Genomic DNA, 121,896 nt, shown 5'->3' on the forward strand with positions numbered 1-121,896 from the left:
CGTTTGTGGTTAAGTTTACAGTCCATTTGGGTTTTATGTGACTTGATCCTCTACCAAGACATTTATGAGGACTTTTTTAGCACATTTTTATGGTTTACTTAAAAATTACCTGAAAATTGTCTTCGTGAATATCTCAGAATTTCCAAAAAATCCAGATATTCCTTCATGTAACATCCACCCATACTTATAGGCACATTTAAAAACAGTTGTGGAGTAATCTATTATGATGCAAAATGTATGTGTAAAGATAATAATGTTAATCACGCTGACTGTTTGTGTGCTTAAATGCAGGGCTGCAAGATTAATCCAAATCAAATCAGAATCAATTTGAATGGTCTATATTCGTAAAGGCTGCAATTATTCAGGTAATAATGTCCGCTGTGAACTAAATGAGGCTCCGTGGAGTTGTAAAGAAAACTGCTAACCCGCTAGTGTGGACCTCTGTATACATGTTCGGAGAATTCTAGTATCTGTTTAGCAGTTCATAGTCAAGAAAATCCTAAATTGTTCAGCTCTTTAATGGTGCTTTGTATATTTTTCGATCAAGGGTCCACTACCTGCTTGTTTAGTAATTTTTCAAGGTATTATTGAGCATGAAAAACACCTGTAATTGAGATAGACAAATAAAATTTCCAGCCAAAGCAATAACATCTCCCCCCACCACAGCACCACTAGGAAAGTTGCACAGTGATTCTTTAAATGTTTGAGTTTTGTCCCCCAGGTTTAAAGGTGCGTTGTCTAAATTTTCTGGTGGAGGATCAGTCAAGTGTTTTTCTCCCTGGAGATATTATTGCTTTGTCTGGAATGTTTCTCAGTATGGTATTAAACCTTTCTATCTTCATGGAGACCAAACCAGGCCAAGTTGCAGGTCAGATTTGTGGAGAGCAGCCCTGCTCAGAGTCAGAATGCTTGTTTTTATAGGTATTTTTGAGCTGTAAAATGTAATAAATTTAAAGTAGAGCTGTTTAAAGGGACAGTCCGGAATTTTGGCCACATTTTTTTAGCCTGATTCATCAGCCTGACATCGCAGCATTAGGATTCGTTTGGTCGATGGTAGGCGGGTACTTTTTTTATTTAACCAGTCACTGCTATTTGGTTGTGATGTATGTGATGCGCCGCTAACGGGGGTATCTTGTTATATTCAGCTTTTCCAAAATCTTGTAGGAAGAAGGACAATAACGTCTTTCCCCTTGATAAAATTCACCAAACATTCTCTTTGTTCCGATTTTAAATCCTCGATCTCGGGAATCGTTGCCAACACAGAATGTATTCCTTCGTCTGCATCCAACTCGACTCTTTGTTTACTGTTGTGCTGAACCACAAAAGGGACACAGACAGGCGCTTGAGTTTGACGTCATGGCTGCACAGTTCTTCACTGATTAGCCGGTGTGCGGTTTACAACTTCCGGGGTTCTTGCAAACCGTCTAGTGTATTCCGATTCCTGACCTAGTCGCTGGAGAGAAATGAAACTGAGCGGAGGCACTAGGTGGCACCAGACTGGCTAATATTTCTTAGCGAGCCAGAGTGTTGGAGACCTGTGGAGACACTTTTTTAAATAGTCCATCCAATACATGTATTTGCAGAGGTCACTGGCGCTAGGCTAGCGCATGTCAACGTCATAGTTATCCTGCCACTAAAAACAGTCTTACCCACTCCACAAAACACTTGAAGTAAATTTATTATTACGCCAGACTGTCGATGTAAATGTCTGTGTTGATAGAATAAATTTTGAAGTAAAACCAACCTTGCATTTGAAGGATTTATGTCTGAGCAGCAGCAGCAGCAGCGAGTTGTACTTCCTGATAGAAAGCTTGGCAGCGGTGGACTGATATCACTGATATTTTACCGACAAAGTAAAATTCCGCTGCTGCTGAGAAAATAGTCCCTCAACATGCGACAGTTCACGCGATGCAAGGTTAGTTTTACTTCAAACATTATTCTATCAACACAGACATTTACATCATCAGTCTGGCATAATAATAGATTTGTTTTGTTTGTTTTGTGGAGTGGGTAAGACTGTTTTTAGTGGCAGGATAACTATGGCCATTGACATGCACTAGCATGTCAATGGCCAGTGACCTCTGCAAATACAAGGACTGGATGGAATATTTTAAAAAAGTGTCTGCACACATCTCCAACACTCTGTGTCTACTATGTCCAAAATTCGGACTGTCCCTTTAATGTCATTCTCTAGTGACGGACCGCCAAACAAAAAGTTACATAGTGCACCTTTAATGCAGCACTTGCGTTGTGCAAAAAAAAAAAAAAAAATCTTACACAACCAAGGCAACAGTGAAATACTAGTAGCATATTTTCCCCTTCAATCTTACATTATGACGAGTTACTCATACGAGCCACACCAACTCGCCACATACGCGCAGTTACGCATTCGCATGTTGGCTCCGGTAACACACATGACAGTGGGATAGATTTGACTGCAGCCGAGCCCAGAGCGGGGTGACACTCACATGTGGAGCCGGCGCCTTCGTTTTGCTTGGGGAAGCAGAAAGAGGCTGAGCGCGGAGATGGATGGACGGATGGCGGGAGGAGGAAGAGGAGGAGAGAGGAGGGAGGGCAATGCGCAGGGATGAGGGAAGGAGATGGGGGGGCAATAAGGGGGCTGAGTGGTTCTAGTAAATATTTATATTGCATTATGATACGCGCGGGAGTGAAAGACCGAGCCGGGAAAAGGCACAGAAAGGGACAGATAGAGTGCGTCCGTCCTCTTATTAATTTTATTCCGGACCGCTAAGTTTAGCATTCAACACGTGTCGCCTGTGATGGAGGGAGGAGGGAGGAGAGAGAGGGAAGAGAGAGAGGTTGACGGTTGCTAGGTGACGGGGCGCATACTGAATTTTAACAAAAGAAGAGGGAAAGAGGGAGGGACGAAGTGTGGAGAGGAGAGGAGAGAGGGAGGAATCGGATACATGTAGAACATATATTTGAAGATTTATTTACGCAGCGCGCGCGTGTGTGTGTTTGTGTGAGTGCGCGCGCGGCGGTGCGGTGGGGTGGCGGTGGTCGTGTTGTGCGTGAGGAGTGCGTGGTGAGGAGGAGGGGGACACCCGCAAAACAAGACGGATACCTCAAAAAAGGAAGGATGTGAAAAAGGATGGAGGGACGAAGGAAACGAGGGGGGAAAGGCTGGTGAAACACAGTAAGTACATTTGTTTTGGCCGCTGTGTGTTCGTGGTGCGGAGGCATGTTTCAGACAGACGCGTCATTGACGTGGAGAGACAGGGGAGGACAGGAGAGGACAGGGGAGACAGGGGCTACATGTCCGCGGTGATGGACAGACGGATGGTCGGGGATAGAGAGCGGAAAACAACCGGCGCGCCTGGGCTTTGACCCTTCTGTCATTGCGCGCCGTAACGCATAGCTTCCCGGCACTTCCATTCCTCTCACAGACTCTGAGCTTAGCGCTAGGATGTTGCCTTATGTTGCATTATTAACAAACACAGAGTTTGGGGTCCGTTTACGTGCTTAAACGCCGGTGTTGGCCGCAGTTTTGCTCTGCCTCAGCGCTGCGGATGTATTAATTGAGGTGATCATATCTGTTGATGTTCATTTTCTCTGGCTGCTTGGTCAACGTTAGCGCACCGCTGCTTCTCTGGTTCTACACCGCTAAGACAGCAACACTACACATGATTTCTCCTCTTTCCACTCTATATTTGGTGTTGATGCTCAAAATATTTGGTAGTTGGGCAGCGCACAGTTTTCCCTCATGTTGCCAGCGAGGAATGCTCCCCCGGCGGGCTGACTTGCCTGACACTCGGCGCATTTGGCTCCCGCAGCGCAAGCTTTTTCAAAGAGCATAACTTTTGTTTGTGGCTCGGGAGCACGTCCAGAACATTTTTTTCCTCAACAGGCGCGCACGAGCGTAGGCCCCTGAGCTCAGACCGCGTTCAGACGGCCTGACCTGTGCGTGGAGCAGAGCACGGTGTTGCTTCTCCTCGGCTCCACTGCAGTGACTTGAGGAGGGATTTCTGTGGATGGAAATGAGAATGAATGTGTGTTTGTTTTGTCATATCTTGGGTTTGGTGGCTGCCTCTGCTCTGTGCCCTCTTGGCTGGGCTCTTCAGCTCATCTCCATTTCAATCAACCACAGGTGACGGCCTAGCTCCACTTTCTCATTTCATAGAGCCAGACTTATAGGTCCAGTGGTGCAGTGTAGCCTTTTATCCTCTGCCTTATACTCTCCACATGGGCTGGCTTCAAGGTCCAGTGGCAGAGTCGCCCATGAGCTACTGTACCCCAGCTGTGTGTGTGTGTGTGTGTGTGTGTGTGTGTGTGTGTGAGAGAGAGAGAGGGGGGGAGGAGGGGTAAAGGGGGCAGAGGGAGAGATGAGGTGAGGATCCTGATGGCTGGAGGCACAGGAGGAGATGAGAAAGAGGATAGAGTCAACATTTGTGTGCTTGTTTTCTCCCACCTCCCGCTCTTCATCAATTTCACCTCATTGATTCATCGACTCCCGCGCAGAAAAGCTCCAAGCCCAAGAGCTCAATCTAACCCAACAGTCCCTCATCTCCCTCCTTCATCTCCCCCCTTCGTCTTTCCTCTCATCCCCTCTTTTCTGACAATCCTCTTGCCTCTTCTTTAGCCTGGATCCTTTCCGCAACCCGAGCAACCTGTGACTTCCTCTGCTCGTTCTCCTCCTCCTCCTCCTCCTCCTCCACCCCATCACGCCTTTCCTTTCATCAGCTGTTTGATGCAACATTAGTGGAGAGTTTCCTCAAATCCTGATGCCCTCCCAAGCCCCCCCAGCACCCAGTATCCTCCTTTTTCCGCGCGATGCACCCACTGTTCTTTTTAATACCACTAATTAAGGTAAAGCTCGTTAACATAGCCTATCAATTAGTATTTAACGAGATCAGAGGCTGGTGTTTTGGAGCGATTATTCTCTCCTCCACTCTTCACTGCTTTTTCCTTGATTCTGGGGGATTCTACATGTTTTGCACTCTAGCCAATCTGAGTCCCCAAAGGTTGTGTGGAACGCATTTGAAGAATCTGATGTATTCATTTTACATGGAAGGCTTTTGGCATGTATCTCAACTCGCAATTTATGATTTATGAAAGAAAGAACTAATTGAGAAATACACATATAATTAACCTTATAATTTTCTGGGATTCGAGCCACACAATTTACATTTAAGTCTTGTGATGTGTAACTTTTCTGGAGAGAATCTGCAACCTGTTTGTCTCCATGGAGATGTTAAGGGTACTGTACATTGTGTAACTTTTCTGGTGGAGGATCCGTCAAATGCTTTTCACTCAAATGCTCTATCTCCATGGAGACCAGACAGAGTTGCAGGTCAGATCTGTGAAGAAGCAACTACACTCACTGTCAGAATACCTGATTTTCTAAGTATTTTGGAGCTTTACAACCACCTGTAATTGAATACGCATAAGACAGAGCTGTTTAAAGTCACACTGTGGAACATTTCAGGTAGAGCTATGACATGTCCACAGTATGGGCTTGTATTTCTTCAGCTGCAGTGTTATTTGTAGCTCTAAAATATCTTAAAAAACTTAAATTCTTACTATGAATGGGGTCGCCTCTTCACAAATCTAACTTCTAATTTGGCTCACAAGTCTCCATGGAGATTCTTAAGTTTATGGTTGTACTGTGGAACATTATGGGCACATCTCCATAGAGACAAGCGGGTGACAGACCCTCCATTGGACTGTGTGAAGTTACACAGTTCACCTTTAAGTCCTTTTCAACTATCACGCTTATGTGTATAAATGTGTGTAATAATGCTACTCTTTTTTAATGCATGTAAGTAGTAGTGTGTAGCTTTTCATACAAAAACAGACTAAATTAATCATGCTTTTTCATTCATGTTTTTATTGCAATGAAAACATTTGTCTCCTCAGTGTGAGCTTAGGCTTGAATCTCCACAAACCTGGTTCATATTTGGCCTCTTGCTTCCATGGAAATTCTGTTCGCTCAGTGGAGAATGCATGTCCTTGTCTTTCTGTTTCAGTCGAGTCATGCACGTGAAAGTTACGTATTGTCCCATTCTTTGTGTACTGGTTCCAGATAGTTAGTGTCCCAGATTCCAGACAGTTAATATAAGTTTCCAGATTCCAAAGTTCAAGATTCAAGGTTCTTTATTTGTCATTCAAGCATGCGAGAGAAACACATGACAGAACGAAATGTGCTCCCTGAAGCCCATGTGATCCAGAGAGAGATGAAAAACAATTATAAATAAGCAATATAAAAAAAAAGTAAGTACATCAAAACAACATTTAGTAGTTCCAAAATAGACAAGTACAAGTAAAACGTGTGGCAAGACAGAGAGGCAGCCCAAGCAGGGAATCAGTGTGCACTGTTCAAAAGTCTGACAACCTCAGGAAAAAAGCTGGACTTCAGTCGAAATGTTCTTTCTTTAATTCCAGATAGTTAGTTGTAAAAATAGATAGCTATGTCAGATTCCAGATAGTTACTAGTAGTAAAAAAAAAAAAAGGAGAGTTATGTCACAGATAGTAATCTCAAGACCAAACTGTTCAGCTTAGCTTTGTGTGTGGGGGAGAGGAAGGAAATGTGGGATTGTTTTTAATCACTGTAAAGCTCTTTGTGTTGCATTTTTTGTATGAATATGAAAAGCGTTCTATAAATAAAGTTTGATTGATTGATTAAGAAAAGCATCATTAAATCTTACAGAGAAGACAATGAACTTTGTGACAGTTTTCGTCATTACAGAGACATTAAGCATAAACCAGGTCAAAACGTCTACATTTTTACAGTGAAAAAGCAAATTCTACCTTCCCCAGCTCAAACTATTGACATTTTAAAATAATGTGATCCCAACCAATGATTTACAGTGGAAAAATACTACCAAAAACTACCCGAAGAGTTACTAGCAATCAGTATATGTGGTGAAAGCATGTTTTGCATTGATTTGAAGAAGAAAGTTTCTCACTGAGATCAGCAGGGGACACTATTTATAAGATTGACTCTTTTAAAGTGAAAATTACACATTGCAGCCTCATAGTTATTTAACGCACAAGGCGGCGTTTAGGGCCAGAATGACAGTGATGCTAATGGGCAAGTAGAAAACGCAAGCTGCCACTCTAAAGTCCACTGTTTTGTGCTCAAGTCTCTGACAAGTTTTCCAGACAGGGTATCAGCAAAGCACAGTATTATTTAGTACAAAAAGTTCAGCATTTGAAAAGAAAGTTTGAAGTTGCCTCATGAATCTATTAAAACAACAATTAAAGTGCTAATAGGTTGTAATAGACTGAAGATACACATTTTATTGAGATCAAGACCTGTAGGGATGCACTGACACAACAAGAGCTTTGAGTGCCTTGAAAGTGGAAAAACGCAGTATAAAAATGTGACCGTTTACCATTTACTGGCATCAGATATTGGAGGAGATAGTACTGAACTTTTGGTAACACTTTATTTTAGGATGCACTTATTAACGTCTAACCATCCACTAATTTGTATAGTTGTAAATGGTTAATTTGTCATTCATTAGTATTTATTCAGCTCTTATTAATGTCTAATTCTCAGTAATCTTATTCTGCTATTAGTTAGTTAAGTTAATATGTTTAATGCCCTACTGTGGAACATTCCAGACAAAGCAAAAACATCTTCATGAACCTAAGCAGGCCCTCTTACATATCTGTAAAAATTCAGCTTTTTTGCTCCGATACACGTGTGTTTTGTAACTGTAATTTGTCATTTAAAGTAACTACAGAAGAGCTTTGAAAAAATACTAAAAGTTGGTAACAATTTGTTTTAGTGTGCACTTAATAACATGTAACTATCCACTAATTAATATAGTTGTAAATAGTTTATTTGTCATTATTTAGTGTTTATTCAGCCCTTATTTATGTCTAATTCTGCTTATTTTGCCATTGGTTAGACATTTATAAACCCATTGATACATTCCTTATTATTGCTTATTAATATGATACTAGGCCATTTTTGTCCATGAATTATAATTCTGATAAGCTTTTGGCGCAGTTAAATAAAACTAAATTTCTTGTGCTACTAGTCCTTAACAACACCCTTATTACCAACAGCTTATTAAAATCATAATTTAATCATCATTCATACAAAAATGGCCTAGTATCATATTAATAAGCAGTAATAAGGAGTGTAATCATTGGAAAGTGTTTTTAAAAACCTAACTAATAGCAGAATAATCAAAATTAGATATTAATAAGGGCTTAATAAATACTAAATAATGACAAATTAACCATTTACAACTATACAAATTAGCAGGTAGTTAGATGTTAATAAGTGCACCCTAAAATAAAGTGTTACCGAACTTTTAGTATTTTTTCAAAGCTGTTCTGTAGTTACGTTAAATGACAAATTACAGTTACAAAACACACGTGTATCGGAGCAAAAAAGCTGGATCTTTAAATATATGCAAGAGGGCCTGCTTGTGTTTTTGCTTTGTCTGGAATGTTCCACAGTAGGGCATTAAACGTATTAATAAAATAATAAAATAACATTTCCACAGAGACAACCAGGGGTGAGCCTCCTCTGGTAAAGTTACATTGTGCACCTTTAAAATAACTTGATTATGACCAAAATAGAAGCTGTGCAAAGAATCAAAGAACTAGTAAGTCAAACGGATGATAGATGGACAAACAGAGACACGGTGTAAGGCTGATTGGGGGCATCTTTTTTCAGAAGTAAATTCCTGGATGGTTGCACACTTAATCACGACCAGTAGGAGGAGTATAGGTGGATATTATGATTGCGTTGCGTGTTATTGTGGGAGCTGGCTGAGAGTAAACTTGTTCATAATAACACTGGGGAGGGTAAAACAAATGTGCTTTGATGTGGCCTGTCACAGCTGCCAAGCCGTCAGCAGGCCCAGTGCACCTCGCACTAATTAGATGTAAAAGTGACAATAAAAAGCATTGATTATGTTTATGACATGCACAGGCAAAGAAAAGATACAGACAGGACAGGAGCACCAGCGCCTCCAAACCTCTCAGATCTCACTGGAAGACTATTTGAATGTTAGTCAAGTTCTTACCATTAATGCTTTTTTTTTTTTTTTTTTTTTTGATGTTTTTTTTTTTCTTGTTGTTTTTTTGTTTTTTAATTGGGGTTGTAGAATTAACAGCAATCAAATTAAAATCAGAATTTCAATGGGCTAAATTTTTCCTCTGTAAACAACAAAGCATATCTTCTTCATGCTTCAGGACAAATTTAAGGGTGTGCTCACACATCATAAGTGGGACCCTTACCTCGACTTTAAAGGTGCACTGCTCAACTTTTCTGGCAGAGAGTACGTCACCTGCTTGTCTCCATGGAGATGTTATTGCTTTGACTTGAACGTTCCATGGCATGACATTAAACACATCTATCCAGCATTTATCCGTTACAGCCGTTTCTGTTGCGTAATACAATCATTTTCCATGTGAACTGGGGTGACTCTCCATAGATCTGACCTATAACGTAGACTATAGTTGTCTTGTTTCATTCTAGACAAAGCACTATCATCTCCACGAAGACAAGTGATAGACCTTCCACCAGAAAATATGCGTAGTGCACCTTTAACTGGACTAAACAAGGATTGGAATTGGACTAAACCTGGACTAAAACAGAGCCAAACATCAGGACTAAACTGGGTCAAGGGACAAGTGCGACTGCAGGCTAAAATGTGCACTTTGAAACCCTGATTTTAAAATAGGATTTGGATATCTACATGCACTATTGCAATACATTTTGACCTTAAATTGATTGGTAATTGTGTGCATGTAACTATTTTCCACTGCAGTCTACTAGTTTGTGTGTGTACGAGAGAGCCATTCATCTCATTCCTGTCTGATCAAACACATTTTTGTGCTTGGGAATGTCTGGTTTGTGACCTTTCTTGGCTCTTCTATGGCTTTTTAATGATCTTGTTGAATAACCACATTATTATCATTAACTTCATAATCAAGCTATCAGCAATCTTTCATTTAGGCTGTCGCTGTAGGCTCAGTCTCTCCCAACTTTGAGCCAAGAACACTGGGGCGGAACACTTCTCCAAAAGTGAGTGACAGGGAGCGCTGGGAGTGGGAATGTCACACAGGAAGAGACGGGCTCAGGCACATTCAGGTGCAAGGGCGTTCAGTAAAAATACGGCATCGCAAGAAAGCAATGAGATAACACAAGGACATAAGTGCTGTCTGTGGGTAGAGCGGTGGTCGGAAGACTGGCTGCACACAATTACACAATACCTGCGAAATACATGAAAAAAATCAGGAAGTAAACAGAGGGATCGATCATTGTGTATCTGGCAACAAGCATCCTGAAGTAATAGAGCGAAGGAGTCATTAGCTGTAGTACTAATACGTTTTAGACCATGGTTAAATGCATTTCAGATATTTTAAGTACTGCTAACTACTGCTACTGGTACTATTACTACTACTACTAATACAACTACTGCTACTGCTACCACTACTACTGCTACTACTATGTCTACTACTACTACTACAATAAGAACACTTTTGGAAATATGACATCAACAATTATGCTGTTCTGTATCAAAGAAAACAACACATTTCCAGTTGAAATAATTAAACTAATTATTTTATCATCAGTAATCTGTTCGAGATCAAGTGCCAGTCCTTTTTTTTTTTTGTCTCTTTCAACGATCTCCTCTAGAAATATATGGAATACCAAACTAAGTGTGGGACTTTGAGATGCCAGGCCAACACTAGCATTGTTCCACTGCATTAAATATTGAAGTAGAGTCTCAATACTCGTCTGCAGTAAACAAAAGACTTTCACTTCTACACTCTTCAGTTCTCAGAGCAGTGTTTTATTCACAAATTCCGAATGTTTTTTGAAAAGTATTTAGCATATTTGTGTTTACTTTTTTTGGAGCATAGACTAAAGTGAAATTATGGTAACATTTTATAGTCACTACTAGGCATGTAACAATAACAGAAATATTGTGATGTCGTATCGGCAAAAGTCTCACAATAATACATGGGCTGTCACAGTATATATCGTATTACATCTTCCTTTGCTTAAATGTATGGTTTTATAGTAGCAATACCCAATAAACATAAGGAACTACATATCCCATGATTCATTTCAGTGCAGAAAACATGAAGAAATGTGTTTTTTAGTTGAATTCTTAGGATTATGACAGTAATAATTCACACCAGAATCTTGTAAAGTAAAAGTATCCTATCTACAATAATATTTGGTGCTCCAAAATATCACAATAAATATCGTGCCGTGAGATGCCTATTGTGAAAGTATTGTATCGAGAGATTTGAATATCGTTACGTCCCTTGTAAGTATACCTAATCAACCCTAATATAGCATAAAGAAAAACTGAACAAATAGTTGATGATTCAGATTCACTAAGTACTTAATACCCTTTGCCTAACGCCGACTCCTAACTTCTTTTTTGGTACTTACTAAGCCTGAATAATTCTCAATACATTTTCTTCGTAACTCAAGTCTTTATTCATGCTTTATAAAGGCTGATTAAAGTGTATTTATTTGAGTAACCAAAATGATTTTAATTAAAAAGGTCCTAATTATTTATTATTTTTAGGTCTTGCTTGATTACATTTGGCTTGAACAATGCCAATTATCAATCTCCCAAATTGTCTCAACATCCTTCTCCAAACCCAAAGCATTTGTAATTCCTCTAGTTTAACTTCAAATAAACTTCAAGTCTTTATTGGCACCAAATCCGACTATATAAAATACTGGATGTGTTAATTGGCATATAGAAAAGTGATTGGACGCTAAACACGATGGTTGCCTGGAGAAGATTTGGCTTGGTCCTGGTTTAATCCTGGTTTAGTCCTGATTTGGTCCTTGTTTGGTTCTGAATTAGTCCCGGTTTAATCCTAGTTTAATCCTGGTTTAATCCTGGTTTAGTCCTTGTTTGGTTCTGATTTAGTCCTGGTTTAGTCCTGGTTTAATCCTGGTTTAGTCCTTGTTTGGTTCTGATTTAGTCCTGGTTTAGTCCTTGTTTGGTTCTGATTTAGTCCTGGTTTAATCCTGGTTTAGTCCTGGTTTGGTCCTTGTTTGGTTCTGTTTTAGTCCTGGTTTAGTCCTGGTTTAATCCTGGTTTAGTCCTTGTTTGGTTCTGGTTTAGTCCTGGTTTAGTCCTTGTTTGGTTCTGATTTAGTCCTGGTTTAATCCTGGTTTAGTCCTGTTTGGTCCTTGTTTGGTCCTTGTTTGGTTCTGATTGGGTTCTGGTTTAGTCCTGGTTTAATCCTTGTTTGGTTCTGAGTTAGTCCTGGTTTAATCCTGGTTTAGTCCTGGTTTGGTTCTGATTTAGTCCTGGTTTAGACTTGTTTAATCCTGGTTTAGTCCTTGTTTGGTTCTGATTTGGTCCTGGTTTAGTCCTGGTTTAATCCTGGTTTAGTCCTGGTTTAGTTCTTGTTTGGTTCTTATTTAGTCCTGGTTTAGTCCTGGTTTAGTCCTTGTTTGGTTCTGATTTAGTCCTGGTTTAGTCCTGGTTTAATCCTGGTTTAGTCCTTGTTTGGTTCTGATTTAGTCCTGGTTTAGTCCTGGTTTAATCCTGGTTTAGTCCTTGTTTGGTTCTGATTTAGTCCTGGTTTAGTCCTGGTTTAATCCTGGTTTGGTCCTTGTTTCAGTCTGGTTTGGTCGAGTAACCAAAATGATTTTAATTAAAAGGCTCCTAATTATTTATTTTTTTTAGGTCTTCCTTGATTACATTTGGCTTGAACAATCTCAATTATCAATCTCCCAAATCATCTCCACATCCTTCTCCAAACCCGCCCCGTGTCTGTAGCGTTAGTCCGTGTATTCGTCAGTCCCGTATCACCGTGGAGAGGGAGATAAGCTCGGAGACAGCATGCGGAGATTGACCCAACTGTTCTGCGGCGTTCAGCGTTTTGCCGAAGTGTGGTGCTCTTCTTCATGGTGATGGATGGGGCAGGAAATGACAGCGTAAGTGGTTATTAAAAAGAGGAAATGGAGGCATTTGTAAAAAAGTATGTCTCGATGTGTGTGCAGTGTACATCTGGTGTCACTATGGACCACGTGAAGAAGAAATCTGTCCTTAGTGTTGAGGATTTACTCTTGTTTTAATTGTCCTACATTTAACCCATTTTAGACCTGATTTGGACTTGGTTTAGTCTGGGTTTAGTCCTGGTTTAGTCTTAATTTTGATGTTTGTGAAGTGTGAATGCGAAGAGACTTGGTGCAGAAGTGTGACTAGAGCAGATTTTGAGAGATTGTGAACTGCTTCTGTTGAACGGCTGTTGTCAAAGTAGTTTTTTTTTTTTTATGAGTCTGAGTATTTGCTCAACTTTGTGGTTGTTCCAAATTCAAATCCAAGTGTTTGCACCTGAATGGAGTTTGCACAGTGTGTTGTCTACAGCCCGTCGAGAAGACAAGAGGCTGGTTATGGAGATGTGCTGATGCTCTGTTCTTGTGGTTTACATGTCCCATATTGTGCTTTATTTGGATTTTAAACACCCCTGTGAGAACAAATGAATTAAAATCACAAACACGATTAGCATTTCGCAAAGGTTACAGTTGGTTCAGACTTGCTCACAGTTAAAATGGGAACTTCTCTGGAGTTAAACCTGGTCTAGACCCAGACTAAACCCAAACCAAACTAGTCTAGACTAGGACTACACTCTGCTCACACCAGGACAAAAGCAAAAGTACCCTGAGTACATCCTTAGCGAACAACGTCAGACCGTGTGAGTCTCTTTTGAACAGTTACTTAATGTGAATGTTCGGATCTAATATTTTAAAAGAACCAGATATTTTTCTTTCTATTTTTACACTGATTTACTCTGAACCAACACAAAGATCAATACAGAAACAGAGTATGCAACAAAAGTGAGAGCTTTGTGCACAAAAAAACAAAAACAAAAAACAAAACACATTTGGCATTATAATAAGTTTAAATTATTATTACTTTGTGCAACTTTTTTTTTTTTTAGATTATGCATAATTTGGGTGATCAATAGGTGATCACTAGGGGTGTGCATTGCCATGACTCTGACGATACAATACATATCATGATATGCATGTCACGATTCAATATATCACGATATATCCCGATACTAAAACACAGGACAAATATATATTGAGATTTATCAATAATTACTTCTATTAATACAGTCAACTGCACCTTAACTGAAGTATTATTATATATCACTGAATTTATTTATTTTTTACACCCCAGTGAACACTCTGCCACTCTTAGTTTGAACCATTTAAAACAGATTTTAGCAATTTTCTTCATTTCTCTCTGTGATTTGGTTGTTGTTAAAACGAGTTCTCACATTGGCTTCTGTCATATAAATAACTGGTAAAAGAGCCAGTCTTTTGAACGGCTCTTTGAAGTGAACTGATCCAAAAGATTCAGATACCATAAAAGAGCCAAAAACCCCATTAGTAGACTGTATCTTATTATTAGTTTCGACCATTACTTTTAAAATGCATGGGGTAAAGCTCATATTTGTCTTCTACCAAATCCTTACACCGTGGGACAATTTTTTAACGACGTCTAAAATCAATAGCTTTGCCAATGTCATCCATTCTTATTTGGACAGCTGAGCATTTGTAATTCCTCTAGTTTAACTTCAAATAAACTTCAAGTCTTTATTGGCAACAAATCCGACTGTATAAAATGCTGGATGTGTTAATTGGCATATAGAAAAGTGATTGGACGCTAAACACGATGATTGCCTGGTGAAGATTTGGCTTGGTCCTGGTTTAATCCTTGTTTGGTTCTGGTTTAGTTCTGGTTTGGTCCTGGTTTGGTCCTCGTTTCAGTCTGGTTTGGTCTTGGTTTAGTCCTGTTATGGTCCTGGTTTAGTCCTGATCTTGTTTAGGGCTGCTCGATTATGGAAAAAAATCATTATCTCGATTATTCAAACGGTTATTTTTTAGTGACACGATGCGTTTATCCAGTTATTGATAATTTACGCAAAACTTTCAAATTGAAAATAGATGCGATGCGATGTATAAAACAGAAAATGAATAAAATACACTTGGGATAAGGGATAGAAAAACATAAATGTATCCAAAATAAACTATATATCCAGCTGTTCTACAATCTCTATATTAAAAAAAATAAAATAAACATACTTATTTATATAAAAAATATCAAAAAATAAACTTTGTTAAGCTTTAAATCGTTTCAACCCAACACAAACAACTTCAAAACAAATCAAAATCTCGATCAAAATTCAATTAATTGCACAGCCTTAGTTCAGTTTAGGTTAGTTTAGTTTAGTTTCTAGTCATTGTTTAGTGTGAGTTTAGTGTGGAAATGTGAGTGCATTTGTAGTGAAGAATATTTATTTATTTTATTTAGTAAAATGGTCAAAACAAGCCTAGAGAGGATTTTAAAAACACATGGGAGCTTTATGATGACATTATACACTAGGCTAACGTGTTCCAGTGGAGCTCTGAAGAAGGAGTCAGACTAAATACTGTACACTAGAAAATCTGTGAATAAAACAAAACACAACTCCAGATGTTAATGATGAGGATGCCTAATATTCTTGGAGCCTATTGTTTAAAAGTGAGCTGGAGTCTGAATGCAGAATGTTGACCTGGTTTATGGTTAATATCTTTGTAATTACTGAGCCTTTCCACGTGAAACAATCAATGTCTTCTCTGTCAGTATAAATACAAAATGTAAATTATTATTTTTCACATTATCTTCAGAATGAGGTGTCATTATATAGCCCCAAAGACATGATTAAAGTGCCTATGACAAGTTAGGTCAGTTATATTTAAGATATTTAATGCAAAAACTTTCACACTTGTTTTCCCAATTTGGCCATTTTTTAAGTCTAAAATTGTACTCTCTGGTTGGAAATCGTGAAATCATACGCTAATCTACACAGAAATCATTGTCTCACAAATACAAATAAGAAAACACCTTTATTTTGTTGAAATTGTGTTTAAAGTGTCAGAATTTCTTGTATAAATTGTGCTGAACGTTTGGACAGAATTCTCTCTAGTGTCATCAGTATGTTTTTGAACTCTCTACTTCCTGTAATTTTCAACATATTTTTTGACTTTTCTTCACAAATTTCTTCTTGATTGAGTTCTCACCAAATTAAATCAAAATTAATCATACAAGCAATCGTACAAATCTGTCATACGAACTTTAAATGTGCACTGTGTGAACTACATAGACCATGATCCTTTGCTCCATTACAGTTCAGACTACATGAAAAGAAATACAGAAGAATCAGAATTTTTAAGGATGTTTAATTCTTAATTTAGAAGTCATGTTAAGGCATTTTAAAAGGAAAAAGTTGCATTTCTAGAATTTTGTTATCGTGTATGAAAATATCGCAATAAATATCGTACCGTGGGATGTATATCGTGAAAAAAATCGTGTAGAGAGATTTGAATATCGTTACATCCCTCCTCTCCACAAATCAGACCTTAACTTGGTAAGATAAGAAGGTTTAAGATCACACTGTGAAACATTCCAGGACCATCCACCAGAAAAGTTACACAATGCACCTTTAATTTCATTTAAACTATAAGATTAATATGACAAGTTTGTGGAGCCAATCCTCAACAAATAATAAGGTTGAACGTTTGTGGATCATGTACTTTCTTTCAAATAGTAGCGATGTAATGAATCAAATCTGTCGATACATTTTTTTCACGATTATACTACATCCCATGGTATAATATTTATTGCGATATTTTGTTGACACTAACAAAATTGTGACTTTTTCCTTTTAAAATGCCTTGACAAGACTTTCGTTCTGTCATAAACCAAAGAATTAAGATTAAAATGTGCTTAAAAATTATGATTCTTATTATTATTTGTATTACTTTTCATGTATTCTGCACTGTAATGGAGCAAAGGATCATGGTATATGTAGTTCACTCAGTTTTTTTTTTGCTATTGCTGCACCAAAACAATGAATTTAAGCAAAGAGACTTGTAATTCGATATGCTGTATTAGTGTGAGACTTTTTACGATACGATATCATGATATTTCATTCATATTTATTGTTGTATTCTTATCAGATAGTAAAACTCCCACATAGTTACATACTTTAGGTCTCTGCAATGCACATCTGAAATTATGACAATCAAATTCTCCAACGTGAACGCAACAAAATGTGCCAAAATGTCAGTTTAGCGCAGACCATTGTGCGCGTCTCTATACAAATACCTCTTTGTCTCGCGAGTTTCAAAACCGTCTCCTCAATGAAACAGACAGAACGGCGGTACAGCTGCTCTGACTCTGGGACGTGCTTAATTTGTTCTCCATTCAGGTTGTAAGCTTCTATTATTCCAAGTGGACATTTTTTGAATCTCAGCTTTCTTTAATCCCTCGGCAGGTTATTAGGAAGTGGATGCTCGCTTTTCAATTATTTAACACAAGTTTCAATCAAACCCAGTAAGTGACGGCTCCTTTCCCGTCTCTTCGTAGCCGGGCCCTGTGAAGTAAAATGCCATTTAGTTAACGATGTGGCGGATTCTCTATTAAAAACACACATGCGGAGACGGCCGTTTGCGTATTTTGCACTTAGCGTTGATAGGAAATAGCGGGGAAATCGATGCCTGGCAGAAGCGTTTGTGTGTCTCAGAGAAGAGAGAAGATGGGGCTGGACGACGAGGAGGCGAGTGAGCGAGCGTGCGGAAAACCGGTGACCTTGTGGTTTGAGGTCTCCGCGCAGATGTCAGTTTACGGGAGCTCGTATGTGACAATCCAGCGACACAATGATACTGCTGTACTCATACCACGCTGACAAAGGAAACGCAGCCAGTGTGACTTGGGGGCATTCAGGCATGAGACAGTTAGACAGTGCAAATTAACGCCAAGGAACAAGCTTTATTATGTTATTATCTAATTGCATTGTGTTACCAAGTCAAATGAGCCCCATTCATACTTATTATAATGAGACGAATTGATGAGATACTTTCATTTGTTACGCCAAAAACATGGATTTTTGGATTATTGCTGTTGGGAGCCGTGTGCAGACGTGACAATGGGGGTCCTGACATCCTCTCATTACCCAGCAGCACCTCTCTAATCTACTCTTTGGGCTTCGATTCCTCCTCCTCTCCCTCTTCTCCTGTCCTCCTCCTCTCCTCCGTCTCTCCTCGTCCTGTCCTCGATCTTCTCTACGCCTCCCCTCTTCTTCTTCTTCGTGCTTTTTCTCTACTTACTCTCTGTTTTGTCTCCTCTTCCTTTCTTTTTCCTTTTGTCTTTCTTCCCATGTTCCTCTCTTCTGCGTCTTCTCCTCTCTTCTTCCTGTCCTCCTCCTCTTGCCTTTGTTCTCCTCTACTCCTCCCCTCTTCGTTCCCATGCTATCCTCTCTTCTTCCTCTTCCCTTTCTCTCTTCTTTGTCTTCTGTTCCCCTCCTGCCTTCTCTTCTTCCTCTCTTCTTCCTCTTCTTGTCTTCATTCCTCTTCCCTTTCTCCAACTCTCTTCTTCTTCTCTTTCTCTCTTCTTTGTCTCCTCTTCGTCTTCTCATCCTCCTCTCTTCCTCTCTTTCTCATCTCCTCTTCCCCTCCTGTCCCTCTTCTCTTCCTGTCCTCCTCTCATCGTTTTCTCTTCTTTCTCCTTCACCATTCTTCCCATGTTCCTCTCTTCTTTGTCTCTTCCTCTTCTTCCTCTTCCACTACTCCTCTTGTCTTCATTCTCCTCTACTCCTCCCTTCTTCATCATGCTGTCTCTCTACTTCCTCTCCGCTTTGTCTCCTCTTCCTCTTTTTCCTCTCCATTTCCTTCCCCCTTTCTTTCCGTGTTCTTCTCTTCTGCATCTTATCCCCTTTTCCTCTCTTCTTCCTCTCCTCCTCCTCTTGTCTTTGTTCTCCTCAACTCCTCCCCTCTTTTTCTTCTTCATGCTTTCTCTCCAGTTTCTCTCCTCTTCCTTTCCTTTTCCTCTCTTTCCTTCTCCCTTCCTTCTCATGTTCCTCTCCTCTGCATCTCTTCTTCCTCTCTTCTGCGTCTTCTCCTCATCCCCCTTTCCTCTCTTCTTCCTCTCTTCTGCGTCTCTTCCTCCCCTCTTCCACTCCTCCTCTTCTTGTCTTCGTTCTCCTCTACTCCTCCCCCTTCTTCCTCATGTTCTCCTCTTCCTTTTCTGCTCCTCTCTTCTTCCTCTCCTCTTTCTGTCCACTTCCTCTCTTCATCGTTTTCTTTTCCTCTTTTGTTCTTCTCTTTTTCCTCCTCTCTTTCTTCCCATGTTCCTCTCTTCTGCCTCTCCGCTCTGTCTCCACTTCTTCTCTTCTTCCTCTACTCCTTCGCTCTTCTTCCTTATGCTTTCCTCTTCCCTTTCTCTCTTCTTTCTCTCTTCTTCTTCTCTTTTTTGTCTCTTCTTCCCCTCCTGTCTCTCTCCTCTTCCTCTCTTTTATCTCTTCCTGTCCTGCTCTCACTGTCCTCTCTTCTTTTTCCTCCTCTTCCTCCCCTCTGCTCTCATCCCTCTTCACCGTCTCCTCTTCCTCTCCTTTTCCTCTTCTGTTCCTCTCTTTTTCATTACCACTTTCTTCCCATGTTCCTCTCTTAAGCGTTTCCTCTTCGTCCCCTCTTCCTCTCTTCTTCTTCCTAATGATCTCTTCCCTTTCTCTCTGCTGTGTCTCCTTTTTCTCCCCTCTTCCTCTTTTTTCCTCTCATCTTCCTCTCTGCTTCCTCTTCCTTCTCTTCTCTTTCTGCCCTGCTCTAATCATCCTCTCTTCTTTCTCCTCCTCTTCCTCCGCTCTGCTCTCATCTTCTTCCGTCGTCCTCTCCTCCTCATATCCTCTTCCCGTTTGCTTCCTCCCCTCTGCCTATCCTCTTCATCTCTTCTTCCTCTTCTTCTCTTCTCTTCTCTTCTCTTCCTGCCCTTCTTTCACCATCCTCTCTTCTTTCTCCTCCTCTTCCTCTCCTCTGCCTCTTCCTGCTCTCTTTCTCATCTTCATATCCTCTTCCCCTCTGCTTCCTCCCTTTTCCTTATCCTCTTTACCTCTTCTTCCTCTCTTCTTCGTCTCCTCACTTCTTTTTCCTCCTCTTCCTCGTGTGGCTCAAGCTGCACAGACCCGGAGTGCAGTGCCCTGGTGGTGGGGCAGGTGGACGACTTTGGGGCAGTGTGGACCTTGGGCAGGACTGAGGGAGGGGCAGTTAGTCCAGCTCCAGTGTGAGGGGCAGTTAGTCCAGCTCCAGTGTGAGGGGCAGTTAGTCCAGCTCCAGTGTGAGGGGCAGTTAGTCCAGCTCCAGTGTGAGGGGCAGTTAGTCCAGCTCCAGTGTGAGGGGCAGTTAGTCCAGCTCCAGTGTGAGGGGCAGTTAGTCCAGCTCCAGTGTGAGGGCAGTTAGTCCAGCTCCAGTGTGAGGGGCAGTTAATCCAGCTCCAGTGTGAGGGGCAGTTAGTCCAGCTCCAGTGTGAGGGGCAGTTAGTCCAGCTCCAGTGTGAGGGCAGTTAGTCCAGCTCCAGTGTGAGGGGAGTAGTCCAGCTCCAGTGTGAGGGGCAGTTAGTCCAGCTCCAGTGTGAGGGGCAGTTAGTCCAGCTCCAGTGTGAGGGGCAGTTAGTCCAGCCCAGTGTGAGGGGCCCAGTTAGTCCAGCTCCAGTGTGAGGGGCAGTTAGTCCAGCTCCAGTGTGAGGGCAAATAGTCCAGCTCCAGTCCAGTGTGAGGGCAGTAAGTCCAGCTCCAGTGTGAGGGACAAATAGTCCAGCTCCAGTGTGAGGGGCAGTTAGTCCAGCCCAGTGTGAGGGGCAGTTAGTCCAGCTCCAGTGTGAGGGGCAGTTAGTCCAGACCCAGTGTGAGGGGCAGTTAGTCCAGCTCCAGTGTGAGGGGCAGTTAGTCCAGACCCAGTGTGAGGGGCAAATAGTCCAGCTCCAGTGTGAGGGGCAGTTAATCCAGCTCCAGTGTGAGGGGCAGTTAGTCCAGCTCCAGTGTGAGGGGCAGTTAGTCGTTCATCTGTAGGGCCGTGAGGGGCAGGATCATATGACTTTGTGGGGTGTGTGATTGCACAGTTTCGCATATTTTTAAGTGACAAAACTGTATTGTTAAAAGTCAAAGTCTCCTAATCCTCTCCCTTTCCTCTCCTCTTTCTCTCTTCTTTCTCTCCTCTTCCTCTTCCTCTCCTGTCCCTCTCTTCCTCCTCCTCTCGTCCCCTCCTCTCCTCCTGCCTCTTTTGCACCTCACTATCCCCTCTTCTGCTCCTTCTAATCTTTCTCTGCTTTCCTTCTCCTCCTCTCCTCCTTCCTTGGCTCTCCTCCTCCTCCTCCTCTCCTCCCCTGTCCCTCTTCCTCCCCTCTCCCTCTCCCTCTTCCTCTTCCTCTTCCTCTCAGTCACGCGGTGCATTATTTCCTGTGCTGGCCTGATCCTGCAGTGTTTTTAGCACAGGGTGACACCAGTGTTCCTCGCACCTCTGCACGAGCGAGAGGGGCCAGATGTGCTGTGAAGCCGCACATTCACACACTGCAAAAAATAAATATGGAGTGGCTTCAAATTACACCAGTTCAGTGTTAATTAAAGTGCACTACGTAACTTTTCATGCTTGTCTCCATGGAGATGTTATTGCTATTGTACAGTATTAACAATTGTATATATGTTTCATTGGTCAAAAATATAATGAAAAAGATGGATTCTTACTAGGATTTTGTCATCTCTCCACTGAAATGACCTGAAACTTGTCGCCATGGAGACAGACAAGTTTAATGCCAGCTCTGGAACATTTCAGGCAACACAGTAACTTAATCTACCTGAAAAGAAACTGCTTGCAGATCTTTGCCAGGAAATAGTGAGTTAGGGCTGCAATTTCTTTTCTTCTATTGACTGTGGATTCAGTAAATGTTCTTAACAAATAAAAATGGTGTTCGATCTTAATTTCATGAACATACTTTTAATCAGTGCCAAGAAGGAGTACAAATTATCCTTCCAGAGTCTGAAGCTCTTACTTTTACAGACAGAGGACTGGCTGGAGACCTCTCTTTGAAAAATGACCACAGCTTCTCATTGACAACTTGAATCATTTGGCTTTCAATTCTATTAAGATTTGATAAATTGCACAGTGCATCTTCAAATTTTAAAATAAGTTTGTGAATTAGATAAGTAAGGCTTGAAATAAGATGCAGTATTGACTTGGTTGCATTCACTCTTGTCCTTGTTTGGTCCTGGCTTTGTCCTGATTTAGTCCTGATGTAGACTTGGTTTGGTCCTGTTCTAGTCCAGGTTGAGTCTCAGTTTTTTGGAGTGTGCAAGTGTGACAGAAACATCTTGAAACAAATCAAATAGTCTAGGTTCAGCAGGTCAGTACATCTAAACAACTCAAACCTAAATCCTAAAATGAAGGATCTGAAATCAACTACAGTGGTCCCTCGTTTATCACAGGGGGTTACGTTCTAAAAATAACCCTCAATAGGCGAAATCCGCAAAGTAGTCAGCTTTATTATTATATCAGTTTTAAGACTGTAAAACCCCTCACCACACACTTATACACTTTTCTCAGCCAGGACAGTTAACCCTTTTTGCATTCTTCTTAAAACTTATTTCAGCTATTAGGGCTGGGTATCATTAAGAAGTTGTCGATACGATACATATCTCGATACAGTGCACTTTCAGTTCAGTACGATATATTTCAAATCGATTCAATATGGTTTAATAAAAAATAAAGGCTAAATCATGGCTGTGATACTAAAAGTCTTTGTTAAACCACTTCTTGTGCAAAGTTCAAATGAAACACAAACATTTTAATCATCAAAACAGTGAAAATGTCAAATGTGTTGCATAAACAAGTTTCCTTCCTCTGAACAAGCAACAAAACTGTAGCGCTGTAATAAAATAATGTAGTAAAATATAAATTATACCAAAAAATACTCTTGGTGATATATCGATACAGCAGTCCTGGATATTGAAACTGTATCGTCATATTAAACGATACAATACATCGATTTTTTGATATTTTTGCTCGCCTCTAGCTGCTATCATCCTTATGTTATTTTCCTCCTTCTTTATGTAATAAACCGAAGATTAATTTATCCTGTAATGGCTTCCTACAGCCGCAGCATGTCCAGAAGTCCAACTTTTTGTGCAATGGTTTGCATCTTCCTCTGCCTTTTACGTGCGACCGCAGGAGCCTTTGTCGGTGCAGAGCATTTTGTCGACATTGTGGGTTTTGTAGAGAAGAAAACTTGCAAAGATGCAGCACTTCAGAATCACATGGCACGGCGGAGATTGATTGACAATGATCTACAGTCCCTTAACCAATCAGGACACAATTGCACAAAAAATAAATAAAAAATCCGCGAAACATTGAGTCCATGAAAGTTGAACCGCATTATAGTGAGGGACGTAATTTCAACTTAGACTGCGCTTGTGTTCTAAAATATGTTGATGCCATATTTTCAGATGGAGAAGAGGGGCCTATATAACTATTATAACTATAATTCTCTGTTTTTGAAAGAAATATAAAAAATTATGATCCACAAATATTGAACCTTATCTGTATTTATTTGAGATTGGCTCCATAAAAGTGTCACATTAATAACCTTATGTCTTAAAGTCATTTCAACTCACAACGTTTTTGGAGTTTTTGGAACACTGACACCAGTTTTTGAAGATATTGTGAATAAATAATCTGACTTTTGTTTATTTATGCTCACAGGGAAGAGGTTCAATAAAAAAAAAAAAATCTTCTGTTTCCTGTGAATAGGCCCAGTAATTACAAAGATATCAACTCTAAACCAGGTCAAAACATCTGCAATCTGACACTTATACAGCAAATTCCACCAGTAAAATCATCCCTGTCCTCCAGCTTCAGCTCAGCCTATTTCCGTGGTCCTTTTTTGCAGTGCACATTGTTATGCAGTGTTACTTCTTAAGGAGACAGGATCGGGTTTGACTTCTGTTTAAGCGACACGTGGTATTTGCAACTGAGAGACTGGCTTCACTGCTGCTAAAAATATTTTCAGCATATTTTTGTGGGCACATTTATACAAAGTGTCTGTGTGACCTTGTGAATAGCGTTGGGTATTTATGCAGTGCACTTGGATGTAATGTGTTCTCCGTATGGGTGAAGTTTATACTGTATTTTAATGTAGGGCACGGCAGAGGTGGCTGGTGTTCAAATGGCTGTTCCAAATATTAACAAGGTACTTCACTTTACAGTCGCTTATTGTTGTAATGAATCAAAATTGTGGTCAAGGTTTAGTTCAGATTTGTTCTTGTTAATTTCCTCCTTTAACATAACCAGAGGCACTTAACATTCACTTCTTACATTTCTGATGGCTTAAAAAGTATTGGTTATTTACAATTTAAAAAAAAAAAAAAAAAAGATCCACTTCTATTCTTGTCAGACAGAATTTTGTTTACCTGCTCTGCATGTTTTGACTCCTTCCTGTAGCCTTCCTCTGTATCGTCACGTGATGGTGTAGTGAAGGTGTAAGTGAAGGTGTAGTGATGGTGTAGTGAAGGTGTAAGTGAAGGTGTAGTGATGGTGTAGTGAAGGTGTAGTGATGGTGTAGTGAAGGTGTAAGTGAAGGTGTAGTGATGGTGTAGTGAAGTGTAAGTGATTGTGTAAGTGATGGTGTAAGTGATGGTGTAAGTGAAGGTGTAGTGATGGTGTAAGTGAAGGTGTAGTGAAGGTGTAGTGATGGTGTAAGTGAAGGTGTAGTGAAGGTGTAAGTGAAGGTGTAGTGATGGTGTAAGTGAAGGTGTAGTGAAGGTGTAGTGTGTGAAGTGTGTAAGTGAAGTGTGTAAGTGTAAGTGTGTAAGTGATGGTGTAAGTGAAGGTGTAGTGAAGGTGTAATGGTGTAAGTGAAGGTGTAAGTGATGTGTAAGTGAAGTGGTGTAAGTGATGGTGTAAGTGATGGTGTAGTGAATGGTGTGTGGTGAAGTGAAGTGGTGTAAGTGATGGTGTAAGTGGGTGTAGTGATGGTGTAAGTGATGGTGTAAGTGATGGTGTAGTGAATGTGTGTAGTGATGGTGTAGTGAATGTGTAGTGATGGTGTAAGTGAATGTGTAAGTGTGTGGTGTAGTGAATGTGTAGTGATGGTGTAGTGATGTGTAGTGATGGTGTAGTGAATGTGTAAGTGATGTGTAGTGAGTGTAGTGATGGTGTAGTGAATGTGTAGTGATGTGTAGTGAAGTGTAAGTGATGGTGTAAGTGAAGGTGTAAGTGATGGTGTAAGTGATGGTGTAGTGAAGGTGTAAGTGATGGTGTAAGTGATGGTGTAAGTGATGGTGTAGTGAAGGTGTAAGTGAAGGTGTAAGTGATGGTGTAAGTGATGGTGTAGTGATGGTGTAAGTGATGGTGTAAGTGAATGTGTAGTGATGGTGTAAGTGAAGGTGTAGTGATGGTGTAAGTGAAGGTGTAAGTGAAGTGTAAGTGAAGGTGTAAGTGAAGGTGTAGTGATGGTGTAAGTGATGGTGTAAGTGATGGTGTAGTGAATGGTGTAAGTGATGGTGGTGTAGTGAATGTGTAGTGAAGTGTGTAAGTGATGTGTAAGTGATGGTGTAAGTGATGGTGTAAGTGATGGTGTAAGTGATGGTGTAAGTGATGGTGTAGTGATGGTGTAAGTGATGGTGTAAGTGAAGGTGTAGTGATGGTGTAAGTGAAGGTGTAGTGATGGTGTAAGTGAAGGTGTAAGTGAAGTGAAGTGAAGTGTAAGTGATGGTGTAAGTGATGGTGTAAGTGATGGTGTAAGTGATGGTGTAAGTGAAGTGTAAGTGATGGTGTAGTGATGGTGTAGTGATGGTGTAAGTGATGGTGTAAGTGAAGGTGAAGTGATGGTGTAAGTGATGGTGTAAGTGATGGTGTAAGTGAAGGTGTAAGTGATGGTGTAGTGAATGTGTAGTGATGGTGTAGTGAATGTGTAGTGATGGTGTAGTGAATGTGTAGTGATGGTGTAGTGAATGTGTAGTGATGGTGTAGTGAATGTGTAGTGATGGTGTAAGTGATGGTGTAAGTGATGGTGTAGTGATGGTGTAAGTGATGTGTAAGTGATGGTGTAAGTGATGGTGTAGTGATGGTGTAAGTGATGGTGTAAGTGATGGTGTAAGTGAAGTGTAGTGTAAGTGATGGTGTAAGTGATGGTGTAGTGATGGTGTAAGTGATGTGTAAGTGAAGGTGTAGTGATGGTGTAAGTGATGGTGTAAGTGATGGTGTAAGTGATGGTGTAAGTGATGGTGTAAGTGATGTGTAGTGATGGTGTAAGTGATGGTGTAAGTGATGGTGTAAGTGAAGGTGTAAGTGATGGTGTAAGTGATGGTGTAAGTGAAGGTGTAAGTGAAGGTGTAAGTGATGGTGTAAGTGTGTAAGTGGGTGTAAGTGATGGTGTAAGTGATGGTGTAAGTGAAGGTGTAAGTGAAGTGTGTGATGTAAGTGATGGTGTAAGTGATGGTGTAAGTGATGGTGTAAGTGATGGTGTAAGTGATGGTGTAAGTGATGGTGTAGTGATGGTGTAAGTGATGGTGTAAGTGATGGTGTAAGTGAATGTGTAGTGATGGTGTAGTGAAATGTGTAGTGAATGTGGTGTAAGTGAAGTGGTGTAAGTGATGGTGTAGTGATGGTGTAAGTGAAGGTGTAAGTGAAGGTGTAAGTGATGGTGTAAGTGATGGTGTAAGTGATGGTGTAAGTGATGGTGTAAGTGATGGTGTAGTGATGTGTATGTGTGGTGTAAGTGAAGTGTGTAAGTGATGGTGTAGTGAATGGTGTAGTGATGGTGTAAGTGAATGTGTAGTGATGGTGTAGTGAATGTGTAGTGATGGTGTAGTGAATGTGTAGTGATGTGTAGTGAATGTGTAGTGATGGTGTAATGAATGTGTAGTGATGGTGTAAGTGATGGTGTAAGTGATGGTGTAAGTGATGGTGTAAGTGATGGTGTAAGTGATGGTGTAGTGAATGTGTAGTGATGGTGTAGTGAATGTGTAGTGATGGTGTAAGTGAAGGTGTAAGTGATGGTGTAAGTGATGGTGTAGTGATGGTGTAAGTGAAGTGTGTAGTGATGGTGTAGTGAAGTGTGTAAGTGTGGTGTAAGTGAAGGTGTAGTGATGGTGTAAGTGATGGTGTAAGTGATGGTGTAAGTGATGGTGTAAGTGAAGTGATGTGTAAGTGTGTAGTGATGGTGTAAGTGATGTGTAAGTGATGATGTGTAAGTGAATGTGTAGTGATGGTGTAGTGATGTGTAGTGATGGTGTAGTGAATGTGTAAGTGATGGTGTAAGTGAAGGTGTAGTGATGGTGTAAGTGATGGTGTAAGTGATGGTGTAGTGAAGGTGTAGTGATGGTGTAAGTGATGGTGTAAGTGATGGTGTAAGTGAAGGTGTAGTGATGGTGTAGTGAAGGTGTAGTGATGGTGCAGTATAGCAACAAATGTTGACAATTAACTTTATATATTTTTCTAATTAATTATCCAGGTGTTTTAATTCACAAGAGATTGGTGTGTAGCTTTATTGGGGTCTAATTGTAAATGTATTATTTTTCCCTGCTGTGACTGGATCATTACTCTTGAGAGGTCAGTCCCTTTACTTGTATAAGGAAAGCGGAAGGAGCTGTCCTCATACCTGAGGAAGGTCTGAGTGACCGAAACGTCGTACCAATAAAAGAAAAATCAAGAGTGAGACAGTGTGCAGGAGTTTTCTTTAAAAACAGTGATGTATAAAACATAAAATTAATAAAATATGCTTTGAACATGAAATAAGACATAGAAAAACATAAATGTGTCCAAAATAAACTATATGTCCAGCTGTTCTACAAACTCTATATTGAAAAAAATTATAATAAATTAATAAAATAAAAAATATCCCAAAATAAACTTTGCTAAGCTTTATCGTTTCAACTTTATTATATGAGTTTGGAGATCGTTTGACACACAAAAAATTACCTTATGGTTTAGTGATGTTCCTGCCAGAGAGTAGAGGCATCTCAACATAAACTTTGTTAAGCTTTAAATCGTTTCAACTCGATTATATGAGTTTGGAGAGTCCAGAATCACGATCAAAATTTGATTAATTGCCTTATGGTGTAGTGATGTGCATGTCAGAGAGTAGAGGAAGCTTACGCCTCCTACTGTCTGGCAAAGCCTACACCTTGTCCAGGACTACATCCCGTGTGCATGATAAGGTGTATGCTCCTTCGTCACGGTTTATGCTCATCATTATCTGTTTGTGGATCTCGATGGCCTCTCTGATCCAGCGCTGGTGTCTGTTGTGTTCAGCGTGGACGACCCTGGCACCGTCCCAGTCCATGATGAGGTTTTGTCTCTTGCAGTGGTCGGCTTTGGCTGGTTTCAGATTTTCCTGATGCTTTTTCTTTTATTGCTCTTGTTAATGTATTAGCCAGTAGAGGACGTGTTTGTCTCCATAGAGATGTCCTTGCTTTGCTTAGAAAGTTCCTCAGTATAGCATTAAACGTATTAATTTACATGGAGAAAAGAGACATCACCAGGCCAAGTTATATGTTAAATCTGTGGAGAAGCACGTTTTCAAGGTATTGTCTTGTGTTTTCTCTGTAATTGAATAAATACAAGATATGTTTAAAGCCATATACATTGTGGAACATTTCAGGCAAAAAGCTATAATATCTCCATGGAGACAAGCTAGAGTTATAGGTCTTCAGTCATTAGGCAGTGGAAGTGTCTTAATTAACCAGCATTTTATCTTTATTTGATTGATTTTAAAGGAATCATTTGGAGAACAGCAGAAAGAAAAGAGCGTGGAGTGAGTTAAGCTGGACATCTGGGAATTAATTATGAATTTATGCAGCATTTTTACATGCAAATGTGCAAATGTAGTACTTTTTCTTATCAGTGCACTATATATTTTTGTATCATAGGGTTAGCTTTGAGATTTTTGGTAATGCCACAACACGTTTTAGTCGACTAAACCAGTGTTTCCCAAACTTTATTTTTAAATACAAGGTTTGTGTATTGTAAAAGTGACAAAACTTTGTGACCCAAATCAATAAACATTATTCATAAATCACAAAATAAAGGTGGATTTGACCATTATTGAACATTAATGAGGATATTTTATTGTTGACTGAGTGATCGTGTTTCTCTGAAGAATTAGTAAAAACACTAATTGAACAGTAATAAAAGGATGCATAAGTCGCCAATTTGGACATTAAACATAGCCCATTTCTTTTTCTTTTCAACATTTAATTGAAACAGCAATATTGGAACAAAATAGTCAATAAAATAATTACAAAAAGATTAGAAATTATTCAAAATTCTTTAATGTCTTATAATTTCAACATGGGGAAATGTGTCAGAACCGTTTGTTAGTCGACTACAGCTCTAGGACGAACACTCCCAGCAGAAAAGTTACACAGTGCAGCTTTAAATACACTGTTCCTCACACCAGTTGAATCCATCGTGCCGTTTAGAGTCAAATGCATGTGTGTACGTTTACGGAGCTTCTTCTTCTCCCTTTTCGCTGGTGTGAGGATGTAGCAGGGAGTCCCACCTTCCTCTCCTGCAGGCCTGTCGTGTCTGCTCCTTTTCATCTTGCTCTTTTAATTAGTGACTGATTTAGATCTTGCTAGGTGATCCGAGTGTCTAGCCAATCAATGAGGAAATTAATGGAAGCGCTGGTGCAGGCAGGGCATGGCATAATTGTGAGCTGCAGTTACATCTCGGGATGCTAACGGGTCACGATCAATATATATTTATTGTTTAAATATTTGGGTTTTTGCGTAATTCTATTTAAATGTACAGTTTCTCAGAGTTATCCGCTCGGTCTAATCACATCTACAGAAATATCTCTTCCAATTTGTTCCAGGTTTCAAGCTCAAAGTATTTTTTTTCTTTAGTTCATTATGTAAATTGGCCTGTGCAACCGCGTGTTTATTCTTAGATGATTGCGTTGCATTGATGGCTCCAGCTCCTTCCCCCCCCAAAGCCTTGTGAATTTCTGGATGAGCAGTGAGATATATTCAGATTAAAACAAACATAATAAGTTAATTGCTTCAGGTTATGCGCAGTAAGGATGCCCTGTCAGATCCGAGCGAGGAGAGCAACGAGCAAACAATTTATATGTACATTAAAGATCGTAAAAGAGGGGATTATGGTTCACCTGGGAGCTGCGAGTATCCACCCCCCTTCCCCGCTCTCTACGTGTCAGGAGTCAAGGTGGATAAATGAAATATACCCTCCTTGGCTAGTCCTTAACTCAGCACTTCTATTATAGGCGTTTGACAGTGTCCATAGCGACGCTGTGTATACATGGGATTTCTCGTCACGCTGCTGTAGTGAATTCAGAGCAGCTCGGCTTATTGAAATAATATCTGACTCCTGGTTATGCAAATCTCCCCCAATGCTAGATCCCCAGACGCGGGCCTTTCCACATGAAAGCCTATGACCTTACATGTATTTATATGGGAGCGCTCATGAGGCTGGAGCCCACTGGTTGTAGTGTTTTGTGAATATGTATGGAGGCGTGTGGACGTGAGTGTGAGAGGGTCAGAGCGTGTCAAGTGTTGTTCTTATACAACATGTTACATTACCTGTGTTCTGAGCAGTGACATGGTTATTAAATTAAACTGGAGCTCAGTGATAAAGCAAAAACTGAAACCAGAACACTTTGTTATTGATAATTTAGGCAAAACTTTCAAATTGAAAATAAATACAGGCTACAAATATGCACCTTAGAGCAGTTTTGCAATGTATAAAACATAAAATGAATAAAAAAATATACTTTGAACATGAAATAAGGCATAGAAAAACATAAATGTATCTGAAACAAACTATATACCGTATTTTCCGGACTCTTGAGCACACCTGAATATACGCCGCATCAACTAAATTCTAACAAAATTTTAAAATTGTACATATATAGGCCACACCTGAATATAAGTGGCAGGTGTCCAAGTTTTCAAGAATGTTTTCAAGTTCTGGCCGTCTGCTTTTATCGCCTGTGAAAGCCTTTGTTGACATTTTGCATTGAGTCAGTTCGTCACGCTAAAATTGCCAAAATCTCACCATCGACTCACTGATGCCGAGCTCACATGCAGCAGCTCGATTTCCTTCTTCCACAGCCGCATCAATTGCTGTTAACTTAAAAGCTGCATCATCTGCATTTCTTCGTGTGTGTTCCATGAGGACTGTGTGTGTATGAAACGCAAAATAACTGTTGAAAACACCATGAAACGAGCATCTTCTTCATCTCTCCCTGCACTCTACTGCACATGTCTCCTGCAGAAAGAGCCACTGTCCCATCTGGATCATGTCAGTGTCTTGGGGAATTTCAGCAGATTTCAGACTCTCTCGGGGGCGGGGTTAGTTCTATCAATCAGGTATGAGTGGATGTCCGGCTACTGAAGTTTGAGACGTTTCTTCTCGTCATTTACATATATGAGTAAGATGTATCCCGCTCACTAATGTTCATTTAGCATCATTACTTATTTTATCACACAGTGATAAACTGTTTGAGTGTGCGGACAATATTGCGAGCTAGTGTATCAACTTCATGTGAACCCTAGATCCATGTCTGCACAGACAGCTGTGTTTTCTGCACTGAGGCTGCGTGTATGTGCTGTGTTGCCAAACCATAGACCGTATATACAATATGACTGGGCAATGTGCCAAACAAAGAGTCCGACCATATATCAGCTGCATCGTTTTATTAGCTGCAGGGTTCAAAATGTCAGAAAAAAGTAACAGATTATAGTCCAGAATTTATGGTATACAGCTGTTCTACAATCTCTATATTTAAAAACTAAAATAAATATACCTATTTATATAAAAAATATCTCAACATAAACTTTGCTAAGCTTTAAATCATTTCAACTCGATTATATGAGTTTGAAGAGTTCGAAATCGCATACAAAATTTGATTAATTGCCTTATGGTGTAGTGATGTGCATGTCAGAGAGTCGGGAAAGCTTACGCCCCCTACTGTCTGGCAAAAACATGTAAGCAGCCTACACTTTCTCCAGGACTACATCCCGTGTGCGTGATAAGGTGTGTGCTCCTTGGTCACGGTTTATGCTCATCATCATCTGTTTGTGGTGATGAGGCAAAAACTGAAGCTGAAAACGTTTCCAAACCAAACGCTGACAGAGGACTGGCTGTGGACCAAACTGATCGTTGACAAATTACAAATGTTAGCATCCTGATTTCAACATAAACTTTAAAGGGCATTTTTCATTTCCGTTTGACACCATAGTCTTTGTGTTTAGTCATTCATATGTAAAGAGAATTCCTGCAGGGCTTTATGTTTATTTATGTAGATTCAATGGTCAAACACTGTCCCTGTAGCAAAAGATAAAATCAGTTCTAGGTATTAAAGAACAGATCCTGCTTGAGCCTGCTATACAGTTATAATCTACAACACCCGTGAATGCTCATGTTGGAATTTGCACATTTTAAAATGCAGTATTCTTCTAAAATGACTTAAGAAAAGAAGTCTCAATGGGAGCAGACGTTACAGTAAACATCATCGCAGCATATAGAGTCGGTTACTGCGATGGATAGCTGCACATCACACTAGCAAGTAGCAGTTTCTATTTTCATTCACACCAAAATGACTACACGACGCTGAACCAAATAAAACAAATTAAGCAAAGAGCAATGGCCGTCTGCCAGTGGCGCTTGATCGTCAAAATGGTGTCTTGAAAATAAGGAAACAGCTATGGCCTGGTTAAAAACTCTGAATACACTCTGATAATACGCCTGCTTGAATATATCTTAACTACCTCTTAGTTCTAAAAAAAAACCTTTGGCACATCGCTACGCAAGTGTTCACATTGTCTGACCTCTGGCACAGCTTTAGCTGAGAGTTTTCAGACAGAAAGTGAGTCAGGGTGGACCAAACAGCAATCAGCTCTCATCTATATACTCATATTGTGGCTCAGATGGCTCTTTCTAAGTTTGCTTTCTATAAAATGTTTATAATTAGACGAGGACAGTGTGGAGTTTTCTGCTTTTACAATATAATTTATAGAGAAAAACTAATAATCTGTAAGAGTATGTCACTAATGCAGATTACTATGCCCCAACAAATGCTCTCTTTATTCCATTAAATACATAAAAATGACATGATCTCATTGATCTCATGACAATACTGCAGTTGTCATGTTTAAGGCACATAATAATATGCTCCCTCAGTGTATGTGTGAAATGTCTAAACCCAGAGAGAGTGAGGACAATCTGAGAGGATCGAGCCTCTTTCAGAAAGCTCACGTGAGGACCAGCCCGAAAAGTCGATGAGGTGTTAATCTGTGGAACAGTTTGGAAACATTAAAAGGCTCTGAAACAATTTACACATAAAAAAAAAAAAAAAAAAAAAAAAAAGTATAAGACCAGAATTATAGAGAAATACAGAGAAATAGAATAAATCATATTTTATATTTTACCTCATGTAATTTACAGATTAACTGTATCCCTCAATTATATGAATTGTATTTATAAACCAATAGGTATAAATATTAACCTGTACATCAGGGGTGTTAAACTCAAATTCACAGAGAGCCAAAATTAAAATAAATTTGTTTGCCAAACTAAATATTTACTGAAAAATATTAACAACATCTGCTTGTTTTCTTTCCTTTTCGAGATATGTAATGTTAAACCTTTTCTTATTAAAATATTGTTTTAATTATAGTTTTGCTTAAACATTGAATCCATAACAAGAATAATATAATATAATAACAACATTTTAATTAAATAATGTCTCTATAGTCTATCTGTAGCCGGTGGGCAGCTCTAATACATATTTGATATGATCTCGTCAGCCAGATATAATTATATTATGGGCCAAATTTGGCCCCCAGGCCTGAGTTTGACATGTGTTATGTACATGGTTGGTGTGTGTTTGTGTGTGTATGAACATCGATGTGTATTGAATTGTGTGTCTGTATTGTGTGTGAGTGTATAACAAAAGTAAGTAAGTCTTTAGTTATATAGTACTTCTGACAGACGTATGTCACAAAGACAATTTACAGAGCATTTAGATTTGAGTACATATTCTTTCCTGCACTCATGAGATGAATTTTGTGTTGTTTTCTGTAAATAGTTCTGCCGTCTTGTTTCCTGTTCTATATATTAACAGGGTCAGTCAAAATAAGTGTTAAAACTTCAGCCTAAACCCCTTTGGTCTGTAGAATAACTTTAGTTTTTTGTGTTAAATCGTTGTAATATGATGTATGATTATGTTCACTGACCGAAGAAAATAAACAAACAAACACGTATTTTTATTTATTTATAAACGTACAGATATTACTCTATTTTCTGGTGTTTGCTGTAATGTTCTTTCTTCATCTATGGAGTTGTGTTTTGTTTCATTAATTTGTTTCATGTAGCTCAGAGTGTGTGTTAAATCAATGTCATTTATTGGGATACGTGTGGCTAAAAATACACGTTCCTTCAATACACAGACCATTATTTTTAACACTTTAATGTGACATATTTTTCATGTGTTTTTATTTTTTATAGTGTCAGCTTATTCGCTAGGAAAATCAAAAGCTGTTGTTGTAGCAGTCACTTCAAAGCACTAATTAATTTATACTCTCGGTCGGATTAATTATCTTAAGTGCCTATATTATTTGTTAGATAAGATGTAAAGATGTCCTCCTGTCTCTTTAGCACAATCACATGTACAGACAGTGATTCCCGGCGCATTGGGCTCGTTTAGGGCCGTGTGCAAAGACAGCAGCTTGGACCCAAACACTGCGTTAAGAATGAGGTCAGAGGAAGTGTAACAGTGTGTCAGCTCGTGGGGTCAAATGCATCTCATCCCTCTGCTTCCATAAGCGCCACACACAAGCAGGGCCCTCCACTTTAACTAATGAAATGTATTCCTCAATATGCCCCAGTCAGGTCCAATTAATGAAAGCAATCTCTGGACTATAGCGTTTTATCCCACACTACGGAAATGTGGGATTTAAAGGCACAGGCTCTTCTAAACTCTTGGTGCATGTTAAAGGCGCTGTAGCTGATTTTTACTGACTTAAAAATCTGAAAAACAGAACTAGTTCATTCTTAAACAGTTTGCAGAGGTTCAGTTATACATGCATCTTGAATTCTGGACTTGCGGTCATCGCGCAATGCATACTGGGAAGGATCCTCCGAAAAAGTGAGCATCAAACTGCCATGTTTGATCTCCCAGTGGGATGCATCTATTGTCAAAGCTGATCTTTTCAAGTCTTTTGAAGCAGATCGCTCTTGTTTCTGGTTCTGATATTATTTTAGTTTTGGAATTCGGACATCGTAATTGTGTGGTTGTTGGATATCCTAACAGAACCGGAAAATGGCTTGAGAAATGGGCTTCGGAAGATTGCAAACTCCATAAATGCAAAAGGGAATCAGATCTGTGTGACTGCAAACTTCCGTTCAAACTGTTTCCCTTCCCAACAGAATTGAAAAACAGTGAAAGGCGAAGGTGATAGGCAGTACTGATACACAGGAAGGACCAAAAAGGAAACCTTTTACTGCCTAAATCATCTGAAGTTTGTAGTGAACATTTTGTATGTGGAGCGACATCAAAGCAAATTCCTGTTTGTTAAGCGAGAGGCGCAGAAGACAAGCAGGCTGAGCTCGCACTTTCTTGTTCTTGTGGTTTTACAGCAACATCATGTCTTGGTCGTTTTGCAGTGGAAGGTGTTTCTTGGAGAACAGCTGGTGCCTTTCACTTTGGTGTTGACTTTTTAAATTCATAACCAAGGTTGAGCGAGGGATCGGGATTTTGCTTTTGATGACTGGAAGTCCAAAATTCAGGATGCATATATTCCTCACTTACCTTATGCATTCTCAGCCTCCTAATTATTGACCACGATGAGTTTTATAAGTGAGACCAGAATGAAGTTTTGCCTAATGTGCACTTCCTGATTAGTGAATTTATTTGACCTCGAGAGCTGCTTACACAATATATCTGTACTGAGGCAAGACAAATTTTGCTTAAATACATGGAAGAAAGTAAATATCTGCCGATTCCTGATATTAACCGAAATTAATCAGTACTAGTGTAGGGACAGAAAATGGTAAACATTTAGGCTGCATTTATATGATGACAGTCTGAACAGAAGATGCAAAAGTGGCGTCGCGTCTTCACTTTTTTCCCCGCGTGTAGACAAGCATTTTCGGGAGGAAATCTGCATGCATATGGTGACGCCAAAGTGTGTGGAATTTGACCGGGTATGCATGCCAGGCAGCTAGGTGCTGACGTTAGGTCAGGTTTGGGCAAACTACGGCCCAGAGGCCATATGCGGCCCTTAAATCTTTTTAATTGGGCCAGCCGAACTTGAATAATAATCATAATAACTTTCAGTGTTTTAAGATATATAGTTGTAATGCTTTGTAATGATTTTCAATTATGGAATGTTTCAATAACATAAAAGTAAAAAAAATGCATAGCACACTCAGATGGCCGATGTCCAAAAGCTTTTTTATTTTTAAATAACGTTTTGGCAAAATAAGCTGTGGTCCAAAGCAAGAATAATATCTGACGCTTTTTTTGCCCAAACGTTATTTACAAATAAAAAAAGCTTTTGGACATCGGCCATCAGCTCCATCCATCTCCTCCTGGTTTGGCTGTTCCATCAAATTTTTGAATCTTTGTGGCCCACGAGTCAAAAAGTTTGTCCACCCCTGCTCTAGGTGGTGATGTGTGTGACGTGAGCAGATCTGACCAGAGTTTTGCGTCTTGGACAGTGTAGATGGAAACGCTACGGCGGAGCGTATTCAACTTGGGTTGGTTGGGGTGGTTTCAAATTTTTGTGTTTTTTAAGCTCCAAAAACACTGTCACCGTCCAAACAAAAGGCACTTCCGATAAAATATTTTGTCGTTTTGACCCGCAAGTGTTCTCCTGTAAACAGGCCCTATGAGATGTTCTAAGTCAAAATCATCCAATTAATGGCCCAATCAGGGTTCCGACTGAACCAATTTTTGAAAGCCAATCCCCGATACAGCTACATTTTCAGTATCTGTTCAATTCCAGTATCGGTATGAGTCATATACAGACCCTTTAAATAGAATTCATTTGCAAACCAGATATCTCTGTTTTGAAAATTTGTCTTTAACCATTTTTTTCTTCGACATATAATAAGGACAAAATAGACAGTATAGACGATTTTTATTGCACTAAACTCAGTTTCGCTTTTGAAAACGGGACAAAGTAAACTGCAAGCATCAGATTTATTTATTTATTTTTTCAAATGGTACTTATCTGTTTTTAATGCACTCTTCAAATGCACCAGTATGACGAAGCCTCCTACATTTTTTTTGGGTAAATGAATCAAACACAGGCCAGAGCCATTAGCTGACAGAGCGTGTGTGAGGGGATAAACAGGTGGAAAAAGGATACTGTGAACATAACACGCCTTGGATGACATAAGACTTGATGTGTCTCATGTTTATTTGTGGTTAGTGCATGAAGGGCACTTTATTCTCCATAATCTATGAGCTTAGCCGTACATTTAACTGTCGCACATAAATTCTGTCGGCTTTATGAAACTGTGGCCTCTAATCTGGTTTAGATCTCCTCAAGTCATCTCCAAACCGACGCAACGCATGTGATGGTGATGAGTGGACACAGGCACTGGGGGCAGATGGATGGCTTCATTATGGACACTTGAAAGTCTGATGAGGACCGGAGAGGAGGAGGAGGAGGAGGAGGAAGAGAGGGGAGGGAGGAGGGAGGAGCAAAAGAGGACAGAGGTACAGAGGAAGAGGGGTTGCAGAGGAGAGGGTGGGGTATGCAGAAGAGGAGAAGGTGAAAGAAAAGGAGGGAAAACTGAAGAGGAGAAGGGAGGTGTAGAGGAGGAGGAGGTAGGGGCAGAAGAGGACAGAGGAACAGAGGATGAGGGGTTGCAGATGGGGGGGGGTTATGCAGAAGAGGAGAAGATGAAAGAGGAGGAGGAGGGAGGAGCAGAAGAGGACAGAAGTACAGATGAAGTGATAGGAGCAGAGGAGGAGGGGGAATACGCAGAAGAGGAGAAGGTGAGAGAGGAGGAGGGAACAGAAGAGGAGAAGGTGAGAGAGAAGGAGGGAAAACAGAAGAGCAGAAGGGAGGTATAGAGGAAAAGGAGGGAGAAGCAGAAGAGGACAGAGGCACAGAGGAAGGAAGGAGAAGCAAAGGAGGAGGAGGGTGCAGAGAAGGGGTGAGAGGTGCAGGGAAGTAGATGTCCAGAGAAAGAGGGGTGAGCAGAGGGAGAGAGAAGAGCAGATTAGGTTGAGAGTGCAGAGGAGGAGGAAGGAGAAGAGGAAAAGAGAGGAGTAGAGGAAGAGACCACAGAGGAGGAGGGTCAAGGAGCATGTATGAGAAGGTGAGAGAGGAGGAGGGAACACTTAAGAGGGAGGTGTAGAGGAGGAGGAGAAGGGAGGAACAGAAGAGGACAGAGGCACAGAGAAAGAGGAGGGACCAGAGGGGGAGGAGGGAGAAGCAAAGGAGGAGGAAGGTGCAGAGAAGGGGTGAGAGGTGCAAAGAAGTAGGTGTCCAGAGAAAGAGGAGAGAGGAGGGAGGGACTGAGGAGGCGGGATGAGCACAGGGAGAGAGAAGATCAGATTAGGTTGAGAGCGCAGAGGAGGAGGAAGGAGAAGGAGGTGCAGAAGAGGAGGAGAGAGGAGTAGAGGGCACAGAGGAGTAGAGGAAGAGACCATAGAGGAGGAGGGTGAAGAAGCAAGTATGAACATAGGAGCAGAAGTGGAGTAAGAAGCAGAAGAGAAGGAAGGAGCAGATGAGGATGAAGGGGCAAAAGTGCAGAGAAAGAGGAAGAGGGAGGAGCAGAAAATGAGACAGGAACAAAGCAAAGGAGGAGGGAGGAACAGAGGGAAGTGCACAGAGGAGGAGGAGAGAGTTGCAGAAGAGGTGGGAGCTGCAGAGGGAGCGGAAGAGAGAGGTGTAGGGAACATAAAAGTGTAGAGGAGGTGGAGAGGAGGAGGAGGAAGTGTAAGAAAGCACAGGCCACAGGGGAGGGAGGTGTAGCAGAGGAGAGGAGGAGGAGGCACAGGTCATAGAGGAGTTCGAGTCAGGAGGAAGAGGAGGAGGAGCATGTGCAGTCCGTTGCAGCAGTAGTAGCAGCTTGCCTCTTGCCTCTTGCTGGTGTTTACAGCGCTGCAGTAAAACACACAGAGGCTCTGCTGCACACTGCACTGCTCCAGACTGAGAACACTGCACACACCTCTGCTCCTCAGGCACCGCGATCACACACAGGGACAAAGATGGAGGGAAAGAGAGGGGGCAAACAGAGGAGGAGCAGGCGGGTGTAAGGGAAGAAAACAGCTGAAGGTTGTGTGTCTGCGAGAGAAATAAGGAGCTGTAGTTTAGAGTCAGAGAAGGTCACGCTGCAGTTTACAGGAGCAACACCACAGAGCGCGATTAATGAATGAAGAGGACGACATGAATGAGAGAGTAAATAAAGAAGTGAGAGCAGAGTGAACGGACACGTGTGACCGGATAAAGTGTCAGCAGAGAGAGAGAAAGAGAGAGAGTGAGGACAAGTGGCAGATGCACAGTGGACAGTGGTGAGGAGGGGTGAAGGGCGAGAGAGTGTTTAGAGGGAGAAAGAGCGGGGCAAAAGGGAGGGAGGATGGAGAGATGGCAGCAGAGAGGGAGAGAGGAGGGATAAAAGTGGAAAGTGGGGGGCAAAGGAGTTTTATCAGTTAGTGAAGGGGCATAGAAGGAGGATAGAGGATACAGAGGAGGAGAGAGGATGGATAGAAGGATGCAGAGGGTTAGAAAGTATCGAGGATAAGAGAGGAGGGATAGAAAGGTGCAGAGGGTTAGAACTTGTAAAGGAAAAGAGAGGATGGATAGAGGGAGAAAGAGGGGCAAAACAGGAGAGATGGTGGCAGATGGGGAGAGAGGAGGGATAAAAGAGGTGAATCGGGAGCGGAGGAGGTTTATTTGGGAGTGAAGGGGCCGAGGCTGAGAGAAGAGGGATAGAGGGATGTAAAGGAGTGGTAGAAGGTGCACAGGAGGAGAGAGGAAGGATAGAAGATGCAGGCAAGGGGTAGAAGATGCAGAAGATGAGAGAGGAAGGAGAGAAGAGGGATAGAGGATCCAGAGGAGGACTAAAGGGATACAGAGGAGGAGAGAGGAGAGACAGAGGATGCAGATGAGGAATAGAGGGATGCAAAGGACTGGTAGAAGGTGCAGAGAAGATACAGACAAGTGGTAGAAGGTGCAGAAGAGGAGAGAGGAGTTATAGAGGATGCAGAGGAGGGATAGAGGGAAGCAGAGGAAGAGAGAAGAGGGATAGAGGATGCAGAGGAGAAGAGAGGAGGGATAGAGGATGCAGAGGAGGAGAGAGGATTCAGAAGAGGAAAAGAGAGATGCAGAGGAGGTGAGAGGAGGGATAGAGTATGCAGAGGAGGACTAGAGGAATGCAGAGGAGGTGAGAGGAGGGATAGAGGAGCAGAGGAGGATAGAGGATGCAGAGGAGAAGAGAGGAGGGATAGAGGATGCAGAGGAGGAGAGAGGATGCAGAAGAGGAATAGAGAGATGCAGAGGAGGTGAGAGGAGGGATAGAGTATGCAGAGGAGGACTAGAGGGATGCAGAGGAGGTGAGAGGAGGGATAGACGGATGTAGACATGGGATAGAAGGTTCAGAAGAGGAGAGAGAAGGGATAGAGGATGTAGGGGATGACTAGAGAGATGCAGAGGAGGAGAGAGGAGGGATAGAGGGATGCAGAGAAGTAAAATTCGGGGCGACATGACTGAGGGGTGAGAGCAGGAGAGGATCTGTTCCGTCAGAGAGGACACACTCCACTGGTGTGATTGAAGTATGGGCCAATTAACAGGAGGAGCACTGAGCTGCAGCTGCACTCTCCTCTGCTCTGCTCACACACACATGCACACACATGCACACACACACACACACGCACACATGCACTCACACACACACACGCTCACACATCACATACATGTGCACTCCAGGCACCACACTGCTCCGCCACTTTATCTCATCTTCACCATAGTACTGCTATGGACCCAGGAAAATTACAGAGAGAACATGGCAAAGCTCTGAGAGATGGACCAAAAAAAGACATAATTGAGTCTTCATCTTCAGTCTTCATTCAGACTCACAGCAGCGCTCGGCCGTACAGTACCACTGAAGAAATGTACTTTTTTACTCTTTTAGTCTTTTGTCTGAACTGTTTTTTTTACTAAATTTAGTCAAATCGTTCAGTTCGTTTTTGTGATGCTTGATAACCTGTGCCGATATTTTTGGGCCAATTTATAGAGACGATTTGGATCATTTTAGCCAAATTCTGTAATTTAAATGTACTGCAAACTCACTCACAGTTCTTTTTTTAACCACAAACTGATAAGAGAGCTGTGTAGTCATGTTTTGTGCAGTTATCTTTTCACATTGAGCATTAATCATATTCTTTAGGCATCAGGTCAGCCAAAATATAATATCAGCTATGTCAGAAAGTGCAGTTATCAACCTGATATCAGTTGTCTATCACTGTTCACAATAGGGGTTTGCAAAAATATCAAAATATCGATATATCGTATTATTTAATGTGATGATACAGTATCAATATCAGGGACTGCTGTATTGATATATCGGCAAGAGTATTTTTTGGTAGATTTTACTGCATTATTTTGTTACAGTGCTACAGTTTTGTTGCTTGTTCAGAGGAAGGAAACTTGTTCATGCAACACATTTGACATTTTCACTGTTTTGATGATTAAAATGTTTGTGTTTCATATTCACTTTGCACAAGAAGTGGTTTAACAAAGACTTACTATCACAGCCTGATTTTGCCTTTATTTTTTATTGAACTGTATCAAATCGATTTGAAATATATCGTATCAAACCGAAACTGTATCAAGATATGTATCGTATCATGGCCTGTGTATCGAGGTACGTATCGTATCGACAACTTCTTAATGATACCCAGCCCTAATTCACAACATTCATAATAGTACTTTGCTATGATAAATTGTGTTGCATTGTCTGTTAAAACATGTAAAGATGTATTTCTTGACAAGTGAGTTTATTTGTGGTCTAGTTTGAGGCTCTGTGACTGAAAAGAGAAACTCGGATCTATTGTTCCTTTTATTAATTTATTTATATTTCAAAAATAACTGTACTTTTAGACAACGAAAATATTGACTTTATTTATAGTTTTAAACAATGAAAATATAGTTTGAATCGTCAAAAATCTGACACTGACTTAAACGTAGAGGCTTAAATGATCCCAGTACAGTAGAGTTGGAGACAGAGGACTTGCTCGAGCCCTGTGGGTGGGCTGCAGCTTCATTACCCTGCATGACAGAGGAGAGAGGTGCTCCAGACACTTCCCTGTTCACACTCCGGCTTCACATTCACAGACAGTTCCAGCTCCAGCTCCAGCTCCAGCTCTGGCACTCGGCTGCACTCACAGACCCAGCGCACGTCTCCTCTGCCTCAGCCAAACATGACCGCGGGCCCTGGCTCCAGCAGCAGCTAGAGTTAAGCACCGATAACTGATCAAATGTGGCCAGTTTTCAACCATCTGATTTGCTCACTGTGCGCTGGGGGGCTGTGGCAGTAATGATGTACTTCACAGTGGTTGTCATGACGGAGCAGAGGTACTGTAGCTTTACTGTAATTGAGCTTCCACCTCTTTCCAAAATACGATTGGTGTTTTTTCTGTGGCACTTTCCATTTCTGTTTTTCAGCTTATAGACAATATTTTGAGGACATTTCAAAAGATATTATATTTTGACAACAGTGCTAATTTTTCATCCTAGATATATGTTGGTTTAAAGGTGGTGTAGGGCCCATCACTTCTATCTCTACATGTTCCGCAGTGTGGCATTATACTTATTTATCTCGCTACTGGGCCAAGTTACAGGGTCATATCTATGGAGATGCAAGCCCACTCGTAGTAAGAATGCTTGTTTTAAGGCTATAAAACACGCAATTAAGTAAATGCAACATGGATAGTTTAATGCCATACTGTGGAACATTCAAGACGAAGCAATAACATCTCCATGGAGACAAGCAGGTGATTGACCCCTCCACCAGAAACGTTACACAGTGCATTTTGATTGTAGAATTTGAGATAATAATTTCAGATGGAAGACAAATTTATTGTTTTTAAGAAATATTCAAACTTGATCCTCACATTTTGAGCCATATTATTATTTGTTGAGAACTGGCCTCACAACGTAATAATAATCTTTTGGTTTATGGTAAATGGTCACATTTTTATATAGTGCTTTTCCACCTTCAAGGCTCTCAAAGCACTTTACAACAACTCACCCATTCACACAAACACTGAGGAAAGGTGGGTTAAATGTCTTGCCCAAGGACAAAACAACATTCAGCATTCAGGTCAGTGGCTCAACCAGTGACGTTTGTTTTCGTTCGTTTAGTTTAGTTTGTTTTTTTATGTTGAGAGGGGGAGTCAAATCGCCAACGTTTGGATCAGTGGACAAACAATCTTACCAACTGAGCTATTGCCACCCAACCTGAGCTACTACGCATTTTAACTGTCAGCAAGCATTTTATTTTTACTGTATTATGTATTCATTTTGGGCAAGAAGAGATTTACGTTCTTATACAATGGAACATATAACATAATTTAAATCATAATAGAAATAAAAATAACCACAACAAAAAATTAGCCCAAAATGGAGTGGGAAGAAGAAAACTTATTTAATCCCACCCCCACTCTTCTGAAGATAATGGGAAGATAAAATTTCACTTTTGTTCATTCATGCAGCCAGGCCCATTAACTACAGAGAAATTCACCATAAACTAAGTCAACAAATCTACAATCTCAGAGTTAAAAGGCCTATTGTTATTATTTTATCGTCTGTGTTATAATGTTGTTTCTTCATCAAACACATACTGTACCTAGAGCTGTGTTTTGTTTCATTCATGGATCACTTCTCTCCAACAGTAAACACTCTCCTCCACCTTGTGATGTCATCTGGTAATACAGGACGAGCTCCACTGTGTTTTTAAACTCCATACACCTTCACTAGAATCATTTGGACAAAAAAAGCTGTGGAATTGTCAATCTCTACTGAACAAAAGGTGAAACATAAGCTGTTAACTTGAAAACTACTACTATATGACTGGGATGTGCAAAAATATTGAAATATAATATAATTATGTTTAATGTGATGATACAGTATCGATATCGTGGGCAGCTGTATCGATATATCACCAAGAGTATTTTTTGGTATATTTTACTAAGGACCTGTTTACACGAGAACGCTTGCCGGTAAAAACGACAAAATATTTTAACGGTGACAGAGTTTTTGGGGCTTAAACATGCAAAAATTTGAAATCACCCTCCAGAGTGGAAAAGTTGAATACGCTCCGCCATAGCGTTTCCGTCTACACTGCCCAAGACGCAAAACTCTGGTCAGATCTGCTCATGTCGCGTACGCGTTAACATCACATACGTCACCACCTAATGTCACCACCGAGCTGCCTGGCATGCATACACAGTCAAATGCCACACACTTTTGCGTCACCATATGCATGCAGATTTCCTCCCAGAAACGCTCGTCTAAACATGGAAAAAAAAAGTGAAGACGTGAGGCGACTTTTGCGTCTTCTGTTCAGACCGTCATCTTATAAACGTAGCCTGAAATATTTTGTTACAGTACTACAGTTTTGTTGCTTGTTTAGAGGAAGGAAACTCGTTTGTGCAACACATTTGACATTTTCACTGTTTTGATGATTAAAATGTTTGTGTTTCATATTAACTTGGTTGTGGAAGTGGTTTAACAAGGACTTTTAGTATCACAGCCATGATTTAGCTGTTATTTTTTATTGAACCGTATTGAATTGAAAGTGCAGTGTATCAAGATATGTATCGTATCGTAGCCTATGTATCGAGGTATGTATCGTATCGGCAACTTCTTAATGATACCCAGCCTTGTATATGACATCACAAGTTGGAACAGATCAGATCATTTTAAGCTTTGGACATGTAGACAGACTAGTAATTATTAAAAATAATAAAGTAAGGATAACTAAATAGTAAATAAGGATTACTTAAACATGTGTGAATGAAACAAAACACAACACCAGGTATGTTTTTGATGACGTAACACCATTCTTACATGACTAAAACCTCACAGGAGTTCATTTTGTGCAATATAGGAGCTTTAAACCAGCTCTCCACGTTTAATTTAAACTATGGACATTATAGAGCACTGTGGTGTCATGTGAACGAAACCTGCTACTATTAGTATTCTATTAGTATTCTTAGACTGGTGCACGCAGGAGCCATATAATCAGATGCATATTCTCAATTAGAGAGGAGAGTCCAAAGTTTAATCTTCGATATAATAGTCTTGATAAGATGTATTCTGCTTTTGAAGTGTCTGGGAAGAGAAGGAAAGAGGCGAGCATGTTGCCAGCGTGGATGTTTTCTCTCTCATCTCGTCTTGAGCTGCCACTGTTCTGTCAGCCAGAGACTATCACCGCTCTTAAGTGCTCCGTAAATATTCCTCAAGGTGTTTTTAGTTTGCTTGCAACATCGGCCGGCGTGTTTGCTGTAAATACGCTCTCTTTGTTTAAAAAATGCCAAGTAAATAATTAGGCTGTTGGTAAAATACTGAAGTGCTCATTATGATGATTGACAAATTGTAACATCATCTTTGTACAATCCAAATATTTGAGCTGGGGCATATATGGTGATTGGAACGTCAGATTTAAGATGACAGGAGCAGCTCTGAGAATTCGACACACAGAAGTATCCCATTATTTCTTGACTAACATTTTTTTATTCTTCAAATCTAGGCCATGGTGTCTGTACTGTACGTATTATACCTCTGGATGTGTCAAATTAAAATGAATAAACATCATTATATTACCTTTTTATGGTGGCATTAAAGATGTATTATGCAACTTTTCTGAGGGTGGATTCACCACCCGCTGATCTCCACAAGGATGTTATTGCTTTGCTTGGAATGTTCCGCAGTATGGTGTTAAACTTGTCTCCCTGGAGACAAGCAGACTGCACCACCAGGCTGCGTTACAGATCAGATCTATGGAAAGATGCATGTTTTCAAGATGTGTAGCTATAATAAAATCTAAAATTGAATAAATCCAAGATGAGTAATTTCAATGCCATATACTGTGGAACATTCCAGGCAAAACAGAAACATCTCCATGGCAACAAGCAAGTGGCTCTGTTCACACTTACGTCACGAACCAGGAAAACCAAGAATTTGTTTTTTTCATACCTGACAGTTTCGACTGCTCACTAGCGGTCTTCCTCAGAGTGGTCAGGTGATGTTGCTGTGACGTGTTCGGTCAGCTGATTTATACAGGTTTTGGCGCTGTCTTTCTACCGGCGGGATCCGGGGGGAGGAGGAGGAACCGGGACAAGGGGACTTTTTTTACTCTCACACACCTGGTATTCTGTCCTGAGGAAGTCGGACTGCAGATGGCGCTGTCGTCCTGCCTCCACCGGTAGGAAGACGGCGCCAAAACCTGTTTAAATCAGCTGACCGGACATGTCACAGCAACATCACCTGACCACTCTGAGGAAGACCGCTAGTGAGCTGTCGAAACTGTCAGGTATGAAAAAACAAACTCTTGGGCTGAAAAAATAACCTAATAACATATCGGAAGACCAAATGAATCTCATTGAACTAAACCAGGAAGACGTTTGGAAAGATGCTAGATAGATTCTAGATATTAAAACTGACTGTGATAAAACCCACTGAAGTAAATGTGATCAAAGGTAAAATGAAGACTGTATATGTATATCCTGTTTAAAATCATCTTGAATTTGGCGCCTCATCTCTTCTAATCGCATGTACCCAGTGCGCTCGGAGTTGTGTGTCAGCGGGGAAATTATGAAAACTGAAGTATGGTTGTAATTGTTGATTAGCCGAACATAACGGGACACTACAGTGACATTTAGATGAAGAAAACTGGGCCTGGGAATTTGTAATCACATCTTTCCAAATGTCTTCCTGGTTTGTGACGTAAGTGTGAATAGAGCCTATTAACTCTTGACAGTAACATAACTAGAGTTGTGCTTTGTTTCATTCACACGTTTAAGTAATCCTTTATTATTAGTCTGTCTGCATCTCCAAAGCTCAAAATGCTCAAAATTCCACCATGTGACGTCATGAAGCAAGTTACCTTTTTACATTTTGTTCAGTAGAGATTGGAAAAACCAGGACTGAAATAATGCAAATTATTTTAGTGAAGGTGTATGGAGTTAGAATAGAGCATTTCCTGTATTACCCATAGACCGTATTTATAAATGGACATTGTAAGAGAATTTAAGTCATTTATCTTCCATGTACATCTCAGTTTAACATTGTACGTGGAAGATAAATTACTTAAATTCTCTTACAGACATGCAGGCTCTTCTGGCTCCTTCTGACCCTGGCTCCCGTTGACTTACATTGGAATATTGTCGCACAAATACAGCTCTCTTGGAATAACCAGGACTGAAATAATGCAAATGATTTTAGTGAAGGTGTATGGAGTAGAGCCCGACCGATATGGATTTTGCTGTGGCCGATATGAAACCAATATAATGGAAGTTGGAGCTGCCGATAGCCGATATAATCGCCGATATATTTAGTGATGTAAAAATTCACTGTAAATGTTGAATTGTTTAAAAAACTTAGGTTTGGCTCTGGTGGATTTAAAATTGGGTTTATTTAGGCAACATTTATTGTTATTCTGCCTCTTTACATCATATTTACAGACAGTAGGTTGGCTTAATGGCATTTTTGCATCACATTCTAGACACTAGTGATGGGTATTCCAGTTCTTTTTAGAGAACCGGCTCTTTTGGCTCGGCTCACTAAAAGCTGCTGGTTCTTTTGGCTCCCAAGTGGCTCTTTCAGATTGTTTTGTTGCAAGCAGGTCTAAAGCACGTCTAAAGCAGGACTGAATCAGGACTGAACCAGGTCTAAACCAGGACTGAAAAAGGACTAAACTGGGACTTATTTATTTTATGCTAAACTACAGTCAAATATGCTCGTTTTTTTAATTTTTATTTTTTTTAATCCTACGTACACGCAAAGTTTCGTTTTTAGCCGCTGCTGCTGTCAAACCACGAATCTGCACGCGGCGTGAAGAGAAAAAAAAGTGAGAGAAAGAGAAAACACAGCTCCCAATAAGGATCAGGCTCCCGTCGTTCGCTTCAAAGAGTCGGCTCTAAGAGTCATTTCGTTCGCGACGGACCCATAACTAGTAAAGAAAGTAGCGCTATTAGCCTTTAGCCATAAATACGTGCGCGCAGCGGTAATTAATTATATGCGCAAATGTCATAATTCACATGTCTGTTCACAGCTCATTTACATATCAGTGCAGGTCCAGTAGCAAATATATGGCCAATATAGTCACTTTAGAACAGACCAATAGAAAACAGTCTGTTTATGTGCGGGAGCTACAGCAGCTAACCCATAACAAATGACAAAAAACTAGCTTCAGAGTCGACATATTTCCAACACTCACCGCTCATACAGGCTCCTCCTCACATCACAAATCTGCACTAATAAATGTCCTTTTAATCCAGACTCAAACCGATTGTCCGTAAAAAGAATATAATCTCAGTGTTTGGATCTGTGTCTGCAGGTCTAAACAAACACACGTGAGTGACGCGACTCTGTGGTGTGTTCAGGGACAGTACGGACACACACAAATGACTCTGTAGATAAATACTGATGTGGAGCCACATATTAGGACATTTATCTGTCTGTAAATTGGATTAAATGAACAGAATGTAGAGAGTCTAAGCTTTATAACGAGGTATAACATGCCCACGTGAAATATCGGCCCCTATCAGCAAGCATATCGGCCGATAGCCGATATGCCTAAAGTCGCCCATATCAGCCGATAATATCGGCCAACCGATATATCGGTCGGGCTCTAGTATGGAGTTAGAGTTGAGCATTTCCTGTATTACCCATGGACCTGATTTATAAATGGACATTGTAAGAGAATTTAAGTCATTTATCTTCCACGTACAATGTTAAACTGAGATGTATGTGGAAGATAAATGACTTAAATTCTCTTAAGACATGCAGGCTCTTCGGGCTCCTTCTGACCCTGGCTCCTGTTGACTTACGTTGGAATATTGTCGTCCCTCTCTCTGTGACTGCTGCTGTGAGTCTCGAAATTCTGGTACTAAAATGTTTGTATTAACCCACTCTACATGATCCTGGTTTTTTGGGGGGGGGTTTGCTGTTTTGTCCGTCAAAAAAATTGTATTCATAATATGTATCCACTTTTTTTTAATACAGTCTATGGTACATATGGTACACATGACATCACAAGGTGGGACAGAGTGTTTTCTATTTGAGAGAAAAAAGTAAATAGGCAGGATTTGTGTGTTAAACATGTGTAAATGTAACAGTGATGAAGAAACAACATTAGAACAGACCAGAGAATTGAGTAATATGAGCCCTTTCATGGATTCCTTACCTAAAAACCAGCTAAGACAAATCCTCTGAATTAATTGTGCCTAATTTAAACATTAGAAGTGCGTTTTAAGTCCCGTCGTATTCACCCCACCAGATTAAAAGTGGTTCCAAAAAAGAAAAGGAGGCCTCTTTCTAAAAGCACTGGAGGAAAAAATACTCAACTACAAAGATTTGCATTTTAACAAAAGCTTCATTTACACTGGCAAATCAAATGAAACCGTAATCTCCCACTCTCTTCCCATAATGCCGCTCACCGCTCTGCTCCGTCTGTATCTGCCTGAGCCTGCGTTTCCGGCGTGTCAAGTCGAGATTGGAGCACATAATGAAGTCTACTAAGAGATATTCAATGAGGATTTTTGGGTCTAATTTACTTGTATTTGCTTTGTGTGGGAGAAGGCTGAGCAGAGACAGATGCCAAGTGGACTATGGAAAAATAAGGCTAGTATATAAGAGTCTAGCAGTGGGTAGGTGGAGCACTGGTTGAGCACTGCCACTGAAAACACTTCATAGAGAAATAGTGTGACAGGCCCTAACAGGTAATGACTGGAAACTGCAGCAGCGCAATCCATCTCCACCAAATGATGTGATGACGGCCATCTTGGGGTTTCACTTTTCCTGCATTCTTCAGCGAGTAAAACAACAACAAAGCACTTTTATATGGCTGTCGCTACATACAGCGCTCTATATGCTAAGACTGCACAGCTAATCACATGTGAATCAAGATTGAGATTCTGTCATTTCTAATTGTCGATGCTATGTACAGTTTATTACAGTCTAATCAAAATCTTTATATGAGCTGGCGTGGTTAATCAAACTTAAATGGTCTGTATTGTGCTGTTTTCTGATCTATGTTATAATGTTGTTTCCTCGTGGTAATACAGGAAGTGTACTACTGTGTTTTTAAACTCCATACACCTTCATTAAAATAATTTTGCTGCTTATTTAGAAGTTTATTACCATTTTAAAAAATATATTTTTATATATTTTATATATTACACCGAAATAAAAAAAATCGTCTCTGGCTGTCATCACTGCTTCACGCTGTTTTTATATCCATAAACTCACAGAGGAGTGCGTATCATAAGCAGACGCATATCTGCCTCACAATTTAATAGATATTTCATGCTGCTAGACTGCTGCTAAAAGCGTTAGCTCTGCAGTGCCACATGTAAACAAACAGTGCCATGTGATGACGTCATCATTCGTGGCTCGGTTTGGTTGTGCAGGTGTGAGTGCAGAACATAGAACCCACAGCAATCGTGCTTGAGCACGGCACGATTCTAGTGCACTCTTATATTTCCACACTGCTGACATTTTAAAGAAGCTGCCAGATCACTACATCTCTGCATCACACGCCACTATTCGGCCTTACTTTTAACTCACTCCACCGAAAGCCTAATGTGGCTTTTTTTTTTGCAATATTCAGCTGAATATATTCGTCTGCCGAATATTCGGTGCATCCCTATTTTTTACTCTTCGTTATTGTAATATTATGTGATGTGTGAGCTACTCTGTCCAAATAATTTAATTTAATAAAATCTGTTTAACATGGCTTAAAGAGTGTAGGACCTATAAAATCTGCAACTATTTAAGTAAAAGAATGTTAAAATTACTTGTAGTTTAGACCTCAACAAGTACATTCCAAAATGCATGTGATTCTTGTATTAACAGTGCCATATTACAATGCATGCAATTAGATTTTTTCCCAGAAATTGTGCAGTCCTTCCTAGACCTGTCACACTAACACATTTTGAAGCATGATATATCCCTACAGAGATTTACTGTGATAAATAGGAGTATTGAAACCACTTTCTGCCACTGACACAATAACAATAAAGCAAGATAATCTCACTACACCATTTTAGTGTAATTAAAAGCCATGAGCTGCAACAAATAAATAACAGAATGAACAAATAATTAGCGACAGAAGTGGCTTATTCAAGCTGCTACAGCTCAAATCTTATTGTATTACAACAGAAGTAACCACAATCTCCTCATTTTTGCAAAGAAATTATACACATTATAATTACTGAGCCCCAAAATATATTGTTTTAGCTTTCGTATATTGAATGATAAGTAGATATTGTAATTATCGTGACAGGCCTAATCCTTCTGTCAATTCTGTCAAACTATATATCATTTCTTTCATGTGTCTTTAATTAAACGTCTGTCTTGTTTTGGCATTACTGAAAAACATTTTTCTGTGTTTTTATTAAAGGTGCATTGTGTAACATTTCTAGTGGAGGGTGTGCAAGATGCTCATTTCCATGAAAATGTTTTTACTTTGTCTATAATGTTCCATGGTAGAGATTAAACCTGATTATCTCAAGGGAAATGATTATAGACTGCATTACAGGTCAGATCTGTGAAGAGGCAGCCCTATTCACAGAGAGAATTATTGTACTTTTGAACAATAGAAACACCTGTGATGAATAAATAAATGCTAGATTAGGGCTGCTCGATTATGGAAAAAATCATTATCATGATTGTTTTGGTCAATATTGAAATCACGATTATTCAGATGATTATTTTTTAGTTACATGATGCATTTATTCAGCAATTCTCTCTCTCTCTCTCTCTCAAAACAAACAAACAAAACATTTTGTTATTGATAATTAATGCAAAACTTTCAGATTGAAAATAAATATAGGCTACAAATATGTACCATAGAGCAGTTTTGCGATAGCCTGATTTCACTTCATAGGAACTGATTTTGTAGCGTTAGAATTCGTTCGCTCGACAGTAGGTGGGTACTTTTTTTTAAATCTTGCTGCTATTTGGTCATGATGTATGTAATGCGCCACTAACGGAGCTAACTGGTATATATATTGATAAAATTCAAGAAACATTCTCTTTGTTCTGGCTTTAAATCCTCAATTTTGGGAATCGTTGCCAACACAGAATGTATGACTCATCGCTGATTGGCTGGTGCCCGAACTTGCACTTCTGGGGTTTTTGCAAACCTTCTAGTGAATTCCGATTCCTGACCTAGTCGCTGGAGAGAAATGAAATTGGGCAGAGGCACTAATTGGCACCAGCCTGACTAGTTTTGTGATGAATAAAATACACTTTGAACATGAAATAAGGCATAAAAAACATAAATGTATCCAAAATAAACTATATATCTATCCGTTCTACAATCTCAATATTTAAAAATTAAAAATTAAATGGTTTCAACTCGATTATATGAGTTTGGAGATCGTTTGACACACAAATCGAAATCGCAAGCAAAATTCAATTAATTGCACAGCCTTATGCTAGATAGATGTGTTTAATGCCATACCGTGGAACATTGCAGGCAAAGCAATAACATCTCTATGGAAACAAGTAGGAAGTGGACCCAGCAGCAGGAAAATTGTGCAGTGCACCTTTAAGAAAACATTAAAATCGAGCTGAGAATTCTGATTGATTTTTTGCCATATTCTCCAGCCATAAAAACAAAGCATTTTTACTACGGTCGCTTACATTCGCCCATACACTCTCGCCCACTAGCAGGTATATCTTTTATATTGTATCCTTATCTGTTTTTTTTCCAGTGCATCCCAACCCACCCACCTCTTCTTGTTTGCATTTTTGCCTCAAGCCACGCACACACACACACACACACACACACAGAGAGACACACGCACTAATATATGTCTAAGGCCTGTCACTCAAAACTAAAGAGTTATTTGTTTAGGCCAAACACGTACACACATGCAGCTAATCGATATTTCCTTTCCTTCTGCTCTTCACATATTTGACTCCGCCTCTCCCCAGCGCTCTCCTCCTCGCCACTTTTGTCCTCCCTCTGTCCCCTGCTCTCCTCCTATCCTCCTATACCTGCTCCATCTTGAATCATGTGGCTATGATTTCATTCACCATCTAGTCAGATTTGTACAAAATGTTGATAGAGGTTGCTCAATTTATGATAACCTTGCACCAAACTAAGGAGAGACAAAAAACACAACAAAATGATTCAATAAAACTCTCCTGGTAAAAGTATTCAGAAATGTGTTAAGCGTGTTAAAAATCTCAACCTTGAAGCCTTTTTTTGGAAGATTACATTGCAAGTTTGTAAATTTTGTTCATGTGTGATCTCAATAGTAATGTTGTGTTTTTGTGTATCTTCCACCTTTTCCTGCCTATAATTTTACTGCAGTTTGAGCAGTTTCTTATCTTGTATCTTGTTTTCAAGGTGCAGAATACATTTCAGATATTGATTTGCCCATATTGCAGTATTTTCTGATCCATGTTATAATGTTGTTTCCTCATCACAGACATACCCAGAGTTGTGTTTTCTTTCATTCACATATGTTTACCACTCTGCATATTTACCGTAGCCAAGTTAAAATGTCTTGAATTAAAAAGATTTTATTATGATTTGACTAAATTTCACTTGACAAGTAAAATGATCAGCCAGTGGAACAAGACTTTTTGTACTTAAAATATGAAAATACATCTTGCTGGTCTAAAATAAAAATAAAATCTAATATTGAGTGAATTAAGAAAAATTCACTTATTCCGTAGGAAGATAATTTTACTTGTCAAGTTGAATCTACTCAAATAAAGTAAAATGTTCTTAATTTAATTCATTTTAATTGAACTAGATACAGTTTTTCCCCCAGTGTGCATATTGCATAGCATATTGAGTTCTTCTCTCAAACAGAAAACACTTTTTTTTTTCTTTTTTTTTAAACTCCATACACCTTCACTAGTAATAGTTCATAATTTCACCCTTGGAATTGTGAAACTCCACTGAACTAAAAGTAAAGGTTAGCTGTTAACTTGAAAACTACCGTTTAATGACATCACAAGGTGGAACAGGCCGTGCATGTCTCTGATTGGTTATTCCACCTGTCAGTCAAGCCCAACTCAAATCGAGGAGACAGGAAACAGTTCAGGCACACTCGCCTTTGTAAAGTTTTGTCAAAGCATGTGGTTTTAGCCAGGTAAGTGGAAGATGATATTGTCTAGCAAAAAAGAAAAAAAAGAAACGTTTTTTTTGTTTTGTTGTTAAAATTTGAAAATATCTTGACGTACTTCCCAGAAATTATACCCCAACAATGTCTTTCACACATTTTTTTTAACTCTGCAGATTGTTTCTAGAGCTGCTTATGAAGTTTTCATTTTGGATTGGGTTATTTACACAAGTTAGCGTCCCTTTAATGTGCCAAGCAGAACTGTATTGCTCCAGCAGTATTATAAATAAGAACATATTGAGAATACTATTGATTTTGCAATAACACTAAATTAAAGTATATTGTGCAGCGCTATAGCCACACTTAGTTAAATGTATTTCAATTTATCTATCAAGTCTGAGAAGAGGAGTCAGCATCTAAAGTATTGTTGCTTGTGGCCTATTTATATTGGGATAGGTAATAGTGTAATAGTATGGATAGATGTGTATTGTGCCGTGCTTTGGTAACTGTTTTGTTTATGAAATAGCCTATATAAACAAAGTGGATTGGGTAATAGAACAGTTTTGCAAATGTGTTCATCCACAAGGGAAACTAAATTTACAATTTAATAACATAACATGAGTGGATGTATGTTTTTATTGGTTTATTTTAGCATCATAAAAACACTACAAATAAGTAAAAGGTAAAAGGAGTAGATGGGAGTTCCAAGAGTACACCTGATTTAAACTATAATGTCAAAAGGCACAAATAGGTTACACAAACACATATAAATAATGGTTGTGTGTAATGTAAAATATGCCCAATAGACTATATAAGAGGTAGTGTAAGGAGATGGTTGAAAAGTGTTCTTAGTTTGTAAATAATATGAAAACGACTACTGGATGGCAGCTGGAACCTTCCATTTCAAAAACACTGTCCAGATGTCTCCCTTTGAAACCTTTTCTTCCATGGACCGCTCCTGGACGCAGGAGGCATTACACACACGAGTATAAGGAGATACAGTGCAGAGATAAAGGGAGCTTTGAAATGATGTAAGGATCTGTGGCATAAGGGTCTGTGATTTTACTGCTGTATGGAGTAACGTAAACTTTCACTGAGGCATCGCTGTATTGTTCTCATGATACTAAAACTTCTGTTTTATTGGCGATACCTGATACTGTATACTGACTTTTAAACACTAAATAACAGTATTTTATTTGACCATATACAACTGATGAATAGAGATGTGCAAAAATAATAAAATATCGATATATCGTATCGTTTAATGTTGTGATACAGTATTGATATCATGGGCTGCTGTATTAATATATCAGGAGTATTTTTGGGTATATTTTACTAAATTATTTGATTACAGTGCTACAGTTTTATTGCTTGTTTATAGGAAGGAAACTCGTTTATGCAACACAATTGACATTTTTACTGTTTTGATGAGTAAAATTAGCCTAGTGCCTCTGCTCAATTTCATTTCTCTTCCGCGACTAGGTCAGGAATTGGAATATACTAAATGGTTTGCAAGAACCCCGGAAGTTATAGACCACGTACCGACCAATCAGTGAAGAGCTGAACCAACCCGATTTGCGACAGAAGACTGCATATGCCAGGGGTCTCCAACAGTTTTCCTCCAGTGAGCTACCTTTACAAAACAAAACCACCAGAGAGATACTCATTTTAGTGGTCGCAAAAAAATGATTCTATAAAAGAGCCACGGCCTTACATGGGGTACAGCTAGATACTTATAAAACTTAAACCATTTATTACTGCACAAAGTTAGGCATCAAAATTATACATTTAGAAAGGTAATAGCCATTTAATTAACTCAAATGTTGTTCTTCAGCACATAATTCAGACATCTCTTGGTGTGCTACTTGGAAGGGGTTGGCTCCTGGTTGCTCCCGAGGTACAGGTTTGAGATCCCTGGCATACGCTATCCTCCTTTGGACTTTACAAACGTTGCATTTTTTATTGCTCCTTTAATTTGCAAGTTCATCTCACAGAAACGACAATGACCGTTGACAGACACGTTCACTCTCTGCTTTGTTTGTTGTTCCGACAATTATTTGGGCACCACTGAGCGTTTCGACACATTACATACGTCATGATCAAATAGTAGCAAATGGTTAAATAAAAAAAGGACCCACCTCCCGTCAAGCGAACGAATCCTAATGCTGAAAGGTCAGAAGGTTTCCATGAAGTGAACCCTTTCTGATGAAACAGGCTAGAGTAAAATGAACATGTGTTTCAAATTATTTTTGCACAAGAAGAGGTTTAACCAAGACTCTTAGTATCACAACCATCATTTAGCCTTATTTTTTAATGAACCGTACCGAATCAATTTGAAATATATTGTATTGAATCGAAAGTGCACTGTATTGAGACGTATCGTATCAGCAACTTCTTAATAATACCCAGCCCTACTGATGAAACTAAAGTGTCAAAGAAATGTCAAATTCTTTTCTGTTAGGGGGATTTTTTATCAGTACTTTCTCAAATGAGTATCTAGTTCTTATGATACTAGTTTTTCAACCAATTACTATCTGATTTTTGAAGCTTTTGACATCTGTACAGCATCGCATGATATTTTTGTCAGTGTTATGAACAGCACTGCACAGGCTTGCATATACAGTAGTAGCATGGTATAACTGAAAAATTCACACTTGTTAGAGTGAATATAAAACCTGACTGCTGTGATTTGCACTCCCCTTTCACACTGTAACAGCTTTGATTGAAACATGGACTTTCTAATGATTAGCGGATGGCAGCACTAAGCGTCTTCTCTCAGCTCCTCAGTTGTGCGTCGTCTCATTCATCCCTCCTGACAATTCATGTTTTGTCTGCTCCCCCAAAGACAGATCAGCCACGGTGACAAAGGGACCAGGTCACAGGAAGAGAAATGTACCAAAATAAAGGAACGCAGGGACACTTTGACTGGAAATTGTCTCCAGTTAAAGACCTGATTTTACTGTCTTAAAAACATAAAAAAACAGAACTAGATAATTTCAAACTGGTAACAGTGATCCAAAGTTATTCATCATTTACCTTATGCATTCTGAGTATCCTAATTATTCACCACGATGAGTTTATAAGCACTTTTCATTACTTTCTGAGACTAATGTACTCTTACTGGGCAATTACTTGGACAATAAACCACTTCTACACTATGGCATTTAATTTAACCATCCCCATGGACAAGCAGGCCACATCACCAGGCCAAGTTAAGGTCAGATCTGTGGAGAAGTGGTCCTGCTTAGAGTCAGAATGTATGTTTTTGTGGTAGTTTTGAGCAGAGGTGGGACCAAGTCATTGTTTCGCAAGTCTCAAGTAAGTCTCAAGACTTTGACCTCAAGTCCGAGTCAAGTCCCAAGTCAAAGACAGGAAAGTCCAATTCGAGTCTCGAGTCACTGGCCCATAAGTCCAAGTCAAGTCCAAGATCTGCTTTGAGCTTCAAGTCATTTCAAGTTTTTAAACCAAAGTACTAAATATAGCTTAGATTTTTGGAACTTATGACTTTTAAGATAAATTGTATAAAATAAAGTCATAGTATATTTACATGTGAGTATTTATGAGTATGTAAGAGTTGTACAAACGCAATTTCTTTAATTTTTAAATGTAAAGACTTTAGTGTGAATCATTACAGTCAGAACAGAAAGAATTCAGATTTAAAAATGCTTCCCAAGTCACAGGCCTCAAGTCCAAGTCAAGTCCCAAGTCACTGACCTTCAAGTCCAAGTCGAGTCCTAAGTCTTAGTCCATTTATCAGGTCAAGTTTCAAGTCCTAAAAATAGTGACTCAAGTCTGACTTGAGTCCAAGTCACCACTTGCAAGTCCCCACCTCTGGTTTTGAGAAATAAAAACACCTGTAACTTGAATAAATACAATATATATTTGTTAATGACATACTGTGGTACATCCTAGGCAAAGCAATAACATCACCGAGGAGACAAGCAGAAAGGTCACACAGTGCACCTTTAAATGCAGACTTACTTATTTTAACCTCAAGAGCTGCTTATACAATACACTGGGGTTAGACAAATGTTGCTCACATACATGGGAAAGAATCGGGTACAGGGTCTTTAATCAGTGCAATTGTGTTGGTACCTGAAGCCATGGAAATAGGCCGAAGAGATAGAGAATTCTAAAAGGCAGTGGAGAGAAGGAAATGGAGAGAAAAGGAGGGAGGGCATTTGGCACCAAGAGTAAATTGAAAATGATGTGCTGTGTTGGTGTGCGTGCGCGGCTAACATATTAACCCTGCTATCTCACAGGTAGTCATTATCTTTGTCTGTGCTGGGCCCACAATGTGCGCATATGTTTGTGCTTACTGCATTAACCCTCATATCTCTCTATCATTAGACTAGTGTGAGGGCACGGTGCAGGCCTGCATTGTGCGCTTCTCCAAAAGTGTGCGTGCTTTCTGAGAGTGTGTGTGTTTACAGTCGTCTTAATTGTTGTTATCATTCATGCGGCACAATAACCCCCTCCGCCCCCTCTTTGTCTGTGTTGGCTATTTGCGCTCTTTGGTTTTCACCCTTGCCTCTAACGGCCAGTCTCTGTTGCTTTGTTTCTGCACGGCCGCAGCCTAAATAGCGCTCATTTCATCTTTCCATCTAGTTTTGTTTTCCCGGCTTCATTGTTTTCCTCTCTCTACATTCCATATTCCTCATTCAGTGCTTTTTCCAGCCAACGCTAACTTTTATTAGGCCATGATTGGATTCAGAATTCATTATTCGCTGCTGCTCGTGTGCAATCTCTGATCAGTTTGTGCCCCCCTCTCTCTCACACTTAGCATTTTCCCCACACATGCGTTGCTGTGTGTATTTTATTTCTGAAAATAACAGAAGCTTGTTTCAGCACAAACACCTGAGTCTAACTTAATCTTTTTCCCCTTCTCTTCGCAGGCACCCTCTCTTAGAGCGATATATATCTGCCTCCCCCCTCGGCAGGTTGCCATGGTCGCCATACCTACTCTCTCTCTCCTATTGGTGCTGGTAGAGTGGGCAGGTCTGCTGGACGCCTCCCCCCACCTTCTGCTCCGGCCCAGCCCGCGGGAGCGCGATGCCGGGGCCATCATGAACTTCAACATAGCAGTGATCCACGCCGGAGCCACGGTGCAGGCCGAGGCGGCTGTGGCGGGGCCCGGGGGGCGGGTGCTGTACCCGGGCTTCGGTCGGGTCTACGGGTCCTTAGGAGAGAGTGTGGTCACCCAGTGGGGCTCTGCCAACGTCATCTGGCTACAGGTCAGACACACACTGCTCATTCACTATTTAACACAGGGCCTGACAGTGACCCTCTATTATTCATACGCCCCTCACTTTGTGCTCTGAATGAGCTGCTCACTGCTGTGTGAATGAATCTGCTCTTTGACCACCTGTACTGTCTGCACCACACGCTCTCTGCTCTACACATGCACCTTTTATGTTTTCAGAGACCCACACAAGCACCCTATGTGTACTACACACACACACTCTGTATGTACAGCACACATGTACCCTGTATTTACTACCACACACGTACCCTGTATGTGCTACCACACACGTACCCTGTATGTACTACACACACGCACTCTGTATGTACAGCACACATGTACCCTGTATTTACTACCACACACATACCTTGTATGTACTACACACACGTACCCTGTATGTACTACACACACGCACTCTGTATGTACAGCACACATGTACCCTGTATTTACTACCACACACATACCTTGTATGTACTACACACACGTACCCTGTATGTGCTACCACACACGTACCGTGTATGTACTACACACACGTACCCTGTATGTGCTACCACACACGTACCCTGTATGTACTGCACACATGTACCCTGTATTTACTACCACACACGTACCCTGTATTTACTACCACACACGTACCCTGTATGTGCTACCACACACGTACCCTGTATGTACTACACACACGTACCCTGTATGTGCTACCACACACGTACCGTGTATGTACTACACACACGTACCCTGTATGTGCTACCACACACGTACCGTGTATGTACTACACACACGTACCCTGTATGTACTACACACACGTACCCTGTATGTACTACACACACGTACCCTGTATGTTACTACCACCACGTACCCTGTATGTACTACACACACGTACCCTGTATGTACTGCACACATGTACCCTGTATTTACTACCACACACGTACCCTGTATGTACTACACACACGTACCCTGTATGTACTGCACACATGTACCCTGTATTTACTACCACACACGTACCCTGTATGTACTACCACACACGTACCCTGTATGTACTACTACACACGTACCCTGTATGTACTACACACACGTACCCTGTATTTACTACCACACACGTACCCTGTATGTACTACTCACACGCACTCTGTATGTACTACTCACACGCACTCTGTATGTACAGCACACATGTACCCTGTATTTACTACCACACACGTACCCTGTATGTACTACTCACACGCACTCTGTATGTACAGCACACATGTACCCTGTATTTACTACACACACGTACCTGTATGTACACACACGTACCCTGTATGTACTACACACGTACCCTGTATGTACTACACACGTACCCTGTATGTACTACACACACGTACCCTGTATGTACTACACACACGTACCCTGTATGTACTACACACACGTACCCTGTATGTACTACACACACGTACCCTGTATGTGCTACCACACACGTACCCTGTATGTACTACACACACGTACCCTGTATGTACTACACACACGTACCCTGTATGTACTACACACACGTACCCTGTATGTACTACACACACGTACCCTGTATGTACTACACACACGTACCCTGTATGTACTACACACACGTACCCTGTATGTACTACACACACGTACCCTGTATGTACTACCACACACGTACCCTGTATGTACTACACACACGTACCCTGTATGTACTACACACACGTACCCTGTATGTACTACACACACATACCCTGTATGTACAGCACACATGTACCCTGTATTTACTACCACACACGTACCCTGTATGTACTACACACACGTACCCTGTATGTACTACACACACGTACCCTGTATGTACTACACACACGTACCCTGTATGTACTACACACACGTACCCTGTATGTACTACTCACACGCACTCTGTATGTACTACTCACACGCACTCTGTATGTACAGCACACATGTACCCTGTATGTACTACACACACGTACCCTGTATGTACTACTCACACGCACTCTGTATGTACTACTCACACGCACTCTGTATGTACAGCACACATGTACCCTGTATGTACTACACACACGTACCCTGTATGTACTACTCACACGTACTCTGTATGTACTACTCACACGCACTCTGTATGTACAGCACACATGTACCCTGTATGTACAGCACACATGTACCCTGTATGTACTACACACACGTACCCTGTATGTACTACTCACACGCACTCTGTATGTACAGCACACATGTACCCTGTATTTACTACCACACACGTACCCTGTATGTGCTACCACACACGTACCCTGTATGTACTACACACACGTACCCTGTATGTACTACACACACGTACCCTGTATGTACTACACACACATACCCTGTATGTACAGCACACATGTACCCTTTATTTACTACACACATGTTTGTACTGCACACATACCCTGTATATACTATGTACAAGCACCCTGTATGTACTCCACACAAACCCTGTATGTACTATACTCTTGTGCCCTGTATGTACTACACACATGTAACTTTTATGTACTGAGCGACCTACAATGCACCCTGTGTATACAACACAGATTAACTTCTATGTACTTCACGTGTACCCTGTCTGTACGATACACACATGATGTTGAACACATATACACACATGTATGTAAGACACGCATGTATGTACACACAGATGTTGTGCACATATGCGCACATCTTTGTACGACACAGTTCCCTCTCTCACACTGACCTCTGTCTGTCCCTGCCTTCCTCCTGTTGCAGGTGAATGACAGTAGTCCAAAGACTGTGCTGTCCCAGCTGTGTGAGCTGCTGGCTGCACGGCCCCTGCAGGGTCTGGTGTATGAAGAGGAGAGGCCCCCACGCACGGCCTGGGGCCCACTGGCCCCAATGCTGGAGTTTGTCTCGGCCCAAACGGGACTGCCCATAGTGGCAGTAGGAGGGGGAGCTGGGCTGGGGAGGATGCCTCAGGTAGGAGAAGGCTGTGAGGGGAGAGGGATACAAGCATGTGTTGGATAAAAAGGAAAAATAAACTCGAGAGCTATAAAGACATTAAGAAATGTGTGTGCCCCATGGGAGCAATGAAAAGTAAAACATAAAGTGCCAGGTGTCAGAGTGTTGCAGTAACGCAGTGCAGTGATGTCCTGTGATTTTATTCAGAGGAGCAGAGAGGGTCCAGAGGGAGGGGGGAGACTGAAGGTCAGGGCCGCTGCTCCAGTCCCACTGTTTGATCTGTAAATGGCAGCCATCTTGCTCTAATGTTCCTGTGGGAAGTAATCAGATGAGCAAGTATATAGGTGACTTTTGGTATTTTGTTTGATTTTCTTACATTTGAAAACTATTTAAAGACAAGTATTTATGCTTACAAATAACAAGGTGAGCTCCTGTTGAGAAATAAAATTGGAATTCTTTGATGGTGCTCTTTGAAGAGACACCCTTGCACCATGGGCTGCAAATAGACTCACTTTTTAGAGAGTGTTTTTCTGGACGTCATGAGAGAAGCTGGAACAATGGGAGCTGCTCTGGCCTGCAGCTGCATTAGTGCTGTTCTGTAAAACTTCAAACCCCTTGATGCTGCAACACTGTGAAAAACATGGTGCAGTTCAAAGTGCTGTCTCACACTCTCGTTTTACACTCTTCCTCTGCCAAATATTAACCCCATCTGCTGCTCTGTCCCACATCAGGAGACAGGTTCCATCTTTCTGCAGTTCAGCTCGTCCACGGCGCTGCAGCTGGAGGTCATCTTCGAGGTGCTGGAGGAGTACGACTGGACCGCCTTCTCGGTGGTCTCGACTCGTCACCATGGATACCAGGACTTCCTGTCAGTGGTGGAGGGCCTGACGGACGGCTCGTTCATTGGCTGGGAGAAGAAGAGTGTGGTGATCCTGAACGTGACCGATGACCCAGGGGGGGCTCGCACGCGCAGGCTGCTGAAGGAGAACGAGGCGCAGGTGAGACAGGGGGGAGGGAGGGGGACAGGAGGAGACAGGAGGAAGTGCTGCACATCACCACCAGGGGCCGCTCTCTCACAGGTGGCACCCAGCTTTTTCCTTCCTTCTTCGTCTCTCCCTCTGTACCTCCACATCTCTCTCTCCCCTCTCTCCTCTATCACTCAGTTCTTCTTTTCCTACTCATCTGTAAAAGCACTGAAACTAACAAGAAAATACACAACTCTGTTCTGTCTATTGGCCTCAGTGAGACTAGAGACTTTACATAGGTTTACCTTCACATCAACTAACTTTTATCCATATATTTCCCCTTCATCTCTACTCGGGTAAACCATGTAAAGCTTTTTGTCTCTTTATTATCATCTACGAATTTATAGGTTGCGTTCAAAATAAATACATCAGCATTTCTAAACTGGCCATAGTTTAACATCGAGCCAGAAGAGCAACTCATAATACAGATGTGTGAAACTGGCTCTGCTCTCTGTAATTACTGGGCCTTTCCTCTCTGTCTGCAAAAATGAACTAACCTTTTTTTTAGAATAGCTTCAAAATGTGGTAGCATTACTCAAACAGAAACATGTGATTCTTGTCAGCTGAAAGGACGCTGAGTCATAGGCTTAAATGGCAAGTGCATGTGGACCCAATCTCCATGAAGTCTGGTTCAAAGTTTGTGGATTTTCAGTTTCAAAAATAGCAAAAGAAAATTTAATTCAGTCAACTGGACAAAAGTTTTTGAGTGAAAACAGACGTCACGGACATCTTCCAAAAATAGATAGATAATAGAGTTATATAGGTCCCTACGCTCCATCTGAAACATCCCAACTTTAGAACGTGAACGCAACCTATTTCAAGACTTTCAATGTTTCAAGAGTCAACCAAAACACTCCATATTGACAGAATGATTTGTGTTTTTTGCTTGTTGCATTTGAACACACAATTTGCCTGATCTAACCCCTCAAACTTGCTTGTTGGTACCTTTTTATGACTACACCCTTCATTCGTTCCCTATTCTCCTGCAACACAGTCCATCTTTTATCCCATTGTCCTCCTTTCCTTAAATCTATTTTGACCTTATGAACCACTCCATTCAATCTCCATCCTCTCTACCTTATGTAATTCTTTGCCTAGAGACGAGCTCGCTAGGCTTTGACGATATTCCTTTTCATCCCCCGTAACCGTTTGCCCATCCTGACTACTACTGCATCTTCACCCCCCTCCCCCATAACGGCAAGACCCCTCTGTTTTCCCTGGCTTGGTTTAATCTCGGTCTCAATGTCATTGCTTATGTCTCAGCATGGCCACTGCAGCCCTGTGTGTGCCTGCGCGCTAGTCGATTAGCTAGTGCATGTATTGGATTCCTTAACCTCCTCTTTGCCAGTGTCACCGCTAATAGAACGCTTGTGTGTGTGCAGTGCGGCGCTTTGTGGGCCTATTGCACCATATAACAATCACTTCTTTCTTTAAGTGCGTTCCCTCCTGAGGTTAATAAATGCTTTGATTGCTTTGTTAAGGCATTTTGCATCACGCGCACTTTCGCTGTGTTTCTGTGGAGTAATAAAGGAACTGTATTAGGGCTGGATGATATGGCAAAAACTAAATCCACTAACCTGTTCTTTTTTGTTGATTTGAGTTTTTCTCTTTTCAAAAACACTCAAAAAATGCTTTTAAGGGTACACTATGTAACTTCGCTGGTTAGAATCCAGCACCTAGATGTGTTCATGGAGATATATCAGTAAAATTGCTTTCATTGGAATTTCGTTGGATTAGCCAGGCTTGCACTACCTAGTGCCTCCGCTCAATTTCATTTCTCTCCAGCGACTAGGTCAGGAATCAGAATACAATAGACGGTTTGCAAGAACCCCGGAAGTGAAAATTCGGGCACCAGCCAATCAGCAAAGAGCCATACATTCTGTGTTGGCAACAATTCCCGAGGTCGAGGATTTAAAGCCAGAACAAAGAGAATGTTTGGTGAATTTTATCAAGGGTAAAAATGTTATTGCCCTTTTTTCTACGGGATTTGGGAAAAGCTTAATATACCAGTTAGCCCCGTTAGTGGCGCATTACATATGTCACGACCAAATAGCAGTGATTGGTTAAATTAAAAAAGTACCTGTCTGCAAGGTCAGACGGTTTCCACAAAGTAAAACCCGCTGACGAATCAGGCTACCACACTATAGCATTAAACTTTGCTTATTATTGTGTTATAGGCATTTTTTTAACTATGAAATAATACCTTGAAAAATATGCATTCTACTGTAAGCGGGCCCACCTCTCCACAAACCCGACTTGTAAATTGGCTTGTTGCTTGTCTCCATGGAAATAGGTAACTTTAGTATTGTACTGTGAAAAATTCCTGGCAAAGAAACAGCATCTCTGTGGTGCACCTTTTAACATTAATTTAAATTAACAAGAAAGAGTTTAACACAAAAAAGTCAAATCTGAAATTCAGACCACATGCTTTTCCTGTCAAATTTTGGCTGTAGACCTCTCGATTCAAAAGCCCCGAGCTGATCACTGATGATTAGAAATGACTGAATCTTCAGCACCATTAAAATTTGACTTTGACTTTGGCTTTTTGTAGCTTTAAAGCATGTTATAATAATGCCTTTTGTCTTCATTAAAAACATATCTGCATTTCATTGAAGCATGTTTTAGTAATGCTGCTAATTGTGTCCAAACTGTCTGCATCATGTTGTCTTATTGTCTGCATGTTGTAATCCATGAAGCTCCTCTGTGTTTTTAAAGTCTATACAACTTCACTAGACTTGTTCTGTTTATGCCAGAACTCAAATTACCACCACTGTGTTATTTTTTTAATCTTACTTAGCTTACTTCTACTGGTATTTTGATAAATTTCATGATTATTAGGGCTATGCAGTATTTTCGTGACGGATACATTATTCAAATTATACCACAGGAACAAACAAGATGCTCATTATTGTTTGAAAAGCCTCGTTAAAGCACAATATTCATGGACAATTTTGAATATGAAAAAGTTTAATATTTAGTTTAGAGTATAAGTTGTGTTCCGTTCACAATTTCATTATGTTGTCATTTCAATAGAATATATTTTGGAGATTTAGGTGTCCATTTATATCCAAACTTACGATCCATAAACATTGAATCTTATCATTATTTGTTAGGATTTAGCTCTATAAACTCACCGTATTTATCTTATTGCTTAAACTAGGGTTAAAAAAAATCTGCAGCCAATTCTTAGTATAGAAATCTAACCTGTCCTTTCATTTTAAACTACAGGCGTTATAAAATATTGTGAAGTCAGATGCAAACTAGTGCTATCTGTCATGGCAACGGTGCTATTCTCCTTCCGTCTGAAACCCAGATGTAGTCCCTTTAATACATGCTTTAAGTCCTCTGTGTTTCTACTTGTGCAGTTGCATTTGTCTGTTTTTCTTCATTTCCTGTTTTTAAATGTTGTGTGTGTCTGTGTCTTAAGAGCTCCCCTCCCTCTGTCACTCTACCCCCTTCTAATTCACTGGAGCTTTATTGGCATACGGGTTGGATTGTTTTGCCAAGCCATTACGGTTCAAAATTCAATGAAGCCATCGTTCTTAAAATGTGCTCTCAGCCTCCTCCCCCCTCTTCTTCTGTGTCCTTTAATTCTTATTTCTTCCTCATCTCCTCACAGACCCATTTTTCTTGCCTTTATTTTACTCTTTTTACTTATAGTGTGTTTTGTTTCAGTCAGCATTTAAGCTCACAATCACAACCCTTCCTCCCTGGATCCATTTCTTTTTTTTTTTTCTTTTTTTTTTGTCAATTCACTTCCCTGTTCAATTTCCCCTCTAACCCTTTAAAACCTTCTTTGGTCAATTTTGCACCTCATCTCGAGCCTTCCTTACCTCAGCATTTGTGGCAGAGCTAACCCACTGTCGCTGATGTCTTTTTATATGCACCTGCTATAACTGGTATTTCTGCCTATCTTGCTCTATACAGTAGATAGTGTACAGTACCTGCTCTCAGCTCTCATCTCACCAGGGCCTTGTTTAACTAAAATCTGTCAACTCTTGCTTTTCTGCTGTCCCCAATGGTCCCATTCTCCAAGGAGTGCCCTGTGTTTTGCGTCTGTCCCTCTCCCCCGGCCCCTCCCCTGGCATAGCCCCTCTGTGGTCTCAGGTCCTTTCTTTCTGCTCTGCTCTTAATAACACATGTCCGAGTTTAACCTCTCGCCTTGCTTTCCCTCAGGTGTGCTTGGCTTCTAACCTTCCTCCCCCCTCTTTCTGCCCGAGCCTCTGTTACAGTTTCTCCGTCTTGTTTTACTGTTATTATTCATAAATGTAAATCATTTCATCAGGCCGGGGCTCATTAGGAGCTGACCTCTTGCTGGTGTTGGCACGCGCCCTTGTTCTGTGTGATTCTCTCTGAACATACGGCTAATCCCATGGAGCTTATCAGAGCACTGCTCGCTCTTCTTGCCTCCTTCAGCACATATACACATTCAGATCTGAGTCTTTCCCATGGTTTCATCCTGGTCTGTATCCATCTCTGTCTGTCCCTGTCCCTCCTGATCTCACTAGGCTGTATGTGTGTGTGTGTCCCTCACCCCTCCCTGCTCCTACCGTCCCGTAGGTGCGTTTGCTGTACTGCTCGCAGGAGGAGGCGGAGCTTGTGTTCCGGGCAGCGTGGGCAGCGGGTCAGGCGGGCGCATCCCACATGTGGTTTGCGGTGGGTCCCGCTCTGTCCGGGCTGAGCATGGACACAATGCCCCGGGCGCTGTTCGCCGTACGGCCGCAGGGCTGGAGGGACGAACCCAGGCGCAGGATCGCCCGCGGGGTGTCCGTGCTCACCCACGGAGCTGTGGCCATGCGCAAGGACTATGGAACCACGGGAGGGCCAAATTTTGTCACCAACTGCATGACTGATGCCAACCAGACCCAGAGACTACGAGGCAGGATGAGGTGAGAAGTTAAAAGTTAAAAATAAAAACGGTGTAGTTTGACAGCCTTTTTTTGTAAAAGAGAATCAAACTGGATTGATGCCGATCTGGCTGCTGTGTCAGAGATCATGCGCACCGGGGATATCTGAGTTTGGGTCTGGCTATCATCCATGCAAAATAGATGTTGTTGGTGCGTGTAGTTGTGAGTTGGCAAAATTACCCCAGCATCTGTAGCAAGCAGAGCATGTCTCATGTATATTAATGAAGCCGCTTTAATATATTCCTCATAGGCTTTGCAAACAGACAGCAGTGCACTGTAACAGGTAGGCCAAGCGACCATGCTTATCATTGTACCTCATTTTACGGCACTCTTCAGTGCACATACTGTATGCTCCACATATATTTTTATGTTAGAACTGACAGAATACAGTGAACAGTCCTCAAATATCTTCAATCTGTTACACAATTCACCGGGTCGTTCCTCTTATGCTTGAAAATTCCTAAATAGCATTGCAATTTTTACATCAATGAGTTCATTTATGTTTAAGAGAGAGGGCAATATTAGACAGACTATTTTCTTTTGTACTGCTACCTGCTGTTCACTCTCTGTAATTACAGGCTTCTGCTTCATTACAGCCGATCTGTCATGGCACAGTCTGGCTTTGTGTTGTGAAGTCAGAATAGTGACATAAGGAGTCAGTGCGGCGCTCTCATCCACTGCTGCAGCAGAGGGTTCAAAGACGCAGAAAATGAAAAATCTAATCATTTGTTACAAGATTTGACTAAAAAACACAGACCTTGCACCTAAAATAAAAGGTTGTTTCAGGTAAAAGCACTGACAGCCTTTCTGACGCATGGTACTCTGACATGAAATCATAGAACCAAATCAATAAAGTGTGTATATAATGAGTCTATTGAACGTGTATTTACTCGCTGTCATTCATCTTGCTCCATTGCCCACAGGTATTTTAGCAACATCACGCTCGGTGGCAGGGACTACTCCTTCAACAGCGACGGATACCTGGCTAACCCATTCCTGGATGTTATTTCCTGGACGCCTGGACGTGGATGGGAAGATGTAAGGAATTTATAAATGTTTTTGTTTTATATCATCCATCTAAACATTTCCAGCTCTCTGTGGGTCTCTCTTGTCCTGGTTTGAGCAGAGTTTAGCCCTGATGTAGAGTTGATTTGATCCTGTTTCAGCCCTGGTTTAGTCCTGGTTTGATCCTCTTTTGGTCCTGATTTGGTCCTGCTTTGATCCTAGTTTAGGTCTGGTTTGATTCTGCTTTAGTCCTGGTTTGATCCTGGTTTAGTCCTGGTGTATGCCTTGGTTTAGTCCTGTATTTATTCCGAATTTAGCCCCAGTGTTGATGTGGTGGGCAGGTATTTTTTACATCTGGTTCCTAAAGTCTGAATATGTGTAGGGGACGTTGCTCCCTTATGGACAGAAAAATCAGGTCCCCGTGAGGTAAATGCTTTATTATTAGATCAGCTATATAATTTAAAATTCAGATGAGGATAAAAATAGGTTAAGGTTAGGGTTTATGTCAAGGTTAGACAAGTAGTGGCTATGGTTAAATCAGTGTTTCCCATTAACAGAGGAGACTATGGTGGCCCGTAATAGTTTAAAGTCATCCATGCAGGTTTCAGTAATTTAGCTATCTCTCTGGGGCCCTGTTCGATTCGCTGTAAGATTCTGTGCAATGCTCAGCCCCCAAGCCTACGTCATCCAAGGCTCCCATACGACAATTCAAATTCTCCTTATTTATTTTTTTATTTGTAAAAACGTGATACTGTACACAACTTGACAAAGCTGATGGGATATGCAGTAGATTTATTAGTGAGATGCATGATGATCTGAAGGAGGAGAGCAAAGGGAGATGAGACTCAGGAGCGCCAAAAACGAAAGCTAAACTTGTTAAACATGTTAATATGTTGTTTTCAGTAAATATAGCACCTTCAAAACACAGTGTTGGGATTAATGCGTTATAAACATAACAAATTACAGTAATGCATTTCTTTTTGCTGTGACGCAGTAATGTTCAGCATTACAGGGAAAAAAATTGTAATATTTTACTTGGTACAAATGTCAGTAATGAGCATTATAATGCATTTTTAACTTGAATTGAAGTGGTGGGTTTTTAGTTTTTCTTCATACAAATTCGCTAAAATCAGCAGTGATCAGCAGTGGTGAAACGCAAAGTTACATTTCTGAATGTGCACCCGTGTAACCGTGGGCGGAAGGACAAGTGCAGAGCTCGGCGCTGCACAGGACTAATCGCAATGGACACCCGATCGTGCTTTGCGGAAATCCTGCTTCATGGGCTCGAGGTTCTCACAGAGGTGGTCCTAGATTCCAAGTCCTAGTCCAAAATTAGTCCTGGTTTAGATGTGGTTCAGCTCTGCTTCAGTTCTGGTTTAGTCCTGGTTTAGTCCATATACAGTACGTTGCAAAAGTTCGGCATTTTCACTACTGATTGTTATTTGACTGTCAGCGATTTTGGTGAGCGTAACGTAAAAGTAATGCAATAGTCGTGTAATGCCTTAGATTTTAAATGCAGTAATATTGTAATGTAACAAATTACTTTGAAATGACAGTAATAAGTAATAAAATAACGCATTACAGTTTTGAAATAACTTGCCCAACAGTGTCAAAACGATAAAATGTATCATGGCGATCTAAATATGGTGTGTGTTTGCAGTTAATACCCCGTAGAAGTAAAATACCCCCCTTTTAAATATTAAATACAGGCAATAAACGTCATTTCTACTGCATAAATTGTGTAAAATGAAATGATTCAGATCATAATTATTTGTGCCACCAGAGTGTCCCCAGAATCTATGAGAAACAGTGGTTAAATTAATCTAATTCGAGAAAAGCCTAGGAAATCAACTTGTGTGTGTGTATGTGTGAAGGCTCCTATGCATTACATGAAGCATATATTTATTGGATGTAGCTGTAGACTCATTTATGGGCTGCTGCAGGAACAAAAGGCTTTTATTGTAAATGAGAGCAGGGTTTGTGCTGATTTAAGCAGAGCGGTCCATGTGAGTGTGAGTGTGAACATGTGCTCCTGTACCATGATGTTCTTCTGAAGCAGTCAGGGACAGGCAGGTCAGAGCCTCGCTGATGTATGCCTCACTCCACCGCTGCAGGCCATGTGCGCTCACCATGACCATTTGACCACTCTGTTATGCCCCCGCTGAGCTGCCACAGAGGATACTTCTGCTGTGGGGGGCTGCGGACAAGGACTCCATGGAAAATTGATGATCAGTTAAAATAAATAGAGTAGTTGAAGGTATAGTAGATAGCATGTGGTGTTTAGACTGTGTACTGTAGTTTAGGACTGTAGGATGAATCGTAATCAAATCGAAATCGCAATATGAATGGAGGCTGACTATTTTGAATACCATAATTTCCTTTTCAAACAACTAAATATCCTCTCTTTTTCTGCATAAAAACTGCTAACCCTGTAGTTTAGATCTGTACAAACATGTTCTGAAACGTGAGTCTTGTACTGGTTTGTCAGATGGGTGGTATAGAGTAAAATAATATATTTTGTTGTGCACCAGTTGCTGTGGCTTGTCTTGCACATTCTGTAAAGTGCTGCTTTATAAGGCTGTTGTCACCTGCTCAAAATGCCTTCCCTTTAAGACTCCAGGATTTTACACTTGTCAGCGTCAGAAGACATGGCGGCGCTGCTTTTCTGCACACCATACTCTGACACTCAGCCCCTCCCTCTCCGCATAACCACACGTACACACACGTACACACACACACGCACACAGTATAGATACAGTGGATCCACACATTGGAGCTTCTCAGCCTCCTGCTGGGCTTAACAGCTCACCAGAGTCCAGTCACAGCGTGCTGCAGCGAGCTGACTTCTGCCTTATCCCACAAATCCCTTTCAATTAGAAGCTGGTCCTCCGACTCTCTGCTAACCTGGGGTACAGAAACCGCCCACACAAACACACACAACCACATGTGTGAGTGCTATCGTGAGCTTTACACGTTTCCTTACATCGCCTGTACACATACTGCACACAGCCTATAGCCTTTAGCACACAACCTATAGCACCCAGACTACAGCACACAACCTACAGCCTAAGCACACAGCCTGTAGCACACAACCTATAGCACACAGTCTATAACACACAGACTATAGCACACAACCTACAGCACACAGACTATAGCACACAATCTGTAGCAGTCAACATACAGCACACAACCTACAGCACACAATCTGTAGCCTATAGCACACAGACTATAACACACAGACTATAGCACACAACCTACAGCACACAATCTGTAGCCTAAAGCACACAGACTATAACACACAACCTATAGCACACAGTCTATAGCACACAATTTATAGCCTATAGCCTATAGTACTCAGCCTATAGCACACAGCCTATAGCACACAATTTATAGCCTATAGTACTCAGCCTATAGCACACAGCCTATAGCACACAATTTATAGCCTATAGTACTCAGCCTATAGCACACAGCCTATAGCACACAATTTATAGCCTATAGCACACAGACTATAACACACAACCTATAGCACACAGCCTATAGCACACAATTTATAGCCTATAGTACTCAGCCTATAGCACACAGCCTATAGCACACAGCCTATACCCTAGAGCACACAGTCTATAGCACACAGCCTATACCCTAGAGCACACAGTCTATAGCACACAGCCTATAGCACACAGCCTATACCCTAGAGCACACAGCCTATACCCTAGAGCACACAGTCTATACCCTAGAGCACACAGTCTATAGCACACAGTCTATAGCACACTTAATATTAAAATGCATATTTAAATGTATCCAGATGAATTGACAGAAAGACTAATGCAAACTAAACTTTATGCAGAATATGACAGGGTATTTTATAGTTTATGAAGGAATCTATGCTACTTAAAAGATGCAGCCTTTGCGATTTCCAGTTGTGCCCATCCAAATTGTGATTTTGATGTCATTGCGATTAATCTTGCAGCCCAGGCTTATAGCACACTCTATAGAACACAGTCTACAGCACACATATTGCACACAGCTTATATAGGACACAGCCTATTGCGTAGAGTCCGAATAAGGATAAGACGCCTCTCTATCTGTGTATTATGCACATCTTTGCTACTGCCCCTGAATATTTAATGTTCTCTTTACAATCACTGCAGCATTAGCTCGCAGCTCCAGCTCTGCTCAGGACCAGTGACCACACGAGCACGGTTTTACCCCTTTGGACATGAACACACAAAGCTGCTTCCAGGATTTTACCAAAATTTAATGAACATTTCCTAAAGTCACTCTCTGTAATTAACAACAGTATTTTCAAACATGGTTTTGTCCCTTTGCTTTGCCCCTGTGTTTTTCCCACAATATTGTGCCAGTGTGAAATGAAGTGTGATTCTGGCCCTTTCTCTTGTGTGTCTTGAGCTGCTGATAAAAGCTGTGTTTACTGGTGAGACTGTTTCTTGTGGGTCGCTGTGACTTGACTGAGCGTCTATTGAAAAAAGTGTGGCCGAAGTGCTTTCCAAATATTGTCAGTGTAGCACCTTCCTGTGTCACTCGCACAGCCTGGAGACAGGAGGTGCCTGCCAAGCCTTACACCGGTCTGCATAAGCGCCTTATTCTTTGTGTACATTATGCTGTCACTGTTTACAAACTACATCAAATCCACTGTGCAGTACAAATACTACGGGATAAAGCCAAACGTGTTAAAAGCAGAAAATGCCAACAGAAGCTATATTGACAAGTCAAGCACATTTTGGTCATGGCACCTTGACAAAAACCTTAAGCCTGGTGCACATGACACAGCAAATCTTTAAGAAGTTAAATCCACTTGTGTTTGTTTCCTGCGTCAGCGCTTGGTCCCACAAACTCCATGCTCCTGTTTATGGATGCACATGTAAATCAGCTCTGCATGCTTTCATTTTACTCCCACCATTTCTTCATGGAAAACAATTACGCTTTTATACAATCAATTTGCAGTAACCACTACCATCCATCATGAGGTCTTTACACATGCTCAGAACTGTCAGCCGATTGTTCATGTATCACATAACAATAAATATTTAGACTGAGGCTCATATGGAGTGAGGAGCAGCTATGCCCTGTTAAATAATGAAAGACACAACCACTGCCATGTATACTGGTAATTTGTGACAGTGAAGAATTCATTTTGGTTGAGTCCTGGAGGTATTTATTCATTGTAGTTTTGTGAAACAAAGTTGCTTTGGATTGCGTTATACCCTAAGAGTTATTTTTACCCATTTTAAGAAGGAGCATAGACATAAACAGCCAAATACACAAGATGGAAATAAAGAACTCAATAGTGCACAGAATGTAATATTATATTATTGATATTTTACAGTCACATTGCACTGGGGGAGTTCAGAAATGTTCAGAAGTTATCATGGTGACTCAATGCAAACATTAACAATAACTACCAAAAACTCAAGAAAAAACACAAAATGGAATTAAACACATTTTCAAGAGCCTGTGATCAGTCTGAGTGTTCATCGTCCTGTTCAGGTGTCTGATTTTTAACTGAAAATCTGCTGTCTAATGCTGTCTAGCTTGTGACTGTAACGTAATTTGAGATGGACTTTGTTTTGCATAAATCAGCTCTCCTGTTGTAGCTGAACTAAGTCAGGTCTGAGTAACGGAGCTTCAGACAGAGCAGTACTCCCAGGGAATGTTGATGATAAGTGTCCATATTTTTTATTATAACTTTGCATATTTTAACTTATTTTGTTTTGTTCAGAATCCTATATCCAGTTCAAAATTAGATTTATGCAGCCATGTTGTGGACTTGATGCCTTTATTGCAAATAAACAAACCAACAATGGGCAGCTCAATGTATGATCCCCCAGTTCTGAACATATTTTAGTTTTAACGCAAACATCACAATTTGGTGTCCACTTCCTCTTAATGACCAAATAGTATTGGTATCTAATTTACACTTTTCTGAAGACATTTCAACAGGTGCTGTGGATCTTAAAGGTGCACTATGTAACTTTTTGGTTCTTCTTGTTTCTATGGATATGTCATTGTTTTGCCTGGAATGAAATTACTGGCGGTTTTATAGCTCAAAAATACCTAGAAAAACAGGCATTCTGACTTTGAGTGGTTTGCCTCCGCTTAGATCTGATCTGTAACAAAGCACCAGAAGTTACACAATGCACCTTTAATGATTACTGTCGCAGTCAGTGTGATGCCTGTGCCCTGCTTGACTCTCCTCTCCCTGGTTCTCTCAGGTAGGCTGGTGGGAGAACGGGGTGCTGAGGCTGCGGTACCCAGCCTGGTCCCGGTACGGCCCCTTCCTCAAACCTCCTGACGACGCACAGCACCTTCGGGTGGTCACTCTGGAGGAGAGGCCCTTCGTCATCGTGGAGCTCGCCGACGCCGCCTCCGGGACCTGCATCCGTGACTCCGTGCCTTGCAGAAGACCTCTCAATGCCAGGTTTGAATACTCACATTTCTCAGTCTACAGCGTAAATGTGACTTTATTATGCATGAAGGAAATGATCAGGATAAACTAGACATATTCCACAAAGGGATGTTTTAGGTCAGTTCGGGGCTTCTGAGCTTGGCAAGCCCCCATATTGAAAGATGGAAGGGAAAGAGGAGCACATAAAGAAGAAGACTGAGATGAAGGGAACGGATGGTATAAATAGAGCAGGGACATGAAGGGGTGGACCTAAGATAACCCAACTAATTTTCATTTAGTTTGAATTTTGAATTTGCTTATAGCATTGTAACTGTAATTATATATAATATAATTATGATCAAATTCTTTTTATAACTATTATAATACTATTCAAAAAAGGTCAAATTTTGTTGGTTCAAATGAGGGTCTACTATTGTTCTTAAAGTTCTACTATGTAAGCTTTCTGGTAGTCAGTATGTCACCTGTTTTTCTCATGAAAATATTTTTGTTTTGCCTGAATGTTCCATAATTCCATCTAAACTTCTTCCATTTCTTAAATTCTTGGCATTTTTGTTGTGTCTACTTATTTTGCTTTGGTGTAGTCACCTACTTGTCTCCATGGAGATTTCCACGTTTTATGCCATTGTGTAGAACATTTTAGGTAAAACAACTTCTACATGGAGAAAAAAAAGGTTTTGGACCCTCTACCTAAAAAGTTACATAGTACCCCTTTAAGTAAGTCTTTTACTCCAAGAAAGTTCACTTTGTAAAGTGCCATTTTATCTTGCGGTTTATGTCACATTAACTTTACTTAATCGTTCAGAAAGTTTGAATTTAAAGTTGGTCATAGAGGAATGGTGATCTATTAGGCAGTGTGAAATGAAGGATTTCTCTGTTACTATTTGTGAATAACTGAGAAATCATAATGTTTCTCCTTGCAATAATTATAACACTACAATACTATGTGGCAACATCCCAATACCGACACAGAGCGTCCATATAAAAGGACAAAGGACAACATAATGAATGGAGTCTTCATGATGCTTACCAATGGCACTGACATAAATCACTTGTCAAAACTGTGGCCTCTTCGGTGCAGCCCTGATCAATATCCAGTCCCCTCTGAGGATGAGTGAGTCAGGCAGAGTAAAGCTTCTGGTTCAGCAGCCTCTCAAAGGATGACGACACCTCTCCTGCTCCAGTCCATCACTGTCACTGACTGTTCACAATACTCTTTATGGCCTCTCACTCTGTCTGTCTGTCCCAGAGGCCGATGGAGCAGCCAAAAGTTGTACCATTTCTTAGAGTACCACTTCTTTCAAATAATACCTTAGATAAAGTACAGATGCCTGATCCAAGAAATTATTCAAGAAAGTATAAGTGTGTCTTAGAGAGTCTAGTCGAGATGGTGGCTCAAAGTTTAGAGTAGTGGTCCCCAGTGAAGTTTGGAGGATCAATTCCCGCTTGCCCAAAGTTCTATTCTTCTATGGCCTTTGGCAAGACACTTCAACCATTTGTCTGGTATGAAAGTAGTGTGTTCATGAGTGATTGGCAGTGGTCAGAGGGGCCAGTGGTGCAGATTGGCAGCCTCGCTTCCATCAGTCTGCCCCAGTGTGGAGTGAATTTATACTGACTATAGTGTAGCGCTTTGAGAGGATTTGACAAGCCTGTAAAGCACATTACAGGATATTATTATTTACGATTTTCTGACCTATAATCATATCCAAATCTCAATTGAGTTGGCGCAATTATCAAATTGCGAGGGATGCAGTTATTTACATAAAAGAATGTCCTCAGCAAAGACCAAAATATAAATATCCTGTCTCTTTAATACATAGGTTGGAGAAAAGAAAATCTTCTATGAACCTGTTGATGTGATCTTGTATTAGTTTATCAGTTCATATTTCAGTCTTCTCTCAAATATAAACGCTCATGGAGTTGTTTACAATGTGCACTCGGAATATATATCAGAAATCTATATGCAATCACAATACTTGTCCTTAAAATCACAATTACATTTTTCCCTAGAATTGTACAGCCCTAACGTTCGCCCAAACCACTTTCCGTCTATGTAATACTGACCCTGTGCATGTTGTGACCCTGTGTGACTGGTGCAGTGCGATCCATGAAGGCGTGGCCCCCCTGAAGCAGTGCTGTAAGGGCTTCTGCATCGACATCCTCAAGAGACTGGCAAAGATCGTGGGCTTCACCTACGACCTGTACCTCGTGACCAACGGAAAACATGGCAAGAAGATCGACGGAGTGTGGAATGGCATGATTGGAGAGGTGAGTCTGACCCAGCACTGACCCAGCACTAATGAATCTTTGTAATGTCAATGTAAAAAGAACACATGCATTGGATTGTAATAGTATATAAAGATGAGAAAATTGCAATAAACCTGAATATTTATCTAAAACTGTCTGTAATAGAAATTGGACCTGTTCAAACCCAACCTCTTCATAATATTTAGTAGGGATTCACCATCAGATTTTATGTCTTTAAATATCTGACAATTACCAACATTAGCCAATACCAGTGTAAAGACTGAAAACAGCATTTATTTTATTTATACAAAACATTTAAAAAAAGACATACCTGATCCAAATGTGTTATGTAGCTGTTATTTATCCCACAAGTAACTACAGGACAGCTTTGAACAAATAAAAATTCAAATAATATGAGACTTTCTAGGCCAAGTATGACCAGTAAATAGTCTTATTACATTAGTTTACAAGTTGAACTAGGATATCGACTGAACCGATATCCGATCAAGCAAATTCTTTATTAGCGGCGATGATATCAGATACCAGTATCAGGTGAAGGCATCCCTAATATTCAGCATATTTTTAGAGGTTTTGCCCAGTTTTGATTTATTTCCTCTTTGTATACTGCAATTATGTAAATTGTTCATAATATTTCTGTGTGTTAATTTAGCCTTAAATAAGATGTATTGCCCTGAATCAACTTAGCCGTTTTCCCTCATTAGCTTAGTTATTTTAGATTTTTTTTTTGATTCATGCTTGTTCGAGTAATCTTGTGTTGTCCTGCATTTGAAGCTTGAGTGCTACATACCACCTGTCCTCGCCCGCTGCCCTGAATTTAGACACACAAATGTTCAAAATCGTTGCGTAGGCATTTTTCAGAAATCAAAGCACAAAACTGATAATCCACTTGTTGTGATGGTGAGATGCCGCTTTGGAGAGGCGAGAGCAGAACTGCCAATTCATGTTATTTCAGTTGCAAATGTTATAATAATGAAACATGTTACTTTAATAAAATAATTAGGAATGGGTATCCTCCAGGGTCTGTCCCACTGGGGGCGACCCAGGACACACTGGAGGGACTATGTCTCACTGCTGGTCTGGGAACACTTTGGGGTCCCACTGGAGGAGCTGGAAGAAGTGTCTGGGGTGAGGGAAGACTGTTCCAGCCTTGTAGAACAGTGATCCCCCACTGTTTTTGCGCCATGGACCAATTTTATGTCCGACAATATTTCGCGGACCTAAGGGGATTGGGAAGTGGGGGTCATGGCTAAATCCTGTTTTAGTCATGTTTGTAAGTCCTGGTTTTAAGTCCTGGTTTTAGACCTGCTTTAGTCTGGTTTTAGACTGGATTTAGACGATGTTTTAGATGTTTTTAAACCTGTTTTAGACCTAGATTAGTCTTTGTTTAGACCTGGTTTAGACCTGGTTTAGTCCTTGTGTAGACCTGGTTTAATCCTTGTTTAGACTTGGTTTAGTTCTGGTTAAGGTCTGGTTTAATGGCGCAGCCCGTGCGACGTACAGGAGGGGGGACCGGTCATTGCAACGTACGGAAGGGGGGAAGGTAACCGTGACGTACGGGAGGGGGGACTGTCCACGCGACACATGGAAGGGTGACTGCCCACGTGGCATATCGGAGGGGGGGGTTGCGCTTTTGTGACCCGCTACCAAACGACCCACAGCCCGGTACCCGTCCCCGGCCCGGAGGTTGGTCCCTACCTGCTGTAGAAGAAAATGGCTGGATGGACTAATAGCAAAATTTACCTAATGTTGCTGAATTATTAAAACAGATCAAAACATCTCAAATCAAATATATGCTCATAAATCATGTAGAGCTGATTAGTTTACTGCTTTTTTCTCCAAATGCGTTCCATTACTGCAGTGTTGGCGCGCACCTCCTGTACTCCTGTACCCCGGCTCCTGCCTGGTGCCACGGGTGACCAGTTAAAACAAAGTGTCAAATCAATCGCACTGAGAGCTATGGCCACTTAACCAGCAGCAATCAGACAGCTGTCATTTGTTACACTCATGCTCATACGCTCCTGCTAATGGAACCCACAACCTTCTGCACAACACCAGTGGAGAAACAGCTACGGAATTGAGTTATGCAAACACAGATTTATCATTCACATACTGCACGGAACATTGGCTATGCTACATTTGCCGTTTATGAAGGCAAGATGTTGTGATTAGTTGTGGCTATATGCAGTTAATTAGTCATTCGTATTTACATGGGGAGTGTGCCCTCTGCATGTTTGTCTGTGTTACTGTGGAGACTGTGGCGCTCTCAGACTAATACAAAAACAAGTATATTTTAGATGGATATTTGAACTCTTAGAATTATCGCGATCGCAGCTTTAAATGAACACAATTGGCGAAGGCTGCATTGATTTATAATGTCCAGAGCAGAGAGCTAAATGTCGTCTCCATGGGGTCTTATTAAAGAGGGTGTATTACACTTCTATGGGGTATTCACTGCTAATACATTACTTATTTAGATCACTATGTTAGCTTTTATTCTTTTCTAAATGTTAAATGAGCATGGGTGGGGCTTGTGGGTTAAGCATTGGACAGAATCGTACTCCCAACCGTAAGAAGAGTTTGAATAGAGCCCAGGAGATAATGCTAAATTACTAAAATATTCATGGACGACATCGAAATCCTCTCCAGGCATGTTTTTGAAGAGGGAACAATGTTATAACATGGTAGAACAGTGTTTCCCAAACTTTTTTTAAGGGGACCCATATTTGAAAAGTCACAAACCTTCGTGACCCAAGTCAATAGACATTATTCATAAATCGAAAATAAAGGTGGATTTGTCCATTATTGAACATTAATGAGGATATTTTATTGTTGACTGAGTGATAGTGTCTCTCTGAACAGTTAGTATTACTCAAGTTTTAAACAATGAAAAACATTGAACCAGCAATAAAACATATACATAAGTCGCCTATTTGGACATTAAATGTAGCCCGTTTCTTTTTCTTTTCAACATTGAATTGAACCAGCAATACTGGAACAAAACAGTCAATTAAATAATTACAAAAAGATTAGAAATTATACAAAACATGTCTTGACATTTCAACTTGTGTCAGAACTGTATATTTCAGACCTACATGCAGATCGATTGGGTCGACAAGGCAACCCAAAAAAAATCTCTTGCCACCCACCTGAGGTTGGCGACCCAGTCTTTGAGAAACAGTGTGGTAGAAAGCTTCAAAAAGTAAATTTTGTATAATATCCTCTCTATTAGCATAAAACCTGCTAAGCCTGTAGATTTGACTTAGTATGTCATGAAACTGTGATTTTTGTATTAGTAGCAATTTTTATTTAACCTGATTCATCAGCCAGCTTCACGTCGTAGAAACTGTCTGACTTCGCAGCATTAGAATTCATTCGCTTGACGGTAGGCGAGTACTTTTTTTTTTTATTTAACCACTGCTATTTGGTCGTGATGTATGTAATGCGCTGCTACTGGGGCTAACTTCTATATTAAGCTTTTCCCAAATCCTGTAGGAAGAAGGGCAATAACGTCTTTCCTCTTGATAAAATTCACCAAACATTCTCTTTGTTCTGGCTTTAAATCCTTGATCGTGGGAATCGCTGACATCACAGAATGTTGAATGTTTTTTGTGAACTGTCTAGTGTATTCTGATTCCTGACCTAATTGTTGGACAGAAATGAAATTGAGCAAAGGCACTAGGTAGTGCATTCTAGTTTTCTCTCAAATACTAATTTATTCATTTATTTATTTCATGTATTCCAACATTATGCAGCCCTGGCTTGGTCCCTGTCCATAGTTCAGATAAATAGTGTATATATTGTATATTTATCTTAATGCAATTAGAAAAGACATTATTGCCTGTTTATAAATATAGGATTATTGAATGTCCAAACTGTATTTAATCTTGGGACTCCAGTCGGGGATAGTCATTCTGTTAAGAGGATACCCAGCCTAAGGTCTATCGAATGGGCAATTATACTACTGTAGTAGATAAATAAATCAATATTTCTACAGCCCTATGCTTCAAGTTAATTGTTTTCTGTTGGTTAAGATACAATCATTTTAGCACAGACTTCTTCCCAAGAGTCCTTTTTGGTCACTGTCCCAGAATCCAACTGTCACACGCCGCTTGTCATAATATCCTCTGCACTATTATTTATATCCTGGTTTGGCCCGGTGCTGTCCATCCAGTCTATTTTCACACGCAAAAGGTTAAAGAAGAAGTTGTTTTCAAAATCGGGTAATCCACAGAGCAGCTGCCTTCTGTTTTACTTTATTTTCCTCTGAAGCACACGTATGTCTAATGTAGATTAACTCTTCACTTGTACAATCAGCAGACGCAGCACTTTTTCTTCCATAGCGTTTTCTATAGGCTTTCCTGGATAATTTGTTTTGTATCTAGGTTGGTCGGTATCTTGTTTGGAGAGTGATTGCAGGGTAGAGATTGGTATGTTTTGGATTATCGCAATAATTATATGCTCAGTCAGTATTTGCTAATGCATCAAAATGTGCTAAAAGGTGCCAGTAGATGTGCAGTCGAGGTTCAGATGTTGCACAAAAAAGGATGGATTGTAAAATGAACCATAAAAGAGCAGGAATATGACCTTATATGCTATACTCATTTTTTATTTTTTTTATTTTAAACAGATTTTATTATTACATGATTGTAGTTCTTCAGTAGGGTTGCAGCATCTATTACAAAACCAAAATTTTATGTTAAGTCAAAGTTATACTATTTCAAAGGAAGCATTTATTCAGGAAATACTATAAACCAAGAAGATATTCCAGCTTCTCCATGGGGTTTTATTATGGAAAACCTTTTATTTTTAACTTTTACATGTTCTGAAATGCCTGATTCTCCATGGGGTCTTATTAAAGAGAGGGTATTACACTTCTATGGGGTATTCACTGCTAATACATTACTTTTTTAGATCACTATGTTAGTTTTGATCCTTTTGTAAATGTTAAATGAGTATGAGTGACGTTGGCTTGTGGGTTAAACATTGGACAGAATCGTACTGCCAGCCGTAAGTAGGATTTGAATAGGAGGATTGCTAAATTACTAAAACATGCATGGATGACATCTAAAACCTCTTGAGACATGTTTCTGGAGAACAGTGTTTCCCAAACAGTTTTTAAGGGGACCCATATTTTAAAAGTCACAAACCTTCGCGACCCAAGTCAATAGACACTATTTATAAATCACAAAATAAAGGTGAATTTGACCATTATTGAACACTAATGAGGATATTTTATTGTTGACTGAATGATCGTGTCTCTCTGAACAATTAGTATTTCTCAAGTTTTAAGAGATGAAAAACAGTCAGCACCAGCAATAAAAGGTATCCATAAGTCGCCTGTTTGGACATTTAATGTAGCCCGTTTCTTTTACTTTTCAACATTCAATCGAAACAACAATATTGGAAGAAAATAGTCAATAAAATAATTACAAAAACATTAGAAATTATACACAGAGCAGTTGCTCTTAGGAAATACTATAAACCAAGAAGATATTCCAGCTTCTCTATGGGGTTTTATTTATTTATTTATTTATTTATTTAATGAGACAGGGACAGCGCACAATTTTTACATTAACCTTAACAGGAGAGATGCATTGTACCAGGTTGTAGCAGCAGTGCTAATTTCCACGTGTAGTCCCTTGGGCAGGTTCATTGATTGATTGTATTTAATTGACCTTAGCTATCAACTGTTCTTCCGGGAGATCTATGTAGCATGTTTTGGGTTGATGGGGGAAACTGGAGCGTCCGGAGGAATCCCATCCAGACAAGAGGAGAAACATGCAAACTCCACACAGAAAGGCCCGGGCAACCCGAGGATCGATCGAACCCAAAACCTTTTATTTTTAACTTTTACATGTTCTGAAATGCCTGATTCTCATATTGGTTAAACAGTTATTTCAGTCTTCTCTTAAATGACATCTTCAGGTTGCACTCTGTGAACTTGAATCTTGATCATGATAAAATGCCAGTAAGAAGTAAGATATATTTCCTAATGTGCCCTTATTTCACTGCATATTGGTTTGAATTCCCTTCAGGTCGTGTACAAACGAGCGGACATGGCCATTGGATCCCTGACGATCAACGAGGAGAGGTCAGAAGTCGTGGATTTCTCTGTTCCTTTCGTGGAGACAGGAATCAGTGTTATGGTCTCCCGTAGCAACGGCACTGTTTCACCATCCGCCTTCTTAGGTAAGTGGTCCCATTTGTGCAAGGCGACTCAGCTATGCCCAAATCCAATTCAATATGCTGAAGAGAAATGTCGAGTTTGCATAAATGGCTGCTGTCTTTGGCTGCTCGTCCTACATCTAGATTACCCATTACTTTTTCTAGTTGTTCTCGTCTTCACAACTTAAAGTTTCACTCCGTCAGCAAACACAAAGCTCCAGTGGGTTATTGGACGATGCTGCACTGAAACCATTATGGGAAAACAACACTTTTAAAGGAAAGTCTTTACAGACTGTTAGTTTTTACTCTATGCACCATTTTGTTTTTTATGATGATTTTGTCGGACTGCCTTAATAAGGTCATTTGAAATGTTAAATTCTGTTACTGCAAATATTGTGCCAAACGTTATATTATAAAAACAGCGTGCATTACTGACACACTTGACACACTAATCCTAAAACATGGTAATCTTAAGAACCCTTTTAACCACTAAAACCACCTGCTTGCCCTCCAGAGATGTGCACATGTAATGCTATACTATGGATTATTCTAGGCAAACAATATCTCCATGGAGACAAGCAGATGGCAGTGGAGATAAAAGTACGTAGAGTATATACGGAGCCATAATGAGATTTTTTTTTTTACCATTTGTTGATCAGTAGACTTATTTGTGCAATTATTGTAGTTATGCAATAATTTTGTTGTTTTTCAGTAAATAAATAAATTCAATAAATCTTGATATAATAATGGTCTGTTTGCTGTGGCCCTGTTCTCCCTCAGAGCCCTACAGTCCGGCTGTGTGGGTGATGATGTTCGTCATGTGTCTGACCGTTGTGGCTGTGACCGTCTTCATCTTTGAGTTCTTCAGTCCTGTGGGCTACAACCGCAGCCTGCAGACCGGCAAAAGTGAGTCCTATAGTCCCACACGGAGGCAAAAGTGAGTCCTATAGTCCCACACGGAGGCAAAAGTGAGTCCTATAGTCCCACACGGAGGCAAAAGTGAGTCCTATAGTCCCACACGGAGGCAAAAGTGAGTCCTATAGTCCCACACAGAAGCAAAAGTGAGTTCTGTAGTCTCACACAGAGGCAAAAGTGAATTTTATAGTTCTACACAGAGGCAAAATTTTGTTCTGTAGTCCCACACAGAGACAAAAGTGAGTTCTGTAGTCCCCCATCCCGGCACAAGTGAGTTCTTTAGTCCCACACTGAGGCAAAAGTGAGTTTTATAGTTTCACATAATACAACAGCCAGCAGCCTGGCAAAAACCTGCAGACTGACAAAAGTGAAGTCCTGTTACAATGCTTAGCACAGGATTGTTAACTCTTAGCACATTTCTCGCTTCCGGCTCCAAGGCTGAGTGAAAACAATGGGACATGTTTACAATTTCTTTTCTTTTCTCTTTTTTCACCACGACCCATCTCAGGATAAAAGGGATTGCAGTCGTTGCCAACAAGGTTGTTTCAGTAGTTTTGAGAACAGTGTTTTAATGTGACCATAGACAAAACAGCTGCTGGCCTAACCTTAACTTTTAACTTTATCACTCTAACCTAGAAATCAATGGAAGGAAAGCTTCTCTGTCCTGTTAAAGTGTATTCCTGTTCTATAGTGGGAAAATAGAAAATACATTTTGCTCAACTTGGAAAAAATGGGTGCAGCGGCCTCTCAAAGTTTTATTTTGTGTGAGCTTTTCTATAGCAGCATGGTGTTTTGTTGAGACTGAGAGGTGTTTAGAATGGTCAATGCACCTGTTTCTACTATAAAGTCGCTTTTGATCTATACTTTGGTTTTAAAATCAACAAAACGTAAATTACTACTTTATGTGTCCAACAGATTATGCTTTTTATGGTATTTAGTTATAATCTGTCTTTTCTAAACAAATTAGAGCTTTCCTCTTTTTCATTTATTAGTTTATGGTTGTCTTGTCTCCCATAAATCTTTGTGACCACTGAGGCGCACTGAACAAATGGATGCATTGATTACGTTATTAAGTGAAGTAGTAAATACAAATCAATCTTGCAATAGATTGTTTCATTGATGAGGTTTTGTGCACACTCACCTGCAAGCCCCACTTGTAGTCACTATGTTCAAGTTTGCAGCTTGGATTTGCTTCAGTTGCAGTTCTTAAAGTTTGTTTCTTCAGACTTGTTCTGAACAAAATGTAATTATTATCAAAAACCTCTCAGACCTCAGACTTTCATTCCCTGTGGGTAGTTAAAAGCTCACAGGGTTATATTTGGATAAGGTTAGTAGGTTTCAGTGTATTGAGTAATAAGTAATAATCCACCTTTAAATCAACTTTAAGGTGCACTATATAACTTTTTTCGCTGGGAATGTTTCACAGTGTGGCATTAACCCTCCATCTAACCCTCTACCACTTATTTAATTCAGATTTATACCTTTAAAAACCTGCTGTCTTACTGTGAGTGGACTCGCCTCTCTACACATCTAATTTGTAACTTGGCCTGATGACGTTAACTGCTTATTTTGGTCAGACTGATCAAAGATTCAGACAGACACAACACTTGTCTCCAAGGAGATTGATTAGTCTAATGCCAAATTGTGGAACATTGCAGGTCAAGGAATAACATATCCATGGAGAGAATGTATAGTATCAGAAAAGTTACATAGTGCACCTTTAAAGCTTTTCTAAAAATTCATTTAACTGACTCTGAATGCCCTGTTCTTTTGACTTCCATTGTTACAGAGACTGGAGGGTCGACCTTTACTATAGGAAAGTCAGTTTGGCTGCTGTGGGCCATTGTCTTCAATAACTCGGTGCCAGTGGAGAACCCCCGAGGAACCACCAGTAAGATCATGGTTCTGATCTGGGCCTTCTTCGCTGTCATATTCCTGGCCTCTTACACTGCCAACCTGGCCGCCTTTATGATCCAGGAGGAGTACATCGACACTGTGTCCGGCCTCTCTGACAAAAAGGTGCGACCTGAATACTGATTCTAAAGAGAAAGCACTGGAGGAATTAAAGCCTTGATTTAAAACTATGTTGTTTAATATTAAACAGATAAAAGTGTTTTTATACTCAATAATGTCTTATTTATAATAGCAGTGGGGAGTAGGAAGCTTGCCATAGTAATTTAAACCAAACAAAATATAATAGGCCTATTATTGTACAATAAATAGTTGTAGCCCGAGAGGCTGACTCTGGAGTTCTAATACAAAATCATCAATACGGGACCCAACATCTAGAGACACTGTGATAGTGTTTTCCATTCCAGTGTAGTACTGTCCAATCTGGCTATGCTTCTCTTGTAAGGAGTATTATACCTCTGATGATGCTGGCCAAGATAACAAGAGTTGAGCTGACAGTAAGTGCCTAAGTACAGCACAGAAACAGAATTTCTTTAACACCTATCTATGGTCTAGCTATATTTTATACATCTATATATCTATCCATGCATCTGACTTATATATGTATTTGTTGTGAATGGTTAAAGGGCCCATAGTACACAATTTTCTGATCCATGATATAATATTGTTTCCTCATCAGAAGCACTTTTTTGAGTTTTTTGTTTCGTTAACACATGTTTAACCACAAATGTTGCATAATTAGGCTGAGGTTTTGTTTTTTTTTGTTTTGTTTTTTTCAAATTAAAACCACTCTTCCACCTTGTGATGTCATGTGGCAATACACTGTGCACCACTGTGTTTTTAAACTCCAATTGAATCATTTAGGTAATTTTAGCCCTGGAATATGACTATTTCTAATGAACAAAAGGTAAAAGGTAGCTGTTAACTTAAAATCTTGCTTTTTAACATCACATGGTGGAATACAGCTTTTTTTGAGATTTGGAGATGTAGACAACCTAATAATGCAGGATTAATCAAAACGTGTGAATAAAGCAAAACACAACTCAACATGCATGTTTAAATGAGGTAACAGCTTTATAAAATGGCTTAAAGCTCATAAGAGTCAATTTTGCGTAATGTAGGACCTTTAAAAGTCTCAAAATGGTGTCCATATCAGGGAACAGTAATCTGATTGAAACCTATAAATAACCTGAATATTTCACAGATGTGGAACAGACAAGAGAGATGAGGATTGTATCATGACACTTGATACTAATGTTAAACCAGTGGAGATTTGTGTGATGAATGTCTTTAGCGGTGGGTGGTTCCACAGCTCATTGTTTACTTTTTCTTTTTGTTTTTGCTAATTCATCTCTTTGGACGTCTGCCACATTTTCCCAATAACATAAAGGTTTCCATGCTTGATTTGAGTTCTACACAATTAAACATAAAAGTGCACTAATATCCACTTTGTTCCCTTTTGTAGAAGATTACACCGTAAGTTTCTGATCTTCATTTATTTTGCATCTTTTTGTAAGATTATTATAGTTTAAAGGTCCACAAAAAATATTACACAAAATTAACTCTTGGTGGAAGGTGGAACAGAGTGTTTTCGGTTTTAGAGAAGAACTCAGACTAACTATGCAGGGTTTGTGTGTTAAACATGTGTGAATGAAACAAAACACAACTTCTGGTATGTTTTTGATGTGGAAACAACATTATAACATACAGTAGATCAGAAAATAGAGTAGTACGGGCCTTTTAATGTTGCATACCTTTAAAACTTCTGTCTTATCTTGAGTTCTAGTATTTTGTCTTTTGAAATGTTTGAGGAAAGTGTTGGTAGTTTGTGTTGTCCGTGGACAGAAATGGGTCAGGCAGATTGTTGCACAGTCGGGTGTGTCTCTCTCTCTTTCATGCCTCTCTTTGCCCCTCAGTTTCAGCATCCAGAGGAGCAGTACCCGCCTCTCAAGTTTGGCACTGTGCCCAACGGGAGCACCGAGAAGAATATCCGTTCCAACTACCCAGACATGCACCAGTACATGGGCAAGTACAACCAGAGGAGGGTGGAGGAGGCCATTATCAACCTCAAGACCGGGTACGTTTACCAAGGATTTTGGATTTAATTTTTCTTCATTAACGTTTATTTTGGTTGTTACAATAAGAAACACATAGACAGTGATGTTGTGATGAGACACGCAGAAACACAAGATGAGATGTTGATATATTTTGTAATACAGAAATGGTAAACTCCTGTGTATTAAATCAAGACTAACATGCCTGAGCTTTTAACCACATTATGTCCCCACACCATTTACTTACCTTAAAGGGACAGTTTGGAATTTTGTGTGGAGACACTTTTTTAAATATTCCATCCAGTCCTTGTATTTACAGAGGTCACTGGTGCTAGACTAGTGCATGTCAATGGCCATAGTTATCCTGCCACTAAAAACAGTCTTACCCACTCCACAAAACACCCGAAGCAAAACAATTATTACATTAGACTGTCGATGTAAATGTTTTTCTGTATTGATAGAATAATTTTAGAAGGAAAACCAACCTTGCATTTGAAGGATTTATGCCTGAGCAGCAGTGAGTTGTACTTCCTGATAGAAAGTTTGGCAGCGGCGGAGTGATCTATGAGAAAATAGTCCCTCAACATGCGACGATTCATGCAATGCAAGGTTAGTTTTATTTCAAACATTATTCTATCAACACAGACATTTACATCGACAGTCTGGCATAATAATAGATTTGCTTCAGGTGTTTTGTGGAGTGGGTAAGTGGGTGTTTTTAGTGGCAGGATAACTATGGCCATTGACATGCACTAGTCTAGCACCAGCGACCTCTGCAAATACAAGGACTGGATGGAATATTTTAAAAAAACTGTCTCCACACATCTCCAACACTCTAAGAAATGAGGTCCTATGTCCAAAATTCCACACTGTCTCTTTAAGTTGAATTTGGAGTGATTTGTGCATGTTTGAGCAATCTTAAATCGCTTTTTTCAAGATGCAAGGTACAAATGAAAAAAATGGTACAAATGAAAAAGAAGAATCCATTCCTACTCGACTTGTTTATTTTATTACATTGTTTTAGATCAATGGTCTCCAAACTTTTTCCTCGGGTGAGCTACCTTTACAAAACTAAAATTTCATAGAGTTATTCATTTTAGCAGTCACAAAAAATAAAGTAAACATAAGAGCTACAGCAAAACTTAGATGGGGTACAGTTAGGTAAAACAACATAAAATATTATTTATTTATGAGACCACAAAGTCAGGCATCAAAATGTTAGATTTACAATAATAATAGACATTTAATGCATCAAATTTTAGTTATTCAGAACAATACCTGTACTCCTGTAACCCCTGTTTTAGATTAATATTGCGATAAAAAAAAAAGTCCAAATTAAAACATAAAGGGGTCATAAATTATAACTATACAGCAGACACAAGCACAATAGAGCTTTTTTAAACACTTTATAATTCTGTGTTTTTACTCTGCAGTTTAGATTTCAATAAATATGTTCTGAAATGCATGTGACTCTAGTATTAATTTAGCAGTTTTTTCAGTCTTCTTTCAAATGTAGATGCTGCAGGAATAGTCCAAAATCTGCACTGTGAGCCAAATTTTAACCAGATGTTGATCGCAAACCACAAATCTAGCCACAATTGCAATAATACACAAAATCACAATTAGTTAGACCCATGTTTTTCATATTTATTGAGCCCGATTACTAGTATACATTATATCACTGTATCGTTAGTTGATGCAGCCGTAGCCATCTTGTCTCTTCAGTTCTCTAATGTCATCTCTGCCTTGTGCATGTGATCTTCAATCTTTTGTCACACATCCTGCTCCTCACACTCCTCCTCTCACCTTTTCTCTTCAGCGTCTCCCCCTCCTCTTCCTCCTCGTTCTCATTCTCCTCTTCCTCGCCGCACAGTAGGGCTGGGAATCACACGGTCCTGCTCGATTCGATGCAGTACACAACGCATGGCACTGAAATTGAATATATATTAAACCATTATTTATACCATAGAATGCACAAAATAATAGTACTTTCTTTAATGACTGGACTTGTACTAGTTCTGATATAGAAGGTAATTCTTGAAAACAATTATCTTGTTTCCATTCTAGTTTTAGTTTACCTGTCCAGCCACAAACACACACACACAAAGACGAGCTGATGTGGAGCTTTATCTAGTTTCCCACATTTCAGAGCTAGTTACATATTAAAAAAGGGGAAAAGACACCAAACTATTGCTTATTTCTGGTTAAAGAAGTTATATACTGTATTTTGTTCTGAATGTTGTGTGAATTTTCAAGAGGAGATGCATTTTGAGAGACACGTGATACAAATTAGAGGCTGTGGTTGGACCGTCTTAAGTTAAAGACACATATTATGCTAAACCAACTTTTTCAGCTTTTTGATAGTGTTTCCTGGGTATATAAGGTCTGTTTTGACTCAAAAAAGCTCAGTTTGAAGCATACAGTACTTGCAAAGATATCTTTATATCTTTTTAGACACCTTTCAGTTTCGGTTCAGACAGGCGATGTTCATTTTCATCTTTATGTTATGTTTTCTCTATCTGAATTTCAGAGGAAAATCTCCTTAAGTTAAAGTTTTTACCCTCTATTGTCCGGTTCAGACCCATGTGGATTTGGACAGATGTAGAAGTGGCTGGTCAGGCAACATTTTAGACAACCCTACATGACACAAAATACCAGAATAGTACCAACTCTATGATAATAACAGTATATACACAAATGGTATATGATCCTAAGATATATTACCAGGTTTTAACAAATTAAGATGTTTATGAAATACATGTAACAATTAAAATGGTGAATACATTGCCAAGCTCCCACAACTTAGTTTAGTGAAATGTTCCAGAGCTAAGTATTTTGCATATTTTGTCTCACCTCACTTCACTACTTCCTGTGTTTTAGCCTCTCCATCACTTGTCTCGTCTTTTGCCTAATCCCAGTTTACATTAAGCCTCTGTCGTCCTGAGCTCCTGATTGTGCTATTGTAACTTTAACATACACCAATGACGAGCACTTCTTTTTACTTTCTGTCATCACACTTCGTCTTATCTTACTCAAAGGTGGGTAGGATTGTCAAAAATTGTTCTCAAATAAGAGTAGTGTTACTTCAAAATAATATTATTCAAATTGTAGTACAAACTAGAGTCCAAAGCAGCTTTTGCTTTTTAATTAACTGTCTGGATATAACATCTCATTTATAATTTAAAGCAGATCTATTATTCAAAATCAACTTTTAGAGCTTTTAACCGTGTTATAACAGTTTCCCCTTTTCATTTATCCTCTTGAAGTTGTATTTATTGAATCGTCTTTATACTCCTCTATTTAAGACATCATTGCTACGATCAATCCCTGTTTTCATTGGTACACGTCCACTTTTCCGTACTCACTTTGTACTCCAGTTTTATTTTCTTTATCGGTGATGCGCGTAGGATTCTGCAGCATCATGTTCATCAAATTAAAACATGCTACTTGCTAATGTGATGTGCAGCGATCCATCAGGGCTGCAAACATCTGTGCAGCTCTTTGTTGTGATAATATTTACTGCGACATCAGCACCCATTGTGCACCACGGTTTCTGAATGCAGAAGTCAGGACAGAAGGACTTGTTTCTTTTATTAAGTAATTTTAGGTCAGTATTGTGATTTAAAATGTCCAGATTAAAACATAATGATCCTCAAGTGTCATAGATTAGAGCTGTAATGCGGACTCAAGCACAATATGTTTTCTTTAAAAGGTATGTAATGCAATTGGAAGGAGAATCATTAGATAACGCACCAAATTTGCTATTTTCAAACAAAAGATAGACCACAAAAAATAGAATAACTAAATCATATCTGAAGGAGCTGTGCAAGAAACACAGATGTTCAAATAATCTAATATCGTCAACTTAAAGCTTTTATCTTGACTTGTTCACAGTGGGAAGAATAGCCAAAACTTTTACTCAAGTAGGAGGACTTTTATGCTGTACAATATATTACTCAAGTATAAGTACTGTTACACTGTACAATATATTACTCAAGTATAAATACTGTTACAATGTACAATATATTACTCAAGTATAAGTACTGTTACACTGTACAATATATTACTTAAGTATAAGTACTGTTACAATGTACAATATATTACTCAAGTATAAGTACTGTTACAATGTACAATATATTACTCAAGTATAAGTACTGTTACACTGTACAATATATTACTCAAGTATAAGTACTGTTACACTGTACAATATATTACTCAAGTATAAGTACTGTTACAATGTACAATATATTACTCAAGTATAAGTACTGTTACAATGTACAATATATTACTCAAGTATAAGTACTGTTACACTGTACAATATATTACTCAAGTATAAGTACTGTTACACTGTACAATATATTACTCAAGTATAAGTACTGTTACAATGTACAATATATTACTCAAGTATAAGTACTGTTACAATGTACAATATATTACTCAAGTATAAGTACTGTTACACTGTACAATATATTACTCAAGTATAAGTACTGTTACACTGTACAATATATTACTTAAGTATAAGTACTGTTACAATGTACAATATATTACTCAAGTATAAGTACTGTTACACTGTACTATATATTACTTAAGTATAAGTACTGTTACAATGTACAATATATTACTCAAGTATAAGTACTGTTACACTGTACAATATATTACTCAAGTATAAGTACTGTTACAATGTACAATATATTACTCAAGTATAAGTACTGTTACACTGTACAATATATTACTCAAGTATAAGTACTGTTACACTGTACAATATATTACTCAAGTATAAGTATTGTTACACTGTACAAAATATTACTCAAGTAGAAGCAAAAGAATGCGGTCTGAAAACTACCTTGAAGTACAGTCTTACTAAAAGTCACTCAAGTAAAGGTAACTGAGTATGTGACTGAGTACACCCCAGGTCTGATCTTACAGTACTTTGTCTTTCTTTGATTTTCTGATCTCTTTCTGTGTGTCTCCGCTTGTGTATTTTACCGTTTTAATCCTCATCAGTCCTCCTCCGCTCCTCCGTCTTTTGCTCCTGAAGTCTGTAAATCTTTCTCTGTGTCTGTTGGCTCCTCGCTCTGTATAAATCCTCTGCTTTCTCACATCTGATCTGTGCCTTACTTTATTCTCCCTTGTCTTCTCTCCCTCGCGCTGCCATATGCGTCACCACTCCACTCGTCTTTCATTCCTTGGTCATGATTTCTCTTTTCCTGCTCTCCGTATGAAGCAGCGACCTGTCTGCCTCATATGCATCTCTCTCAAAGAACAGACAGCACCAGGCTCAGCTGTGCTCGCCTTCTCTGTCACAAGCTGCAAATCATGAATGAATTCTCACAGGGCCTCCACATAGTATTTACATCAATGGGGAGTCTATGGGGGAAATTTATTATGCTGTATAGATATAAGGGATCACAGATGGCTCGCAATGGAATCTCAGGTTTAATGGTGGCAATGAGTTCGGTAAATAGCCTTTTTTTAGTCACAAATTGCAAATCCAGGCTATTTATTTTGTTTAAAAAATATGCATATATAGGATTCACCAATAGACTGTTATGTATTAATGTAGTGAATAAATTTAGAATCTTATTTGTAATTTTTCTGCAGACTACAATATATTTCAGCAATAGCATTTGAGAATTAAAGGATTTAGTGATTTGCAATTAGTTTTCTTTTGGGGTTACCTTTTTTAACTTTGGAAAAGTTGTCCAATTATATTCTGAACTAATGTTAAACTCTCCTTTTGTTTCTTTACAGGAAGCTAGATGCTTTTATTTACGACGCTGCAGTGTTGAACTATATGGCCAGGAAGGACGAAGGTTGTAAGGTCAGTACAAATGGCTAATGTTCATACTTTTTCTCTAAAATGAGCCTCATATTTCGGTAAATACTAAATTTAAAACTTGATTTTGATACTTTTGGTTGAGAAATATCAATCTCAATGCCACAATAATTATAAAAAGCTCCTTATAAAGACTCTATGAGGAGACTTTTTTCACTATCTATACTTAGGGATGCCACAGTACTCAAGATAATATTAAATCTTTCAATTCAGTATTACACACTCAAGTTACCACACCATTTGACCATCAAGAAAATGGTTACTTTGAAAATGTATTTAGTTACAAAATACTGAATACCTGCATTAAAATGTATTCTGTAACATATTCTGATACATGGCTCAATCAGATTACTGTATTCTGAATACTTGGAATACTTTCACATTAAATTGCGTTATATAATAGTGTTGAAAACATGACAGATGACAGCTTAATTTTTATTTGTTTGTTATGGAGTCATTTATGCCTCATTAGAGACAAAAAGCCAAAATTGCATGATGAAGTTCTGCCATGTACTCCTTTTAATTTAAAACGAAAATAACTGCATTCTGAATACCACCAAATGAAAAACAGGTACTCAAAATTTGTATTCAGAATATGTATTTTCGGTACATCTATTCAATTACTTCTTAACACTATAGGGCCGCATTGAATCATGAGAAACCTGTATCACTGCATCCCTAGTATTGATTAGTATCTGTGTATTGATTGTTTTTTGACAGCCCTAACAGCCGCTCTCTGTCTTATTGATGGTGCTGTGTCCCTCCTCAGGTGATGACCATAGGCTCGGGGAAGGTATTTGCCACCACAGGCTACGGTATCGCCTTGCACAAGAACTCGCGCTGGAAACGTCCTCTTGACCTGGCTCTGCTGCAGCTGGTGGGAGATGGTGAGTGGCCCGTGGGTGGGGGGAATAATTAGGACAATGGAGGGTGCAGGGAGGCGCAGTCGGTGTGACAGAGGTGAGGAACGAGCAGCGGAGGAGGGAGGTGGGGAGGGGGGAGAGGAGGGCATCGTGGGGGGTAGATGAATCAAGTGGAGGAGGTGCTGAGGGGGTTAGGGACGTGTGGAGAAGGCAATGGATGTGAAGACATGTGATTGTGAGTGAGGGAGAAAGGGAGCAGCTCTGATGGGTAGTGATGATGAGTCACATTTGAGTAACTTTCACACACATAAAATGTAATGTAGTTTTAAAGGAGCCTGTACCTGATTTTTCTCCATGTGTTTGAGCAAAATCTGTCTTATCTGAGCAAGGCAAGCAACACAAAGTAATTTAAAGTGCTTTGTAGAATAAGAAATGCATTAAAATCACAATACAAACTAATTAAAACAGAAATAATCATCATAAAATTAAAAAGCGAGACATTAAATGAGAGAGAAGAGTGCAGCATGAAAACCTTTCAGTCATATGCATAGCTAAACAGAACTGTTTTGAGCCTGGATTAAACAGGGTCAAAGTAGACGCCTGTCTCACATGTTCAGGAAGACTGTTCCAGGTTTTAGCTGCATGAATCTGAAATGCTGTCTCCTCGTGTTTAGTCCTGACTCTGGGCACCAGCAGGAGACTGGTCCCTGAGGTCCTCAGAATGCAGGTGGTTCATATGACACTAACATGTCAGAGATGTACCTTGGTGCAAGGCCATGGAGAGACTTGTACACAAGCAGAGCTGCTTTAAAGTCTATTCACTGAGCCACAGAAAGCCAGTGCAGAGACCTGACATACACTACAGATGTATTGTATAAGCAGCTCTCGAGGTCAAAATATGCTCCTGTGTGCACTCTTTGCAACTATAAAGCAGTTTATTATTTGATTATCTCTGAGGGTTGTGAAGAGTGCTTATAAACTCATCATGGTGATTAATTCGGATGAGCACAAGGTAAGTTCGGTCCTATAACTGCAAGCCTCGATGAGCTTCATTTGGCTGGAGCAGAACGTTGTAGGTGATGCCGCGCTCCTTTAGTCTACTTCTTTATACAGTCTATGGTTTGGAGAGGAATTTTGTGGGTTTAAAGCTTGGATTTCACCAAATGCTTCTTTATTTTTACTGTAGTACTTTTGTTGACTATATTGGCTGCTCTCTCCATATTGTGTTGCAAGTGAAGAATACAAGTGTCTTTATTGACTGGCAAGGAGACAGTGAGAGCAGACGCCATGTTGGATTTGAGTTGTGAGGCAGGATTCCTTAAGTGACTCTCTGTGTGAAGTGTGAAGAAGGGATTTACTTGTGAGTCAGTGGTGTCGCAAAACCCAACCGAGCAGTAACAGAAATACACTCATTACATCTCAACTTAGAGACAGTGAAGATGTTAAAGGGCACATATTACGCTATTTTCTGATCTATATTTTAATGTTGTTTTCTCATCAAAAACATAGTGGAGCTCTTCTCTCGAACAGAACACGCCTTGTGATATCATACGAAAATACAGGAAGTGCTCCACTGTGTTCTTAAAGATCACAGGAATCCATTTTGTGTAATATTTATAGAAAAACATGGGGGAAATGATGGATATGATGTTTTAAAATTATACTGGAAAGACTTGAAACTGTCTGACTACATTTTGAAAGGGTTAGAGGGCTACTTATAGGAGACAGACTCAGGAATATGACAATATGACAATCCATTGGTAATCTAATCTCCATAACGCTGTGCTATTTTGGTGAAACTGTCATATTATGATTCAGTGCAGCTCTGTGCTCAAACACAGACACTTCCCCATCCTGTCCTCCCATTGGTCAGCCTCTGTCATGCTCTGAGTGAGTGACAGGTGGATGTAACCAGTCACAGTGAATGGTGCCATGTCTGTTAACAATTTAAAACTAAATATCGTGTCATTTGAATGGTAAAAAGTCTTCAAAATTGTTGCCTTTAACAAAAAGATGAATGGACTTTTGTTTTTTCTTTACATCTCAGTCACACTGGACAAGCCAGATGTATTATTTTTAATGGGTACTTTTTTAATTTAACCAATCGCTGCTATTTGCTCGTGACATATGAAATGCGCCAAATTCTGTAGGAAGAAGTGGAATAATGTCTTTCCCGTTAATAAAATTCACCAAACATTTTCTTTATTCCGCCTTTAAATCTTCGATCTCCGGAATCATTGCCAACACAGAATGTATGACTTTGTCTACATCCATCTCGACCGCTTTGTTTACTGTTGTGCTGTACCACAAAAGGGACCCAGACAGGTGCATGAGTTTGACGTCATGGCTTCACAGCTCTTCCAGGGTTTTCTGATTCCTGACCTAGATGCTGGAGAGAAATGAAATTGAGCGGAGGCACTAGGTGGTGCCAGCCTGGCTGGTTTTCAACAGCTGTTCATAGAAAATATAGAGTACATGCATAAAAACAGACAAAACACAAGATAACTTACAGACAGGAAATATACACTATTATTACATTATCATTGAGAGCATTTTTATTTGGAAACATACAGTTATTTTAATTTATGTTTACATTTGTTGCTATTTGTTTCCAGTATTATTTCATTTTATTGAGCTGGCACACAGTTCCACAGTCTGGCCTCTTTGGCAGAGAAAGAGGACTGACCCAGAGTCCTGTACTTTAGGACAACAGAATTACCACTAGTAGCACCTCTTTAGTAGCTCTGTGTGTACAGTTTATGGTCCTAGCAAATTCTGAATTCAGTGGCATACCAGAGTTAAGACACTTACAAAAGTAATTTAAGGTAATTAAATTTGTTAACATTTTCCAAGTTAAGTAGGTTATGTTTCTTAAAATGTTCACACTGATGCCAGTGTTTGGTAGCCAGGCTAGAGCCAACTAGTGCCTCCACTATTTTAATTTAATCTCTCTCCAGCGACTAGGTCAGGAATTGGAATACACTAGACGGTTTGCAAGAACCCCGGAAGTTTTAGACCGCGCACTGGCCAACGAGCGAAGAGCTGTGAAGCCATGACGTCAAACTAAAGTGTCTGTCTGGGTCCTTTTGTGGTACAGCACAACAGTAAACAAAGCGGTCGAGATGGATGTAGACAAAGACAGACATTCTGTGTTGGGAATGATTCCTGAGATCGAGGATTTAAAGCCTGAACTAAGAGAATGTTTGGTGAATTTTATCAAGGGGAAAGACATTATTCCACTTCTTCCTATGGGATTTGGAAAAAACCTAATATAACAGTTAGTCCCATTAGCGGTGCATTACATACGTCACAACCAAATAGCAGTGATTGGTTAAATAAAAAAAGTAAACTACTATGAGTGAGTGAATGAATCCTAATGCTTCAAGGTCAGACAGTTTCCACAAAGTGAAACCAGCTGATGAATCATGCCAAGTGTTTGGGATTTTTGTCAAGGACTTTAACGGTCAAATATGCATCACCATCAATCATACTCTAATCCTAATTGAGATTTAGGCTATAAGAAAATGGTGTTAAGAATTCTTTATCATATTCCTCAGCCTTGTAAAGAAGATTTTTATGTGAGGAATCCAATGTTTTTGAGCTGACTCTAAACTGATGCTTGAATGTCATTTAACACAGTTGAGCACTCACGCTTATTGTCCCAATTGGATAGCGCGTGTTTGGCTTTTCCTCATGTATTCAATCAGCTTTGATTATGGTGTAGCAGACAATGCCTTCAGCTGCTCTGGCACCCAAACACAGAGCTGCTCACTCTGATAATGTGTGTGTTCTGCCAGGAGAGTTAAAACAAGACTACAACTCAATGACTGGACTACAATGTGGACTGCAGCAAAAATACACTCCAGACAGCTGTGACTTACTGATGTAGTTAAAGACGTACTGTGTAACTTTTCTGCTGGAGGATATGCCAAGTGCTTGTTTGTTGTTTCCATGGAGATGTAACTGTTTTGCTTGAACTGTTCCCCCATAAGACAGTGGATTTATCAATGGAAAAAGCCAGGCCAAGTTACAGGTACAAATATAGACAATGCAAGATGTGTGGCCCTGACCAGAGTCCTGCACTGGTCCATTTTTGGAGACCTGCACCCGCCCACACCCACGTAGTATAGCGCCACACCCGAAACCTAACTGAAAGTTAAATTCACACCCACCCGGACCCCTTAACATTCTACCCATTACCTGCCCGTGCCCGTGATAAATCAGGGTCAGACCATTAGTTTGACAGCCCAATAGGCCAGGACCGAACCAGGACTGAACCAGGACCGAACAAGGTCTAAACCAGGTCTAAACCAGGTCTAAACCAGGACTTAACCAAGACTAAACCAGGACTGAACCAGATCTAAACCAGGACTAAACCAGGACTGATCCAGAACTAAACCAGGAATAAACCAGGAACCAGCCGCTGAGCCGATCACCTCCGCTTATGGGTTTTATTTAATAAATACACTAAGTCTGGTCTGCTGTTGTTCCGGGAAAAGACCGGAAAATGACTTTTGTTTCCTGGGCAACGGACGTCCTGGACGCACATCAAGTATTTTTCTCTTGTTCGTCGTTCATTTGATTCACCTGCCCATTCAATAAAATGTACACATAATAAATACTGACCCCAAAAATATATAGTTCCAAGTCAATATAGTGTTTATCTTGACAGGCACAGTTACAGCTAAGATCTGAGTAGAGGCAAGCCCAAACTAAAAACACCCATAGTTGTTTAAATGCAAAATTGATAAGTCCAAGGTCATATTGTGGAACATTCCAGGCAAAGCACAATAACACGACAAACGAACCCCCACTTGAAAACTTACATAGTGCAACTTTAATGCTTTGTACTTCTTTATGAGTATGGGAAAAAATCTAAATTTTCAAATGTGATTTTTCAAATAGATTTGCAATATGTGTTTAAAGGGCCCAAAATAATACTAGTTTCTATGATAATCTATGATAATGTTGTTTCCTCATCACAAACAGACCTGGAGTTGTGTTTTTTTTTTTCATTCACACATGTTTAACACACAAACCCTGCAAATTTAGGCTGAGTTCTTGTCTCAGACTGAAAACACTTGTGATGTCATGTGATAGTGCACTGTGTTTTTAAACTCCATACACCGTCACTAGAATCATTTGGATCATTTCACCCCAGGAATTGCCAATTTCTACAAAAAAAATTGAAATGGTAGCTGTTAACTTAAAAACTGACATGACATCACAAGGTGGAACAGAGCATTTTGACCTTTGAAGATGTACACAGACTAATAATAAAGGATTTCTCAACATGTGTGAATGAAACAAAACACAACTCCAGGTCTGTTTTTGATTGAAATATGCACTGATAAATTTCCCATTGATTTCAAAACACATTTAAAATAATAATAAAATACAGGTTTGTTTATCAAATAACAGGATATGTTGTTTTTTTTACAGAGGAATTATATTATCTAAATAATTGTAGCCTTTGTGATCTGATGCAATTGCAAATGAACCAACTGAAATCTCTGTTAGACTGTGATATATTACACACACACACACACACACACAGCCCTAGTGGTAAAGCTCCTTACCCAGCGGTTAAAGAGTTGGCTGTGCAGCGTTGACTCACCTCATGTCAGAGCTGTGGAGATGGCGCCACAGAAACATGGAGTGTTGCCATGACAGTGCTCAGATTCTATCATTCTTCATCGTTATTCCTACTGCTGGTCTCTACTTCCCGGATAAAAGCAGTTTTTGCAGAATAGCAAAATTTCTTGTTGCCTCTTATCAGACAGCTCCTTTTTAGCATCAAGATTTAGATCCCTCGAATGTACCAGTCAGTGAGAAATAATGCAATATTGAAGGATTTGGCAGTGTTTTTCAGACACAGGGCTGTGGAATTAATCAAGGTTTAAAAGAGATCTAAATTCAGCTTCAGAGTCTTTTTAACTGAGAGGTCTACAGCGAGTCCTCTCTCAGGAAAATCATCTGGTTTGGAGCAGAATTCTGACTTTAAAGGAAGATATTGTGTTAAAAGGCAATATTAAAGGTGCTGTATCTGATTTTTATGCTCATTAAAAAGGTAAAAAACAGAAGTAGTTATTCCTCAATTACCTTATTCATCCAGAACATCCTAATTATTCACCGCAATGAATTTATAAGCAGTTTTCAGTGTTCTCAGAAACTAGTGTGGAGTTTAGCATTGACAGTAAAGCTAAAAATAACTAGCATGCTAAAGAGCACATCCTGATTAAGTAACAATAAAATGTCTTTACCTTTTGACATTTGATATACACACAGGAAACAGTAATATATGAAGTATGATATATGGAATTATGAAGAAAAGGAACAAAAAGTAAAATAACGTAACACATTTTTTGATATATTTTATAACTAAATCCTCAAATTAGCCACACTTTGCTTTGTCGAAAATGATTTAGCCTATATAAAATGTACAAAGTAGTAAACACAAAAAAACTTTGAATGGTGTGTCCAAACTTTTGATTGGTAGTAAACATGGGGAGAAAACAGGTCCTGGCCCTTTAAAGGTTTTATAAAATAACTGATTCCATATTCATACATGAGCACCGTAAGCCATTTGTCATGTAGATAAAACACTGGACCTTTTGGGCAACTGTTTATTGCCTGTAAGGAAAAGTCTGGCACTGAGCCACTTTTGGAAATATAATGTCCTGACTTCTGCACATTTGCATATATAAATATAAATACATACACACACACACACACACACACACACATATACACACACACATACACACATACTCAGTGAAACAGCAGTGCAGTTTTCTGTCTAAATAACAGCTGTGTGCTACATGCAGAGCTAGCTAGTGTTTGCCAGCTCTACCTGACCTGACCTGCCACGAGAAACAGAGGTGGAGTGTGGATTTGACGCACCTGTCAGATTTGGCAGGGCTGATCCGCTCTGAGTGAGAGCTGAGACAAGCGCCATCAGAAGGGCCCAGGAAGAAAGAGGCAGCCACAGTATAAAAGCAGACACACTGGAATGCAAGTCAAGTGTCTCCAGGAGCCATGTCACCATTTCAAATAGAGCTACCATTATTGTGAGAAGAAACAAGATTAAACCATTATTCACCGCTGATAACGCCATAACCAAACGACAGTCAAATCCTTAATACACTTTCATTCAAAGTTTTTTATACATCAAAATTCCTCTTGTACCAAAAATCTACTTGTGCAATATTACGCCATGTTATAATGTTGTTTCCTCATCACAAACAGACCTGGAGTTTTGTTTTGATTCATTCACATATGTTAACTCACAAACTATGCATATTTAGGCTGAGTTCTCTCAAATAGAAAACACTCTGTTCCACCTTGTAATGTCATGTGGTAATACATGGAGAAACACTTCCTGATTGTATTATTAAACTCCATACATTTTCACTAGAATCATGTAGATAACTTCAGCCATGGAATTGACAATCTCTACTGAACTAAAGTAAGCTGTTCACTTGAAAACTAAAGCTTCATGATGTCACAAGGTGGAACAGAACATTTGGAGATTTGGAGATGTAGACAGTCAGGTTGGTGCCACCTAGTGCCTCCGCTCAATTTCATTTCTCTCCAGCGACTAGGCCAGGAATCGGAAAACACTAGACCAGGCATGTCCAAACTATGGCCCATGGGCCAAATGCGGCCCTCAGACAAATTTTTCTTGGCCCTCAGGCTTCCAGGTGAATTGGCCCAAATGACTTTGCATCAATTAAAAATTTACTTTTTACTGCAAGTTTTTTGAAAATCTACCTTGATAAAGCTGATATTTCATATTTAGTGTGTGGGTTTTAAGGATCTTAGCATGAATAAAGACTGATGGCTCATTCTAATGTGTTAAACATGCACATATTTCATTATTCATTGTATTGAGCACCAGTCTACGGCCCTCGATCGGCCCTCTGCTTCATCTGTGTTTAGATTTGTGGCTCTTGATGAAAAAAGTTTGGACACCCCTGCACTAGACGGTTCACAGAATCCCTGGAAGTGTGAGTTTTGGGCACCAGCCAATCAGCGAAGAGCCATACATTCTGTGTTGGCAACAATTCCCAAGATTGAGGATTTAAAGCCAGAACAAAGAGAATGTTTGGTGAATTTTATCAAGGGGAAAGATGTTATTGCCCTTCTTCCTATGGAATTTGGGAAAAGTTTAATATACCAGTTAGCCCTGTTTGTAGTGCATTACATACATCATGACCAAATAGCAGCTATTGGTTAAATGAAAAAAAGTATCGGCCTACCATCGAGCGAATGAATTCTAACGCTGTCAGGTCGGACGGTATCTACGAAGTGAAACCGGCTGATAATGCAGAATTATTCAAACATGTGTGAATGAAAAAAACCACAACTCCAGGTCTGTTTTTTGATGAGGTTACGACATAACAACTTATAAAACATTATAAAAGACCTTTAATTTGACATATAAAAAGATTTAGATTTAGACTGAAGTGAAATTACTTATTTTTGCCTCCAAATTTCAAAGATTATCATTTATTTGTTCTTGAATTTAGTCAAATGGTGACATATGCTGTTTTTTAATGAAATCCAATAGCTGCTACGGCTTTCCCAGTATTTTCATCTGTGTGTGGAGATTGGGTCCGTTGTGTGCTGGAATGCGAGTCAGGCGTTGTTTCCTCGGTCTGCCAGTGGGCTGCGCTAGCCCAGGGTCCATCTGTTGTGGAGATGGAGAGCACGGCTGATTGGATAATGATAATAATGTTCTACAGGAGGCACAGTAGGTGTCTACGTCTGCTTCATCTATTAGTACGGTGACAGCTCATAGGAACAGAGCAAGGTGTGTTTGTTGCTAGGGCTCAACAATTTTGCAAATTTACAAAAAAAGTCATGCAGTTTTTCTGATCGCTTGCAGAATTGTGATTTACGCTTTGAAATCAGGAATCGTATGTATTTCACAGGCGGAAAGTAGCCAAATGTTAATGAAATTGAGATCTGTTTTAAATAGTCACTGATACGTTTGGAGTGTACAGAGCAGTCAACTCTTGATTAGTAAAAGCACATTTTTTGGAACTGAAACTTAATTTTCTAAAGCTATTGAATAAAAAAAAAAATTAAAAATCAAAAACAAAACAAAAATCTTGATTCATTTTTGCTGTAACACCCATGGAGCCTTAAAGATGCACTATGTAACTTCAAAGATGGAGGGGTCTGCTAGTTTCTTGTCTCCATGAAGTTATTTCTTTACATGGATTGTTCCACTGTATGGCATTAAACATACTGTATTTCCCTTGCATTTATTCAATCACAGGTGTCTTATAGCTCAAAAAATCCAAGAAAAACATTTAGATTAGATTAGATTTATGTATTTATTTTGGCCAAGTAAGAAATTCACATTCTTTTACAACAGAACATATAACATTAATGAAATCATAGCAGAAATAACAACAACAAAAAATAAAAAAAATAGCCCAAAAAGGACTGGGAAGAAGAAAACTTATTTAATCCGATCCCCCAACATGAATTCTCGCTATGTGCAGGCTTGCGTCTCCATAGATCTGACCGTTAACTTCATCTTCATTGCGATTACCTAGTTTATTTCCATACTGTGGAATAAGGGCAAAGCAATAACATATCCATGGAGACAAGCAGGTGGCGGACCTTCCTCTAGATAAATTACACAATGCAACTTTAATTTCAGAACATATTGGGTTAGATCAGACCTGGGCTTGCAACTCCCGGGCAACATACGGCCCTTTGGTTGACTCTGACTGGCCTGTTTAAGCTTATTTGGAATCACAAAATAAACATATTTGATCATTTTACCTCATGCATGGACTAAAACTGCATTGCTTTTATTTTAGATTTACATTTTTTGTAATGCAACCTCACTTTCTCATTGCTTAGTCATAACATAAACTCTTACCAGTCTTACCAGCTTGTCAAAACACTGCTATTTACGGCTTTTTATAAAGAAATACAATTAATATTATGCAGAATTGAGATAAGAGACGTGGCTCTGGATAAGCAGAAGAAAATGGATGGATGGATGAGTTAAGCATTTTGGCCCGGCCCTCCCCAATATTTTCTGCTTCTCATGTGGCCCCATGTAAAAAATAATTGCCCACCTCTGGGTTAGATGTTGTTCCTCCCATTAAAAAGAATATTTTGTTGTTTGCAGAAGAAGGGACCTTACAGATACTGAATTTAAATAACAATTCTGATTCAGTTGTGTTCATCTATTGGCAGTGTTTTATAGATTTAAAAGCTTTTAGCCTGCTAATATCCAGACGAAGGCAGCAGCTCTTGAAAAGTCCTTAAGTGCTGCTCATTTCGTCATTGCAATTATTCAAACTCAAGCACTTGTGTCTTGAACATTGTTTAATTCTCTCATGAATGAATCACCACATCTTTTCGCTGTCATCGCTATGGTAACATCTGCAATGCTCACAGCCATCTTCAGAGAGACAGCTACATGTAGTGGGATTGTGGAGGTCTTAATAATGAAAAGACCGGCTTCGTGGTCCAGCTTAGGCGCTTTATATTTGGAGACTTGTGTCCCTGGGGTCTGGCACCTGGCTAGAGATTCGGACTATCCCCTCTGCTACAATTAAATGATTAGGATCTTCTTCTCCATCTTATTCTGTCTCTCTCGTTTCCCATCACCGCTCTTTTTTCCGAGCGCGCCCTGTTTTTCACTCCTCAGATCCTCCGTAATCTCAGGGCGGGTTTCGCGGTTTCCCCTCTTCCTATTGTCGTAAATCGTCTCCACTCCTTCTGTCTATCTCATTTAGTCTTCTATTTTCAAATGTTGTGAATCGTATCAATCTGTAGTATCTTGGTTTTATAGTGACTTTTATTGTGTAACACTCAAAATTTATTCAGCTATCTCTTTTATGTCCAACCTTTCTATGTTTATGCTCTTATTTTTAAGGGACCAAGTCTGTTTCCTTTCAAGGTATATGATTATCTGTAAAAGTTTTACACAAAATTGCTATTTGAATGGTCACAATTACCAAATCAGACTGTTATTATTTTAGTTATATAATATCTTTACCAGATAAAACCCATTGAGACACATTTGCAAACAACCTCATAGGATAGTTTAGCTGTCCATAATATTAAAGGTGCACTGTGTAACTTATCTGGTGTTACTTGTTTGTCTCTGTGGATATGTTATTTTTTTGTTTTGAATGTTGCACAGTAGAGCTTTAAACTTGTCTATTATGACCAAGCACCAGACCATGTTAAAGGGACAGTCCAGAATTTTGGACATAGGACCTCATTTCCTAGTGAGCCAGAGTGTGGGGGACATGTGGAGACACTTTTTTAAATATTCCATCCATTCCTTGTATTTGCAGAGGTCGCTGGTGCTAGGCTAGTGCATGTCAATGGCCATAGTTATCCTGCTACTAAAAATAGTCTTACCCACTCCACAAAACACCCGAAGCAAATCTTTTATTACACCAGACTGTTGATGTAAATGTCTGTGTCGATAGAATGATTTTAGAAGTAAAACCACCCTTGCATTTGAAGGATTTATGTCCGAGCAGAAGCAGCAAGTTGTGCTTCCTGATAGAAAGCTTGGCAACGGCGGACTGATATATGAGAAAATAGTCCCTCAACATGTGACGATTCATGCGATGCAAGGTTAGTTTTATGTCAAACATTACTGTCACACTATATCACACTATCACGCACTACACTATCAACACAGACATTTACATGGACAGTCTGGTGTAATAATAGATTTGCTTCGGGTGTTTTGTGGAGTGGGTAAGACTGTTTTTAGTGGCAGGATAACTATGGCCATTGACATGCACTAGCCTAGCACCAGCGACCTCTGCAAATACAAGGACTGGATGGAATATTTAAAAAAGTGTCTCCACACATCTCCAACACTCTGGCTCACTAGGAAATTCCAAACTGTCTCTTTAAAAGTCAGATCTATAAGCGTGCATGTTTTTTCAGTGTGCTTACTTTTTTTTTACAACGGAAGCATCTGTAATTGAATAAATGCATAGGTAGCTACAGTAGGCATATGGAAAAGCAATAACATCACAATGAGTGGAGGACCTACCTAACCTATAAAAAAGTTACATAGTGCACCTTTAATGCTCCTGAACGCAGAGTTGCATTTTGAGCTTTGGAGATAGAGACAGACTAATAAAAAACAATAACTCAAGCATGTGTGAATGAAACAAAACACAACTCCAGGTCTGTTTTTGATGAGGAAACAATATTAAGTCAATTTAGGATCTTTAATTTCTAGTCCAAAGCCAATTCACAATCCTAATACTTGTTACTAAATGATCAATTAGAGATTGCAGTTAGTTTCCATGTAAATCCTAGGATTGCCGGCTGTCCTTGTCTCTCTTGCTCTACCTATAAAAGCACCATCCCGGCCCCTTCATCCCCTCTCTCCTCTTCATCCATGCTTGTTTAACTGAGCGCGCGTCACGGTGCTCCCGACCACCTCCTCTCCTCATTTGTGGTCCGTTACAAAGCTGAGATTAGGTTGTCTGGGCCATTTTAGCTCTCCCTGCGACATCATTGTTTTGGACTCTCTTTCTCTGCCTCTGACTTCTTCCTCTTTCCCTTTCGGCTTTGTACACAATTGTTTTGTTCCAGTGACCTCTGACCTTAAGCACTCTCCTTGGTTAATGGAAAACAACAATGTATTCCTCTGTGTGGTATACTCATGCACCAGCCAAGTCTAATTACTTTTGCCTATTATTTCCGTGCCTTCTGTTGGTTCACTTTTAAGGCCAGTTGCTGTAACGTGTGTCTACTGGTTTGGAAATGTGAATACAATCCCATTAAACCATTAGCGGTCATATACTGAGGACACATCATTTTATAGAGAGCCCTTTTGGTTTCATTGCAAAGCCTTTTATAATTTAATTATAATTTGTGACATTAAGCTGGACAGGGACGGCAGGTGGAAGCTAATTCCGTTTTTTTTTTCTAAACCTGGCACATGGCGTTCTTATAAGGTTAAGGTTTTCTTGTGCATTGTCCCTGATCAAATAATAAAATTCAAGCAGGCTTTAGTCGTAGGATCTGGCAACCCAAAGTGAGGAGCTCATTCTGCATTCACATTAGATCATATATTTTTAATTTTTTATATTATTTATTGATTTATTACCATATTTTCCACACTATAGGGTGCACTCATAAGCTTCTAACCCCATCAAAAAACGACTGCCTGCCCCGCAATCCAGAGCGCCCTATACAAGAATCCACTCAGGTGTCCCAGCATGACTTCAGTAAACTACAAAGCCACACCACCCGCAGCGCACGCAAACACACACAGAGCAGACAGCGACCGCACAGTGAAAAACACCCGCAGCCACACTTATCACTCCACACGGATGAGGAACGGAATGGAGGAGTGCAATGTGCCACTTGTAGACACAACTGAACAACTGAGTCACTGCGAACACGCCGACAATCCAGCGGTCCCAGACAGCACCCTCCCTACACACCACAATTGAACAAAGACAAGCGTCACTGTGAACGCGCCAAACAAAGTCCCACTGACCCATCGAACTGTTGTGTTTCGCCTTATAGTCCGGTGTGGTTTATATGTGAAAAAAGTTTGAAAATAGACCATTCAGTGACAGTGCGCCTTATAATCCAGAGCGTCCTATAGTGCGGAAAATACGGTAAACTGTGGTGTAATCAATATTTATTTCATTTTCAGTAAGAAATCAATATTTGATTTGAACATGTACTTATTATCTCGGGACACAGATAGGTCATGAAATATTCAGTTAGTGCCCTACACCCTGTGATTGAATTATGGTTTATGGTTAATTATCCAATTAAAAGCCCTGTACCTGTGTTTTGAGCAAAACATATCTTGCCTCAATATAAGATAATTTATTAACAGCTCTTCGAAATATGTGTACTGTGCACTGTTTCCTACTAATTATAAAGCGTTTCACTACTGCTTCGGGTCTCTGAGAGCTTTGAAAAGCACTTAAAAACTCATTGTGGTGAATAATATGGATGCTCAGAAGGCATAATTTAAGTGAGGAATAACTTAGGACAGTAAAAATCGGGTACAGTGCCTTTAAGATTGAAGTGGGATGGAACTGAACCATTGATACACAACTTATTTTTCCATGTTTTTCACTGTTTTCCCTCTTTCTCCCCCTCTCTTTTACCACCCCAGATGAAATAGAAATGCTGGAGCGCCTTTGGCTGTCTGGAATCTGCCATAATGACAAAATTGAGGTGATGAGCAGTAAACTGGACATCGACAACATGGCTGGGGTCTTCTACATGCTCCTGGTGGCCATGGGGCTCAGCTTGCTGGTCTTTGCCTGGGAACACTTGGTCTATTGGAAATTACGCCACTGCATAGCCACCAACTCTGGGAAACTGGACTTCCTCCTGGCCATCAGCAGGGTAAGACTTTTCAACATGTATATATATTTTTTTACATATATATATATATATATACAATATACTCTGTAGACTTTTGATAGTTTTTCTGTAAAATTCTATTAAAAAATGCATTTATATTGTATAGTTTTCTAGAGAAATGTATCCATGTCTGCTGAACATTATGTAAAAATCAAACTGTCCCTACTGTAAATGAATTATAAGATCAAGGTCAGATTTATTTATATATCACATTTGCACATCTGCATTTATAAGATATGGCCAAAAGTGCTTTAGAGTACAAAACGAAAATTACAAAGTGAGACAACAATTAAAGTCAGTATCTAGCAGAGGTGGGACCAAGTCGTTGTTTTGCTAGTCTCAAGTAAGTCTCAAATCTTTGACCTCAAGTCCGAATCAAGTCACAAGTCAAAGTCGTCTGCTTTGAGCTTCAAGTCTTTTAAAGTCTTTATACCAAAGATTTTTGTAATTTATATGAATTTTAAACTTTAACAAATGTTAAATATTTTAATTGTACTTAAAAAAAATCATAATATATTTATATATGAATATTTATAGAATATCTAAAAGTTGTAGAAATGTTAATTTTTCCTTTTTAAATGTCTGGACAAGATCTTGTGTGAAATATTACAGTCAGAATAGAAAGAATTCAGTTTTAAAAGTGCTTCTCAAGTCTTCTCAAGTCACAGGCCTCAAGTCTAAGTCAAGCCCCAAGTCACTAACCTTCAAGTCAAAGTCCAATCCCAAGTCTTAGTCCATTTTATCAAGTCAACTCTCAACTCCTAAAAATAGTGACTCAAGTCTGACATGAGTCCAAGTACTTGTAAGTCCCCACCTCTGGTGTCTAGTCAATATAGCAAAGCAAAATGTCAAAGAACAACAGTAAAATAGAGATAAAACAGCTCAACTTGTATTAAAAGCCAGTGCATATAAGTGAGTTTTTAGTGTGTATTTAAAAATGTACAGTTTGTAATGCTGAAGGGCAGACTATTCCAGAGTATAGCTGTGAACACAAAGATCTTTTAATACAAACAGAATTGCTTTTTGGGATATTGGAATTGGTCTTACGAACGCATCTAAAAATAATGACTAGCCCCTTATTATGACTGTATGAATTTGCGTCAATCTTTTTTCCTCATTATTGATTGACCTTAATGAGTACGGTGTGGGTATTAGAGTAATTGATATTAATACCATGTGAGGAGTCTGCCCATATTATCAAACAGAGCAACTGAAATTCAGACTTAACCTCATTTATTGCATACATTAGGTCTGCGTACAATTTAACCTGCAAATTGGATAGTGGGGGTAGCTGTGTGTGTTATTAGCCAAATTAAAAATCAGCTTTATTTGACTGGTGAGCTTGTGCTAATGCCTTGATCATGCATGCTATAGCTATTCCCTGCACACAGCTGTATAAACATGTGTATCCTAGGATATGGTGCCCTTGTGTCGCGCAGTAGGAGTGGTGCGGAGGTCAGAGGTCAATTTAATCCCACTCTGTCAATTGGAAAGATTAATTAAAATTCAATTCTGCTCACATCCTGGATATCCTGTTCCTTTGGCAGTGACCTTGGCCAACCAGACCATGTGCATGTCATTATAGTAGCATCACTGATAACATTTTTTTCTCTCCCTCCGCTGTGTGTAATTTATGCATTGGTTTAGAAATCTTCATTAGGCTAACAATGTAATACAGAACTATAAATAGAAAGTGTAATGTTTGTGCGATAACAATTGGCTATGTGCGATCTGGAACAACTCTGAATACAATAATTATAATTGCATTTCCTCTATCTCAGCTCCTGTCTGTTTCAATTGCACTATGTGTCTGTAAGTGTATTCTTTAACACTGCAGCATCTAAAGTCACACTGTTTAAATCTTCATGTCTTCTCTGCTGTGTTGATTGGTGCTACTTTCTGTGTTGTGTTATTTCAGGGCATGTACAGCTGCTGTAGCTTTGAGGATGAAACTGCACCAGGTGGCCCAAAAACTCTGCCCTCTCATCACCACGCTGCCATGGTGACCGTCCCGTCCCAGGCTCACGTTGTGTCCACGTCTATGACCAGTCCAGCCATGGCTCTGACCCAACAGCAGCCGCCTCCACAGCAGCAGCCTCAGCCTGTGTACAAAACACCTCTGCCCGGCTCCCCTCCCACCGTGCTGCACTCGGGATCCGCCCTCGGCCCTTCAAACAATCCTATTGCTGGTGCACCTCTCCCCTGCTCCACCTTCCTGCCTCGGCCAGATCGCCGCCTGGCTGTGGTAGATCGATGGAGGCTGCCCAAATCTGCTACTGCAACCAATCCTCTGGCTCTCAGGGGTGGGATCACCGACATGGGACCGTTTGCTCAGAAAGTCCCTTCAAACTGGCCTTCATCTGCTGGAGGAGGCGGGGGACTGGATGGCTATAAGCGCTACTATGGTCCCATTGACCCTGAGGGACTGGGGCCCTGCATGGAGCAGCAGGCAGGGTCCCAGACCCCCAAGACTATCCCCCGGGGCCACCCCCAGCCTCCCCCTGCCAGTGTGGCCTTCTACTCAGAGAAGGGCTTGGACCATGGGGTGGGGAAGAGGGCTGTGGGAGGTGGCAGTGGAGGTCAGGGCAAAGGGGGCACTAAACCCCTGGCCACGCCCAGACTGCCTCCAAAGAGCCAGGCCCCTCTGCCCCCCACACCTCCGCTGCCACATCCCTCTCCCCCTCTCCCCTCATCCTTCTGGAGGAAACGAAGGCCCAAGAAGCCCAAAGAGCCTGGAGGGCCGCTCTATGAGAACATTCTGCCTCTGGGACGGAGGGGTGGGGCACGGGACATTGTGAGGGAGGGAGGAGCGAGAAAAGGACGACCCTTGTCTCCTCCCCTCTCACTCCCAATGCCTGTGCCCCTCAGCCCCACTTATACCCCTCCCTCCCCCTCAGCGTCCCTGCACTACACCACCACCTCCTCCTCATCCTCCTCTTCATCCTCGTCCACGTCCTCCTCCGCGTCCTCGTCCCGCTCCACCTCTCCCACGTACTCGTACAGCTCCTCCCGCAGCACACGGGACCGGACCGGAGGCATCGACGCCGAGGATGACGACGACGATGAGGAGCTGACGGAGGAGTCCAGCCTTCTTTTAGGGAGAGGGAGGGAAAGAGAGCGCTCACTTATACGACCTCGATCCCTGAGCCACGGGCGCCTGCCGCCTCCTATTCCTCCCAGGAAACCCCGCACGTCCTGGGGCGATCGGGAGAGGGAGCGGGAGAGAGATAGGGTGGGGAGCCAACTGTCCCAGCTCCAAGAATGGTGGGCTAGTTGGAATGAGAGAGAGAGGGGAGGGGTGGGTGACACCGATAGGCAGAAGCGAGAGAAAAAGAGGAGAAAGGAGAAGGAGAAAGAGAAGAAGAAAAAGAAAAAGAATAAAAAGAGGAAAAAACGTGAGGAGCGAGAAAGGGAGAGAGAGAGGGAACGGAAGCGCAGGAAAGTTAAGAAGAAGAAAAAAAAAGCTATCAAGACAAAAAAGCATAAAAAATCCACCGGCGGAAAGCGCAGTGAGAACGAGGAGGGAGATGTGGAGGCAGAGAGGGAGGGGGATGCAGAGGGAGAGAGGGAGGGCGGCATACAGGACTACTCTTCCTTTTCGGCACAGTATAGGAGCACATTTGGAGAGAAAGTACGAGATTCGTGGGACGGGGACAGGGCCAGGAGGGAAGGGCCTGATGAGGGGAATGATAGAGAGGAAGAGGACAGCAGCCGAAGCAGGGAAAGACGACCAAAATCCTCCCACTCACGCTCTGCACATCGCACTCCCAAACGCTATCCAAACCTCAACAAACTCCCCGCGTCTGTTAAATTCTGGGTCAACGGCAGAGAGGGAGACTCAAATACCACTCCGACATCTATCCATCCACTTCTTCCATCCACCAAGCGACGGAGGAGTGGAGGGATGGACCGGGAGGACAGTGGTAGACAAGGGGAGCGGCGACCTTTATTAATGCATTATGAGAAAGAGAAAGCACAGGCGAGAGAGGGACTGTCGTTTCCTGAGTGGGATTCAGAGGATGATGATGATGACGATGAGGATGAGGAGGAAGATAGAGGAAGGAGGCCAGGCAGAGGGGCGGTGTCCGAGTCAGAGAGGGACAGGGTCAGGGTCGAGGACAGTTATTCGGATGAGGGCTCGTCAGGTGAGTTTGGACGGTTTGAGAGGTACTGGGAAGGGGGCGCAGGGGGCAGTAGCTCTGGGATTGGAGGCATAGGTGGAGGAGGTTGGTTCTTCGGAACATACCCCTCCAGAGAGAAAGGGGGCAGTGTGAACAGCAGAGATGACTCCCTGCTTGGCACCCGCGCAGAAGGCTGGATCGGTTCTGATTTCTGGGGGTCCGGACCAGGCGTGGGCTGGGGGTCCGGAGGAGGGAGCGGCGGTCTGGGGTCACAGTGGCCCCCGCCCCCCGCAGCCTTCCCACCACCGAGAAGATACTGGTCCATGGACAAGATCCCAGTGAAAGGAGAGAAGCGGTGGAAGGGTGGGAAGAGTAAGAGGTCTCGGGACAGAGATGACCCTGGACGATCCACCATATGCTCCTGCAGCTTGTACCCCCACCCTCACCCCTACCCCCACGCCCACGGCCGCTCGCACACGTCTCACAGCAAGAGAGGAGCCACCACACTGTCCCACAGCCAGGAGGAACTCCTGCCCCATTGTCACAGCTTCAGTGGTGGGTCTCGACCCAAGCCCCTCCCCCCAAAACCTGACCCAAGTCAGTCCAAATCAGGCAGCCAATCTAACCTCAGCCTCGGTGCGCAGCCTGCTGACCATCCAGCCCAAGCCTCTCCGTCGCCCCCTCAGCAGCCCTCCCTGTCCCCCACGTCGCTCCCCATGCCCATCCCCCCTCCCCCCTCGTCGGCCTCCGTCTCGCCTCCTCCGGGGGTCGGGATGGTGAGCCAGGGACAGGCTCCGGCTTCAGCCAGTGCCAAACTTCAGTACCAGAGACTGCGCTCTGTGCCACAGCCACGGAGGTTTTACTCCCCTCACCTGCCGCTCAAAGCCAAGAGCCTGTGCTCCCGCAGAGGCTCCGCCCACTTCTCCAGCCTGGAGAGCGAGGTATGACAGGGGGACAGGAGAGAGGGAGACGTCAGAGCCAGCACCACAGCAGCACCCCAGGGTGCCACCGCAGCACGTGACATCAGAGACATGGCTGCCTTGGTGACCCTCGGAAATCAACTAGCAACCATCACTTCAAGATCAGACCTGGATTGTAGCTCTGTTGCTGGGCCCAGTGCGAGCCACAGCGTTCCCACACGGACTCTTGTACGTGTTCTGGTGAGAGCCACAGTGCGACGCCACACCCAGATGAGCTACATCCGCTTGGATGGTTCCCATGACGACGAGAGTGAAGGTGAGGCTGCATCACTGGAGACAGCACCTCCTGAACTTCTTCTCCGCTCTGAATTGAGCTTTGTGATGTCATCGTCCGTCCTCCTCCCCTCCCCGAGTCACAACTGTGGATAAGACAGTCTCCAGTCTGTGAGTAATGATGTCATATTTGTGCACCGACACAACACGCTGACACACACACGCACACAGACGTCTCCCTCCCTCTGGTTCTAAGAACTCGGTGGTGGGAACCTCCTGAGAGGGTCCAGGGTTTTTGCTCAAACTCTGGCTCTGTCCTTTTGGCTGTTGGCCTTTGAACTGAAGCTTTTGGCCTTTGGACTGCTCCTTGCTGTTGGAAGGACTGCCCCTTTTCTTCCCTTTTGTAAATCATTAATAAGAAAAGCAATGCAGTCACCCTCACGTTCTGTCTGCCCAATCACACTCACTGGGCACAAGGACAGTGTTTGGTTTCTTTCCTTTTGCTGTTTGTTGCCATCACATGCCAGACCCATCTAGCTCTACCCCAGGACCATATGAGAGATGTCACGGTTTATTAGAAGCCCTTTTAAGATCTGCGTCTCCTCCGCCATGTTGGAGCTGGTCACCTCTGGTCCGCCCAGGACCTGAACAGTTGAGTGTCTAAGGTTCAACAACAAACTGAACTTTAAATCAATATAAACAAGAAGACGTAGCAGATTAATTTCATATCTGTCTTTGGTTTTGTAGACTCTTCTCCCAGTCTCTGTCCTTTTTTATTCACTGTGTTAGTGTTTTAATAAAGAGGGTGCTGGATGTGGCTTGTGTTACCGGTGGGAGTGAATCAATAGTAATGCCAAAATTTCCCCCTTGAGATTTTAAGCAAGATTGGTTTGTGGAGCTGTTATTTTCCCAAATCCCCACTCTCTTCTCCTCCTGTGAACTACACCTATTGTCAACATGTTAGTGGATAAGGGATGATGGTGCAATATCTGTAATTGGCACTAGATGGCTGCATAATATTTAAATAAGCATGAGTGAAAATGGGGAGAGGCTTCATTATTATGTCTATATGATGTATAGCATGAGGCTGGAGCTATGGCAGAATTATGCAGATGACGCTGAGGGAATTAGAATACAGCGCAACTGAGACATTTTGTAATTGTCAATCAGTGGAGCGATGCAGAAATGGATAAAGATGGATTTTACGAAGCACAATTCCTAATCACATTTTTTACCCACACAATTATTTATAGTCAACTGGAAATAGTCAATGTTACCAAGTTGTGTTAGAGCTAGAGGTGTATTCTTGGTAATATGAGGAGGAGGAGCATAATAACAATAACGTGCTACGAGATCATCAGACTGTTGACTTTGAGCAATATTCCTCCTTTAATGTGACAGGGATGCAATGGGACTTTGTTTGCACCTGATACAAAGCATTTTTCTTCATTTAACTTTGCTTAATCCAACTTGGTCCCATTTGTAATTGTAATGTCTGATTAAAAAGCGATTTGTTTAAGCGGTGAATTATTACATTGTGTATCTCTGTGTGCCAAAAGCCATCTACTGTGTAAACTGTGCCAAGTTGTGACGCATAAAATTTTACGAGTTTTACTTTTATTGTTCCGTGCGCGGTCAACCTATCCACCTCACCTCTCACACTAAGACCAGCCACAGCCCAGCTCTTCTCCTAATGTAGTTGAATGTAGCTTTGACATGATGTAGCAAAACAACACCTTTTAGACTCCTCTAGTAGCTTTTTGGTTGCTGTTGCTAAGGCTAGCTGAAGTCGGGGTTTAGCCTGGGATGTGAGACTATGTGTTTGTGCATGTTGTCACAGAATAAGACTTAGTCCACCTTTACATCTCCCCCCTTTTTTGGACTCAAGAGCAGAACTGTACTTTTTTACCTGCACATGAATATTGCTTTTTCTAGACCATCGCGGGGCAGCTTTGAAAAAAAAATACTGACTTTGTTTTAAGGAAAAGCTTTTGTCTCTCTCCCCTTCGTTAAGAGGCCCCTCATTGCATGTTTGAATGGTAAGATTTGAGGCAGAGGGTCGCGTAGATCAGTTTGCAAATGCGTTGGATCCAGGTAGCCACTTTTTAGATTTTAAGCTAAGCACGCTAAGCAGCAGTGGGGACTCAAGGGCAGCCGCTTGGTTCTTGTGTAGTAAAGACACAATCCTTTTCCACCAATATACAGGGCTTTAACCTGGGATGTCAGTGGTTTGCATTGATTTCTATTGAGGCACTAAAACTTACGTCTGTGACTGCATGAACAGAAGTGACTCTTTAAAACCCTCTGGCTTATTTTCCTCATTTATTTTCATGCTGAGAAAAGAATATATTCAAATATACTATGTTTTTTGAGAATGTACTATGTTATACTGTGATTTAACTGAGATATTTTATTGTATTCATTTGAATTCTATCATTTATCTATAAAGAAATATATATGTACAAATAAATATATACATATATATATACATACAGGTATATATATTAGTTAAGTTTGGTATATTTGGAGGAAGTGTTAGATAAAATAGTTTTCAATGTTTTAGCTTTGTAGCGATTCTAGACACTGAAATCATTTTTGGATTTTGATTCCTCCTATATGACTGTGAAGACATTAGTGCCTGTGACAAAAAAAGACAAGTAAAAGTCAAAACTCTATCCATCTGTATCTACTCTAGCGATCAGTCTATCACTCTCTTGTACTACCTAGCATTGCATTTTGACACTCGGTTCCTTTACGCTTTCTGTCCTCCTCAAACATCCTGCTGTTTGCTTTCGCCTGCTTAATTCTACAATATGGTTTTACTATGTTCATTAATAATCAAAGAACATTCTCCTACAATTCCCTTCTTCTGAGTTTGATCCTGTGGTACTCATCTATTTTTGTCCTTTCACTTTTGTGTCTCACTTAGCAAAAAACAGAGACCAGTAGATACTGTGTTCTTGCTCCTATTGACTGATTGTTAAAGATGATGCTAATTACCTGACTGAAGAAATTATTAATGAACTATGTTACTGTTGCTGATGTGACTGAAGTGTGTATCTGACGACCACGCCACTGTAGCAAGTCTGGGCTGCATCACACCACCACACTGAGCAATGGAGGCCGCTGTTGCCATGGTGTTGCAAGGCATTTTTCTGGCGTTGCCATGGTGTCCCTTAGCGCCCGCATCACCTGGTACCTGCTGGGTAATATAGAATAATGTCCCTCCCCAAAGTACAGGTCCAAGCCGCCTTCGCTCCTGCTTTAATCAATGAAAGGTGAAATATTTAAATCACGCTAAAGGCACTCTGAAGCTCCAGACCTGCCTGCCCACCGAGACTAGACTGGGATCAACTTTGCATGCTGAATGTTAGGGCTACACAATATGAGAACGAACATTCGAAGTGTGTTTAAAAATTGTCATAACAATCTTGTTGGGACTTTTTTCACATTGAAAAATATCAGAAATACACAACATTTATGATGGATGGTTCCCAAAATAAACTATAAGAGCTTAAGAGGTTGCAACCTTCATGATCAATGTGCATATTTGAAATGAAAGATCCTATTTTATGAGAAAAGCTATAAATATATGTATATATTATTTCATATTATGCATTTTTACAATCAGCTTACAGTCAAGCTCAAAAGGTAGGTCAAAATGTCAACATACTGTATAAACATAGTTCAGGTAAATCAGTGTATTAGTCAAATTACAATCAAAGTTTAATAGAGACTAGATCAAGATGAAAACAAATAATGACATAAGAAAATATCACAACTATGAACATATTTTTTACAATAAAATTTTAAATGGAACTATTTATCTCTGTCAGATCATGAACTTTAACATTATCTGCAATATTTCGTCTTGTCATATGTACTGGTATATTATGTGAACCAATATTGTGATACTGTTGATTTAGCGATATATTGTGCAGCCCTCCTACCCCCCTCCTCGACAGCAGCATGCCCCCCTCCTCCTTTATGCTAAATGTGTGTGTTTTGATTTGACAGGGCGCGTGCTGCGAGCCTGCCGCATGTGCTCTAATCAGTCCCTGCAGCATGACTCCAGCGCGCCCTTGTTCTCCTCTGACTGATAGACGTTCAGGAAAAGCCCACACACTCTTTGTATCGCATGCATATTTAACACACAATATCTGCTCAGCTCATGATCCCCATTTCAATCCAGACCTCAATAAGCTGCAATCAAAAGCATGGCCTGCAGTCGTCTGATCTCACGCACACATAAAGATCGCTCGCACTAAGGAAACGAACAGCCAGTGCATTTACAAACTTAATGTCACGTATTTCTCAGCTTTGCACGCTTCTTTTCTCATTCTGACTGAACTTCAGGCGTGGTTCTGTGCTTTGAGACCTGGGAGGCAGCGCGTGTGGTGCTCCTGAATTCAAACAGGGTCCTCATTGGCTAACACAGCCATGAATTATATCATGGAAACACAGGCGTGCCAGACGTCAGCTGACCAGGCCTATAGCTGCAGTTTGTCATACACAGAAAAGACATATGGGGCTTCTATATTAAACCCAGCAGTTCCCAGAGTGTGTGAGTGGCTCCAATACTGTCCAAAGCCCAGTTCTGCTCTAGTAACCTTGCCAACACTAAAGACCTACTTCTGGGTTGCTAAGGCAGGTTGCTATAAGGGTGATGTCGCTCCTAGCCCAGACTGGTATGGTCTATGCCCTATTTTAAATGTGTTAGTTTATTTGACATTGTCTGTCTGGGGTGGGGCTGGAGGGTCAGTGCTGCACTTAACTTCCTGAGAATTGCTTCATAAAATATGATTCTCTTTAATTAACGCCAGTGGTTCTGTGTGTGTTTTCTTTCAAACATCAGGATAATGTGTCCATGGTTGTACATTGTTGCTGTGTCTGTTCTTTCTTGTGTTACAGGATATTAGCCCTCACGTAGGGGTGGGCGATATTGACAAAATTATTATCTATGCTGATAATCAAATCCTATTTTTGCAGCTCATCAGAAGCCTAATGTGCTAAAACATGCCTGGGAATATCTTGGTTGTATCGCACAAAAAATTAATGAAGTGTAAAATTAAACATGCAGAAATGACACCTTATAGCCTTGGTTTGTTTTCATCTATTATTTGGCCGTTTTTCCTTTTCTAATTTCACATCCCCTCAAAGCAAAAATCTGGAAACTATGTGTTAGACGACATATCGCCCACCTCTTCCGTCATGCATGGAGAGACCGGAGTATAGTTTGATTGACATTCAGACCGGCGGCGTCTCCCACAGTGTGCGCATGTATCCTTTGGGTGCTTGTGTGCGTGTGTGCGTGTTCTGTGCGTGTTCTGTGGGCACTTGTGTGGGTTTTATCACATTGTGGGGACTAAAATCTGTACACACACTCACATCACAGGGGCGTACCTTCATTATGGGACAAAAAACATGTCCCCATAATGTAAATCCTTTTCAAATTAAATCAACAATATGGTTTACACTTGAGATATGGGTTAAAATATTAATATTAGGGTTTATGGAAAAGAGGGGGTATTATGCAAAACTGACTTTCTACCATGTTATAATCTTGTTCCATCATCAAAAACGTGCTTGAAGAGGATTTATATGTCATCCATGCATGTTTGAATAATCTTGCAATCTCTCCTGGGCACTATTTGAACCCTTCTCACGGTTAGAAGTACAAGCCTGTTCAAAGCTCAGCCCGCGAGCCCATGTAACCCTTGCTACTGCACAGACATTTTTAAATATACAAAAGCAGGATTGTGTTGAGATAGCGCTCTAAAGGAAGAGTAGCTTAGCACAGAGGTGGACTTAAAAGAAACAGAAAGTTATATTGTTTTTGGCAAATATAGCATTTTCAAAATGATAAAAGGTAACATGGTGATGGCAATTAATACCCCAAAGAAGTGTAATACTAGTCAGGCTGACACCACCTAGTGCCTCCACTCAATTTCATTTCTCTCCAACAACTAGGCCAGGAATCGGAATACACTAGACAGTCTGCAAGAACCCCGGAAGTGCGAATCCGGGCACCAGCCAATCAGAGAAGAATCATACATTCTGTGTTGGCAACGATTCCCAAGATCGAGGATTTAAAGCCGGAACAAAGAGAATGTTTGGTGAATTTTATCAAGGGGGAAGACATTATTGCCCTTCTTCCTACGGGATTTGGGAAAAGCTTAATATAGCAGTTAGCGACGCATTACATATGTCACGACCAAATAGCAGTGATTGGTTAAATAAAAAGTACCCACCTCCCGTCTAGCGAACGAATCCTAATGCTGGAGGTCAGACGGTTTCTACAAAGGGAAATCAGCTTGATGAATCAGGCTAGGGGTAACTTGGCATGGATAGCAAAACGAGAAGGAGGACTGAAACAAAACAGAAAGTTATTATGTAGTTTTTGGCAAATATAGCATTTTCAAAACAATAAACGTTAACATGGTGACGGCAATTAAGTGTAATACCCCCTCTTTAAGTTTAGGTAAGTAGTGA

General features: G+C 40.5%; 1 protein-coding gene and 1 pseudogene across 1 annotated transcript; one reads left to right on the forward strand and one right to left on the reverse strand.

Annotated features, from left to right (window-relative positions):
- Positions 1-18,275: 18,275 nt before the first annotated feature.
- LOC129411814 (uncharacterized) lies at positions 18,276-19,759 on the reverse strand (annotated as a pseudogene).
- A 39,322-nt stretch (positions 19,760-59,081) lies between these two features.
- Positions 59,082-115,158, forward strand: LOC110163175 (glutamate receptor ionotropic, NMDA 2D). The gene is made up of 17 exons (XM_055163905.1): positions 59,082-59,369; positions 62,123-62,329; positions 63,043-63,309; positions 67,897-68,225; positions 69,167-69,281; positions 75,479-75,684; positions 77,769-77,937; positions 83,973-84,126; positions 84,883-85,008; positions 86,807-87,036; positions 88,845-89,005; positions 94,734-94,803; positions 95,588-95,705; positions 109,837-110,072; positions 112,009-112,573; positions 112,682-113,553; positions 113,596-115,158. The coding sequence occupies exons 1-17, from the start codon at positions 59,082-59,084 to the stop codon at positions 115,156-115,158; spliced, it is 5,676 nt and encodes a 1,891-aa protein (XP_055019880.1).
- Positions 115,159-121,896: the final 6,738 nt, after the last annotated feature.

Source organism: Boleophthalmus pectinirostris, unplaced genomic scaffold (genome assembly GCF_026225935.1).
Source record: "Boleophthalmus pectinirostris isolate CB_2022bp ecotype Guang Dong unplaced genomic scaffold, ASM2622593v1 HiC_scaffold_6, whole genome shotgun sequence".
NCBI lineage: Eukaryota > Metazoa > Chordata > Actinopteri > Gobiiformes > Gobiidae > Boleophthalmus > Boleophthalmus pectinirostris.

Excerpts from the sequence above, each read along its gene's own strand:
- LOC110163175 (XM_055163905.1), top strand. The coding sequence starts at position 59,082 with ATGGTCGCCATACCTACTCTCTCTCTCCTATTGGTGCTGGTAGAGTGG. Across the intron at positions 63,310-67,896 it reads TGAAGGAGAACGAGGCGCAG|GTGCGTTTGCTGTACTGCTC; the intron begins GTGAGACAGGGG and ends ACCGTCCCGTAG. Across the intron at positions 69,282-75,478 it reads CTGGACGTGGATGGGAAGAT|GTAGGCTGGTGGGAGAACGG; the intron begins GTAAGGAATTTA and ends TGGTTCTCTCAG.